This window comes from Parambassis ranga, chromosome 2 (assembly GCF_900634625.1).
Source record: "Parambassis ranga chromosome 2, fParRan2.1, whole genome shotgun sequence".
Classification (NCBI taxonomy): Eukaryota; Metazoa; Chordata; class Actinopteri; family Ambassidae; genus Parambassis; species Parambassis ranga.
The window spans coordinates 17028877-17171067 of record NC_041023.1 but is presented as its reverse complement, the minus strand read 5'-3'; the positions used below and the strand labels follow the sequence as shown (position 1 = coordinate 17171067).

The following is a 142191-nucleotide window of genomic DNA, read 5'->3' as shown; positions in this document are numbered from 1 at the left end:
CGGTGTGGTCTTCAGTAAGTGAACAGCGGCTCTATTGAGCAGAGATCATGTGACTGACGGTGACGCACCTGCCTCCCCCAGAGTATTCTAGACTTAGATTTTCTAGATGTTGTGGAAGGGTTCTTCTTCACCATGGACATAAACCTGCCATAATCCACTTTAGTTGTCTTCTGTGGTCTTCCATATATTTTGTTGTTGCTGACCCAGTTCATTCCTTCTGTTTAAGAGTAGAAGTAAATGGAGACCAGATCTGATTTCTTCAAATTGAACAAATGTTCTGTTATTAACAGTCATGGTCACTGTGACCTTCTGTCTGTCCTCTGAAGACAGAGGAATGTTTTAATGGGATATCATCAAATCAAGCTCAAATGTCCACCTGTTACAAAGATCACTGTGACCCACACCCAGAGACCACTTTATTATGCACACCTGGTCACCTGCTCCTTCAGTCTAATCAGCCAATCAGATGTCAGCTGCTCAGTGCATTTATTCATGTGGTGAAGACAACCAGCTGGAGTTCAGAAGAAAGGTGACCGAAGTGACCTTGAAAGTGGCAGGTTGTTGGTTCAGAAGCTGTTGATCTACACATCATTTATAGAGGATGGTCCCAAAAAGAGGAAATATCCAGTGAGCAGCAGTTCTCTGTTGATGAATGAAGACCAAAGTGCAGTTGTTTGGTCCTAATGGTCACCACCATGGCTGCTGCTTCTGATTCTCAGCAACCTCAGCACGAGTGATCCGAAAGCAGATGCAGAGAATGACATGAAGAAAGGCAAGGAAAAATATGACCCCATCCATCGGGTCAGATGACTCCTGGACGTGGTCCGCATCCGCTGCCTTTTCTTTTTACCACCCCCCAAACAACACCTGGCAGTGGATAGGAGGATGGTTGCCACCAAGGCCTGATTAGGCGTCAATAAAGGCTAAACCCACAAAATGGGGGCTAAAGCCATTTGTGTTGGCTGATGTGAATGGATACACAGTGAATTACACTCAACAAAAATATAAATGCAACACTTTTGTTTTTGCTCCCATGTTTCATGAGATGGACTTGAAGATCTAAACTTCATTCCAGATACACAATATTACCATTCCTCTCAAACATTGTTCACAAATCTGTCTAAATGTGTGATAGTGAGCACTTCTGCTTTGCTGAGATAATCCATCCCACCTCACAGGTGTGCCACATCAAGATGCTGATCTGACATCATGATTAGTGCACAGGTGTACCTTAAACTGCCCACAATAAAAGGCCACCCTGAAATGTGCATTTTGTTTCTGCTTTATTGGCGGTCTGGGGACTCAGAACCAGTCAGTATCTGGTGTGACCACCATTTGCCTCATGCAGTGCAACACATCTTCTTCGCATAGAGTTTATCAGATTGTCTATTGTGGCCTGTGGAATGTTGGTCCACTCCTCTTCAATGGCTGTGCGAAGTTGCTGGATATTAGTGGGAACTGGTGCACGCTGTCGTATACGCCGGTCAAGCACATCCCAAACATGTTCAATGGGTGACTGGGACTGGCTACATCATCTACATGGACAACTTTCACAGCAGCCCCCTGCTCTTCCACCACCTCATCCAGCAGGGATTTGGTGTTTGTGGCACATATCGGGAGGGGAGAGCCGGTGTGCCAAAAACAAAAGAAAATGCACTAGACAAAAGCTCACCAAGAGGAAGCATCCGCTAGGTAAGAGGTGGTGACCTTTGTACGTCAAATGGAAGTACACCCGAGAGGTCTCACTTGGTGGAACATTGGCAAAAGACATGTGAGCAATACCAGAGAGTCCCTGTGCCCCAGACCCACAGCAGTGACTCAATATAAAAAGTATATGGGAGGTGTTGACACTTCTGACCAAATGCTTGGCACCAATTCAGGCAACCGCTGAAAGTCAGTGGTGCCCAGTGGTTTCGCTGCTCCTCCAAGCAGATTCATCAGCTCTGATGAACTACAGTTATTTTGTCGTGATAGTTTTAAAATTTGACTGGAAAACTGACATTTGTATATAGGTATATATTTTGCTTTTGCACTTTTTCACCTATGAATCAAATGTCAAATTAAAACTTCATGTGCAACAAGAACATTTTTCCAACTAAAATCCTGAAAAATCAATTTCATTTTGTGTTTTTCCTTCTCTTAAAACTGCTCATACTTCAATAACATGTACAATAATAACTCACCAGATGTTAAAACAATTTAACTACTGTAAAGGACCAAAGCACTCACACATAGGGCATTTATCTAACCATTTAATAGCCATAATATCAAAATATGTCCAAACATATGCCATTGTTTGCCTCAGTAGCATAAAAGTCACTTTTTGACACTAATTCAACACCATATAATCTTTCGAGTAATCTCTGATTGCTGTAAAATGGTCATATGAGAGATGATGACTGTTTTTGAAGCATTTAAGGACATACAGAAAAAACTCATGACTGTGTAGGCGTCTCCAAACTTAATAAAAACTAACAAAACATTTAAAAATCCTTGCCAAACATTTCGTCATCCATGTTGACTTTGCAGCGTCTTTTTTGACCGCAGGATATTCTTGCCAAGTGTCTTTGTTCACTCTTTGGTGTAAGTATGTCAGTGGGTTACATTGACACCAGTGCAGGGCTTGTAGGGAGGGAGGAGCCGGCGAAGTGTGTCACATGGTCTGCGATCGCTACTGGAAACAGTCACTGCAATAACCACTCGTCCACACTGTTGGAGTTACGCCTGTAACGCAACCATTTTCTCTCTTGTACAATATCTCTGAATGGAATACACCGCGGTGGTGTTTGGAAGTCGGACCGAGTGAAAGCGGCTCTCTGTTAGTGGACAGAAACGAGGAAAAGCGACCCTGCGGACGTCGATAAAAACAAAAAAAGCGTCTCAGAAAACTTAACAGCTCTGCTTTGGTATGAGACTTCATTTCTGTTGACTGTAATAACATTTTTACCAGACTAATTTTCGCGAGGTCTTCGTGGAGTTTGTGTTATTTAAATGCTTTAGCTAAACAGCTAGTTTTTTTGTCGAACCGGGATCCGTCAGCGACTTTTCAGTTGCTGAACACTTAAACAGAAAAACGGCTTCAGCACTGAGGTAGCAGAGGAGGAGGAAAACCCCCAAAAACGAGACATGGAGTCAACCAATGCTGGTGAGTATGCTTCAAACGGTATTTAAATAACATGTAGGTGCAGGCTGCGTACTGTGGTCATATACTGACTGGGTTTAGCAAAGCTATGTGTGTTCAAAGCAGGAGTAGCATATCGAGGTCACGTTCTTATTTTGTGTCTTTTACCAATGTTGACAGTCTGACAAAGTTCTTTAATGTACCTTTAATGTGTTAACGCTATAGGGAGTGCTACTGTGTTCAGATTAAACTGGGTTAGGAGTGCCAGTGGGCTGTTGTTACTATCCTAATAGTTGGCTCGGGCAGCACTGCAGTTGCTTTTCCTCACATGGACCCGTCAGCCTAGCCATGTGTACCTGTGTTTACGCTCCCCGTGCGTCTCCTCTCATTGGACGAGCGACGCAGTGACGTAGACATTGCATAATTTCCACCAGCAAGCTGGTGTGTGGTCTCGCCGCAGATACACGTGAGGCAAGTCGCCGCTGAGAGCGGTGACCCAGTTTTCCCCAGGAAGGAACATGCTTGCTCCACGTGGGGGCGTGTTTAAAAGAAAAAAAAACTTAGGAAGTCATGGTGCATTCACGGCGCATGGGATAATACTGTTTCTGGTATAAAACCAGTCTAATTCAGGTACATGGACCCGAAAAATCTAGAATTGACATCTAACTCTGGTCAGATTTTTGGATGTTTATCCTTATTAAGTATTTTTAATGGCAGCGGTATAGGCTTATAAACGTAGGCTTAATTGTTTAAATATTACATATGAATTTAATGTATAGTCTTACTAACTTCCTTTAAAAAGCATAATAGAAAAGAGTTTACAAAGCTGCCCCAGTTATCTACTCTTTTAGTAGATAATTAGTAGATAAATAGTAGAAATTAGGCCAAAACGTGTCCTACTCACTTGTTAAATCAAAATCTATAATATATTTCCTATTGTACTTGGACGCATCACATTTTTCTGGTTCCAGTACTTTTCTCTTTGTCGAAGTTAAAAAAATCTTGTCCTTTTTTCTTCTCTGGTTTTTTCCTTTTTCTTTATTTTTTCCTATAAAACTCGAAAATAATTATGCACTAATCAATCAATGACACTGTTGTTTACATTGGTGCTATACATACACAGTACAAACTCATGTTTTTTCCTTAGAATGACAAAATGGTCCGACTGAAGGTTTACTTCTTAAATTAGTGATTTTTGTTTTTACTTTAATCTGTCTTTTTAAAGGCATTATTTATGTATAAAATAAAATAAATCAGAACAACAACAGAACAACTGGATTGCAGTGTAATTTGCAAGACATTTCAGCGCATCTTTCTAGCATGTAATTTGGAATTTGCTCCAATTATTTTAACATCTATATGCGTGAATGGCAAGAGAGATTGGGCAGGCTACCCTACTACACACACCCTTGTGAAGCCTACATTATGTAATGCCTGTTACCTAATCATTGAGACTGGCAGGGGAAGAAATCAGGTCAGCCTTTTGCTGAGAGAGATCGGGGTGGGAGCTCAGCGACTGGTGGCGACAGCAGTCTGTCTGCTGTGATCCTACTGGCTGAGGGAGCTGTTGTCGTATTCTGATCTGCCCTCTTTATGTTAAGCTGGTTGCAGGAAAAGCATCCTGGAGCTGGCAACGGAGTTGCAAAGAAAACAACAGAGAGAGATAGCCAGAGGAAAAAAAAAGAAAGAAACGCCATGTACAGACAGTCCAATTGACAAAAAAACAAAAAGATGGCGACACCACAGTGTTGGACATAGGTAAACTGCAAGGTTTAAATAGCTGTGTTGATGATTTTTTTTGTTCAACAACAGATGATTTTACTTTTCAAAAAGGTAATTAACATAATAGGAAATGATGCATTCAGTGGGGATTATTACAGGCATGGATTAGGTGACTAATAGTTTCCATTTTTAAAGCTACAAGGCCAAGACACGGCTTATTGCTGCATGTTCTGTATTACAAATCCCAAAGTGCACATTTAAGATGTCCATATAAAGCCTACAGTGTTTAGTAAATTTAAACAGTGCAGGTTAAAGATGTCAGGCTTTGCTTGTCCAGCCCTCCTCTCTGCACAGCATTAAATAGTCCCTGCATGAACATGGCCTATTTTCCTCTTTCCACACCAGGCGGTGTAATAGCCTACATCAGCTCATCCAGCTCCGCGTCCAGCCCGGAGTCATGTCACAGCGATTCCTCCAACGGCAGCTACCAGTCGTCCTCACCTCCCCGTGGCTCCTCGCCCAGCCAGCTGAGCCAGCAAGCGGACCCTGCACAGGGGACTCAGAAAAGTGGACGATCTTCATCCACCGCAAAGTGTGGTATTACAAGTAAGACGGACAGATGGGACAGTATCGGTAGGAATGGATAGAAAACTTGTCTAGTATGAAAATATCTTCTTCAGTTACCATGTTGTCACTGATATGTTCTCTTCCAGATGAACTGTAAGAAATTGTTTTTCTATCAATTAGAAATCAACGGCCTGGTGCTGCTGTGCAAAGTGTGCGGTGATGTCGCCTCTGGTTTCCACTACGGGGTCCACGCCTGTGAAGGCTGCAAGGTGAGGGCACCATTCCGAAACACACACAAACACACCCATGCAGGGCGAAGGAGGCGTGTGACTGTGCGACGCAGCACTTTGGGTAGAAGTTAAAGTGGGTCACTGCAGGCGTAGCCATCTGTACAGCTACATCCAGAGAGTGAGGGAAAGTAGTTCAATCTCCCCATATTTATATCAGCTGCCCCTCATACTTCATGTTGCTGTGTGGCCTAGTTAACTGTAGGGAGCAGTACACAGACACTGTATCATTTTTTAAACACTGAGCTGATGGACTTTGGTGTGTTACATTTTTATTAAAAAAATAAAGGCATTCTTTCTTAAGCAGTTTTCTTTAGTTTGACAAACGTCTAAAAAACAATTTCTTAACTGTACTTTAATATTTAGATTTATTGAAAAATTCAAATTTTAATCTGATCTGATATTTCATACAAATAACTTCATGTAATGCATGTTTTAATAAAGAAGCATGTGTGATAACACTTTTAGTACAATTAGAAAGCCACAATGGACTCCATTGTGATAAGCTTTTGTTAAACATTTATTTTCTGACATTTTTTTATCAGCAGGGCTTTTATCTTTATCTACAGTAGATGCAGAGTAGAGGATGTTAAAATGCAGTGAAATAGTATAGTATATGGACCATCCTTTTAATAAAGTAATAAAGTAATAAAATTGAACAGGAGATTAAAAACACAACCAGGTTATGGTTAACACTGTACTGTATTGTGTTGGACACATAGGGCTTCTTCAGAAGGAGCATCCAGCAGAACATCCAGTATAAGAAGTGCCTTAAGAATGAGAGCTGCCCCATCATGAGGATCAACAGGAACCGCTGCCAGCAGTGCCGCTTCAAGAAATGCCTGATGGTGGGAATGTCAAGAGATGGTAAGTTGCTCATAAGAGCTCCACTCTCTGATTCAGTGTCTTTTGTGTAATGTGAAAAAAATGGGAACTCGATCTTAAGGCTAGCCATCTTAGTAGGGGGTATTACAGCAAGAGAACAAAATAAAACAGGACCATGGGGAAAAAAGGGTGGTTCATCCCTTTAGCAATGTGTGTAATGTTTTATTCCAGTTTATTGTAAGAGGACTTATTTTGATGAAATGTAATGATGTTAACTGATATTCCTCTGCACGTTCAGCTGTGCGCTTTGGCCGAATCCCCAAGCGGGAGAAACAGCGCATGCTGCTGGAGATGCAGAGTGCCATGAACAACATGATGAACAACACCCAGCTGCAAAGTCAGCTGCACAACAACCAGATGCTGCCAATCGCCAAACCGCTGGCGGCCAGCGCCACTAATCCTACCTCAGAGGACGCTGGCCCCGCTCCCTCCTGCTCTCCTTCCTCTTCACCGCTCTCCAGCCAATCAGATTCCAGCTCTGACCCTGAGCCCGCTGTGTCCATGGACACCAGCCGCAGCTCGGCTTCGCCCAGCACATCAGACAGCAGTGAGGAGGAGGTGATTGGCTCAGTGACCAGGGCCCACCAGGAGACCTTCATGTACAACCAGGAGCAGAGCAGCCTGACACCTGAGGCTTCGCTGCCTTCAGACCCCCTGACCGCTGGCTCTAACAAAAACACCAACAATTGCACAGAAGAGCAGCAGGACGCCTGGAACCACCGCAACAACCTGGTCACCATGGCAGCCAACGATCCCCCCTCTAACCTTGGCTCTCAGGGTCAGGAGGAGATCCCCTCCAACCACTGTCCCTTCAGACTGTCCAGGAGCACCGCTAACACCAGCCACTGTCCGGCGTACATACATGGAACTGCTAATGGAGCCTACAGCGGGCCCCTGTGGAGAGGAAGCAACAGAATGCATCTGGTAAGATGAACAGGGGCAGCACCTAGTCAAACATAATTCTGAGAAAGTAAAAGAATTGTTGACAAAGAAGGCATCATCAAAGGCTGAGATCCTGATCTGATGTCCATCCCTCAGGTCTGTCCAATGAACACATCTCCTTTCGTGGACCCTCAGAAGTCCGGCCACAAAGTTTGGGAGGAGTTCTCCCAGAGCTTCACCCCTGCCGTCAGGGAGGTGGTGGAGTTCGCCAAGAAGATCCCAGGCTTCAGAGACCTGTCCCAGCATGACCAGGTCAGCCTGCTGAAGGCCGGCACCTTTGAGGTATGCGTTCCAACAGCAAGCACCAGATGTTTGTCCGGGGTAAGCTCAGAAACTAACGTCAGAGGTGTTGTTGTGTCCCGCAGGTGTTGGTGGTCCGCTTTGCCTCGCTGTTTGACGTGAAGGACCGCACTCTCACCTTTCTGGGAGGGAAGAAGTACAGTGTGGACTCTCTGAGGGCCATGGGGGCTGGGGACCTCCTCAACTCCATGTTTGACTTCAGTGAGAAACTCATTAATTTGGGCCTCAGCGAAGAGGAGATGAGCCTCTTCACTGCTGTGGTTCTTGTCTCTGCTGGTAGGTTGGACAGCCTGTGGAAATTGTTGTATATACTGATACTGTATATACTGTGGAGTTCAACAGGAGTGAGAACTTAACGCAGTTAATGGGTGCAGTGGTTATAGCCTTATTCTCCAGCCACCCACCAGGGGGTGATGATACATGATATTTTTGACATCACTGGCTTAATTTCTTTATTTCTTTTACTAATGTTCTATTAATAATTAGTTGGGCAACCCATAGCCTCCAGGTGTCGTGTATTATGTATTCCTATCCCCCTCTCCCTCCCAGATCGCTCCGGCATTGAGAACGTGAACTCCGTGGAGGCCCTGCAGGAGACGCTGATCCGCGCCCTACGAATCCTGATCACTAAGAACCACCCCAACGAGTTGGCCATCTTCACCAAACTGCTGCTCAAACTGCCCGACCTGCGCTCGCTCAACAACATGCACTCCGAGCAGCTGCTGGCCTTCAAGGTCCATTCCTGAAGTTTTTTTTTGCTTTTACCTTTTCTCCAGTACTTGACCTTCACACCCCACCACTTTCCCAGCACAAACCGGAGTTGACCCAGACCACAAGCTCCGCCTCACCTCCCGCTCACCCGTACCTCCACCTGCTACGGGTTCAGCTCCTGTTTGTAAATGGACATGGGAAACGGGCGAAGAAGACCATATTATGTTGTTGTACTGTATTAAAGGGCGTTGACAGCCCATGCGATGGTAATGCATACATACATGCAGGCACACTGATCGATGTACATGTTTCTCGTGTTTGTGTGTAGTAGTTGTACAAATGTTAGAAGCACTTTTTCTGTATAGTGTAGACTGGTATTTTTGCATTCATAGTGCAATATGTGACTGCTCTTTGATTTAAAGTTGCATAGGGAGGAGGTTCTTTCCGTGGCGCACATGAATTTCAGATGGTGCTGCGCTCGTGCGATGACAGGAGACAGACACTGAATGACTAGTGATGTTAAGTCCTCTTTAAAAAAAAAAAACACAAGAGGAATGTGGACAGTGAGTCCCAGCTTTCCACAAAAATCTGAATGAATTTGGGAGCAGATGTCTTATTTTAGGCCTTTCATGCAGTTGTATACTTGCTATGCTGTGTTTTCATCAGTTGCAGGTCATTTGTTTTATTTTTCTAAATTATTTGGCATTGTGACAAATCAGATGACAGATTCGATCAAGTTGTTGACTTATGATTGAAGATTTCTACTCCTTTGGAGATTCCCCGCTGTCACCAGCAACTCGCACCCACTCCCATAAACTTCTTTTTCGTTTTACTGAAATGTACAGACTTTAGCTGAGTGTAGTTAAAGTGAACACTTAGAAATATTCCATGTAAGATATGATTGTAATGTCACTGATTGTAATTAAACAAAAAAAACAAAAAAACAAACATACAAAAAAAGAAGCCAAGCGGATGTCATGGCCGAGTTGCTGGTGTTGAAATATTCTGCCGTCTTTTTGTTCTGTGTCGGTGAATCCAGAATGTCTGGCCTTTAATATCCAGAGCTTCTGTCCATTGTGTTAACATTGCTGACATGTGGTTCTGTTCTCCTCTGTGAAAGGATTGCAGTATGCATAGATTTCTATATAAATATATACATACTATCATACATTACTGTATAGATGAATATATCTATATAATAAATTTTCTAAATGCAAAGGTGTGGCTTAGATTTTTTTTTTTTTTTACAGATGCCAGTTAATCACAAGCTAAAATGAAATGGTCACAGTGATTTACAAACAAGCTCTCAGTCACACTGTCATGCTAAAGTTACTACTTTTATTGCTTTTTAAAAATTTATTATAAAAATATAATCATCTGATTGTCGTGGGTCGTGGTATCAGGCAAATACAACCTCAGATGAACAACAACATGTTGCCTTTTTTATAGTGCCATTTAATATAAATGAAGCCAGAAAGTAAGTAAGTAGGCCGCCATTGCTTCCATAGGATTTAAGACGGTGAGCTGCAGCAGGTGCTGCTAATCATCAATTAATTGAATGGATGCTGTGTCACAGGGCTAACTCGTTCGTATGATAAATAGGAACCAATGTTTACCAGGTCAGGTGTTCCACCCGGAAGGAATACATTTGCTGCATTTGTTTACCTGAGGTACTTATCGTGTATAAATATGTTACATTTGTGTTAAAGTGTGAAAGTGTTAAAGTTCAAGTTTTTTCCCGGGCTCCGCTTTATTTGTAAAGATTACCTGCGCGCTGTTAAGCTTTAAAAGTTAAAAACTTTACACTTTATTGGAAGTTGTAGAGACACATTCCTTTTCACATGGAGATTATACCGACCATGGGACGCTGTGGAGCTTCTTCCTGCTTGTCTTCTTTGTGGAGGTATGTGCTATCGATTATTTCATTGAACTGTGGTTTAATAGAAGGTTGTTTGCATGTTTCTGTTGTGGGTTTTATTGACACAGTAGGAAAGGGGGAAGCATGAAACTGTTACAACAGCAGGAAATGAAAGACACTTTCATGCAAAAGACAGTGAGTAATAATAAAAATAAAGAATTATCATTATTAAAAGTGACACCTCTAATAGACAGAATATGAAATATGTTTGACCTGTTTTTTTCAAACAATTTATTGTATGTATATAATAAATTATATAACTATATAGAATAACCTACACTTTCAGTGCACAAAAGTAATGTATGAACTAAAAAATAAAATGTACAAATTACGTAAAGATTTATTTCAGCATTAGAAGATGAGGTGTTTGAACACAACCATGGCAGGATTCTAGAATTCAATGGAAATTTGATCCGCGTGTGGGGTCTTATCATGGCTGTGTTAGGGAGTGTATGACAAGCATTGTGTAATGTATTGGATGATGGTGGACCTGAATGAAGTAGAAACCATTCTTGATGATTGTCCAATCACCACGTTCTTTTTGCATGAATTACTGCATCAGTGCTGTGTGTCCTGCAGACAGTCAGACTGTGGCCCTGCTGAGGGGTTGTGGAAGCTTAGTGCTGTCTGCAGCTCATCTGTGTTCATAGACTCTCTATGTGGTTCAGGTCCAGTGAGTTCTGCTGGCCAATTTACCCAGCTTTTGGTACTTTTGGCAGTGTGGGAAGGTGGTAACCTTTGCACCTGTTCTGGGTTAATTAGCCGATTACAGTGTGACACCATTAGTTTACAATATTGGACATTTTCACAATATTCACTTTTTTTGAAATTTTTTTTTTTTTTTTTTTTTTAAACCAAGCCACAATCATCAGCATTTCACTGTGTACTAAATCTATAAGAGAGTTTCAATTTTTGAATTGAACTACTAAAATAAAAGAACTTTTCCACAATATTCTAAATTGAGATGCACCGTGCACTTGCCATTGTTTTAAGACAGGCAAAGAGTTTGGCCCTCTGCCGATGTCGTAATCATCATGTATCCTTCATCCCTATGTGCTTCCAGGCCTTGTGGCAAAGTGTTGAAATCATTCATTATAAACAATACTCATAACCATAGACAGGGCATCCGTGATGTCACCCTCAGGTTTGTGAAGAGGCATTTTGAATCCCTGTGTGAGGCTCTAACTGTTGATATGTTGGCAGCCTAAACTCCCAGAATAGGCAAGGCAGGCAGGCACTAAAAGCAGGAAGCTCACATTGTGAGTTGACACCTGGCTGTCACTCAAAGTGATCACGCCCATATTTATTTAAAGTCTCAATATAAGTAGAAAGAGTTTTATTAAATTTACCATTATACAGTTGTTAGTAAAAGAGAACATTTCAATAGAGTCCAAAAGCCCTTTGTACCAGGCTGTACAACATTTACAACGTTTGTAGGTAGAGCTGGCCATTTTAACATGGTGGAGTTTGTGGAGATTGACTCAATTTTGCCCCCAGAGGCCACAGGGGGAACTGCAGCATCAAATTGAGTTTTCTCAGCCCTGGAGGTTTCAGATTGTTTTAGAATTATTAACACAGGTTTTAACATATTTGAATATGATTAAGTAGATTATTTTTCTTACATTTTTATTTACTATTTTATTATGATTAATTAAATTTCACATCTATAAAATTATCATGTAGTTTCTGGAAATCTGGAAGCTGCTATTTGTTTTCCATGAAAACAATATACACCTGTAAAAAAACTCCAAGTCAGTCACACTTCTGTGAAATCAGCCTGTCCAGTTAGGATCAACACTGATTGTGAATCAGTTTCAGCTGCTGTTGTGCAAATGGAACAGACAACAGGTGGAAATGAGAGACCGTTATCAAGACAGCCCCTATAAAGGAGAGGTTCTGCAGGTGCTGCCCACAGACCATTTTTCTGCTCTCATCCTTTCTGCCTGATGTTTGATCACTTTTGTCAGTGCTCTCACCCCTAGAGGTGCATGAGGCGGTGTCTACAACCCACAGAAGTTGCTCAGGGAGTGCAGCTCATCCAGGATGGAACATCAATGAGAGCTGTGGCAAGAAGGTTTGCTGTATCTGTCAGCACAGTGTCCAGAGCATGGAGGAGATACCAGGAGAGACAGGTCAGTATACCAGGAAACATGGAGGGGGCTGTAGGAGGGCAACAACCCAGCAGCAGGACCACTGCCATTAGGTACCCGGATGAGACCCTCAGACCCATTGTGAGACTATATGCCTGTGCAGTGGACCCTGGGTTCCTTCTGATGCATGACAATGCTAGGCCCCATGTGGCTGAAGTGTGTCAGCAGTTGCTACATGATGAAGGCATTGATGCTATGGACTGGCCTGCCCGTTCCCCAGACCTGAATCCAATCTAGCACATCTGGGACATCATGTCTCGTTCCATCGACCAACACCACGTTGCACCACAGACTGTCCAGGAGTTGACTGACGCTTTAATCCAGGTCTGGGTATAACTCTCAGGACAACATCCGCCTCCTCATCAGGAGCATGTCCAGGTGTTGTACAGTGTCATACAGGCACGTGGAGGCCACACACACTACTGGGCCTCATTTTGACACCACTCAAGTTGGATCAGCCTGTAATGTGATTTTACACTTTTATTGTGAATATGGTTCCAAATCCAGACCCCCAGAATATTTCATTTATTGAGATATAGAAGGTGTTCCCTTTTATTCTTTTGAGTAGTGTATTTTTAAATGACGTAGCAGTGTTAAGTTTGCTTTTTAGCAGGCAGAAAGTGGCTGAGTTTTGTGGGTTCAATTTGGTGTTTCCAGTTTTAATTTTATATACTTACTGGAAAAAAAGCAATGGTGCAAAAGAAGTCACATGTAAACAGCTCTTCAACTGAAAATCTTAATATAGTATCTGATGTGATAATGATATGAAAATACCCCACTAAAAACATAGCCTTCATTACCAGACAGTAAGTGTGCTATGGTAAATGAGATGCAAGAGCCCCATCTGGTGGAGTTTATAAGCCACAGAGAAGCAATTGACTGCAAATCATCAAACCTAAAATGCAGTGCAGGTCATCAGTCCAGCATTTATCCGAGTTCTTACAAAGGTAAAATGCAGCTGCCCAATTAAATTAGATTAATTCAGGATTGAAACTTTAAGTTAAGGATCAATTCGACACAGGTGATTAAAGTACTGTTTATTATAATGATTAACGGCTACCATGTTACAAAGGCATGAAAAAGGAATGAAGGAAAGGACACCGTCTGTAAAACATTACTACTTACAAATAAAAAGAAAATACAGTCTCATTTAAAGAAAGCTCCCTACAGCCTGCTCAGTCTACAACAAGCCCTGTCTCTTCAGATCCTCATAGGTCTTCTTGTTGACCACGTTTCCACTTGAGTCCTCGTACTCCTCCTAAAAAAAGAAAAATATAAGTTATAATATCATAATAATGTGTAATGGCACCACATGTGTTTTAACCTTACCTCAGTATCTGGCTGCCACCGCTCCAATGCCTTTTGGGACTTCAGCTTAGCCCACACTGGAGTTGACAAACACAACATTAAACATAAATTTCCACAAAACAAAAAAAGGTCAGGTTTTGTTTAACATGCGGTAGCACTTACGGGAAACGGCGTCCTCAATCTGTGTGACATTAGCAAAGTGAGCGGTGTTGGGGATCCCCAGGCAACGCATACCGTGAGCATGCCTCCACTCCTACAAACAAAAATACATGTTTTCAGTACTTAATATTTAAAAGCCTCTCTGTTAAATAACTGCTAAAACAACATACTGCAAAGTGTCTCTGGAAGGCTTTGGGTCCTCTGTAGGTGTAGTTTCCACAGATCTCACAGTTGTAGTTAATGTTCAGCCCGTGGAGTTTATACAGCCAGTATGGAATTGGCTTGAGGGAATAAAATGCATACATTATTTTAGGCTTGATTGAGGAAAAAAAAATGATAATCTGAATATTGGGATTTGTGGTTGTATCCTCACCTTGCCATCCCACCCCAGGGGCAGGTTTTTGGGGTTGTAGATAATCTCGTTGTCTTCGTCTTCGCTCTCGCTTTCACTGAGCTGCTCCTCCTCCTCTTCCTCTCGCTCCTCGCCAGTCCTGGCCTGCTTCCTCTGCACGTTCTCATGGGTCAGCTGCCTCTGCTCCTATAGCAAAAAATAAGATCCATTACAGCTCTCGCATCAACAATGCAATGACAGCAAGCTAACGGGCGCATATGCGTGTGAATTCTAACATACGATGTACTGACTTACCCCAAGGACCTCCACATACTCGTAGACTTGAGCTTCCAGAAAGCCAATTTCCTTATTACGCTCTGTGTCTCTGCAGGAATGATGGATGGAAATTGCTCATTATATAATCATGAAACATGGTCAGTGTCAGATTGAAATCATTATATCCACTTACTTTTTAGGGCCTTTGGCTTTGGGATTCTTGGCAAACAGCGACGGGTCAAGTGATTCCAGGGATTTGCCTTTAGTGCTGAAGAGTCTCTGTGCTCTCTCCTCCAGAGTCCTGCTCACAGACATAAGCATTGCTTGTTTCATGCAAAATACTGATGATGTTTAATGTTTAATCTATTTGTCAGATTTGTCCCGCCCTTCGTCAGCTGTGTCTCAATTCAGATGCTTTATCTGACCCACATTCCAATGCAAAGGGTTCCATTAAAAACAAACGAGATGTCTCCTTTGTGTCTCCAGTAGCAAAGGATGCAAGAGCTGGACCTTCAACATATCTCAAGATTCCTTGAGCCCTGAGCTCTTCAAGGTGTGTTCTTTATTTTGCAACTCTTTTAGTAAACTTTATCAAATCACTGATTCATTATTCACTCACCCTCCACACTTAAGTCCCAAAGCCATGAGAGCAGACTTCAATCTGTCCAGACCCAAAGAGGCCAACTCCTGTGTTAAACAATAGGATAAAAACCACATAAATTGATGCATATGTAATGCTAAATATTCACATTAGAATGTTGATTTTATTTTTACCTCCCAAGAAGAAAAAGCAGAGAGGTCCAAATGAGCTCCAGCGTGTGTCAAAGCACTGCTTGTCTCTTTCTACAATCAGAAGCCAAAAAGGGGTCAGAAAGGATGACTGTTAACCAAAAGTCCTCACACATGTTGGCAAGGAGAACTTACAGGCCAGCCTGGAAAGGTCCCATTGTCCCACTTTTTCTCAAAGTCTGTCAGTACTTTGTTATAGAGATCATTCTGGTCCTGCAGAGGTTTAACCCTGTCTGTGTAGTCTTGCAGGTACTCCAGGAGCATCTCCAAATACCTGCACAACCAATGACATGCATTTTTCTGCCAGCTGTACAGTTACTATACTTTTAAACGTGAAAGGCAGATTGGACCTACTTTTTGTATTCTGCATTTTTCCTGTCTTTGGGGATGTCGAACAGCTGGTCGAATGAGGACAGATACGTGATATACTCTAGTCTCTGTAAGGACAGATGACATAGACAGTTAAGATTATTCCTTTGTTTGAGGATAATTTAAGCATCAAACATAATAGAACCTAACCTCAACTCCCTTCAAGTTGATGTATTTCAGGTAGCAGTCGTGGAGGTCAAGATAGCGTCCATATCCTTCCTCATCTGTGAACTCCACCATATCTGCAGAAGAAACAGGTCTCACTAAAGCATGCACTTCACAGATGTGTAAAGTTAGTGTGAAAGAGTTGTAGGGAAAAGGTGTAACTAACGGAGTTGCATCCGATACATACAAATTAATGACAAATTTAGACTTACTCTGAGCCTCTTCGCTGGGGTTGTCTCGGGCCTTCATCAGCTCCTCAAACTCAGCAGACATGGGAATGGAAATCTACAGGAAATACACACAGAATTAGCTTAAATTGTGTTTGCAGGAGACCGCTCCATAAGTACTAGTATGTTTAAATAAATACCTCATTTGGGTGCTTTCTGTGAAACTCCTTTATCTGTTTCAGTCTGTTGTAGAACTCTGCAAACTCATTTGGTCCCGTGATGGCTGCAAGTTCATCCCTCCTCATTCTGATAAAGTTAACAGAGCATGATCTGGGTGCTTTCAACAACATGTTTAATTTAGACAAAGTTCAGAGCAATGGCATGAGACACTGGGGGGAAAAAACGTACCCATCTTTGTCTTCATAGGAGTCCCTGAGATTTGCGCTCACGTCCATATACCTCTGTTAAAAGATAAACAGATCATCAGCCTGTCTCACCAGTGCTGAACATTTCACTACTATATCTCCAAAAACTACTCATGTTGAAGGTTTCACTAAGAAACACGAGTATTTTATACGATTAACAATACATTGGATACCATAAATATTATTAAGAAGTCAGCGAATTGTAAGCTGCACATCTTACAAAGGTTAGTTACCTCTCCACCGAGTCTATCCTAACATTAGCTTGATAATCCTAGCCGTATAAATCAAAGAAAACGCTCACTTACATCCAACATTGCTCTTGTTCGATGGTCGGAATTAATTTGCTCACGCAGCTAAAACGAGAAACATAAGTTAGATTACCAATATTTGCAGTAAATATTAGCAATAAGTTAATGCTAATGTTAGCCCAAAGCGGCACTACTTACGGTGGACTTCTTGTGTAACATTTCCTTTGTTTTGGCGTCCATTAGCCTCTCTTTCTCTTCGTGGTAGCGACGCTGTTGTTCTAAAATAGTCTCCATGGTTTAGAAATATGTCGTAAGTACTCTATAGACGAGAAAACAAGCAAACCTAAAAAATGAAAGCCAGTGGTGGCCCCGCCGTATCTGCTACGTTTGTTTTCAATGGCGCATGTTGAGGCGCTATAGTCCGTCGCTTCGCCGAGCGTAAGAGGAACTTTAACCAGCAGAAAGGTTCCGCAGTTGACACGAAACTACAGCGAAATTAAAATTAAAATGGACTAACTTGAGAAATATGTTATACGGATAACCAAGGAAAGCACTATTTTGTGGAAAATAGTGTTTTTATTTAGTTATTTTATTTTTTATTTTATTTTATTATCTTGCTTAATGTAGTCTGCTTAGAGCAATTTAGTTAGGACCCGAGCACGAAACGTGCGAGAGCCCTATTAAAACCCTAGGGATTATTCCCCCCCCCTTTCCCCCCTAAGATCGCCTTTTTGGCGGCCTTAACATGCTCCAAAACTCACCAAACTTAGAAGAAAACGTAGAAAAATTCATTCGGGTGAAAAATTTTGAAATTTGCTGACTTTTGAAACGCACATAGGAAAATGGCTCTATAGCGCCCCCTAACGTGTAACCCGTTTTAGCTGGGTACGTTGCCTGGACTGTCAACAGTCCACTGATGTCATCAAAAGGGACAATTCAAAAAACTCATACCAAAACACTTTCCAAAGTGTTACGGTGTGGCGGGTGCGTGGCCTCAAAGTTGACCATTCGCCATTACAAAGAAACACCGTGTTTTCTGCAGTACCACCAACATACTTCATGCAATGTGGACAAAATCTTACAGTACTGCTATTGACCCGAGTCTAAACAGATATATATGCTAATAGGATGATACCGTCACAGCGCCACCTACTGGCAGCAGGAAATTTCTGTTGTAAACGTGTTTGTTGTACGTCTCTGGAGATGAGAGGAGAGGAGAGCATAGGAGAGGAGACGGCGATAACCCCGCGGATCGCAAGGTGTGCGAGGGCCCGCAATGCTGCTAGCAGCTTTAATTTTATTCGAAATAGATAATAGTGCAATGGGTTCCTAACAATTTCCGCACATTAAAAAAACACTACCCTTAACTGTAATACCTATAAATAGAGCCTCATGCATCTGTATAACTATCATTTTTGGGTAATTGCTGAAATATTGTTGCACAGTTTTCAATTAAGACGGATTGGCAGCATACTCGGCATTCTTCCTTTCTGCATTTCCTTTGTAGTCTACACTATCATCAAAGCCGGCCATAGCGCTTCAGAGCACACGCCAGCGTGGGAGCGCGCACGGAGGCGGGCTTATTTTTCAAGTTACGGCTAAAAAGGAAGAGACCGGAAGTAAGGAATCACTGTTTATAAATTAAAATCTTCGTACGCATATACATTGGAGGCATGGGGATATATTCAGTTGTATAGCCTATATTCAATTTTTATTAGTTGCAGATAGCAGATCATGCCTGTGAGGCAGACAGAGCAACGAGAAAAAGTAGAGTACTCTTGTACTTGTACCAGCTTGCAATACATCATTTAAAAACTTAATGTAACTAACTTTAACTGCCTTTGTCCGTGCTGCATATCGGGAAAAACATGCATCCTCAGAATTAGTTCAGCTAGAACTGAAAGAAAATATTTTAAATTATATATTCTTAAAAAAAAAACATTTTTCTTCCAAGGCTTTTATTTTGGTAGGAAACGCCGGAAGTTGTGTTTGTGCCTATGGCTGCAGAGGCTGTCGTGGTTTCGCACATTTTCCAGCAGTCAGTCAAAGCAACGGACGGTAAGCAGCGTACATCCAGCGGATTTACGGTAACACGGTGGATATTATCGCACATTTCTCCTCCCGCCCTTCGTCCAGCCTGCTTAGAAAGGTGAGTCGCTGTTATTCTCTAACTCTCCAATTAGAACGGGGCTTCATTACGTTATCTTATGTAGTAGGGGGCGGCGGCGGCGGCGGTGGTGGTGGAGGTGGTGGTGGTGCTCGGGTAGCAGAGGGGGGCATCCATTCTGTCTTTTGTGTTGACGGAGATTTGGACAGTGCGAGCTCTAATGCTAGATGTCAGACAAGTGCCGTTAAGCTTCATTATTGATTTACAGCTGATATATCAGATTTGCTGTTAACTCTTCATACCTAGCCTAGCTAAAAAACCGGGGGGACCGGGCGGCGGGAGCCCGTGGGCTCCTCAACATTAACCCGGTACCAGCTTTTTAGTGTTTTGTGCCGAATATGTTTGCATAAATACACCCAAATGTAGCCTATTACCCCTGTATGTGTACTTATAGAAATTTAGTAAAACAAGGTTCCCTAATTTGTTTTTACCCAGAGGCCAAATAATGGCATAACATTTAAAAATGTGTACTCTCAAGAGCCGTTAATAGTTGTCTTGTGTGGATATGTTTTTTTTTTCATAGCAACATTGTTATTTGTATGAGCAGTAAACGGCAGTAGTTAAGTTATAAAGTGTTAATGCAGGTCATTCGAGGGAAAATGCACTATTTTTATTATTTTTGCCAAGCTTAAAGGGTTCGTAGTTAGCTAGGCTAACCGCCTTTCTCATTAATTAAATGCGGTAAATATGCACAACGTTAGCAAAACTTAGCTAGCTGCCCTGTGTTTGAAGTGATTTTGACAGGTTGCAGGAGAACGGAATGTATGGGTGCTGTGGGTCCTCTCCTGGGTGTGATTCATCTGCAGGCTCGCTCGGTACACTCGGTATTCAGCGAGCTTTAATAGTAATCGGTCGGGGTGTTGCGACAGTTTCACACCCGAGTTGGAGAAAAACATCTGCCCCGGTCTCTCGTGGCAAGTGCCCAAGGTGATCATATGGTCTGTTTTTAACTTTCAGTGTGGGTTTGTCCTCACCTGCCAACTGGAAACACACAATTTTTCACAAGCTCAACCTGAGAGGACTGTGTTTAAAATGATAACCCCCCAATCCCCCAGTATCATCCTAACCCATTTAATCCTATAATTATCTCCCATATCAGCTCACCACTAAATGCAGTTAATTGCATCAGATAGCCTGTGTGCATCGGCTGTTTGTCAAACGTCAAAAAAGCAGAGTCAGCTTGCCAAAGCCGCCATCATGGTATTAAACAATCTGTCCTTACTTCTTTCTAATTTGATATTCATTTTAACCAGCAGCAAAAAAGCCCTCCCAGCCATTCGTCTGTATCATACATTTTTCATACCAGACCAGGGAATGTAAATAGAGGCATTCACCTTGAGCTTCACACAGTTGTGGAGGGAGGGAATTGGATTTAGCGATCACGACCTTGTAGGTGTCTTTTATTATTGAGGCTGGAGGGTTGTGACCATCAGACGTGAATGAGTTGGAGGATGAGACGTAAAATATCAGTGGTCTGCACTTAAGTCATTAAACTCGGCTATTATTATACATCTGGTGTGGGTGGAACAGACAGTGGTTTTTAGTATTTTACAGGGACACTATGCAACCTTTATTCAAAGTGATAACAACAAGAGCATAATGTATTAAAAGTGGTGAAGTTTAGTAAAATAACCAATTATAAATCATGTGCCTTTGGCTCTACTTGAATCAGTTGTTTTCTGTTCCTTGTAAATTAATCTTAATTTTACCTTTGCTAATTTAGCAATCTAGGGTTTGCACCTCTGCTCTGTCGAAGTATACAGTTGAGACATACAACTTTTCTGCCGCCTATAGACCTATTATAGACATTATTTATCCCAAACTGGAAAATTTTGTTCAGGCCCCTCTGTGCTACCATCAGAAGAAGTGAGTTGCCATTGTGTGAATAAGCGGGGCAGCATGCTGTAATGCTCCATAGAAAACAGTTGTCATGAGGCAAGCCTGTGACATGTCCTTTAAACACACCCACTGAGGCACCATTGCGCCTCGGAGGGTGTTCATTGAGACTGAGTCTGTCATCAAGCATAAGCAATTTAGGGTAAATTATGTAATGTACATTCCAGATAAAACACACATTGCAGCAACAGCAGCAGCCTGAACCTTTAATCCAAGGCAGGCAGAATCAATGCTTTGATGCATTTTCTAAATCCATTAAGTTCCTGCCATGTGACTGGCTAATTAGATTTTAATGAGCAGTTGAACAGGTGAACTTTATCAAAATGGCCGTGTCGGTGTAGATCTTTAAAAATAGATATTGTATCACATGTATTTTGTGATGCAAAAACTGTTTTTGCAACTCCTCCGTTGCAAAAAAATGATGAAATTATTAGTAGATACAGGCAGAATCTTACAGTTCAGCAGAAAAAAAATCAGATTTTTTATGAATTCCTGAGTGGACTAATGAATTTCTAAAAACAGGATCTGAATTTGCCCTATATTTATATTGGAGACAAACCTCACTATTGTAATTTGTGATTTCTGAAATGGAAATGCTCTTGAAACTTCATCCACTCCCACTTTCTTATAGCATTTTGTCATGCTTTCAACTACATTACATAGTCTGTGTTAGTGGGTTGAGTTTGGTTGATATGGATTAGTTATTATTTTCTGTTAAGTGTGCCAATTCATCAGGAAAATTTAGGGAATTATTCAATATTAACGTATAAGCTGGCTAATTTAATCTTCTTTTTTTGGTGTACTGAAACCATCCTGCAGCATCAGCATGTCCAGTGAGGTGCAGCCGAGGCCGGACGACAGCCCCAACACCAGCGGGGGAAGCTCGGACGCCGAGCAGAGGGAGGCAGCTCCTCCAGAGCAGCCGGGCCCCGATCAGCGGGACCAGGCCCAACCTAAGAAGAAGGAGGCCAAAATCTCCAGCAAGACTGCTGCCAAGCTCTCCACCAGCGCCAAGAGGTAGGTCTGCTGCTCCTACTGCGCCTCAGACTGTTTTACTTTTGTGTCCTCTGCTGGGTTTCTGCCTGCACTGCCTGGATGTGGCTGCTGTCATTTACTGTGGTGCTACTACGTGTAGCAGAAATCTGCTTTCACTTGATGCAGTGCTGATAGGTATTAAATACCTATCTGTCCCTTCCTTTTAAACAGAAATATGCTATTTATAACTGTTGATATACTGTAGCTAAAATGTTTGTAGTACATTGGCGATTTAGCTGTTTTTACACATGAATTGAAGCCCTGGGTCTAAGCTGGATTTATTTTTTGATGACCATTCCTACCTGACAGGCAGCTAGAATTAAGGGTGTAGTGTCCTTTGTGGGCCCTCTGTCCTTACCTGATGTGCCAGATGGTTAATTACACATCGCCCTTGAGGATGATTTGGAAAAGCCCAGCATTTTATGATCTGTCTGTGGTTTAACTTCTGTTATTTAGTCATTTTCTTGTTGTCATTGCTGCGTTTTGTCATCATAAAACATACCCACAACTGGTTGTCCTTTGCATTTGCTCCTGTAAACACACTACACTAGGTAATTTTATTGAAATATATCTATTGACGTTGAAAGAAGCGATGCACTTATCACCTGACCCACAGCAGACAGTTTCAAATAAATACAGGAATGGCTTCTTATCACCACTGATGGCAACATCATAAAAAATAAGGACCCGGAGGGTTACCACTTTATAGGAAGGCTGACAGGCGCGGTGTTATTTAGTTGCTTTTCAGTGCTAGCCCGCGTAATAAATCACTGCCACACACGTGAGCCAAAGCGGTGTGTTTTCCATCATAAACTCTATGCTTGGTTGATATTATTTGCATTTGTTGAGGCACGCAGAGCGTAATGGTTCAGTGCGTACGCTGTCTCATGGGATTATCAAATGCAATGAGTTGCGGAACATTAGAGAAAGCAAGTGTTTTGGGTAAAAAGGCTGCCGACAAGAGTGAGGAACCGGCAGCGTAATCAGAAGCACTTTTCTCTTTGGATTCCCCTCAGCCTTGTTCATTGCACCACTCTTCCTAACAGGTCCCAAGCTTCAATAGTCAAAATGTGCCACCTCAGGAAATACTGCAGATAAAATTACACAGCAGGCACTCAAGCTGAGAATGACTCCATAAGCGTGGAGATTGTATTACAGGCTCCTTGGCAAATATGCCAAGTTTCGTGGAGTCACTTCCCCACTGAGGACAGAAAATCCTGTTTTTCTTTCTTTTTCGTTTTGTTTGTAATTGTATTTACATCCGACAATCCCCTTTCCTCTTTGACATCTATATCTTCACATCTCATCTGGGCTCATGTTCCAAAGAGCTTGTGGTGATTTTTAGAAATCACCTTCTTCATGTGTATTTTTCAGCAGGGTTGGTAAATCCATGACAGCACTCTTCGGTCTTTATGTGTTTCTTCTAAGGTGTGCATGGTGTAATTATCCTGCCGCAGTATGAATCCTTTCCTGCAAAGATGCAGTATAGCAGTCATTGATTGCCTACTTGGTGAGGATGGAGTGCTACAAGAGAGCGTCAAGAATAGCTAGTTAGGTAATGGAACATGATGAAGAAGAAGGGGGGGGGGCAGCAGCCAACATGCTGCTGCAGGAGAGCCTGCTAGGCTGAAAGCAACAGGTATTATTTGATTTAAGGAGGTGTCTGTGAGGCTCCTCACACACCGCCACCTTCCTGTCAGCTACTGCTAAAATAAATGTATTGTAATTCTGTGGGAAATGCTGTTTTGTGAAGAGTTAAAGACACAGCTGTGAGACAGCCTGTGACTAAGCCTAACGTCTCTGCTTCTGTTGTCTAAATTCTATTACACCAGTTAGCGCCATGACCTCTTTTATGCAAGATTTTAAAAGCCGGCATCATAATTAGTTTTTTTTTTTTGTTTGTCTTCTGGTTTGTTACGCAGATCCATGTGGGAGATCATACTAAAAGGTGTATCGAAGGGACAGGCACTTACAATAGAATGCTCTGGAGGAGGGCGGCAGCTATAGTCTAATAATATGTAATTGATTATTGAAATGAGTAATTGGGTTATGATTTGCAGTTACTCATCGTTGCTATTAGCCATCTGTCTTTAAATTTCACTTGAGGTTGTTGTAGTCATTTGCTTGCAAAAGACAATGGAAAACAAAGACCACAAAGATGAATACAACAAAGCAAATTGTCTTTTATTTAACTTCTTAGACCACTCCTGCTTCTTAGACTATTATTAAATAGAAAATCCTAATTAAAATATCCACTTTTGTCCTGCTTATTCATTAAAGAATAAATTAAAAATCCATATTTTCTTCAGTGTAGTTTCTCTGGAAATTAAATTGAGCATAGGCCAAATGGATATACATCTGTGTGAGACTACTATCGTACTACCATCGTACATTTTGCGTTATTCTTATCTTTTTAATCTTTTTTTTAGTTGGATAACGCCAAGTTAGACAAAAATGGTGCCAGCAGAAGGGGATGTTTTTTGTAACCATAAACATAATTTTTATCCAACTCCTAACCTTAGATTGCCTAACAAGTCAGCTAAAACTGGAGCCTGTGTAAAAGTCCACTGGTGACCGTATACCCCCTCCCTGATATTAAGACCAGTAGACTGAGAAAGACCCTGAGGGCTGTCTCCTTACTAAACACTGCGTCCTTGCTCCCTCCACACCACTGGACACAGTACTACGCACTGAATATTTTCACTAGTTCACTAGTCCACTTCACTGTTAGGTAGCTTGCTGGTTATTATTTTATGCACCAATGTCCATTGCACTAGTGATCTAGATGTAGCTTAATATAACATTTTAACATGCATATCTTCTTCTTTCGGCTGCTTCTGTCGCCGGTCGCCACAGCAAATCATCCGTTTCCACCTACGTCTATCCTCAGCGTCCTCTACTCACGCAGAAACTAACTTTATGTCCTCTGTTAGCAGCATCCATATATCACCTCTTTGGCCTTCCTCTTGACCTCTTGCCTGGCAGCTCGATTTCATCCTTCTAGCATAACATTTAGACATATCCATTTGTAAATTATGTTCATAGTTTCTGCCTGTAACTGGATATCATTTCATTGCACACATACATCTGTATAGTATGTTTATAGTACTTCCATTTATGGAACACCAATTTGCTTATCATGTTTATAGTATATTCAGTAGTATATTATCCTGTGCATACTGTAGATATCTTGCACTAGCTGCTTATTGCACTTCTGGTTAGATGCCAAACTGCGTTTTATTGCTTTGTACTTATATGTAAAGACAATAAAATCTAATCCAATCTAACACTATCGTTCATCACCATGTTTTACTGGATACATCTTTAGATTCCAATTGAAAAGACATCACATCACCCATCACATCACCCAATCCTAATCTTGGTGAATTTATGTAGTTAAATTTTTTGTTGCTTGAGGTAGAGCTGGCTAATGGAGTCATTGTACAACCAGTACCTGGTTTCTGCATCATGTTGTCAAATCACTGGCATGTAATGAATGCTTAACCAAGGAGAAATTTGACCTCTCTGCAGTCTATTCATTAAACCTTTTTTTATGCGCTCTGTGTAGAAATGCTCCCAGCAGAGACAGGACCATAATCAGGAGCTGAATAATTTTACCATGAAATAACAGTATCATTCTTTTATCCAACAAGGTTTTTTGACATAAATGGAAATTTATACATGCATGCTTTTAAAATTGATAAATATTCAGCGGTATATCCCTGTGTTGATCATGACAGGGCCCACTCCCATGCTCGATCGCAGGGTTCAGAAGCTCATTAGAAAATCAATGAGATATTCACTGTGTACAGTTGCAGATTGATTTTGCAGGCAGGGTTTATATAACTGACTGTGTGATTATAACACAGATCCTCCTCTCATTTCAGGATCCAGAAGGAGCTAGCAGAGATAACCTTGGACCCGCCGCCAAATTGCAGGTAGGAGCCTGTCGATTGTGTGTGTTTTTAAAAGGGCTGTTTTGTCACCTGAGGCACCTGATCTGTGAATGGGCTGTGTCAGCTCAATGAGCCACATGTATAGCATAGGTAGATTACTGTGCTGCGCTTGTACCTCTGTTTGCTCTGCTGAAGAATAGTGAATGGACCTTGTAAACAGTCTGAGGCATGAGTAAAGTAAAACAAATAAATACCAGCGCAATTGACCTGATTGGCAGTGTTTACCGTCAGGATCACTGTAGAAACAGAGCTGTGCTTGCTCGCGCTCCCTAAAGGTGGGAAAGGCGCTCTGCCACGGCTCGACTAGTTTGCATGGTTTCCTTTCCTCTTGAGTCCGAGAGAGCTGTGAAAAGGCTGATGGGCCGTACGTTCCTGCCAATCAACATCTGAGTAAGAGCTTCCAGGGGTGTTTTTGAGGCAGCATTTGTATTCTTCTCAAACTGTTGACTTTTGTGGATCATTGCTAGAGGGCGATGGGAAGGTGGAGGTGTGACCTTACAGCTTCACGCGATGAGTCAAGTAAGCAGCCGGTCGATAAAGTCCAGGCATTTCCTGAAAGGCTGTGAAAGCAGGGAAATTCAGTGACTCGTGGATGCTCACAGGCTTGTAGGCAGAGCAGTTGGGTTTTGTCAGTCCGAATACATATACCCATGAATAAGGGATGCCACAGTAAAGTGTTTTGTCTTCAGTATCTATCCTCATACATCTTTTTTTTTCACATAGATTTTGCAAATAATAGTAAAATATTTTTTTTTTATATATATATTTATAAAAAAAACGCCATGCTCTTCCAGACCAAGTAAGAATCAGTCATAATAACATTTTTCAATGCATTATAATAGAGAAAATAGTGATAAATGCCACTCCATGACCACTTGTGTCTCTTCTCTTTTTACGGTGTTGATGGCAATCATCAATCAAGGCTGTGTTTCAAGTTTTATCACATTGTTGGCATCAGTGGATTTAAAGCAACTTCAAGCACATTAATATTTGTGGTACTTTTATATTTGTATTTTGCGGTTTTGTTTTGCAATGTGTAGAAACTTGTTGGAACAGTCTTCACACCAAATTTAGGTTTCTACCTCAAACAGAAGGACCTCTGCGACTTTTCCTGAGCATCCTAAATTGAGTTGATCAACAGGAATGGGTTAATTAGAGATCCATTGTTGGGGCAGCTTGTCTCTCAGGTATAATTTTCCACCTAATTGCAGAGAATATAAAGTGTCTCCTGTCATGGAAGTAGCCTATCAAATTTGGTAATTAACCCTCTCAACCCCAAGCAGTTTCTGTTTTTCATTCCTGTCACTCTCTAGAACAGTTATGTATACATTACATGCAGCCATTTTTAGCTAGTGAGAAATGAAGGTACTATCTATTACTGTTGCTGTCTCTTTGTTGGCGCTGCACTCTGAAAGACAAGGCTAATCTCACTGAAGCAAGCCATTATGTTTCCTGACAAAGGACCAAACAACAGAGGGGAAAAAGAAATTTCACACTTAGACATTTGTTTAAAAAATAAAATGTCATATTTGTGAGCAAAGGGTGAGTTACCCATGCTGAAAAGAAGCCCTTGTGACAAATGGATTGCTCTCCGCTGCAGTCCTCCCCTCATATGTGAAAAATTAGGCCCAGGCTGCCGGATTGTATTTCACCGGCAGTCAGAGATACAAGTCAGCAGAGGCACGGCACTATTTGAAATGAAGATTTCTGTATTCATATGCCCCCTTGGGGTATTTGCCTCGCTCTAACAGCTCCCGATTCCCCCACAAGGCTGTCACATCCCCTGTGTTTGATTTAGCCTACATGTTTTAGCACAACAATCCCGATTCAGCTTGTTCTTTTGTCAGACAAACCAAGCACAATCGCACATTGTGAACATTGAAAAAAAAAACCTTCTGCCAATAGAAATTCCCTTAAAGCGCACTGTACCTCCTCGCAAACGGTGTCTGTCTGAACAAAAGGATCCACGTCTCCCCAGCCCTTTCTTCACCTACTAATTGATCTGACAGTGTTAAATAGGCTGTGCTCACCGAAAGACATCAGATGTGAGGGGTTATGAACGGATGCTGTGATGCAGCTCATTACCCTACAGGCCCCCTCCCTACACACCACCACCACCAGAATAAAGCACGGCTCATGATCACAGCCGCTCCCGCAAACATCCTCTCTGGCTCCTTTTCTACCTCAGAAGAAGGAATGATACTGTAATCCCCTTTGGGAGTTAAAAAAAAACACCTTTAACTTTGACTTAGACAGCATGCTTTGTTTTAAAACCTATTTGGCCTCATTTTAAAAGGACTTAGTGGATTTTAGTGAGCCATATGAGGAAATATTTTTCATCATTCTTTTTAATCATCCCTGTCACCCTTCCAGAGAGTAATTAATTGAATGTGACAAGCGCTGTGGAAGGGTATGTAAATAGCCCCCACACCAGACACATTGTATTAGTGCAGTGCTCGGTTGGCCTTCCTCACTGTGTGTGTGTGTGTGAGTGTGTGTTTTCCGTAATTACCATATCCTTTCATGATAGTCCTGGCAGCGTTTTGATAAGAATCCCCATCGGCTAAAGGGAAACAATGTGTGGATTCCAAAGGGAATTGGCCACGCTCTCTCTCTCTCTCTCTCGTCTCCTTAATCCCAGTAAGATGCAAGATTTCTTGTGTAAACCAGTAAATATCATCAAAGTTCATAAGAAGCAATAAAGCACATGAGAGAATCATCATTGAACTGAGTGAATGAGAGAAATGTAAATTCATCCGTGACTATCAGGTAGCTTTCCTTATCACATCACTGTAAAGCCCTTGTTCACAGTTTCAGAGGATGGCAGGAGGTGCTGAGCTGAGGATTTCATACTGTAATGGTTACATTTTAATCTAGTTGTCAAAATTAACATAAAACTGTCATGATTAATCTGGCAGTTAATATAACGTGATCCACCTTATCTTAATGTTTTAATACTGAATAATATAAGGTAAGATATATATTTGGCTGTCCAAAGTTGGCAATTTAACTTATGTTTTTCTTCTTTAAAATTTTTGTCTGTATATCTGATGTATTTTAAAAAAGATGTGTTTGAGTTCCCTCTACTGCCACAGAGGTACAGGACTTTATACTGCAGGGAAAAATCGTGTGATGCTTCTGTCACTCTTTCTTGTGAACGCTGATGTACGTCAAAGTCAAACAAGCCTCTTAAAGCTGGATCCATACTCCGCGAGACAAAGAGCGGAGAACGCGCTCCACGGGTGGTAAGAGATACAAAAAAAAGGTCTTTTCCGCACTGAGGTACCATACTCCGCGAGACGCGTGTGTGCAGAACTCCTCATACGGCCCGCCCACTAAACTATAAGGAAAGACTTTACTGAGTTTTTTTACACACCACAAGGACGTGTGCCATGGCAAGAGGGCATTATACAGAGAGGGTGCCTGCAACAGCGTGAGATGTCCGGCGATGAGTTGTGAAAATGCGACATTAAAAGTAACAATAGCAAAGATTCAGTGTTTGTGCCTTTATGACCACATTTGCACATCTACTGTGTTCCAATGTGCCTGCGATACTTCAAACTGTCCGGTGATGAGCTGTGAAGATGCGACAGTAAAAGTAACAATAGCAAAGATATACAGACATTGTTAACGAGCCTGTTATGCCCGGGTATGTAGGAGTATATAGAATGGTAATAACAGTCACCATCTGGTATGTGTGAATGGCTGTCTGGAGTTATTGGTGACAAATCACCCTGACTTGCCTTTCTTTCTTTCTTTTATTGCTCATCATGCAAACCAGTATGGTCTTATCTAAATCTGTTGAATCAGCGCTGTTTATACACCTACCTATATACCTGGAGAGGCTCTTGCGCTTCTCCACTTTCATCACGCCCACAATAAATTCCGACCAATCGCAGCATGGTTGCCGCACAGCCTTGAAAGACAAAGTTCGGCCCGGACCCTGTGCACAGGAGTGCGGATCAGCGGGCGGTCAGAGACAAAAAATGACGTCATTTTGTGGGCGTAACGTCTGCAGGGGGGGAAAATGTCTTTGTCTCGCGGAGTATGGATCCAGCTTAAATGTGTTTCACCAAGGGTTTCTAGTCGAACACTAGCACTAGACATGATTTAAAGATGTAAGCGAAACAGGGGGAGTATGCATTACATTGGCCCCTCGTTTCTCAGTGATTGACAGAGTAAAAATTAGCGCAGGATGTTATTGACTCATGCACTATGCCTGCATGTCAGCTCTTTTCAAGCTGTTGTAAACCAATATAAATGGAGATTTTACTACAGAGCTGATAAATCTAAAAGCCAACAAAGTACTCTACACATCTGAGCAAACAGGAAAAAAAATGAAAGAGCATTCAAAGACAAGCTGTAGCACATAGCATCAAAGGTGATGATTCCTTTTGTTGAAGCACTGAGAACACATAGTCTATAGAATGGTCAACTAAGTTACCACTGCTGGTTTTGCACAGTCAGAAACAGAACTCATGATTCAAAACTAGGACAGGGCATTGCTACTGATTTCCTGAATCGTATGTTAGATTTTAGTTGTGCTGATTCAATTTGATATTTGATATCAGTCCCAATTTTGCTTCGTTATGAAAGGTTTTCTCACTGTTGTACATTGTTAAAACGTTTAGATGTGCTTGATTAAAAATGTATCCCAAGGTTTGTGTGTTGAAGCTGGAACAGGGAGGCCATTATCGTTCCATAGTCAGGGTGCATACAGCTTTATACGTATTATTAGAATGTACACTCCTTATCATGCTGATGCACTAACTGGGCTGTTTCTCTACAAAATAATATTTTTTAATATTATTGTAAAATATATCTAATTTATTATGTGAAATATCTGGAATCTGATATAAAATGTCAAAAATTAATACATTTTGAAAGACCCTTTTTATAGTAATCTAACTAGAGCGCTGTGGTCTTTTAATGCATAGCAATGAGGGACAGGAGCAGCGGGAAATATTGCTTTTCTAAACGATTAAGCTTGTTGAACAGGTGCTGTGTCTGGTCCAATATTACTTGTAACAGTTATATTTTATTTGCAGTAACAAGTGTAGCTGTTTTAACTCAATGGAAACTTGAATTTCACCTGCTCTCCACCACTGCCTCGTTGCTGTCTACCCTTCGTGTGGGTGAGAAGCTGCAGCTCACACCAAAAGGTGATAGACGGCATCTGCATAGTTTTTCCTTTGTTTGAGATGCTCTGACAAAATGTTAAGACCAAGTCATTTGTTGGCGCTAAATAACGGTCTAGTCTGACTCCTAATTTCCCATTGTGTGTGTGTGTGTCAGAAAACACAGGAGAGAAGTAATACAAGAAATATACCCATGTTTTGGTTTACAGGTCTGTCAGGTATACTTCTTTGTTGCATGGTCTGCCAAGACTAACACAAAGGAGGATGCAAGAAATGCATCAGTCTAAGGATTTTATTAAACAGCATTTGGATCTTTGAAATTTAGATTGATTTTGTTGATTTGTTAAATAGAGGTCTTCGTAAACAGCGCTGTCAACAGTGGACGTTGCACTTGCTGTCTTTTTTATGTGGCAGCATATATAAATGAGATGTACTGTCTTTTGCAGTTACATACCAATAAGAGAAAAAGACAGGCTAGTGTTTTGCAATGTGTGCTTGACAGTGCTGCAGATCCCTCTATGTGGTCCTGCCTTCCTCTTCTAGCATGTTATTTTGACTGTGAAGTGGCCTGGTCTGCAGCCCAAAAAACATAGTCCTGTGCTTGTCAAATAAATGTGAGCAGGTTCGCAGTTTGTTATTAAAAAGCATCCTGCAGTGAAACAGCCAGCTAGTGGGTGCACCAGCTGTTCAGCCAAAAAAAACACTTTTCAGGCTAAAAGCTGCGTTTGCTCATACAAGAGCATGCACTGAGAGGAGGGCCGCTGCAGTCTAAATTTGATCCCAGCAACAAAGAGTATGTAGATAGAGTGATTATGTCTCCGGGTCACTGCAGCACGCTGTGGCGTGACGGTGAAAAGTGATGAAGCTGTGGTTTGCTGCTGAGAAATACCGCAAGTTCAGTTACTATGTGAATTCACTGGCCAGTTAATAATAGCAACAGCAGTAGTAGCGCTTTGCTTTGTTGTCGCATTTTAGTTTACATAACGCATCTGATGTGCAATAGCGAAAATATTTTATCAGAGGACACTTCCTCCATCGTGCTTTGGACACTCAACCCACTGGCCTGTGTAACATTACAAAGCAGCCTAGTTGTGGTTTATAGTCTACTCTGAAACCAACCACACAATTGAGAAAGTCCATGCAGCAGAGGTGTGACAAGATCTGGTCAAAGCCACCAAAGCCTATCCAGAGAGGGCATCTAGGTAAGAGAGTGACCCAGTCAATTTATTTGGTATTGTTCATTTTGGATAAAGTGAGCAAATTCAGCCATCGGAGTTGAAGTATTAAAACGAAATGTACCATGTACAATGTGGAGTAGATACGGATACTGGATGGAGTCATGCCTTGCCATGCATGGTCATAGTTAATAAGTGTCTGCAGACAGTTGAACAGATCATAAAACTTAAAGTGACACATCATTGCTTTATTGATAAATTCATTTTTATATAGGTAGTTTAACACTGTTGTTGAAGATCATCTATGATTTCAATACAGTAAATTATCCTGTTTTGCAGTTGGGTTCCACTATCAAATTCTAGGCGCCACCATCTCCTTGTGAGCCTAATATTGTTTATTATTCCAGCCTAGTATATGTTTTTCAAGTATGGATACATCTGTTCTTTTTGGCCACACTTAAAGATGTACAAAATCGGCCTGGAGTACTGTCTGCTGCTTGGGTAAAAAATCTAAGGATATAGGCAAGAAAGACTGTTTCAGGAGGTACACTCAGAGTGTATCACTTCTTTGATATGAAACAAGTATTTATTTTTATGCACATTGCTTGTGCTTTTTTTTTGTGTATGGCCTTATAATGATGCAGAGTGTTGTGTGGGGTTATCAAAGTGTGCGGTAGCAATGAACACCTGTTCTTTTTGTAGTCGGTCTTTAAAACTCAATCTGTGACCTGCTTGGAAATATTGCTGTAAGAATACTTCCCTGTACAAACAATAATAAGAAACATATTCAGTGGCTATGATCTACACCTCCTTTCTGCTCCTCCATCCTCATTAATTTCTTCACATCTCTTGTCTGCAGTTTGCTACAGCTGACTAAGCCTGTCTCTGCAGTGGTGTGTGTGTGTGTCTGTGTGTGTGTGTGTGTGTGAGAATGAGGTCATTGGTGTGCGCATATCAGCTATGCACATCGTGTCTGTGTTGGATGAATGCTTAGCCTCTCATTAAGGAAGGCTGTACTGTTGTATAGAGGGGAAGACTGCAGTGTCCTCCTACCATCTCTTAAAAACACGCATACAGGCAGTTGAGCACACTTATTGCTTCAGAGGACATTCCACTGATTTCGTGTAGGCATTCCTTAACCTTAAACGTCTTTGCCCTAAAACGCATCATGTGATTAACTTGCTTTTTGAGTCCCACAGCGTGACTGCGTAAACAGATTTGTCCCCACAAAATTTACAAGTGCTCATACATGCCCACACAAACGTAATTTTTCCTCCCCTGCACTTGAAAAGGAAACTTTGAGAGACACAGAAACACTTTTGGCTTCCTGAGTATTACCCATTACTCGATGGATACATGGTGCCACATTTATGTGTTTGTTTGTTTTGTTATTTTTGTTTGCCTCAGTTGAGATCTTTAGATATGTCTATTCTACCAAGTTAGATATTAAAAAATGTTACTCATCATAAAACAGACTTTTTGGTGTAAAAACTTTTATATGAAACATGATTTGTGACCCAGATAAAACATATCGGCACTGGTCTATAAAACCCTCCAATGCTATGATCATTGTGGTTAACCACACTCTGCCAGCAGAACGCATGCTGTATGGTTTAAATCTGGTGTTTATGTCAGTGTTTAGAAGGCTCTATCTACAGAGTGTGATGATGTGTGTTGAGCATTATGATGGATGGAGAACAGTATTTCACTACCATATATGCTGAATGTGTATGATGGAGGTGCCAGTAAACTAATACTACAACTAAAACTACTTAAGAAGAATACAAATATTCAGTCATGGTAAAATAGAAAGTACACCCTCATGAGACATGACATATTATACTGTGTAATTATTTATGGAACAGAAATAAGGCCAAAACTGAAAAACTATGTGTGGGGGGAAACCCAATGACTGAATGGCTTCTAGAAGCACCTTTAGCCACAATAACTTGAAGTAATGGTTTCCTGTTTGACTATATCGGTCTCTCACATCGTTGCAGAGAAATTTTCATTTTGCAAGGTATGTTCAATTTGTTACACTGCTCTCTTAAGGACCTGCCACAGCATTTATATCAGACTGAGGTCTGGACTTTGACAGGACATTGATTCTTTTTTCTTTCAGCCATTCGGATGTATTTTCTTCTATGCTTGGGGTCATTGTCCTCCTGCATGTTCTCTTGCCTGGTTGTCATACAAACAGCCTCACATTTGACTCAAGATGTTCATGGTGGACTCAGTGCCTGCAAGGTGACCAGGTCCTGTGGCTGTAGAACAACCCCAAATCAAACTTGCGCTGCCATGTTCTTTTTAGAGAGATGAGCCTTTCTCTTGGCAACATGTCCAAACAAGCCATAATTGTTCAGTCTTTTTCTAAGCTTCCTGTCATGTACGTTAACATTTAACTTGCTAACTGATGCCTTTAGAGTCTGAGATGGAGGATTGGCATTCAAGCCGAATTTGCTGGGATGTCCAGCAGCAGTGTTGAATGTTTTCCAAGTCTGAAATATCTCTCGGTAGCATGTTAGACGTTGATGATGGTTAGAAATGGCTTCAGAACCTTTTCCAGCCTTGCTTCTCTAACATTGTTGCTAACATTATCTTTTCATCTTGCAGTTGTGTATACATACACATTTTATGAAGGTGCCCCCACTTGCTGCTGATGAGTTAATCAAGAGAATTTAATTAGCAGCACCTGTCTCATACTTCCTCTAATGGTTAAATAAATAACAACACAGTGTAATGTGTCATGTTTTTATCTGAGGTTGTATTTACCTAGACCTGTTAATGATCAGATGATCTTTACTTTTAAATTATGCGCCGTGTAACTACAGAATTTAAAGAAGTCTGTGGTTACAATGTAAGTATAAAAACATTGCATTGAGCAAGAGGGCACAAGAGGAAAATCATATCTAATGGGGACTGGTTTTCTGATGAAATCATCTACATTTGATGTGCTATGATTATTAATTTATATCTGCTGGATGTTGCTGGATTTCTTCTTCCCGATCAATACTTTTATGAACATAAAACCGATAAGCAGTGGGCTCATTAGATGTATAAACTGCCAATATATACCCTAACTAAAGCCCCTATTATAACAGAATTAACATGTGGATATTGTCTGTAATAGACATGGACATTTAGGGTGGAATTATCACTCTTTAAAATGTAAACAGCGCTCGCACAGCCTTCACTGATTTAAAAAAAAAATAAAAAAATAAATACATTTCTAACAGAGTCTCAGCACGCCCCCCACCTGAGGCACTGCACTGCAAACCTAACTGGGAAATCAAGTTAATTTAAGGAAGATGGACTGCTCTGATCTGCAGAGGAGCAGTTGAGTTGCATGTGTTTAATTCTGGTTAGTAGCCAGAGCTTCCCCTGTCATCACAGAGATAACGTAGACAGCTGACAGCAACAGTCCTGGACATCTTTTTATCTGCCCGTGTTGTTACAGCTTAACTTAACCAACCAGTCAGCAGGGAGTGAAGATAAGGTGAAGCTGTGCTTCACAGACAACAGCCCTCGCGCATACCTGAGGCTGATACTGCCACAGCAATATGTGGCCTCTGGAAAGACACACTGTGCAGTTTATAGTGTTGATGTTTTCTTCTTATTAAGGTCAAGGGTCAGTGTTGATGCCTGAAGGATAAATGCAGGATCCATGTGTATTTTATAGCCAAAAACTTGCTTTTTGTGTGAGGCTAATGCTATCAGACTTTATCAGATGAATTTTAAACATACTTTCTCCGGCCAAGTAGTACTTGATAGAAAATTGACTGTGTCAGCAAAGTTCTCCCTTAGAAATCTAAAGCAACTCCAAAACTAAAATGTTTTTATCTACTGTCAGAGCAGTTTGGATGCCCTGCCAAATTAAGTTTTCTGTTTACTTTTTTATAGCTGTCTGAGATGTCTGCCAAAATTTAATTCAAAAAGTTACCAATAGACTGAGAGGTTACAATACTGCTATTGAATTCACTAAATGTTTTTCTACCATCTTAAGCATTAGGTAGTTTTGGGACTTAGAAACCATGAATCTGTATTCATTTAAGTGCTCAGTGTCTGTAAGTCTGCTCCAATGGCGCTCCCACTTTCTGTTTATTTTCCATTTCTCATATCCAGCCAATGCTTTTTAAAACACAGTCTTTGCTGAATCAATAGAGCAGTGAGAGCCAGGCTTTGTAACTGTAACTTACACTTTATGGCCAGCCTAAAATCAGACAGTAATGCGTTTCATTCAGCATACAATGCCACAGCAGGCATGGGAATAATGCGTTTTGTACCATTCAGTGATGGTGTACCTAAGCATCTCCCTTCTTTGCCTCTGATTTAAAAGGTATCTGTATCTTCTATCAACTATTTTGATTCATTCAGTTGCCTCAGACACGCTCGCTGCACACACACGTCTGCCCTTGAAGATTAATTAAGCGCTCACTGCAAAGTTAGTTGGAGTTTCAAGGTAGCTGTGCTGTGGTGAGCTGACTGTAGGTCACCTGCACGCCAGATGCAGCACCATGGAGCCTGTGGGAGCCATTCACATTATACCAGCCTTACTATTCTCATACCAGTTGTTGCACTGGCAAGGCCCCGAGCTACCATTAATCAAAGAGTGCGTTTCATGGAGGCTATACGGGGAAGTGGCAGATTCCCTGTACCTCGCAGGATCATCCTTCACACAGTAAATCTCTGGTTAATTGTCTCTGTGCATGCCTCAGTTGATTTTCCAGCTGATGTGGCTGCACTAGCTGTTGAATTCTTAATGTGCCCTTTTGTGGTCCGCTTTCAACAGCTATCACCTTCAAGCTTCAGTCTTTAATGGGGGGTGTCTCCTCTTTTCTTTTTCAGCAGGGGCAAAAAGCATTAATGCTGTTTTAAGAAGAGCTAATGGATCTGTGCAAATCATCTGCAAATGAGCCCTTAATTCCTTTCCCGAGTCATATCATATCTAAGGTTAGATGTGTAAGCTTCTCTGGGTTGTGTCAACCAAATATTTTCACAGACAGTGGTTAGATTTCCTCCCGATGAAATAATTACTGGCTGGATTGGGCTGAAGCGGTGCTGCTAGTACTGTTCTACGGTGAGAGATCATGTATAACGTAGTAATGGACACCTCTACAGTGGTGTCGTTTTAGGTGAATTTTAATTGACCATCTTATTATTCACTGTCACTAACATTAATTAGAAAGAGCCTGCCTTTTAATAATTTTTCAATGAAGAACAACAATAAAGTCCAACACAACTTCTGACCCTCCTCCTGCAGGGATTTGGGGTTAGTTCACTGCCCAGGGGCTCATGTGTGGGTAAACAGTGAAATCTTGGCACCAGGACAAATACTTCAAATGCAGAGCAAGGCCACGGTGAGATCGCATTACTGTTTTGGCAGGGAGCTTTTTCACAAACAGCCAGGGCAAGCCACGCTCTCCACCCAGCCTCGGCAGCCACCGCACACACACCAAGGATTAGCTTCCTGCCAGGGCTTTGATTTCATTCAGGTGATGAATCCCCTGCAGCTGCCATGGATGGTAAGACACCAGGACCATGTTGTTATAGAATAGTGAATGAGATACACTGATGAGCAATATTTGGAGTACTGCTTCCCTCTGACCTATCGAAGCATGGATGTTAGCCGCAGGGCTTTGGTCCTGCAAGTTGCAAAATAGAGCCCTAAGGATCAGACTCGTCCGTGCACATCCCCAGCATTAATTCATCCTCGGATCACCGTCAGTAGATAATGCCCCTACCAACCAGGAAAACACAACACAACTTTGCTGTTGCGGCAATCCGCATAGACATTTTGTGGAATATTGCAGACTTCCTTCTACTCACAGTTTCCTAGCCCCCCTAGGAAATTCCAAAGGTATTCCAAGACCAGAGTATTCCTGTAATCCCCTCCAAGTGAGCTGCAGGTCTACCCCTGCATCTCCTTCCAGCTGTGCATGCCTGATAAACTTCTACTCACCCAGGGGCCTCAACTGGCTGCATTGATGCAAATTAGGAGCTTTTCTACCTTGATATCCCTCTGGTTGTCCAAGCAAACATGTACATGTGTTACTGCTTACACTGCATCTGTTCCGTCATTGTATTTCCCTAATTATGAGTTGGAAAAATAAATTCAGACACTCACTAGGGAGAAACGAGGGCTATTGTTTGTCAGTTCAGTAAGGTTCCTGCAAAATAACTTCAACTGACAGCTTGCGAGAAAACTCAGGGCACCACTGCTCCATCAGTGGTTCCCTCTCTAATTATCTAGCTATATTTGGACGGAGTCTTGAAGGAGTATTTACATAGCATAAAGCTATCTCAATTACATGCAGATGAAGCTATCAGTGTGACAAATTGCATGTCAGATTGGAGCTTTATTGCCTGATGTTTGTGTTTATGTTGACTGTATTTGTGCAGAGAGTTGTGAAAGAGATCAGTACGACAAAGGGCAGAGTGAATTACAGACAGACTGAATGTTTCTGGCTGTGAGTGATTGCAGTCTATGGGAGCCCATCTCAATAGAAGGGTGACTTAAAATCAATGCTGAGAGTGCAACCTAATCAATGTTGCCATGATGACTATAGGGAGTGCACTGAGAGATTGTTTTATTTAGTTAGCCTGGAAGGTCACCCTGTGTTTCCTTTGATACGCCCACACCCTTTCTTCTGACAATAAGCCGGCCGCAGCGTATTTTATAATACTAATGTACTGCTGCAGTTTGGGCAGAATTGTGTTTACTCACCCAGACTGCTCAACATGCTTTTTTCTTTTGCAGTAACTTGGCAATTTTCCTCAGTTATTCAATTTCTGCCCCACAGAGGGAATGTGTTCATTTTTGTGAGAGCGGCCTGCCATCAGCTCTGCATATGATAATGAGGGAACACAGAGTTGCTCAGGACATTCGCTCAGAATAGCGAGCTGAGTCGGCAGGTCTCTGTGACCTTCGTGTGTGCCGCTTGATGATCATGTAATGGCACAGCTCGGTCTTGCAGATAGGCCAGAGGGAGAGACTGATATATTACTGAAACGTCATCCTAGACCTCATTGTTGATAGATAATTACGGATACACTTGATTTGAAGCAGCTCTTACAAATAGTGTTGTGTGCTGTGAATAATGACAGCTGATTACAATATAAAGCACACTGCACTGTAAAGGTGCAGTGTGAAATGTACTTTTCAAGTCTCTTAGGTCACTTACTGCTTTATTGTAATGTTTTTTAACCGATTTTCTTTCTTTCTTACAGTTTAGCTACTTACATTTCTACACTTTAACTGACATTTTATATGGTGCTCAATGACCTTTAACGTAACAAATGGCATTTCAGCTGATTGCAGTTTTCTCCAGAACTTCCACTATAAATACTCATGTACATGCACTGGAACCTAAGAGTTCAGCCAGAGAAGTTCTATATGCTAAGGGGGCACTTTTAAGGTACTCCAGAACCTATGTAGCCCAGAAATGTAAGATTCTTGCAGTTAAAACAATAATTCTGATCAATTCTGTCAATGTTTTTAACACAATAAGTATATTTCTAGCTTTACAAATCTAGGAGACTTTCACTTAATAAAAACAGTGTTCTTATGCAAGATCTGATTATGATTATTTTAGCCTTTATGCTCCATTTCCTCCTGCTTATAGATTACTAAGCTTTTTAGGTGAATTGTAGCTAGTTTCATTGCATAGGCATGAACAGGAAGTTAGGCGGCTCGCTTAGCATGGCTCTGGTTCAGCTCTGTTTAAAACCTAAAGCAGGCTGCTCACTTAAAGTCCACTGCTTTCATATTTTAGGTGCTAAATGTCAGTGCTTCAAGACAAGTAAAAGCTTAACACTATCATTGTTTTAAAAAATAACATGTATAAGTTACAGTTTCACAACATCATGTCAGGTTAGATTGGCGTCCAGATTATCCTAAATAAATTGAACCAGGCTGTGTTAATTTGAGCTACATTTAAGACATGAGATGTAAATAACTGATATTTGGGCCCTGAAGCCAACATGTTTATCTGCTATGGTTTTTGTTGCTTTGGGGCTGCAACGGTGTCACCACGTTGATTGTCTGGCTGTCTATCCTAGATGCACTCCTTGTCAATCACTTTGATAATCTGCCACAGGTGGATTATGTCACTTTATGTCAGATGTTTTCAAAAGCATTGTCGGCATCCTGGCAACACCAACATCATTTAAAGTACATCAAACAGGTCATTAATGTATTTGAACATCTGTTATTTGTAAAGCATGCGTGCTCCTTTTACTTCTTGGCTTTCACCTTGCGTGCTGCCTCAACATTTTTGGTTGAAGTTTTAATGCTTGTAGCAAGCAGTTTGAAGGGTGGAGGCAACCCCGGAGGCAGAGGGACTTAATTTTAAACAGAAGCTTCACCTCCCTGCAGAGCTCACTGGAGTGATGCTGCTCCTGGATTTTGTTGCTTTTCAAACAGATGAGACACTGCTAATACACACACACTACCAGCAAATCTCCATCTTCTCAGCAATGTGGAATCTTATACCCCTTGATTTTTTTTTTGAATAGGATGAAAGAACTTTGACTTAAGACATTTTACAAAAGATGAAAGCAGTGAGAGTGTATTCTGGGAAAGGAATATTGAGCTGGCAGTGCTCAGATTTTTCAGAGGAATGACCTGAAATTCTCTCAGAACCGACTGCCTTTCATAACTCGTTACATTACACGATTTTATTGAAAGCGGAATTAGGAGAAGTTTGTTCAGTGCAAAGGATTCTGGTATTGCTTAGGGCTGCTCGATTATGACAAAAATCAGAACCACGATTATTATGATTCAAATTGAAATCACGTATATTTATGGATTTGAAAATTGCCTTTTATTGAACTTGAAACAGGTTTTTCTGTTTCACACATTCACAGTTATGTTTGTAAGGTGAAAATCAATATGCTTGACAAAAACCAAAGTAGTGCATAGTTATTTTATTTAGGGGTTTTGAATAATAAACATTTAGTAGCAGGAGTCCATGATGCGCCTCATGCTCATCCACCTCATGCCGCTGTATCCCATGTTCATGAAGTTCCTGTACTCTCCAGGCCTCAGGTACATCATCCTGCCTCTGTAGTGGGGCTGCTCGTACATCAGCCAGTGGCCGTCCATCACGTTGCAGGACATGCAGTTGTTCATGCGGTAGCGGTCCATGAAGTTGTCGCAGTCGTCCATCATCTCGTACATCTGACCACCAAAGTTCTCCCTCTCATAGATCCTCATCCTGTAGGATCCTCTGTACTGTAATGTGAAACATAACAGTTTCAGAGTCAGAAGAGTTCACTATAAGCACCTTGTGTGTTATTAATGCTAATTACTCTTACCATGGGGATCATACGCCAGGACCTGATGCAGTCCCTCATGCCCATCATGCTCATGTAGTCGGCGTACTCGCCCCTCCTCATGAAGTACTGGTTTCCCATGTAGTTGGTGCGGTCGTAGACCATGAAGCAGCCGCTCTCCACCCTGCAGGAGTGGCACCTGCTCAGGTAGGAGGACATGTCAGAGCAGTCGCTCATGCACTCATAGGAACGGCCCATGAAGTTCCTGTCCTCGTAGAAGATAATCTGAAAAAAGAGTGAATGGTTAAAGTGTTGTTTTTTAATAAGCAGTCATTTCAGCTCATTAAAAATAGAATTTGTACCTTGCCCCTCATGCTCATGTCGGTGTTGCTCATGTTGGCTGTGGATGAGTTGTTGCTGTTGCTCCTGAACTGCCTTCCTACCTGGTTTAACCCTTTCCTTTTATACCTGAGCTGCCCTAAAGAAGCACTGCCCCCTCCTATCTGAGAACCCCTGAGTCAGCAACTTACTATGGAGGCCCACAGAAGGCTGAGGCTATGTCCATTTTTTTCAGACACTGGGGACCTCACAGCCTTTTCTCTCATTACAGAAAGCACTTACAACAATGCCTGTAATATGTGAATAGGGTCCCCCATGAAAGTTTTATTGATGTTAATCGATGAGCCTGCCCCGTGTGGTCTTCAGGAAAAAAGAAGTCTGAAGACACTTGAAGTCTGTGTCCGTGTAGCAGTGAAATTTATTCTGCTGTATGAACATGTTGTGCAACTTTGTCACGGCATTAATCAAAAAGCGCAGGCAGTGCAACTGTGAACTGGTGATGAGATGGCAATGTGAAAGGCTTGTCCACAGTCGCCAGAGTGCACTCGATGGATGCCTAGGAGACTTACATTTTATGTGGCTTTTTCTGCTCCTTTATCGCTTGGTTATAAACAACTTCCCCCAGGTAGCTAAAGCTGCTCCCTCGTCTCAAAAGTGCTGTAAGTGAAGCTACCGTTTGTGTTGTGGGGGTGGGGTGCGGCGCACCACTGTAAAGCTAGTGTGCGCTGCTACGTTTACATCACTGAGAGCAAGGCGTTTGGCACAATAACCGTTTTATGTCGATTATCTTGTTTTCATAATCGTAGGAAGCCAAAATTGAAATTGAAATTGATTTTCAAAAAATTGCCCAGCCCTAGTATGAGTTCAGAATTGAAAAGAAGTAATAATGTGCGTAGTACAAATCAAATAAGTAGAGCACCGTCTTACAGTGGAAAATATGTTCATATTAAATTACACCTCGAACTTCCCTTTCATAGATATTAGGTCTTTTAAACTTAACAGCTCCATGCTGAGTACAGGCATGAATGAATCAGAACATTATCTAAAGTGATGCAAGTGTTCACTCCTTCAATCAATCTTAATTCTCTTGTCTCCCTGGAATTCACACGTGTATACATGTAACACACTCTTAAGTTTGGGCGATGTGAGAAATTTATCAGTTCGGAACATTAGTCTATTTTCAGGGGATGTTCTGTGCTCTATTCATGCATAATATTTAAGAACTAAAACAGGCCACCACTGTGTGCAAACTGTTTTTTTTCCTCTGACATATTAACAGTGGAAACACTCACTGAGCAAGATTTTTTCCATTTTCCTAATTAGGTGACAACACACAGCAACACAGCAGCACACCAATGCAGTATTTACCTAAGAAAAGGGGCAACAGTGACGACAGTAATACCTGACTGAAAAGTTTATTAAGATTATTAATTAGAAGTACACTGTGTGTGTGCAAGTGTGCGTGCTTACACATTATGGCACTATACACACAGTTTGTTTAAAAGATCGCCAGCTGTCAGTTCATAAAGCTGCGATAGCTGGTTGGAAATTTTTGACTCATCCCACCCTACACACACACACACACACACACACAAACTCCAGCTATTTTTAGATAAACAGTTAAAATATTGGATTAGTACAAGTTAATAAAAGTAGGAAATAATGTAAGAGCTATCAGAGTTTGATTCTTTTCTGCTTTCACATTTGTTTTAAGAACAGTTTCAGTTTTTTGGTTTCTGCAGAGAAAATGTGCCCTTTTAACAGGTCAGGCATGAGAGGCTGTTCAGTTTGCAATATTGATAAACTGCTTGTACTCCAAGGCAGAAAGAAGACCAAAAACATGTTTTACTCTAGACTAAAATGAAGTGAAGAAGAAAATAGATTATATTTCAGTTATTCTTTGATAAAAACAAGGTGTAAAGGTTATGTGTTTTGGTTTATGATTTCTGAAAATGTAATTTAAAGCACAGTGATGTGTGAATTGAGTGCATGGGTTTTTTTCACCCTCCTTTGTGTTATTTTTGCTTTCTGCGGTGTTTTATTAGCTATAGTTCCTCACCGCTAGTGGAGGAGAGTTAATGAATTACCCTTTTCTGCTCCGTTAATGGGAGGCATTACTCGCTATAGCAATGCTAAAGGTTATCATAAACACATTTGCCTCCCTTTAGTGGCTGAATGTGTAAGAAGATGAAGAAGAAATGAGTCACAATCCAACCTTATCATTTGCTATAATCATCACTGTGGATGCTGCATAATAGGCTGCTACAGTATCCTGTGTAAACCCTAAGGAAGTTATCTGTAACTGTCAACTAAAGCAAAAGATTTTGGAGGGTTTGCACAGACTGGGTTTACATTTATAACAAGAAACAGAATCATTTTTGGGACCATGTGATGTTGTCTGCTTGTGTCTTTTGATATTTAAAGTGAAGTTTTGTTGTTGAAAAGATGGTTTTGGCTTTCTCTTGCTGCTTAAAAAAAAGAGGAAAAAATGATTTGGTTCCCCTAGGAAGTTATCCCTTTGGAAGTCCAGTGTTAAATGGCGCATTGGCAAATAAATGAGTTTAGTGTTGTGCCTGTACCATAATCACACTAACCAAACGGTGAGGTGATGGAGCCATCAAGCTGTCAGTGTGTTTCATAAAGATAAGGCATGAAGTTGCTGAGTTGGGGATGATTGCTGCTTTTTCCCATGACTGCACTGTCAGTGCTTGCCATCAAAACAAATGGCCTAATTTATTTAACGCTGCACTACATCGATGCAGGTTTCGCATCTTATTAGGGCTGTCATTAGAAAACACATACAGGGAGTGTATTAGATTTGATGTCTGCCCATGAGCTGTCATTAACATTTTGAAAGTAATCTGTGACTTGATTCCTTTCATATGATGTTGTTGGCTAATTTAATAGCTCAATGTCTGTTCATTTGTCCCCGAAGGATCTATTTGGAAATTATGAGCTATAAACAAAGATAAATGTGTTAAACAGTTAATTCTTTTATTGGACTTTATTGGCTGAACCGTTTTAAGGTCAGTGAAACAGCACTGTTGTGTGTGCTTGTAGCGCTGTTGTCGTTTCCATGGAATTTCCTCCTGTGCGTGCACACACAGCCACACACAGACACACACACATGCAGTCACTGCAGGGATGTAATGTTGCTAGGCAACATGTTGAAGACAATGGGGCAGAGCAATTGGTTTAGCACTGATTCAAAGGTTGCAGGGTGTTGGAGTTACACCAAGCTTGACCTTCCTCCAATCAGCCCTTTTGTCGCCTGATCTCGTCACCTCTGCTCCTAGCGAACTTGAGCTTTGCGAATATATAGCTGAACCAAGTGAAGAGAGACAAAGGCTTGCGCAAGCCAACACTTTGGAATCAAAGGAATCCAGAGAGCATTTATCTGAGAAGGATTTACACTTTTGCCACTCTTCGGAGGCTCTATGGAGACTAGTCTTAATTACAAGAGCTGATGTGACAAGGCTAGTTTGTGTTTACTAATCCTGCTAACTAGCAAAGGACAACCTCTTGATGTTGACAGCTAAATAATATTTGCTAACTTGTCAGTAATACTGGGGATGTACAGTATTCAGTATACAGTTTTCCATAATAATACCTTTAGTAGTAACTACTGTTGCTGCATATAGAAGAATATAAACTGTTCAAGGTGTATTGGTCAGCTGCGTGGTTTTGGTGATGTTTTGGGAGAGCTGTCACACCACATTTAAGGAGAATGTTGACCACATTTAGAGGCAGGATGAAAAGCTTATTTTCATGGCTGCATTGCACTGCCTTCTTGATCTGTGACTACAAACTCAAGCCTTTTTGTTGTTTGGGGCTTTAATTTATAGTTGTAGAGAGAGACCCAGATCATTAGGGGTAAAGAGAGGAGGATGACATGCAGCAAGGCACTGCCACTGCAATGAGGGCTACGGCCTCATTTTAAGGGAGGGCCCAGCATTTGATGTGTATCGATATGGATAATAGTGGCTTCTTGGTACTTTTGGTACCATTGGTTTTTCAAAAGTATACTCGTTTTTTTGATTTTTAAAAGTAAAACCTAGGGGTGGAACGGTTCACTAAATCCACGGTTTTCGGTTTGGTTCACATTGATTTTTCAATAGATTTTTCTACTTTTAACACTCTGGAAATACCATAGATGAGCACAAAATAGATCCTAATTATCCAACATTTACCATATTTAAGAATCAGTTCAGTGTTTCCCCTATCATTATATCAGGTCAAGTCAATTTCATTTCTTTTTAATTTCTATATAGCACCAGATCATAACAGAAGCCATTTAAGATAACCTTTCATATAGAACAGGTCTATACCTCGTTCTTTTATTAAACAAACTAAAGAGCTGATGTTGTTTATCTTATTTGCAAGGCAGCATGTCATTTCAGAGGCATGATGCGTGAGTGTTTTGAGGCGGGGGAGGAGCTCACGGTCACTGCTTGTCGAGGACAGTAGCCTGACTGCAGAATGATTTCACGTCAGTCTTCAAAAGTCACCAGAGAGAGTCACTAGTTGCTTTTGATTAAAAAAAGTTTGGAAAGCCACCAAATGTAGCGAGAAAAGAAGTTGCCAACACTCGTCTCCATGCTGTGGTAAAAATGCCTCCCTGTATTACTTGATGCGCATGTCCAGAACCGAACAGAACACGCCTGAACCGTCCCACCCCTAGTAAAACCATACTTGGCACTCACATCGCCTAGTGCAGGAGAGAGTGGAAGAGTGTGCTTCTGGCTATAGTTTTTTAGTATACTGATGCTCTATCATACTCTATACATGACCAGTAACATGAGCTGCGCTTATTTCAAAAGTCCATTGAAGAAGCCAGCACGCCATTCTAAGGAAAACTTAATATGAGGTAAATATTTACAAGACTTGGATTTTGACAACTGTGTACAAATTTCCCACCTGCATGTCATATGTGTTGTTGGACAAAAGGCTCGTCACCATAGTAGGCAAGGCCACCACAGTTTTTACACCATGGTAGTAAAAACTGCGGTGGCCTTGTAAAATGGGATGAAAGCGTGTATTTAAACCACAGACTGTGAATGTGGTCCATTTGAGTCCTTGTGGGAGGTTGTCACAAAAAGGGAAGTTATCACTGGATGCCAGAAACATTTTTGTACCAGGCTATAAACATCTTTATTTCTGCTGTGAAGTTGGACATTGTAACATGGACGTTGATGGGGATTAACCTTTGGAGCCAGTCCTCAGAGGGCGCAGGTAGAACTGCAGTTTTTGACACTTGACACCGATTTGGCATCATCTCTTGGCTACAGAGGTTGCCGCTTGGCTTTAGCCAAAACCACAATCTACCTCAAATTAATCCTGTTTTCAACAGCTAATGTTAACCTTTTTTTAATGCCGAACTCCAACCAAAAGAGACAACAAAACCAGGTATGCACAGTATTATCAGCAAGAGGTTGCTATTGACAGATGTGAACAGTGAAATATCAGTCACATGCTAATACGAATGAATGAATAATAATTGATTAATGACACACAGTCAACCTGTGCTCTAGTATGAGAATGGTGTTGGTCTGGACAGCATCCACTGTTGGAGGGGTAAATCTGTTTTGCTGTGTGGGGAATGACTTTATTTAATCTGTGACTAAGATTATTGTGCAGAGTGTCCATTAGTTTCAGGTTAATTATGCTAAAAAACACATAAGGGAAATAAACACTGTTTCTCCTGACTGGCTCTCGGTGTGTGAGCTATATCTCTTTATTTACTTGTTAGTAATAGAATTGAGTGCTATATCCTTTGTTAGCTCCCTAGTGAGTCACTGACATTTGCGCAGTGCCCTTGAGCGTAGAAACACAGCTGAGGTGCTTCTTCAGTAATAACAGTCTGTTGGTGGGATAGATGCTGAGGCGTCAAACACATCAAAGTTGCTGTAAGTAAACATACCGCCAGCACCCAGAAGGACAGTCCTTGATCAGAGAGATAACTATTAAAACCACAAAAACACATTCAACATTGCATTTATACTTATATTTATGCTTTTTGAAAATTCTTAATCTGGATAAATATTGCAGGAATTATGGATAGAACCTTCTCACAGTTAACATGACAAAATTATTATAAAGAAATAGCAACGTTTTGCAGCAACCATCATTCAGCCGATTACATCGCCCCAAGGTTTAAAACTGAAGTGACTTATTAGAGACGGATTCCTGGCTCTCCCCTTTTGTCACTCAGCCTCATTTGTTGAATTGATTAGCCAACGCAATCATTGATGCACCTACAGGGCAAAATGATAAACGATGCCACTTTGAGCACAGAGGTCACAGAGCCACACTGCTCTAAGCTAAAATCAAGTGCGGCTGTTGAAACTGCAGCCGGAGTTTTCGCAAGTGTTTGGCTTATTATCTTAGGTGCTCAAGATATGGATTTTGTGCACAGACGATAATAACAACATCTTTAGAGATTTACAGTGTGTGCTGAAGCATACAGGAGGATTGTGCAAGTATTTTCTCTATGATCTCTTATTTTGTGTCTGTTTGCATTAACAGCATTCTTTAAAAAACAAAAATCTGCACTTCTTAGTACAAATAGGAAGTGATGATGGACTCATTTATGACCAGCAGCCATGAAAAAAAATTCTGTTAATATTTGGCCAATTACTATGAAGATTCAGATTACAGATGAAGATGAGGAGGAAGGACAGAAGTCTTTAAATGTTTGACATAAAATTACCATTCTTTTCTAAATGCGTCTGTCTGTTTGCCTGTGAGAGGATAATAAGGAGGAAGCTGAGCACATCAGTTTGTTCTTTAGCTCTGTTTAAACAGCAAACTGACTTGTTTGTTCTTCAGCCCTCCTCCCTGTAAGCATCAATGTACTGTATGTGTTGCAGTGGAATGTAGCCCCGCTGGTCTCGACATGGCATACAGGTTTCAAAAGCATGTTTATTATTGTGGCTGCACTGGGCTGGAGTCTGCGTCGGAGGTCTGTCCCAAATCACAACAGATCTGTCACTCTTTTCTCTCGTTTTGTCACACTTTTTTGTGTGTGGTTTTCAAGTTAGTCAGCGAGATTCACATGTAAGCATGAGTGGCTATGTTTGATTCAGTTATGGCCTTGCTTTACACTGGAAAACCATGATAATAGAATCACAGAGGCTCTTTACTTCAAAATGTGCCTTAAGAAGCAAAAGGTTTACAAGTCACAGTAATAACATTTTTTCAAGCAGCAAATTCAGTATATTTTGACCATGTGAGTGCTGGTTGTATATGAGATCACGGCTTCCTGTTTGCACTGAGGAGTGTAGAATATTTTGTTTGTTACACAACCTTCTTCTTACATCACTGCAATTTGTGGCATATTTTTCATTTAGACACGTAAAGTCAAAGGTTATATTTTGTGGCGAAGATGCATGCAGGGAGCATCTGAAAGCCTTTGTTTCGAGAACCTTACATTTATTTAAGGAAAGCCTTTTAGGGGTTTTTCACTGTGATGGCAGAGAAGTAAAATGTCAACATTTCAGATTCTCAATCTGGCTGGAAATGTGTGAGCAAGAGTGAACCAGTTACACACTCTGCGCCCCAAACAACCACTGTGCCCTTGAGAGGGACAGCTGCTGCTGCTGCTACTGCAGCAGTACAAGGCTGTAGTTGTACTGCACTGCTGCTTGTCTGAATGTGTATGTCTGGGAGTGTGCAGCAGGCAGAAACAAGCACACTAGACTTTTTCCCCCCTCCTTTTTAAATAAAGGTTTAAAAAGGGGTAATCTGACATATTCACAACCGACGCTGAGTTAGTATTCTGCTGTTCCTGTGTGATGTCCTAACAAGCTGTCACAAGAGATTTTGGCTACTATCTCACAAGCCACAACTGACAAACACCCACTCAGTTCAAACATTAGTCACATTCAGCTTTTCTGTGCCGAAGACTGCAGAGGCACTCTGAGGGTTCTGTTAGCCGAGCTCTTCCCAGCGGTAAACACAGCAATCTCAATACTCCATACCCAGCAGTGAAAGTTCCTGTATTTTAATGTAGTAGTGTATGCATTGGTGCACCGCCTGCGGTAAAGAAATATTCAGAAAGAGCTACAAAATAGGAGGAATGGGCTGTATTTGTAATAGTGGTTGTTAAATCTTTTGCAACAGTGACATGAAGATAATAAAGCCGTAAGCAGTTAATGTACACATCCCACCAACAAAACTTAATAAACCAAAACAAACCCCCAGCCTGAATATATAGCAGAAAAGGCAAGACAGACATGTGTGACCAACGATAGCATCTTAGCTTTAATAGTTAAAAATGAATTCATCTCCACCCAATCCTTATTCTGTTCATTAAATCTTTAATTTGACAGCCGTTGTGTTTAATATGGTTAGGTAAATTGAAATTTTTGGAAGACACAGGGTGTTCCCTCTACAGAATTGTGTTGTTTTTTTTGACATCAGATTTCTCATTTAATTAAAGCCTAACATGGACATGTTGGTCTGCATCACTGGAACAAAAATTTACGATCAACCACGACTCCAGTCTGCAAAAAATGTCTGTAGTTGTGAATCTGATTATCTGATGAAGGTTACACAACAGTGGGTTGGACTGAAAGCAAGAAAGAAACAAACAAATGAGTGCTGAGTGGACAATATGCTCTTTGTTGTCGATGTGGTAATTTGTGTATTCTTCCGGTGGTGAGTTCAGCTGTATCAGGAATTCTCAGTTGCACAGAAAGAACCTCATCTTAATTATATTGCTCCTTTAGCAGCACGCTCTTAGCACTTTAGACCCATTATAAATGGCTTGCAGTGAGAAAATTGACACCGTGGGAAATAGCAAGGTCCATCATTGTCATTTGGCCTTCATTATGAGTGGCACTCTCTTCCCATGGCTTGAGCATTGGTGTATTTTGAAGCACAGCTGAGATTTTCAAAAGATTGCAGCCTAGCAATTGAACATAACAGTCAAGTTGCCTGGGATAAATAAGAGAGCACACCCCTCGGTGAAACTTGGAGGTCTGTGTCCTTCATCACTCTGACAGGCTTAGGCAGGTGATAAAAATATAGATCCCTCTCTACTGGATGCCAAATCTGTCCTCCTGTCAGAGCGAGTTGTACCAGGCTGCAGGAGCAGGAAAAGGAGGAGGTGCTGGCATAGCTCTAAATATTTCCAGATGCTTCAGGCTTAACTGTGGGAAAATCAGCGGAGAGAATAATCAGTGGTTGGCTAGCCGTAAGAGTCCTGGAGGACAACTGCAAACGTTTTCTTTGCAGTAGTGTTTGACTTGTGGGTTTTTTCAAGGCCGATGCTGGTGGGTTGTGGATTAGAGCTATACTAACAGTGGCTCTTTTGTTCATTAAAATTAATTAGTTTTTCATTTTCCCATCGAAGACATAAGTATTATGGAGGAAATTGTTAAAGCAATAACCACTGTTTCACCTAATATTAGTGATGCTTTATTATTTTTACTGTAAGTAGATGCATATTAACCCTGACTCCCAGATGGATTCTTTGTGAAGTACAAAGTTGGATATGCGCTTCCACCAACATCTGTAGCCTACACAAGCAGCCTACGCTGTTGTGGCCATTTATACCTGCACGCACAGAATTCAGTGTCAGAGGTGAAGTTTTTGTGCCACTGTGTTGTGTGCCTTCTTCTTTACTTCCTCACAACGGCAGCTGAAATTGAGTGTTCAACAGTGGTTACTGAACTTTTTGCCGCATAGCTTAATTTTGTGTGCTTGTCCAACCACTGAGAGACATGGATAAGGGTTAGGGTTATGGATTTTTTATTTAAATGGATTTTTTTTCAGATGTCAGCAGGTAAATTTGACAATTCATCATCTTCTGTTAGCTCCAAATAAACATTATCCTCTCAATGAGCTGTTGAATCTGTAAGAAAGCAAATTTCATGCAACCAAGCCATACAATACCTTTTTAAAACAAAAAAAAAACACAATCCGTATGTACAAATATTTTTTTGTACCCATATCTTAGGAAAAATACACCCTCTCATACCATGCTGCACAACTAAACAACAACTATACCCAAACTGATTTATTCTCGGTACTGTTGGCTTCATAGTCTGTCATTCTTAGTTAGCTATCTAGCGAGTTTTTGGCACTTTTTAATAGGGTTGGGCGATATTGGCAAAAAAAATAATCACGATTAATTGTGGCATTTAGCCGATAACGATTAATTTGACGATTAATTAATGACAATTGCACTTGCATGTTTTTGACTCTAAATCGGCACAGTGTTCTAGCATGATACCGACAAATCATCAGTCAAGTTAACTACTTCATTCTAACAGGTTAAGCTGGTAAGTAGTGATTAGTCACCAACCAGCCATGTTTGAAATATATATTGATAACAGATGCGCAATGCACAAACTGCTTCAAAATAATAATGAAGCAAACATTAAAGTTGTCCTTAAAAATGTCCTTATCTTAAGGTCACAAAGCAGTGCATATTAACACAAAATTAAACAGGACAACTACGTTCAGTAAAAAGTCACATCAGTGATTATTTCAAGTTAAAAAAATGTGTCTGTGCAAATGAACCTGTGACTGGAATATGTTGCATACTCATACTGTAGAACAGCAGCAGAAAAAACATTACAAACAAACCGGACAATTCCACATTTAAATGTATGTCTGTGCAGATCAACCTGCCTTACGTTCTTCCCGGCTTAGTTTGGTCGTAAGCAGCACAATGACTAAACGTATCGCGGATTGTATAGTGGAATTCTTTCCAATATCTGCTGGAGGAGAATCCGCTGTTGTAATGTTTCCTATCTTGCTGTGGAGTCCATAAATAAAGATCGGGAGCCACTGCCCTCTGCCATTATTGTTATTGTGGGCTCACATGTGCGCGTGTGATGGTGAGAGTACGTCGCACACAAAAATGTGTCATCATGACGAAGTGGCAAATATTAATCGGTGACAGTTTTTCTGACGATTAATTGCACACGATACGATTTTGCACAAGCCTACTTAACAACATACAACATACCTACCTTTTTTTAATTAAGAACTGCAATTTTTGAGTTGGATGTACTGAAGCGTAGCTTGTGTTGTTCCCCCCCCCCCCCCCGCATTGTTAGCCCTGACACTATCGCCATACCAGACTATTTTTATCCGTCCAGGATAACATGTTGGCATCCTTTTTTTTCAGCCCATAATTCCTCTCCGTGTCCAAACACATGCTGACAAGAAATAGGTCTGCAGTGGCCTGGTGCTTTACAACAGGCTGCTGTTTCACATGAACAACTCCACTCACACTCTCATCTTACATTTATGTGCCTCACGCTCACGTTCTCTTCCTCACTCTCTCTCTCTCTCTGGCTTTCTCCTGGTGTGTAAATGATGAAAGTTAAAGTAATACAAGAAACCGACAGGGGCATCTGGCCTAATTCCAGTAGAAAATGGAATTGGATTAGTGCCTCTCTCCTCACAGCTGTGTGTGTTTGTGTGTGTGTGGGTCGACAATCAAGGCAACAATGGAGCTCGGCAGCAGCCAGCTGCCCGGCACAGAAACGCTGATGAACAGTGAGGAAATAGAGCTGCCACCGCCGCAACTGTGGCTGCTGCTCAACATCTTCCTGTTTGTGTGTTAGTTGATGGGTGTGTTTTGTGCTTGCAGACACATCAGTCATCCACACTACACCGATCATACTCTGGATTCAGGCTTTCGTATATATACACAATGTTTTCTGATCTTTAGCTGATAATCACACACTGTATTTATCCACTAGCTTGCTGCTACAATTGCATCTTTGCATCAAAAGTACCAAACTGTAGATTACATTTCTCCCCTTTTGTGTTCCTTTTGTTTTAATTAAATGCAGTGCGGGTCCTAAAGGAGACAACATTTATGAGTGGAGATCAACTATCCTGGGCCCCCCAGGCTCCGTGTACGAAGGGGGAGTGTTTTTCCTGGACATTGCCTTCACACCAGACTACCCCTTCAAACCTCCCAAGGTAAGTGACGCCCCTCAGCTATGTAGCACAGCACCTCCCACCCCTCTTCTCCCCTCCTTTAACCCAGTGCTTTGAACAATGCCGCCATTGTCCCAGCTGCCTGTTAGCCTTTCACCCTGTTGTCCAACAACAATGACTTGTTTAAGGCTTATTCACCTGCAGTGTGTTTACAAAATAATGGGTGACAGCCTGAAGACAAATGATGATAATAGATGATGATAATGTTACTGTTCTCCTGCCAAAACAAAAGAAAATATTGAATGTTGTGAACTGTTTTTTTTTTTTTACAGTGGATTAATCTCCAGTGTTTATGGGACTGAGACAAAATAAACTGGAGAATGACAGAATTCACGACCCAGAGCAACTTGTGTTTTCAGCTCTGTGGATTAGCCAATATTTGTTTGCAGGATCAGTTCATTGTTGATTTGAGTCTTCATTGAAAAGGAGAAAAAAGGAAGAAAGAATATCGTCAGACTTTTCCTTCAAGGTGTTTCTTGTTTTGTTGTCTCCCCCTGATATGCATGCTGCAAGCATTCAGCAGCATTTGGCTTCCCTCCAGTGAGCCTGTGTGTGTGTGTTCTGCTGATGCAAGTGTGTGTCAGTATTTACACAGTAGACTGGCTGACAGCGGTTGCCACCTCGCTCAGTTTGAGTCGTGCTTCTGTTTTTGCCCTGGGTTTTGGTTTCAGGTCTCAAAATAGTCACTGGGTAACCTCTGACATCTATTTAGAGACGTATGTGTGCATTTCTATTAAATAAGTAAACAGGAGGAACACATTTCTCTATGTCTGTTATATTTGTCTGTCAATCATTAGCTTTGTGCTGTCACTTCATTTCAAACCTAAACAGTAGATCTGATGATATTCACACCCAATCATAACATAGCATATTTATAGTGTCTCTACTGTTTCTTAATGCTGAAGGTCATAACTACACCGATCAGCCACTGCCTTTTGAAGTGATTTATACAGATCTGGTTACTATGACACCTATCAGTAGGTCGGATATATTAAGCAGAATGTGATTATTTTGTACTAAAAGTTAAAAGCAGGATATAAAAGGAAGGATTTGAGCAACTGGTCTGCAGTGGTCATTACTAGGGGTTATCTAATGTTTCCAGTCAGCTACCGTCATGCCATCAATTGGCGATCCATTCGTGCATGAGTGAAAAGTCTGTGCAGTTTATTGTTCACACTGTTTAAAAAAAGACTCCAGTCAGATAAAGGATGCCGCTGCATGCAGTCACTAAATGATTAAAGGGTAGGAATATATAAATAATGATGGTACGCAATATCAGTTTTAATGCAGTTATTCAAGTTGATTTATGAAGAGACATAGCTTTTCAGCACTAATCGATCAACAACTACTGAACACAGCAGCACTGTCTGTACGAAATTACTGCACAAAGAACATGAATAATATGGCCTCAAAATGCTGACTTATTTGTGCTTTACTTGTTCATTATTTAATAATGAACAATAATGAACTTACCCAAAGAACACATGGCACCAGGTTGCACTATGGGTAGAAAAGTGAACAGCTTGACTCTTTTGGCAATTTTCTGCTTGGTAAAATTGCATCTTCCCATTCCTGTGGATGTTACTTTGACAACTAGCTCGGCATTATAACAGACAATGTCCACGCTTTTGATTGCAACAGTATTATTTCATAACAGTGGCTTCTTTTAACACCAAGCAACAGTGGCACAGGAATGGTTCAAGATGCCTTCAAATTTCCCAGATCTCTATCCGATCCAGCATCTGCAGGATGATCAAGACAAACAAGTCCCAACCATGGAGGCCCCATCTCACACCTTCTAGTATCTGCTGCTAATGTCTTCATGCCAAATACCACAGTACAGCTTCAGCGGTCTAGTAGAGCCAATTGTTTGATGGGTATCTTTGAAGGCAGAAGAGGCGCTACACAATAATTGACATTCCCTGTCACTAAACATTTAGGTTCTTGTACATATAGGCAGATGATGATGCAGGGTGTCTAGGTCGGTCAACTCTCATTGTCTTTCTTATATTGCACATTACAATATTGTTTTGTTTTGTGCCTCATCTCTTTAAATGCTGTCTGAGCATATTCAGGTTTTGGGAATCCATGCAGCCTGGATATTTGATCCACAGTGCAGTGTCAATATTCAGGAGGAGCTGTAAGCCTAACGCCTTCCTGGCAGTTCTCACTGAGGGGGAAACTGAGCTAACCCAAACTCTTGGCCTCCCGCCGCCTTGTTTTTCCAGTCTGGCTGTGAACTGTGCCATCCAGCAGCTCACCAACTCACAGCCACCAATCTGACAGCTGCAGCTGCTCACTGCGCTGGCTCGCTCACTAATGTCAGGATGATAGGGCCAGTTAAGACCGCCGCTGATATTCTTAGATGGATGTTAGGGACAGCAAGGACGTCGCTTCAGTATTTGTACGTTAGTCCAATGTTACAGGACCTGGCCACCCAATGACAGTTTAAGAGATTAGACTCCTCTAACCAATATTATCCTCCTATTTCTTTACAGCTTTAACTAAATTCCACTGAACACTCTGCACAACACTAGTCTCACTTTGTGGAATAGGCAGTTTAAAATGTCATAACTGCCTTACTATAAAATGATGTGATTCAGCTGATCCCATTAGGCTAAAACTACTGTTACTGCTGTGGACAGTGGAGATGAATGCAACAACAGATAATGATAGAGGAGAATGCTTTGTCACAGTTGAGCCAAATGTGGGTGGAACTTGTTCATCCTTTGGATTCACACCATAGTTTTAGGCTGGCAAGACAGTGTTAACTGTGAGATGATTTTGTATTCAAGAGTGTGCAGTTTCTTCATCTTAATGACAGTTTATATTTAGGTTCAGTCATTTAATTTCTATATTTAATTTATAATGATTTCTTTTTTCTGAATAAGTGTTAGTAACAGTATTGTGAGTGTACTACAAAGGGAGGAATATGGCCATTGTCACTTGATTTTAATGTGTGAAGATAATCAAGTCAGAAGTTTTCTTCTAAAGGGAAATAAAGTCAGACTTTTGACAACAAAGTCAAAACGCTGACTTTTCTCTTGGAATTTAAACTTGTTTTCAATTTAATCTCAGAAGTCTGAGAAATAAGACTACATTGACTTTAGTCTCAGAATTCTTAAACAAGACTGAGAATTCTAATTCTTCTCCAATTTTATCTTAATATTACTTTAATCCGTGAATGACATGATTTTTATCTGAGAATTCTGAGGAAAACGTTTTTTTTTGTTTTTGTTTTTTTACAATACCTGTAATCTAATTCACCTAATCTGTACTAGGGGGACCTGAGAAAATTCCAGGCATCACTAAAGAGAATGTATATCATACATGATTAAATTTTTATCAGCATAATTAGATCAATCACATCATAAATTAGTTATAAAAGATTAGCTGTGTTCTCCTGAAGAACAGAAAAAAACTATCCAACAGTGAACCTATTGTTTAATTGGTTTAGTCATGAACTGAGACTGGTTTATAAATCACTAAAGTGTCCACAGCTCCAAAATACATTGATTATCTTTTATAAGATTACTTTCAGATCATCTGGGACAGGTCCACTGTCTGTCCACACATTTAGAAATACACTGGTGAAGCAGCAGAGAACAGCTGTGCTGAAACCTTCAGTGCCTTTCATTTCAGACTGAAGACTTTTGTTTGCTGCTGCCTTTTCTTTAAATTATTACTGTCTTATAAGCTTTATACCCATTTCTATCTATTGAGCTCATTTTAATGGTTTCATTTCACTTTTTTTTAAGGATTGTGTTTAAATATCCTTCATTTGTGTCTTTTGCATTGTATGCTTGCTGCGAAGCACTCTGTGTTGCCTCGTGCTGTTTAAATGAATTGGCTTCGCCTTGCCCTCCTGCCTGAACCTACAGTAATGCTTATTAAGATGTCGCAACTACTGTTGTTCATATATTAAAATGTTAGGAATTTGACTTCAGAGAGATTTATTTTTATCCTCTTTCCAAATTATTAATGCTCAACCCTGAAAACAAATGGCTGCACGCCAATTACATTTGCTGTATTCGTATCGAGGTATTTAAGTGATCTCTCAACAGCATACTTAGGGTTATTCTCCAGAGTGAGAACAAAAGGAGGATACAGAGGTTGCGTATAGCAGCAGAGTGATGAAACCACAATACGGAGGGGATGTTGGATTAGACTTGTAGCTTTTGTTACGCAAAGCCAGCATCATAATCTATTAGCATCAGCCGTGATGGGATTACAGCCTGTTACTAAGACCACACAGGCTAGCCAGTGATCTGTTTCATGGCTGCTGGGCTGCCAGCATTAGCATGCCACTGCTAACCTGTCTCAGCGGAGGTGTAAGAACAGAAGAGAAGCGACTCAGACACGAGACCTGCCCCCAACCAGTCACCATCAATCACCTCTACCTCCCGCCTGCCTTTCCTTGTCACATCTCTGGAAATCCTTTCATGTAATGGAAAGCGCCCTGTTTATTGCTCTGTCTGTCTATCACAAGTCAGTCGTCGTCGCCTCTGTAATAGCAGCGTGGAACGTAGAGACGGGAGGATTCGGCTCTCGTCTGAGGGTTGTTTGTTTCTTAGAAAAAAAAGTGAGACCTGAAGGGAGGAATGGAGTGTTAATGAGAGGACAAAGGAGGAAGGAACTAGAGGAGGGGCAGGCTACAGTCACAGAGACAGGAGAAAAGGCAGAAAGGAGCTTTCATGCCTGAACCGCCAGTCTTGGTCAGCAGTCTCAGCGCTAAGGAAGTAGAAAGGTCAAAGGTCACTCACTTAATGATGTTGCGCTCCTTGTGCTGATGTTAGGCACTACTGAGCACCGGAGGCTCTCTTCACTTCAGCATTAGGCAGATCCACAGAGACCAGCAGCTTTAGTATGAAGTGTTTGATCGACTTAAAGAGAGCAGCAGCTGCAGTCAGCAACGTTTTACCATCATTTCTCTTCAGGCTTTTCTGAAAATTTAGCTATCCAGATATCTGTTCATTTGGTGAACATGTTTCATTTAAAATTTTCACCTCATTTAAATTTTAAGCTGAATCAAGGTGTGTCAGTTTATGCAAAGAAACATACACATTTTAGGATCCATACAATCTGGCTTTAATGTGATTGACCTACTGTAAAATTACTGAAATAAAAAACTTAACAAAACAGAAAAATAATTTCACTTTAAACAGACCCTATGTTTACTAAAATAAAAACTTTGAGGACCACTGTGTAACACATGGTGTAGCTGCAACTGTTTGTAGTACAGCTCCCCTGTTTGAGTGTTTGAGGTGAAGACCTGACATTAGATCCTGATTGCACCATTTCTAATTATATGAATGACATTAAATCCCTGTTGAAAGATGAATTCCCCCCACGAACAAAGGTCTAGATATCTGTTTCAGGCTTCTGCTGAAGCTGACATATAGCTGTAATAAAACTAGGTGGTTGACTATATATGATGCCTCATAGTGCACAGAATGTTTTATCGCCTTTCAGGTAAATGTTTCTGTTGTACAGCACAGTTAAGTCCCACAGTTACAATTATTTTTTTTAAAAACAAAACACCAATAGTCAGACAGATGCTGATAGTGAGCAAGCAAGTAAGGAAGTTTTGTTAGTCTGCAGTGTGGTGCTAAAGCTAAGGCCTTTTAAAAATGTTATTTTAATCTGTCTCAGAATACCTGAATTATTCAAACCAGGTATTTTATTTTTCTAAAGAGATGAAAGAAACCAAAGACAGCAAGAAGGGGAACAAACGTTGATTATATGGTTGCTAATATATTTGCTAAGTAATTGCAACATTACATCTATGTAAATAAATAAGTATAATAGTACTGCACTTACTCAAAAGTCAAGATGAAGCGTTGGCATTAAGCATTAATCAAACTTCCTCTCTTTTTCATTCCAGGTGACATTTCGTACGAGGATCTACCACTGCAACATCAACAGTCAGGGGGTCATCTGTCTGGACATCCTGAAGGACAACTGGAGTCCTGCACTCACCATCTCCAAGGTCCTACTGTCCATCTGCTCCCTGCTCACCGACTGCAACCCTGGTAAGAGCTGTAGCATATGCAGACACACACACACACTGTGTGTTTCCCTTGTCATATCTCTCTCCAATTTGAGCTGTGACAGGTTGACTGACATGTGCATTCTGCGTGGATAATGTACATTGAAGTGTGTCACTTTGAGGCTACAGTACTTTGCTGCGCAGCAGCTGCAGTATCTGGAGAGGTAGTTGTTGGAAAGAGTGCTGGTTTGAACTTGAAGTGCGTAACATTGCATGCCTCATGGCTTCTGGGCTTTTAGAAAAAAAGGGTGTTATATAAATGTTTCTTTATGGCAGCAGGTGAAAGCCAAACAAGTTAAATTGATTTTACTCTACATTTTATTGTGTTTGTGCATAAGAGGCGACAATAAAATGTACAAAGAAACACAATGCACATTTCATTATTAACGTTTTGTTGCCTCTTTTGATTTTTGATTAGATTTTGAAACAGCTACATAGTACCAATAAAATAGACTTAATCAAACAAGCTTTACAAAGTGATTTGTCAGGTAAGCACCAAGCGAACAAACAAACAGTCTGTTAGCAGTTAATAGACCAAAGAATAATCCACACAGAGGCACAGGGCGACACTATTAAATTTACATTATATCACAGCAGCAAGTATACAAGGACAAAAGAACAGAGAAGGGGTTAAATCATTAGGCAACAATAAGAAATAATCAGAAGTAAAGATATAAAATTAAAGTAAGATAAAATGAAGTAACACAACAAGGATGTGAGCGAAAACACAATGTCTCCTTTCACCGCTATACTGAGCGGTGTATAAAGGAGGTGTATAAAGGAGACATTGTGTTTTTGTATAATTTAGCCTAAAGGGAGCATATAAATTGAAGTGACAGGTGAAGTGAATAACTCTGATTATCTAGTTATCAAGGCACCTGTCAGTCTTTCTTACCTGGGGAACACATGTCACCATGATGCACTATGGGAGGACAGTGACCCCAAATTCCCCAGGTCTTAGTCCAATTGAGCGTTTTTAGAATGTGCCAGACGATCAGAGCTGATCCATGGAAGCCCCACCTCGCAACTTCTTAAGAAGACTTAGGAAAAAATGTCTGCTGTTAACGTCTTGGTGCAGATATTACAGCACAGCTGATCAAGACTGTTATGGAGGCAAAAGGCATGACATCAGTTACATGAGCACCCCTTGGACAGAACAAGCTTGTTAACACAAACATGCCTTTGAGGTGTGTATGTCTGACATGCAAGCAATGCTCAAAGTGTTTTTCTCTTATCAAAGTCAGTATGCCTACACACTGGTTGAAGGAAAAGCTGATGTTATGTTGAACTGTTTACAGATCCATAGATGACCTTTTCAAATCTGACCTATCAGTTGATTCAAAATGAAAATATTAATAGTTACACCTTTTACAGTAAGAACATATAAGAATAGAAAGATGACTGACACCTCAATATGGGATCACACTCCTATCTCTGTGTAACTACATAATGTAGCCTTGTCTTATTATTGGCATTCATCCTCTTCCAATAATGTGCTGTAATCTGTAAGCCTGGGCTTTCCTGCTCCCTTCATTGCAGTTCAATCACTATTTAACCAGGACATGCTGGCCAAACACAATCTTGTAAACAGCTGACAGAAGACATCAACATTTTTAAAGCTAATTAGAGCCACTGTGGCCCAGTTTACCCACACTACAAAGGCCATGCTGGGAGAACAGGGAATTGAGTCTGCCTTTTATGGACCAGTTAAACCTAGTTCAGCCGGTCCTTAAGACCAGCGCAGTTAATGTCTGCTGGTGTTAAACTGAGCAACAGAGGTGGTAAAAAAGGCAGCTGTAACAATCTGTCCGGTGTCACCACAATGAGGTTCAGACTGTACCGCAGCAGGAGAATGACAGGTGATTCAAGACATGAATAGAGATGAATAAGATGGTTAGGAGGAGGGGGCCGGGAAGCGATATTACTGATTGTGAAGACCTCTGTTGATAGCATGTGTCCCCATTGCAGGGATTACTCTTTGATAAACGTGCCAATGATGATTCTCCCCCTCTGTGGGCAAAAACGAGAGCACCGTTTCCTCTCCTCCTCCCCGAACGTGTTCAGACTCTGGCAAGATGAAATGAGATGATTCCTTTTAAAGTATGATACAAAAGAGATCTGACAGACATCCAGGCCCCTCAACTAACCCCTCCTCACTCTTACCCGCATACTTTTCCCTCCCTCTTTCTGCCTCTTGCCTCATCAGAATCAGTCCTTCTCACCACTTAGTGGAGTTTTAAAACCCAGCCTCAAGTGCTGAATGTGGGCCGTGGATCTGAACGACCCTAAAAATATCTCTTCCTTCCGCCTGAAGATTTTCTTTCCCATGCAGGCGGAGATCATTGGCATGTAGCTCATTAAAGCAGGGGAAGAGGATGGAATGACAGTTAATCAACCCTCCCAGGGCTACCAACCCCGCCGTCACGCCACACTGAGCCCTGTATCACAAGCTGGTTTCTACCTGGGGCATCCTAGTGCTTCATGCCATGTCAGAGCTAGTATCTAGGCCACAAATCCAGCCCCAGGTCTCTGTCGGATGTTTTTTTTTTCCTACCCATCTTTCCTGGCTCAACAAGGACCAGAAAGTAACCTTGAATTTTTTAACAAAGCCAGAGAGATTCTTGCTGCTGGTGTCTGGGCTCGATCGTAGATCTGGCTGTTATTCAGACAGTTTTGTACCTCAGTAGCTTCAAAGGTGTCAGTGTGTCAAACCGGTAATAACACCTTCATCAACTAGCCTCGCAGGAGTGGTTTACTAAACTCCCTCTTGCCTTCAGATTGGCTGAAACCCCAGTAGGAACTGATCATTTACAGGAACCTCCCACAAATGAAACATTCACCTTTGTGTATTTATTGAGACTTACGATCCGGCAGGTTCAACAGGTAGCATAATATCAATAGAATAAACCAAAAAAGTGATGTTTTATTTGTTGCTTATCTCACCCAGTCAGCCCCACATATTGTCTCAGAGGTATGTGTCATAAACAAGGTACTGGTATGTGTTTTATCCTTTAAACATCACTAAAGAGTTCTCACAGGGGAGGTTTAAGCAATGGGAATTAGCAGAAAAGCAGCAGCTGTACTCTTGAGTACATACGACTACGTAATATTTTGTTTCCATGACAATGATCTTGTCTACTGCTCACGTTCAGATTTTTGCTGATCATCTACTGCAAAATGGAAATTAGTCTTTTTTTTTGGTTGGAGTAATTTCTGTCCAATACATCACATCACATTAAGGATGCTTATTTTAAAAAGATTTGAAAAAGGCCAGTGTATGTGTGAAAAGTTGGCCTCCTTGCTTAGGAAAAAAACCTTTTAGAGAGTTTTCACATCTACAGACTGTAGGTAATTTTTTTTCTCACAGTGCAGTTTGTTTAGTCTAGCATGAATGTGGTAATAGGACCAAATCATGCTCCAACAACAGGTTGTCTCGATGTGAAAGAACTGCAAACCAAAATAGCTGTGATTCACATGATTTGAAGGCATACGGTTATGGGTAGACTTTCATTTCTTTCGTTTGTACACCCACAAGGTGCTACGGGATCTGTCGTCTTGGTATCTGACTCCAGTGCACAATTAATCACCAGGGCGACGACCAACCTCCATTGTGAAAATGGTCACGCAGTAGTCTACAACACAGGTTTTTCAGATCGCATAGTATTTTATTTTTTGGGGGGGGGGGTTTTAGAGGAAGACAGGACACACTCTAACATGTACTGACTCACCTCACTGTGCTTTCAGGTGCCACATGATCGGTTGAATTGCTACTCTGTAATTTGGTCTTTGAAAGTTCTGGGTTCAGTACCCAACCTTTTGTCTGACCTTTAACAGAGTAGATGCTCTCTTGTGGTTGGAAATGATGAATTTTGGTTCGCTCTGTGTGACTAGAAACCAAGGGATCGGGGCAAACCACCTAAAAACTTGACTGATATATTTCTCTGTTGATATTGACAGTTGATAAGGGGAGATGAAGGGTGTTTATTATTGTATTTGTTAGCTGTATTTTTTAAACAACATAATGCAGAAAAAAATCCTATGGGTATTGTGTTGTTGTCCGCTTTGACATTTTTTATTCTATTTAAGTGTTACATACACTTCCTCATACATCAGTCATATCAATATTGAAGAATGTGTTGTTATTCAACTAATCAAAATAATGACATGTTCAGCTAAACAAATACCAGCAGCCTTCAAGGAAGCATTTCAGTTTTATTCAAATAAGAATCTAATATGGTAGCTAAGACAAACCACACTCCAGTTTCAACAGGACTTCTGTCTTTCCTCTGTATTTGCATAAAAAACTGAATAAATGTGTTGTAATATGAAGCCAGAATATGATATGTAAGGCTCCATTCATCCAGAAATATGGGTATAAGCCTGTAAAAAACCCCCATCATTGAAACCCCTGCAGGGATTAGTGCAGAAGGGTGTTTGTGCTGCTTGTTCAGCCAACCTCATCGCGCTGCTCCGTCAGCAGGCCAAGCCCCTGCAGGAGACAGTCTGAGCCGAGTGTGTGTGTGTGTGAGTGGAATTTGTCTTTCTGTCACCTTCCTGAGAAATTGAGCAATGGCAAAATCAATAGAGATGGCTGTTGACTGACCAGACGTGTGCGGTGTATCAACAAACGGAAGCCTCCCCACAACCTGCCGCTGATTAACGGCACAGTGCGTAGTTTACTGCGCCGGTGATAAATGTGTCGGCCGCATCATACGTCATGCTGTGCCAGCCTGACGTCAGACAGCAGGAACGTCTGGTCTGGTTTGTTTTGACTTACAGCTTTCCTGTTCACAGGTTGTGATAAAAAATTTTTCTATACATTCTGATGAGCCACGGTGGTTCTTCTACAACTTTGGGCTGTGAATAGAGCAGGTCGGGTAATTGGATGTCAGACAACCCTGTGCGACTGTATGTCCTGATAAATAAAACATCACCTACACAGCTGCTGGATCGAGAAAATCTGAGGTTTACGTCAATGCTGTGGGACAGATTATAGATAATCGTGCTCTCTTTTTCAATCAGTATAAATGTTCTAGCCCTGTCTCACTTGATGCTGTGTTCTTGTGTTCTAGCCGACCCACTGGTTGGAAGCATCGCCACACAGTACCTGACCAACAGAGCTGAGCACGACAGGATAGCCAAACAGTGGACCAAACGCTACGCTACATAGACCAGCTCTCCAGGACCCCCCACCCCCCACCAACCTCACACACACACACACACACAAACCTCCCTTCCTCTGGAATCTATGGAAGCACACCCACCCTATCATCCACCTTCCCCTCCCAAAATATGAACTGTTATTTGTTCCATGCTGACTTGAAAAGCTTCTTTTTTATACAAAGAGTCTATTGGGATTGTATTTTCCAATACACTGAATGTTGATATGGTCATGAAAAGCTTTAATACTGTTATTGTTCTCGTCGATGTTGTTGTTCTTATTGTTATTGCATTGTTTATAACATTGTCGTCATCTTCTTTATCTCAGAACGTGGGTGTATTATTCCCGTTTTACGTGATGTAAAAATGTTCATACTGAGTGAGTGCATTTTATTCCCCTTTCCTCTGGCTCATTGTTAATATTAGTGCATGGCATCGGATTATGTGTTCATGCGGTGGACATGTAGTCACGGTCATTATTTCTGTAACCCCCCTCCCTACCTCTCCTGCAAAGTTGTGGCATGGAGTGAGCCCATCATCATTTATAACGATAGTGATTAGTTGGCTGTAAATTTAATGCCTTGTGAGAATACATACGCATTGAATACTCAATTAAACACTGGCTGTAATGTGACGGAGCATGTCTCAATCTGTTGTTTTAATATGACGCCTCCCTGACCACTTCCTGTCAGAGATGAGCTTTCGTAGGCTCACCACTGAAAGCCGGATGGTTAGGCAGTGAAAGGTAGGACGTCATTGGGGTTAAAAGAAAAAGTCACGCAGTATACATGCATTTACAACAGAATGTGTGTGTGCAGCCAGACAAAGTGCAGTTATACAACATGTGGTTTATAGAATGCTTGCATATACGCTTACATTATTTTAGCTTGTACACAAAAACAAAATCATTTCCTAAAACTTAAAAATAACAGGGTTCAAAATAAAAAAAAAAAAAGGAATGCTAATCCAGACAAATCTCTTTAAAACTACTCCAGATTTGATGGTCTCCTGGCATGGACCCTGGTCTTTAATCCACTCCACAGAATTTGATCAGATTTAAGTCAGGTCTTTGTGAAGACCAGTCAGTAACACTCGCTTTGCTCTCCTGAAGGCAGTTCTTCACTAGAGTCGATGCTTCTGGTGGTTGTCATGGTGGAAGAGGAAACCACGACCAAGACCCAGTTTTACTGCAGACTGCTTTAGGTTTTCCTTCAACATACTCTGATTCTTTTTCAGACTAGACCAGACCAGACTTTCAGTTCCAGATGCACTGAAGCATCCTCACAGCATTATACACTATACATGTTTGACTGTGGGAACTGTGATCTATACGTCTCTCCTTCCTCTCTAAACAAAGTCAACATCTCCAAAGGACACACTTCCAGGTTGTCTCTAGCAGACTTCAGTCTGTCTTGGAGGTGTCCTTTCTGCAGATGTGGAGTTATTCTTGGTCTGCAGTCTGGCAGTCCATTCCTGTGCAGGACTCTAGTGGCTGTGGCTGTGTTTGACTTTCTTGATAAAACCTTTTGAAAACCTCTTCCTTTGAAAAACTTTGATAAACTTCTATATTTTCTCCTGCTTTGTAGACATTAACAGTCATTTTTCTCAGGTCTGCCTTGATGCTTTCACAAGTGTTACAAGTGTTAGGCAACAAGCACACAAGTGTAACAAGCACAACTTGTTATACTGCGTGTGTGCTGCAAGACACCAATCCTCATGTATTACTATAAATCAAATGCATACAGGGCCATTTAATTAAAGCACAGTCTACATAATCCCAGTAAATAACAGTAATTTGTTAAAGCAGCACAGACTTAAAAAAGAATGACATTTTCTTATACGGCTAATAATTGTGTCTCACATCTAGTCTAAATATGTTGCAGGTTGTCATATAAAAAGCTCTTTGGATGGATGTGAAAACCTAAACTGTGGCCAGAGTGGAGAATTTCAGCCGCCGCTGCTATCAGTGGAGTTATGTTACCAGTGTGGTCCATACTCGGATGGCTGATCTTATGCTGTTGTATCAACAGTGTGTCTTCAATATGCAAACAACATCTCAGATAACATCTTTTTTTAGCGCAAGATTACACACGTTATCTTGTTTCTTCATCTTGTGCTTTTTAAATGACACCTCTAGCTTCTGTTTTAATTTCTTCCTACATTTCCCATAATGCCTCATTCTGCAGCAGAAGGAAAATAAATGAGCTGCAAAATCAGCAAAAGTGGAGCAACAGTGGCAGAGTTAATTATGGTTGACAAATCAGGAGGAGGAGGAAGAGAAGGAGGAGGAGGAGGGAGTCCTCTCTTTCGTCCTCTCTCTGCCTTCCAAGGAGAAGTCAGCCATGCATGGATAATAATGTAACATTTGCAGTGAGAGGTAGGTGATCAATAGGAATGAAAAGGCCAAAGTTGATCTGTGAATAAACAACCGCCTGGTCTGCATAATAAACAGGTGTTATGCAGGATGGACATGTTATTACTGCCAGCACATCATGTTTAACAGCACTGCCCAGAGCCTTATGGTGCATTTTACACCATTATGGGGCCTCTATCTTTAAGAAGTTAAATCCAACAGCCAGCAGAATTTGCTATAAAAATTCAATAAAGGTGCCAATTTATAACTGTCCAGACACTTTTGTTTAATGTATGTTTAACCTGCAATACATTTCACATGCAAGGCCACTTGATGGAACGCTATAATGGCCTTCTAAAACTGTCACTCAGGTTCAGGCTGCACTGCTTTAGTGCTGGGTAGTAACTCAGGCTAATGACTAACAGTAGTCTGGGTTTATTACCTCTCAGCGGGTTTTGCAGTGTTTGTGTTGGGGCATGTCCTTACCAATATACACATACCATTTCATTTGTATGGATCAAAGAGACGGCGGCGCGCTTTTACGCACATGGCACAAGGACGGTAACCAAACATGCACCCTTGGATACATCCCTGGTTCTTTTTTTTTGCTTCTATAAAGACATGCTGTATGGAGATTTATAAACATAAAAAGAGAAAAGTTGTTTGCCAAATTTCTGACTAACTTCTTGGCTTTTTGTTCAGAAAAGGGCGCTTGTGACAAATATAAAATCACTAAATCTGCGTGACAATGTCAGGACGTCTGGCTGCTGCGGGACCAACACTTCCGGCGAGATCATCAGGCACGCTCCATCTAGCGACAGCGTCAAGTTCATCACGTTAATACAGGGAGAAACACTTTTAATCCTCCAAAATAAAAGTGCGCACTGTTTGTCAATATATTCTAAAATCCACTTGCATTAAAGAAAACTGAATTTCTGTGTCAGAATTGTTGTTTCCACATAAAAGGAATTGGTTATTTGTTTGTTATTGCAAAGTTAAATCACAAGATTAGAATAAAATGGGATGATAAATATAGATTTGTAATATTTACATTATTTAAATTACATTCTAATTTAACGAATGTGCCAGTTCATAATCATACGTCAATATTTACTTCTTTTATCAACCTTAATGCATTTGCCCTTCGTCATTTATCGTTTTATGTGTCACATTATGACGTACTTAATAGCTTTTATTTTATTTTTTTAAATTACACGTAAGGCAGTCATTCAGCTTTTCTACCCGTGCTTTTATTTTTAAGATGCTGACCGGAAGTTCAATTCCTCCTCTTTACCGTTTGTTGACACTGGTGCGTCCAGGCGGCGGAGGCACACACGCAAAGGCTGTGCACACACACACAAAGAAAGGTATCTAATAAGAGATATTTGCTTTCCGGCTCATCATAATGTAACACGTTGTGTAATTTGTGTGTTTTTGGGGACTGTTAGGACTACAAATGTGTCCGTGTTAACGTCAGAAGGGGAGAATTTAGGAGTCGGTCCATCCTGCGCTGAGATCAGCTGCATGTCGACGGATATAGCTTTAAAAAACGAGAGGAAACCCTTCAAGAGAACGGCGTGTTGTTTGTTTTTAACGTCGCAACGCGGGTTTAAAGGGTTAGAAGCGGTCTTGACAGCGCTGTGAAACCTCTCTGACTTCTTTAGACCAAAGTTTCATTCGGTTGGAAATTGTTGAGGTGTAGCGTCGCGGCTCCCTGCCGACTGCGACATCGCCCCGTCGATGTATTTCTGCTTTTTTTTTCTCCCCACTTCGACCCGTTCGACTCCATCGACAGCAGAGGTCTGCTGTGCGGCCGTGTATCGCTCCGTGGCGTCTGTCAGAACTAGGCCCACGGCCGAACTATTTTACCAAATGATTTCCTTTGTCGCAGCCAGTCCAGGCTAAAAATAGGCTTTAAAAAAAAATAACACCCGGCTGCAAACATTAGCCGAGGTCACAATTCAACGTTATGAAAGAGGAAAGCGCTCAGTCGATAAGTTCCTCAATATCATCCACAGAGGGAGGTTTAAACTGGTGGAACTAGTTAACTGGTAAGGCCTGGTAGTTAAAAAAAACCACGGAAGCGCTTATGGAGTCCGTGATTGCTGCGATTCCATATAGCCTATACGAGTGCGCGTGAAACGACGTGCAAGACTCCGTTAAAAAATCGTTAAATTTAGATTTAATTCGCGGGTCAGCTACAGTGTCCGGTCGGTGTAACATTCCGTGGGATTGTAGAGGAATTTGATTGAATTCGGCGCAGCACCAGACAGTTCAACACATCAGTTGACATTTGAACTCAGATTTGTGAACACAGCTCATTGCCGCCCACGGATGTGTTGTGTTGCTTTAACTTAAGTTTTGTTGCAGTATTATTATATTGGATCATGCCAAATTTAGGAGTGCAGCCTGACCCAAGAGGTCAAACATCCCGACTCTATTCAGGCACATTGAATATTGTTATTAAAATGACCGATTTGTGAAGTGATGTTTTGTGGCTTTCTAATTTTGTTAAGTTTGTTCCTTTAGGCTCGGTATGTCGGATGAAGATTCCCGTGCCAGCACAAGCTCTTCTTCCTCTTCATCCTCAACTCATCAGCAGCAGCAACAGGAGTCGAACCCCCCAAAGAAACGAGAAAGCAAAGCCAGCATGAGCAAAACCTCCAAACTTCTGTCCACCAGCGCGAAAAGGTGAGTCAAGGATGCGGTGGGAGGAGAAGGGTAAATAGCTACAAGTTTTATTGTAAATGTGGCTGGTTTCTCTTTATCATCTCCCCATATAAGGCAGGAAGTTGTAGGTGTATGGGCACAAAACACCCTCAAGAGCATCAAGCCTAAACTGATATGACATTTTTAATTGAGAGTTTGTACTTAAAACGTTCCTTGAGGCAGAAAGAGGTTATTTAACTTTTTTTTCATTGCTGTTTCAGAATTCAGAAAGAATTGGCCGACATTACACTGGATCCACCACCAAACTGCAGGTAAGTGACTGAGCACGCTGCATCACACCGAGCGTGTCGATGCACATCTAGGTTAATGAGGCACTGAATGGTCTGCGCCCACCTGCGCACTCTGATGTTTAAATAGTATTTTTTTTGTATTGAGTTCAGGGTTCACATGTAGTAAGTGCAGCATTGCGTTCTGTTTTTACATTTTGTTGGGACCCAGCTGTTGAAAATCTGATCTCTTTTCTTATTTGGTTTTTGCATAATTCCTGATTTCAGTTGCAGTTTTGCCGAATTTTATGCAGCTCCTTAGGTTGAGACCAAACTATATATTCAAGATGGTTGAATGGCATCTAAAATGTTTTTGTGCACCTCAAAACAGAGGTGTTATGTTCAAATATCTCACTCATAAATAAGTCAGGGATGCTTTTTAGTGAACTCCTTGGCAATGATGAACTGATAAGTATGTGAACACATTTTGGCTGTTACTCAAGTAAGTCAGTAATCATAAAAACTTGGATATCTAACAAGACAAAACAATGATTGATCTCCTTCTGTATATTAATGACCTCAAGGCTCTGATGCAGTCATAATTGTCAGTAAAGCTGGGTGATGAGTTTTTGGTACTGCTTCCATTATCCTCCCTAGTTTATAGTAAAAGGGGGGGGATGTATAATCTGAGGTCAATATCAAATATTAGTCCCAGTATTGACCGAAAAGCTAGATCAATGGGGCCGATCCATGAGGCAGATGTGTTGACTTCAGTTTTGTTTGCAAGGTGTGTTATGTCATGCGTCGGCAGCATTGCAGCATTCTGGTAGACGACTCTCAACAAACAAACAAACAAACAGAACAGAAACGCAGAGTGAGCCAAAGAGCCAGCTCTGTGGAGGTGTTGGGTGCTTGCTACACCAGCAGTGTTTGACACCTACTGGAAATGGAAGCGAATTAATATCAGAAAATGGCCCAGGTCGAAGTCGTTAGTTATCAGTATTGGAAAAAGTTGGACAGGTGCATCCTCCTGCTATTGAGTGCGTGGCAGATAAAAGACAGCAGTGCGGCAGTTTCATCCAGCTAACAGGCATGATTTTTCTGTGTGGCATGGTGACATTTTGTGCTTGTTTTCTTTGGGAATGCAACACATTTTTCATCACTGTTTTAAGATAAGATAAGATAAGATAAAACTTTATTAATCCCGAAGGAAATTCTTGTGCCAGAGGTATCAAGTTACATTAAATGCAGTTAAGTACAGAGTATCAGAGTATAAGTGTCACTATAATCCAAAATAAGAGTACAGTACGCAGGATGAGAAAGTCAGAAAAAGACGCATTATTGCAGTGCCTGACCGCTTATACTTCGATTTAGTACGAAGTAGAGTGTTTAGAGTGGAAATAAATTACGAAAAACAACTTAATACACCCGCGGTGTGCAGAGCTTCTCTGGCTGGCTGCTACCTCGAGGCCGCGCCGGAAGCTGATCATCTTCTATATCTTTTAGTTATTTTTTTTAAATTAATAATTAATATTATTTTTTAAAGTTAGGTTGGCATTAATTAATCTCAGCATGGACAATCATAACTGATTTTAATTATTTTCATTGGTAAACAAAGATTTATTTTTTTTTTTTTTAGATTTTTTTCCTTGTCGTGTTTATTTTTATGAAAATAAATAAATAAAATTATTTCACCCAGACTTAGCTGTCAATGTGAGAAATGCTGCAAATATGTCACAAATGTCATGATTATATCTCAGTGTAATTGGAAAGGGCATTCAGAGCAGCATTTAAAGTAGCCCTGAGCTTATGGAGACATTACTTCTCAGAGCCATGTGTGAGAGGGAGAATGTCTAAATCAGTTATTCATCATTGTGTGTGATGATCTGTCCAACCTGTCTGCGATTAGTGCATGTCTTGAATATAAGAATTAAAACATTTACAAGGAGAGAGGCTTCCCTCATTCTTGACACACCTAACCTATGGGTTCTGAAAAGTAAACAGATCTCTAACTGCTCTTATTGTTGCCAAATTCAGTCTGTCTGACCTGTCTTTCCAACAAGTCCGGCAGGTTGAGACACGTGTCATCAGATTGCACAGTCAGCATGTTATACACATGGCAGCTACTACGGAGAGCATTCTTGAGCCTCTGCGCATGATTTGCATTTGTCACATGAGGCTTTTTCTAATAGTTGCAAGTAATAAAAGGGTTTGTTGTTGCTTATTGCCAGTACAGTGTGTGAGGTGCTACGTCTGAACTCCCAGGTCATGATGTCTAGACCGAGCTGATTGCATGGCAGCAAACACAGAAACCACAACTTACGCAGCCAAGACCCAAAACAAGCATTTAGACGGTTCACCCTGGCCACAGAGGAGATTTAGGCTCCACCAGCAGCTGCTTTACTCAACACTCTTATATATGTGTTTGTGTAAGTCAAAGCCTTGACTGGGGCAAAATAATGTGCACTGTAACTGTACCCCAAACCGCCTGTGGTGTCCCAGATTAACTATTCACGCTGAGGCCCTCCAAGGCTTTGATGGCTTAGTGAGAAAATGTTTCTGATGAATGCAGAGCTGCCGACATGAGATGTATGAAAGTATGTTTTACACAAAGAAAAGATACATTATATTATATTATTCAGATTTCCATAGCCTCCAACACAAAGATGTTGGTTATTTTTATGTGAGGTAATGGGTCATTAAGGGACCTGTCACCAATCTAAAGACAGGCCAAGTCAGATTTCAGGGTGATTGACAGTAGCTTGGACCAGGATTCAAGGCAGTCCAGACAAATCCAGGTCAGGGGTTTAAAGTGGTCAAGATGAGCCAGGGTAGCATTCAAGGTGTTGGAGACTAATCCTGGTCATGGTTCAAGGTGGTTATGATGAGTATAGGTCAGTATAAGACTAGGCTAGACAAGGGTTTACTGTGGTCAGGACCAGTCTAAGAATTGAGACTTGCAAAGGTTATGGATCAAGAATAGTGCAAGCCAGCGGGCCACGGTTTAAAGCTGTCAAGACAAGTCTGTGTCGGGGCTCAAGGCGGTCACGACTAGCCCAGATTAGGGTTTTATGTGGTTGAATATGTGTATATGTGTGCATCAAAAGTGGGAGAACAGGAAGATAATGTGAAATGGTGGCAGAGCAATTCTACTCTTCCTACTCACTTCCCATGGGTTCTTGTTAGCTTATTTCAAACAGGTAGTGCTTAGAGTCCAGCACATAAACTGTATATTAATGATTTTTACATGAAGTCACGCTAAAGATAAAGCAAAAGGTTCGAGGTGGTTGAGGCAAGCCCTGATTGAGACTTGCTCAGGCCAGGGTTAAAAGCAGTTACATTAGCCCAGGTTAGAAATCTATTTACTATTGTTGAATACTGCTGACTAGATTATTAAATAAATATGTTACAAAGTAGTAATTGAAAAATGCCTAAAACCGCATTCTTATGAATTCACTGAACCATAAAATCCAGTCCCTATTTTTGTGGTAAATGATTTCCTAGCATGTTAGGGACACATAGAAAAGAAAGGAAAAAAAGGAATCTGCTCTGCATTTAGATTTGTTTTTGCTCCGTCACAAAGCAGACCTTCAGCAATTGTTTATTCAGTAGCACCCAAACAGAAGAGACATCATTTTCACCCAGGCCAAAGAGAATAAAAGAGGGACTGCTTCAGGGTTGAATTAAACGGCTGCAAACACGCATGCCGTGTCTGCGCCCCTGATAGATTTATCTCACTGGTGTGGAGAAGGGCTCATCTCCTCACTCTGTAGAAAACACCCTCTGTTCAGCACCACGTGCAGACGGGGGATTTTTAGTGGATTTCGCTTCTTTCTGCTTCATTTAGCACAGAATCTGCTCATTAGGGTATGAATGGAGCTGGCCAGCTATGCCTTGCAGATGCTGCTTAATGGATTACACGTCCATGAGTCACTCTGGTTGTAGTCTCGTTTCTCCAGAGGTAGTTTGAAAATCTTAAAATGGACACTGCCTGATTTAAAGAAAAAAGACTTCTGAATGCTTTCCATTATCATCAGCACCTCTCTTGTAACAAAGTTGGTTTTATGAGCACTTAAAGGCAGCCTTTCATCTGCCATTTATCAAAATCTAATTATACTCCTCACAGGGAGTAGCGCAGGCCCCCTTTTCTTTTGCATCGTTGCCACTGAAGTGTGAACCATAGACATCACAGGGCTGCTTCACCTCCTCCCTCCCTCCTGTCCTGTGTTGCTTTCATTCACCCTCTTTTTCTTCTCTACCAGCTATTTTATTTATTGCCTGCTTCCTGACGCTCACACTGCTCTCTGCATTCGCCGTATCTCCTCTCAAGATGTTGCCCTCAGGTGTCAGACGGATTCCTGACATTCCAGGGTCAGGCCTCATGAGAGCTGAGGAAAGTCAGAAGTCGTGTACAGTAGGGTAATTAGTGCTCATTTTTGTTCAGGACCATATTTCAAATCCTGTTTGTTTTATTGATATTTTAGCTGTTTCGGTGCCTTTTTAGGCTCTCTGATCTTGCAACCAAATAATAGCCTGGTGTGAGCCATCTGAGTTGCACATGATCCCTTTAGTCAGCAGCAGCAGCAGCCTCTCTCTCCACACACACACACACACACACACCTCTGCAGTGTGTTACCGGCTTGCGTGTTTGAGACCGAGGTTTTCTCAACAGCTTCTTCACAGCTATAAAAAACCTCCTCCCTGGAGAGGAAGTGGCTGGTCTGTACACTGCTGTTACCTCAGAAAGCCCTGAAAGCAGCACTGAGCTGCTGCTGCACAGATGGAAGTTTGAAGAAGTTTCCCCTCTGTGCTCCAGTCAGACAGCAGCGGCAGTGGCCATGCCCTTAATTATACGGTATCTGAAGTGTTAATATACAGTGCTGCTTGACAGTTTGTGAACCCTGTAGAATTTTCAATATGTCTGCATTAATTTTGTGATATTCACACAAGTCATGAAAGTTAAAAAAGAGAACCCAATCGAACAAATGAGATGGGAATATTTCAATTTTGTTTCAGGAAAATGACCCAATATTACATAGAGTGGCATTGTGTGCACCTTTCCTTTCAGTATCATCTGTGACCCCTTAAACCCCCTTAAAGGTTTCTGGTGGCTTGGGAGAATTTTAGCTGTTGCAACAATCTGGCATTTTGGTATGTTTCCTCACATGAACTGCTTGTTTTAGGTGCTTCAACAACTTAACTTATACCATATCAGAACATTAACCTTTCTTTCTTCGTCATTCTTTCATTAGACATTAGGCTTCTCGTTTAAGCCTCATCTGTCCACAAAAAAATCTCCCAGTGTCTCTCTGGTTTGTCTGCATGCTCTTTATCAAACTGCAGATGGGCAGCAGTGATCTTTTTGGAGAGCAGTGACTTTCTTCTAGCTGTTTTGCCATGCAAACCATGGTTGTTCAGTGTTGTGATGGTGCTTTAATAACCATTAACATTAGAGAGGCCATCAGTTTCGTAGAGGTTGGCTTGTGTTCCTTTGTGGCCTATTATATCACTTGTTTTTGGAGTAATCTTAGTTGACAGACCATTCCTGGCGGTGGTAACTATTAGGGATGTCCCGATCTGATCACGTGATCGGAAATCGGGCCCGATTATGTGATTTCAGACTCGATCGGAATCGGATGTTACCTCCCGATCAGGACTCGGGTATATATTTATTAGGACTCTCAAAGTTAACGCCTTCTGTGCAGGGTGGCTCTGTGTCCTGTAGTGTAGGGGTATGACTAGGCCTGTCACGATAAACAATAAATCAATTAATTGCACGATAAATTAAATGGGCTCGATAAGTTTTTCGGCCGCGATAAATTACATTTGCATGCTGGTTTGTTTTCCTCTCTTTCTCTCTCTCCCTCTCGCTGCCAAAGAGACTGGATGACAAAAGGCGTCACTCCGGTGCGTCATAGCGTATAAAGGCCGTCGGACTTTATATGGCCCGCGGCTTCTGTCTTAAAATGTGTCAAATCAACAGGTGGTTCTTATTTTTTTAACTCATTGTGTAATGTTTACGGGATGTTCTGAGCAGACCACGGTCAGCTCGCTGTCTGCGTCGCCACGGTGCGTCACAGTGCTGCAGGGCTTGGACACTGGTTACAGCAACACAGAGAGCTGTGAAGCTGCTCAACACCGTTTCAACACTTTGCCACAATTCACCACAACACTAAACATGCTCATGTATAGAACCTGCTCTCAGAGAGAGTCCGCGTTGTACGAGTGAAGTTCTCTGTCTTCTCACTGGTGGCACTCGCTGCAGCGCCACCCATTCTAGTTCTCTTGCCCAGTCCTCTTGTGCCATCTCTGCTATCAGTTTCCATGTGTTTCTGTCTACATGGTGGCGTTTGTAAAATTCACTGCAGCTGTCTGCAGCGGCCTGATGCGCATACACACATGCAAACGCGTGCGCACACAAGCACATGTGTACAGGTGAGCCCACTCCCAGAGAGTGCATGTTGTTTGGCTCTGTTGCTCATGACGTGCTAGTTGGTTTGACTTAACTCCATTGACTATGCTCAGATAAGCCATGGTAATAGGCCTACCACTACTCATAATAATAATATCAACATTAATATTAATAACAATAATAATAATAATAATAATGTTGATGATTGGGGGCCTTTCCAGTGTTATATGTTCTTTAGAAATAAAGTTTATTGATCTTTGAAATTGTGTACTTGCATTATATGTCGTTATCATTATATTAGTTGAACATGATCTCAAAACGACAATATTATCGATTATCGCAATAATTTCTCTTGGCAATTAATCACCCAGCAAAATCTGTTATCATGACAGGCCTAGGTGTGACAGTTGGTTTTGGTGCGAGGTCTCGATGAGCTGCTGCGTGTCTGAAATCCTATTTACCACCTTTATAGAGAATCTTGAAAGTATCAGATCGGGACTCGGTATCGGCAGATACTCAAAATCAAATGACTCGGACTCAAAGGCAAAAAAACCTGATCGGGACATCCCTAGTAACTATAGATAGATCACTGTTGGATTCTGTGGCTGTATGGCTTTGTCCTTCAAATAAACACCTAATCTCCTGAGGTTCACATACAAAAACGTTTTGGCTGGTTCTGATGGAAAAGTGTCAGAACCTACAGCACATGACAGTTTGTGTAGCTGCAGTACAGACAGAGTGCCTGAATTGGTCATGTGTATTTGAACCCCGCTCCTCCGCAAGGCACTTTACTCACATTGCCTCCAGCGCACTCACTGGTGTATAAATGCGTATGAATGAATCGCCCAGCGGAGCTGTGGCTACATGTTTATTTTACCACTGCCACTGTGTGAATGTGGTGTAAATGAATTATGCATTTCAATGTAAAGCGCTTTGAGTGCCCAGCGAAAAGTGCTATATGAAACCAATGCATTATATTAATATTATTATTGCTATTGAACTCACTGAGCCTATTGGAGCAAGAGTAGAAGGCAAGAAAGCCAGTCATTATTTCTGGGGTTAAGTTAGAGGACAATTTCATGGTAAACCAATCAGAGGCAGAGTGGGGCGGGTGTTCAGACAAACACACACAAAAACATAGTTGCATACACCAACGAAGAAGAAGTCACACATGCTGCTATGGCAAGTCTAGCGAATGCGTTTTGTTTAAAACTGAAGGTACAACAAACATTTATTGTCCCTCGTTGAGATAAAAAGCAAGAATGTAACATGTGCATTATGTCCAAGAACAACGTGTTTCCACGTCGGATACAAACAATTTAAATCTCATGAAGCACCTCTTATCGTCACACGGTTCAACAAAGTATTGATAATATAATGTGTTGAATTTGATAGTAGCCTTGTCCTACATTACCTCACAGCAACAGTCAGACAGTGTAGATAAGTGTTTTTAACATATTTGACCATTTGTTAAAAGGGTAACACAATAGTTACTTTCCCTGATAATTAGATACTTTTATAATGATGTAACTGTTACTAATTCAATCACTTTTTGGGAGACGTAACTTTACTAGTAAAGTGCCCCACACTGTGCACATCTAAAGTAAACAAAAAGCTTTAAAAATACTCAAATATAACAAGTTCAGTCGTAGTTCAGTCTACAACCTATTATTTCTTCCTTCAATATTACGAGTTTCTCATTAATATCACATATTGATTACCTCCATTTCAGCTCATCTTTTTTAATGCAACCCTCAGGAATCTGACTCATTATCAGTGGAGGAATATCAATGGTACCATGTGATATTAATTCTCCCCCATCCTCATAAAGCATTGAAAGAATGTCTACCGGCTGATTACCATTGTATTAAATTGGCAGGATGGGAGGGGGGTGGGCACGGAGTCTCCTCAGCACTCAAGTGAAGTAGAGTGATTATATTGTCTCAGTCAGCCAGCTCATTACAGTGTTTCTCCTTGTCATCACAATAGCATTGGAAGCAGCCAGTGGTGATTGAAAATGAAGCCCAGTGTGTGCAGATGACACTGTGTGTATTGAAGATCCAGGCTGAAGAGATGACCGGTTTAGAATAAAAAAACATACTAAGGGCTGAGGCGGTGTACATTCATTTAAGCAGGGTCATGAGGGACAGCAGGTTTTTACTCCGAAAGTCAAGCAGAAGGCTTATTTGTTCATTCGAATGCATGCAGAATGTGATGTCTGTTATTTATTATTATGAGTGTTATGTTTTGTATGACATGGCAAACGGAGGCTGTAGCACTTCATTGAAGCTGCTGCTGCAGATGAGATTGTTAAAGGGAGGCATTCTCCTGTGCTGTGCTGCAGGAGTCAGTGTTTGGTGTTTGAAAGATTAAAGGCTTAGTAAAAAGGAATCTGCTGAAATGTCAGCACACTTCTTGCAGCGTGTGTGTACACAGAGGTCAGGGAAGAAGCCCCTCCTGATATTGAAGTGAATGACAACAGTGATAGCTCTGCCATATTACTGCCTCACACAAAGCACTGGGAGGCTTTTGTGTGCATGGGGGGGGGGGGGGGGTGAGGGAGCTGGGGCTCGCTCTCTCTCTCTCTCTCTCTCTCATTCGCTCACTTTCTGTGGCTCGTCTGTGAATGTGAGACGCCTCTGTTGTCGGCCTAAAGAAACCTCAGTCTGCTTGATTTGGTGGGAAATGATACAATATCTATTCTTGGCACAGCTGCGGGTCCTCTCTGAGGTCTTGTGGTGTGACCAGTGACATGTATATTAGAAGTCCCATCCCAGGGCTCCCCTAGATGAAGGACTGCTAAAATGGTAACAATGAGCTGCATTCCGTTGTGGCTACTTTTCTTGATTTGTTGTGATGTTCTTAGCCCTCTGAATCCCAAAACCCAGTAGGTGAGAAATACATGCTATAAAATATAAAATTACATCATTCATCACAACCACTTTAAAGTTTTATCTATGACTCACAACTCAAATTAAGCTTTGTGGGTCGCGCTCTTTCCACTTTACTAAGTAGCAACTTACTTAAAAAAGCAGTGCACCTCTCAGCTGGTAAACCAAGCTGTTACTCGTTATTATAATCCAGCCACAGGCTTAATGATCCATCAATGAACCACCTGTGTTGTGTTGAGGGGTATCACCTGATTTACAGTTGTGATGTGATTGGTCCATTTTGTATTCCCAGCTTTTAAAAATCTACTGTTTCAGAGAGGATATATGTGAAATAATAAAATTTTAAATAATTACTAAAAATCCTGCTCAGAAGTACGTTGTGTCACTCAAGGTGTGTTTTTACATGGGCATCATTATTTATTTTCCCATCAACATGGGATGCTAATAGCTACAGATCCATCCACAAAGGAAGGAGAGGCTACATGCATGGTTTTATGTTTAAACATTGGACTACAATCATGGTTGTATATAGTAGAAATGAGTGACTTCAAGTGTATTTTTTACTTTAATTTCCTGTTGTTACAACTTTTATTATATTATTATTATTATATTATATTTATATTATCATTATATTACTTTAGTACAGATATTCAAATGTGCTGAAAAGACTGCAATGAATTACTAATACAGATTTATTTATTTTAACGCTTATATTAAGAGAATTAAGGCACATATGTAGGGGGGGGGATCCTTGGACCCCAAAGGGTTAAAATCAACATGTTCCATCAAAACAAGCTGCATTAATAGAAAGCTGTTATTGATTCAGTGACTGATCTGCAGGCTTTCTGTACTTGCTGTACAAATGCAAATTGCCTGTGAGGCTCTTTTTTGTAACACATTTGCTAATGTGATACATACTGATTTCAGTTTATTTTAATTTTTGTAAAATCAGTCATCAATAATGTTAAACTTTTTTTCTTTTATGTAATGGTTTTAACATCCGTTTACAATTTACACTATTTCTGCTCTAGTTAGTCTATATTAGTTGATTCATAGGTACGCTTTACTGATCAATTATGTTCCTAACCAGCTGCTCTGTAAAAGATGGAATTTAGAGCAGCTACTCTTTGACTTATCTACTGTCTTATGGAGGCACCATAAAGAGTAGTTGGCTCGTGTTCACGGATCCCATAAAAATGTGCTAAACTTAGCAGCAGCCCTGTTGCAGAAATGAATGTAGCGTTTGTCCTGTCGGCCATTTCTCTGGTTAAAATGGTAACTTGTGAGGCCGCTGACATCCTGCTCAGAGGGTCAGATTCCGGGGCACGTTCGCCTCCTTGTGTGCGGACGTGTGTTTGTCTCTGATAACAGAGCCACGCAGAGCTGCAGAAAGTCAGATTACTGCCTCTGCTGTTGTTACTCAGAACAGAGCTGTGGCGAAGAGCTGTAGTTTGTGTGCTCAAAATCGGATTTGTACTCGCAAATTGCTGCATCTTGAATAATGGATGGTCTTTGTGTATTTAAATATTCAAATGATTCCTATCTAGATGTATAGCAGTACGCTGTGTTTTGCATGTACAATTTTCCCCTGGAACAAGTCTTTTTATTTTTATCCCACAAACACACTTTAAGAGCTGTGCTTGTCATTTCGAAATGAAATGGCAAAGTGTAAAGTGTGTTTTGCATCGCTTCGTCAGGCAGTCAATTATGTGAAAACATCTCCATTAAAGCGCCAACAGAAGCTGCTGTTGACTTACTGTGTTGAATCAAGGCACTTGTGAAGTGGCTGCAGTCTTCAGCCCCGATCTGTCTCCACAGCAAATAAAGTTCTTTTTATCTCTTAGCACTGCGTTGGCACCAGCCATTGATCTTTATTATTTTAATGAATTATCAATGATGTGAAATGTGATAGATGTTTCAGAATCAGAATTAAAGATTCAAAGAGGTTTATTTGTCATATGCACAGTATTAACAACAGGGTCATAAGCAATAAAATGCTTGAAAAAGGCAGACAGGCAACTCCAAGTAATCCAAATACTTAAAATAAACAAAGAAACGAAACAAAAGCTCTAAATAAATAATCAAAATATTGTACCATAAGAATACTATGTACAACAGGAAGGATTTCTGAGGCACATTAGAACTATAATTGAATATACATGGTGGGAAAAGAAAAGCAGAGGATTCATTTCTTCACAAAAAGTGTGTGTGTCTGTGTGTATGTCTCTGTATGTTTGTGTGTGTGTCTCTGTATGTGTGTGTGTCTGTGTGTATGTCTGTGTGTGTGAGATTCAGGTGCATTCATCTTACAAACCCAGAGCAGACACAGATGGAGATAAAGAACAAAACAATGTGTCTCTGTATCTATGATACTGCAGGATTTATCACATTAAATTATTGTGGACAGTACAATATGGTACTCAACATAAGAAATGGATACAAACCACCACAAAGACACTGAAAGCCTTGGTCTGCTGTACAGACATCACCCTCACAAGCAAGTTATCACTCTCGTTGACTTTGTATTACATTCTTGCTTCTAGAGTTGAAGTGCACTGGGACTTTCTATGGACAATGCTTTTCTTTCTAAATTAACCCACAGGTGGGTTGGAACAATATGTATTTCTTTAAACTATTTATTACAGAAAACAAACTCCCCGTGTGTGATTTGCACTTCCGTAAGAAAACACCATTAAAATTAAGCTAAAATTTATTCCTATTTCCTATTCCAATTTCTTCCTTAAAATAAATCACTATAAAACTGCACGCAATAGGAACATTTAACAAAAACATAACGATTCTGCATTTTTTTAGCACAATAAGGACGCCATACTTTGCATGCCTACAACAAGCATTCATATGGCAACAATTCAACTTTGGAGTAGGCCAGGGAAAAGGGTGCCCTGCACAAACAGCTGAACTGAGAGGAGATGATGATAAAGAAAAGGAGGACTCTGTCATACTCTAGAAAGGACATGTCTGACTGCTCTCTATGTCTAGCCATGGTTGTGCTGTTGCCAAAGGCCAATAAATGCCTTTTTCTGACTTATTTTCCTTCATCGGATGACATAAAACAGTTTAGTAATTAGAATTGACCCTTAACATTACCATTTGCAACTCGAACTTTATGTATCATTAAATGATTTAATTTAAACTTGATTGAACTCAACTGGATTCTATTTTATACATTTTGAAATAAAGATTTTCAAACTAAATACAAACAAGGGCAAAAAGGCACACACACACGCACACACGCACACCAGGAAAGGACAGTGAGTTAGTTTTACTTACCTTACTACAGCTACAAGTGCCTTTCTGTGCTTCTTTAGGATCATGGTATCGGACATGTGACTAAATGTTTGCCATCTTTGTGTTGACAGTGCGGGTCCTAAAGGAGACAACATCTATGAATGGAGATCAACCATTCTGGGCCCCCCGGGCTCCGTATATGAGGGAGGAGTATTCTTCCTGGACATCGCCTTTACACCAGACTACCCCTTCAAACCTCCCAAGGTGAAACCTAAATCTGAAACCACTGAGGGTTTTGTTCCACAAGCGTTTACAGTCATATCTTCCACAAGGGGGCGCATTTGATCTGTGGAAAAAAAAAGCCAACAGGAAAAAGTCCTATTCTCAGGCCTTTTAAATGTGACTTTTTTAACCGACACATAAGACCATCAAAGGTCAGTGTGTTGTAATTTCATTCACATTCAATCATCTGTCTGATTTATGTGTCCAGGTGACGTTCCGCACGAGGATCTACCACTGCAACATCAACAGTCAGGGGGTCATCTGTCTGGACATCCTGAAGGACAACTGGAGTCCTGCACTCACTATCTCCAAGGTCCTACTGTCCATCTGCTCCCTGCTCACCGACTGCAACCCTGGTGAGAGCTGCAACACACACGCACACACAGCATCATTGTGTCTGCATTACCTCAGCTTTTCAGTTGACCAATCAGCTCTCAGATAGAATTGAGAATTAGCTGAAAAATTGAAGCTACATGATTGACTAGCAAAGCTAAAGCAGCCTTAATTCTTAGTGCCATGGATGAAAGAAGGTGCTGGAAACATACCTTAGAAGTTTTGCCCCATATTGACAGCATCACACAGTTGCTGCAGCTTTGTCAGCTGCACATCCATGATGTGAATCTTCTGTTTCACAACATCTCAAAGGTGCACTGAGATCTGGTGGCTGAGGAGGACATTTCATTTCATTACAGTGCTTCACCCAGTCTGACAATTCTCCTCTGACATCCACAGAAAGCTGCTGCTCACTGGATATTTTCAGCATGTATAGATGCACTGAGCTGCTGCCATCTGATTGGCTGATTAGATTTAACAAGCAGGTGAACAGGTGGAACTAATAAAGTGGCTGCTGAGTGTAATTTGTTTTTCTCCTTATAAATAGACAGCAGTTAATTATAGCAGCTAGAAGAATCCACAGAAGAAGAAGCACAATGCTTTGCTGCATGAAGGATTTGCAATAGAAGTAAAATCCTAAAAACACAATACAGTATCCTGTGATTCTAAGTGTGTGCATAAATATTAAATTAGAATCTTTTCATATGTCAACATAAGAAGTCATGTTGGAATTCACAACTCTAAAAGAGAGACAGACATTTACAGAAATACTGATGTGATGTTTGGTTGTGTCATCAGCTGACCCCCTGGTTGGAAGCATCGCGACACAGTACACAACAAACAGACCCGAACATGACAGGATAGCCAAACAGTGGACCAAACGCTATGCCACATAATCTGCAGAGCAGCCGCCGGTTGGACAACCTGGGGAACGTGGGACATGGGGGAGGTGGTCGACTTGGGTTGGGGATGTGGGGCAAGGAGGGGTTGGGGTAGGGGTGGCTTCCAGTAGAGAAAGGTGTGGGGGTAGGGTGGGGTGGATTTTTATTTTGGAATTGAAGTCTTAACTCCTGACATTTTGTTGTTTATTGTATTTTTTAAGTTATCTCCAGCCCGACTATAATCAGATCCGGCAATAACACATTTAGTGTTGAATTTTTTTAGCCTGTGCTTTGAAGATGGACATTAATACTAAAACCGCTAGAAGAAACGTGTCACAGCATGATTCCCAGTCGATGATGATGTCAGTGTAAATTCTCACAGTTGGTGTTTGCCCTTTTCCCTTCGAACTCCTTGTCTATGGAAAAAAAAGTGTTTTACACATGTTTAGACGTGGATGGATATTGGTTGTGATTTGTGTTCTGTATTGATGAAAAGCTGTTCTGTTTCTCCCTGAAAGAATTAAACATGACCAACTGAAGCATCATGCTCTGTTCCATCATTTCAGAGGCTTTTAATATGAAGAGGCTACATTGTATTCAGTGCATTAACACGCTTACAGAGAATCATTTAATTGATCTGTTCTACTAGCAGCACATTCAGTATTACTCTTTAAACATTGACGGCACAGAAAACAGCGCACATCGTCCTTTAACCCTGTCGCTGTTTTTCATAAGTCGAGGAATGTGGCTCATTAAAGTGACAAAAATAAATTAGTTAAAAAATAAATATTTCCTCTCAACACTTGACAGTTCTACTGTTAGAAAGGCTGACACAAACACAGCTTTTAACTAGCAGGCTGGACAACAAAGGAGTGCAACTATTGCCACACACAGACATTGTGAAATCATACATCACAAATAACAAGGCAGTACCAGTATTATTATTATTATTGCTGCCAGGCCATATGCAGGTGAGATGGACTGGACTAAGCTTAGGAGGAGAAATGCTGCCTTCACATCATGTGGCAATTAACAGCATCGCAGCTACAAGCTTCCTGTACAACTGAAATGTCAATCTGAGCATGTAAATGATGTTTTAAGGTGAACGTTAACTGCAAATCAACATCTGTTCTTTGGTATTACATTGCTACATTTTTGACAGATGGTTCTTACTGCGTATTGGAACGATCCAGTGCCAACTAATAAAACTTGCACTGTAGTAGTTAGCAGTGGAATAATGAATACTGCCAGATACAGTGTGTGGAAACAGATGGCTGCACAGGCACACCATCCAACCTGGCAACCACAATGTCCTCACCAGCACATTTTTATGTTTAAATCTCAGTGACGTTGCCAGGTTTAGGGGGTGTTGCCCTTTTATGTAGTCACAAAGCTAGTCTCTGGCACAGCGCTTTTATTACTGACTGTATCTGGCAACTTCTGAGCTACATGTGATTTCTGTCTTTATGCTAAGCTAGGCTAAGCACTCTAGACACAAATAAGAGTGTTGTCACAGTCCACTAAAACAACACTATATAAGTGCAGGAATGTGTAGAGGCCTGTCCATGGTTATTCCCTCATGAGGTGAATGCAGCTGATTATTAAGGTGTTGGGTGGAGCTTCACATGTCGTTGGAGGGGGTGCCTTTGCTTTTGCGTCCGGGCAGAGGGAAGGCAGACTTGCTCTGAGGCTGCGTGAGGCGGCTGGTCAGCTGCGTAAAGGGCTCGATGAGCGAGTTGCGTTCAGTGACGCTCACCTCCCACAGCTTCACCTTCTCGCCTCGGGCCCACTGCTGTGCTGTGTCCTGGTCAACCTGACGGCGTTCCCGCAGGTCTGTTTTGTTCCCCAGCACGATGACCGCCACCTGTAGATACAAGGTACTGATAATGACATAAATCCAAGTGGTTCACATCTATCAACAGACAACATTTAAAGCAGCCTCACCTCTTTTTTGTCCCTGGACTTGTCGATTTCCTTCTTCAAAATGTCCACCCTCTTGAAAGACTCCAGGCTGTCCACGCTGTAGACGAGTATGAAGCCGTCTGCTACTGAATAGTAGTGCTTGGGCAGGTCCTGTCCGTCCTGGAGGCCCTTGGTGTCATAGAGCCTCAGCTGTTCCTTCACACCTCGATCAGTTTCCACTGAGGCCACGTACACGTCCTCCTGTGTCTCATTGGACTCTGAGCCTGGAAAGAACATATGATAAGACAAATTCAGGCAAGAGGCTTTTCACAATGAAGTAACATGGAAATAAAACAATTGTGTTGCATTATCACAGCATAATGAGCTCAATATTTTTAAATACGAACCGCAACTGTGCTTTTTATTTACAATACTTACCTACAGTGTGGTTTCCGTACAGCAAATGTTCAAGAATAGCCGTCTTTCCCACCGCTGCCTGGCCACACACAACAACTTTACAGCCTTTCCCCATTTCAAGCCTACAAAGCAAAGAACACCGCTTGTTTCCATTATCATCTGACACGCGTTCGACATTTAATGTTAACATAAACGAGCTCCTCTATAGCAGCATGACACACCTCCTACTCCATCCACAGCGCTGTCTGGCTGGCTGTCATTGCGTTTCGTTGTTTAGCTAGCTAGCTAATGCATTAGCCGTCGTACATCACAGAAACCCAGCAATAACAGCCAAGCTGCGAACACAGTTTTGCTGTACGTGGTGCATTTAAGTAAAACGACTCACGTTAAGAATGTAGATAACCAGCCAGAGTGTCAAGTCTGCAAGTGTAGCACCACAACCGGGGCATCCATTCTGCTCTTCTACAGTAGAGCGCGTCTGGTCATCTCACGGCGCATGCGCAATCAACCAAGTATAATACATTTACACGCAGAGTGCGAACATCTTACTGTAAACCATGCTGTGAAGTTGATGTTCAATAACTCGAAACCATATGTAGTTTGTGTTCGAATCTCGCGGTTAACAAATGCAATAAATGAGCCCAAACGCTAAAAAATAGAAACTGACTACATTTCCCATGAGCTCAGGAAAGGAAATGCGTCACTGTCGTTTTCATAAGGCATGCTGGGTACATGCCCTCTCTCTTTCCGGCTGGTACGCCATCATGTAAGCAATTTTTCTATGCTTTTGAACGAAACGAAATCCATTAAAATCACCTTTTAGATTGTTACATCTGTCTCTCTGACTCGGAATATAGATTGTCCACATATTGATAATCTACGTACCTTGATTATTTTTTTAACAGACATGGTTAAAGTCTGTGATTATAGCTCTGTTTGACTGGTGCTGTGATGCTGGCGATCCTGTAGCCATCGGCACTGCTAGCAGCCGCAGAAAGCTAATGTCCTGTTGCAAAGCTGTCTTGACATTTCGGTTTAACGAGTAGTTTTTGCGTTTTAAGGTATCATGAAAGGTCGTATACGGTTAGTTAATTTTTCTTGGTACATGTGTGGTAATATTATCAACACACAGAGGAGTGCGAAGCTATGTAGTTAGCGTTAGCTGCTAGCTTCAGTCGGCGTCGGCTTTCTGATACACATGGGTTGAATGAGCTATTAAACCTTGTTTGTGTCCATGTATTCTAAAACGCGATTTGCTACATGTTGTGCGTGTGTGTGTTTATACTAGTTCAAAACTATACAAACGAACGTGTAATTGTGAATGTCTGGGAAACGGTTTAATGGCTTTATAGGAGAGAGTTGGTGATCTTGAACCATGTGCTGTTATTATTGTTAACCTGCAGGTTTCAGTGTAATTCTGAAAAACACACCTGCATCACAAGCTATTTGGTGTACAAAATCTCTTCAAGCATGCAGTTTGTGCTGGCATCAAACATGTCTTGACTGATTTTCTCCACAGATAAGTCAACATGGGAGCATATAGGTATATGCAAGAGTTATGGCGGAAGAAGCAGTCCGATGTGATGCGCTTCCTGCTGCGCGTCCGCTGCTGGCAGTACCGTCAGCTGTCCAACCTCCATCGTACTCCAAGACCCACTAGGCCTGACAAGGCTCGCAGGTTGGGTTACAAGGCTAAGCAGGGTGAGTCTGGAGTTTGTTGGTCTGCCTTTGTTTGTGACTTATTAACATTCTATGTGACAGCCCTGCTAATCGTGTTTTTGTTTGTTTTTTTTTAATCCAAAAGGTTACGTGATCTACCGTATCCGCGTGCGCCGCGGAGGCCGCAAACGCCCTGTGCCAAAGGGTGCCACCTACGGCAAGCCAGTGCACCATGGTGTCAACCAGCTCAAGTTTGCCCGCAGTCTGCAGTCTGTTGCTGAGGTAGGTTCGTCTCCACTGTCTAGACTGTAACCAGTATTGAGTAATATACTCTCCCTGAAATGGATCTGCATACGATACCCTTTGAGTGCAATGTAAGCATATTTTTAAAACTACAGTGTTGGTGTGAGGTATTCTTATTCAAAAGTTGTGAATCTTACTGAGGGTAATGGACTGACAAACCACTGTTCATCATGGTCCTATTTACAAGAGATCCTTTACATCTGGGCTACATGAAAGTGTAGTGTACACTAGCTAACCCTTCCCTATATTGCACAAGTCAAGTAGAATAGACGTTTTGAAAATTTCGTTATCTTGGGATGAATAAAGTACTTCTATCCTGTTTCACTTGTGCAATATTGTAAAGGGTTAACTAGTACAGGGTCAGATAATCAATTGTATCACATGCTGGTAAACTTCAGATCTTTGTGGTTTGTATTGTGGGGCAATTTATTCCAGACATTTGACAGCATAACCTAGAATAGTTTTGTAGTGAGTGACTGTGGCAACTCCCATCCATGCTTTTTGACAGTATAGTCTCTTAGTATTGGTGACCTAGTATTCATATTACATGCTACATTGTTTATATGTTTTTAATGTGGGTCAGATTTACCCACCTTAATGGTTCGCATTCGTGATTATCAAGTGGATTACCATCAGACAAGCGTGTCTGTGTACATGAATGCTTTCACACACCTGCAGGTCAAATCACGTGCACATGTTTATATGCAAAAAGCCCATTTCATGTTGTGTATCCACTAAAAGGTCAGTTGAAAATCAGATTTCTCTATACAGACCTGAGGAAAATATCACATTGAGCAAAGCCAGTCTGTTATAGAAAATCATAGTGACTGTTTGTCTCTTGCCAGTTGCAACAGCTTCTATTATCGTCATCACATTTGGCAGGCGACTTTGTAGTCCAACCATGGGTGGTGTCGTTGTTGTTCAGTTCCAAAAATGCTGTGCCTATAATTTCTTCTGATTGTCTTACCTGATGCATGTCTGCATTATTTTTCTTTGAATGCGTGACAACCAAGACTTCATCAAACCTCTTTTGTTAACCTGTTGAACAGTTTTAAATGGTTTCCCAATCCATACCAACCCGCTGCACACATCTTGAATAATAAATGCAGATTTATTCTGAATTTGCCCAAAGACTGAAGTTTTTGAAGCTGTAAAATGCTGCAAGATCTTCCCTTAAAGTTTATGTCTGGAAAAATCAGACCATTTTTTTGCCTGCTTCCTGTAGGGCAATTGAGCTCACATTTTTATATATATATATATATATATATATATATATATATATATATATATATATATATATAGCAGCTGCAGTTGATCATTAACACCACTGGGAGCCACCAACGCACAGTGGCTTGTGCAGCTTACATAATTGAGAGACTTGACAGATTTTATTTTCAACTTTTGAAATGTCTGTTCACTAGGAGCGTGCTGGCCGTCACTGCGGAGGCCTGCGAGTGCTCAACTCCTACTGGGTGGGCGAGGACTCCACCTACAAGTTCTTCGAGGTGATTCTGGTTGACCCCTTCCACAAGGCCGTCAGACGCAACCCAGACACCCAATGGATCACAAGGGCTGTGCACAAGCACAGAGAGATGCGCGGCCTGACATCTGCAGGAAAGAAGAGCCGTGGCCTGGGCAAGGGCCACAAGTTCCACCTGACCATTGGAGGCTCCCGCCACGCTGCCTGGAAGAGGCGCAACACCCTGCAGCTGCACCGCTACCGTTAGAGCACGCTGCATACGTCTGTACATTTAAAGAAATAAACAGCCCTTTTTATGGTGACAATCCTGTCTGTGGTTATTGGTAAATAATAAAACTAATGTAGTATGTAAATAATTGGGGAGCAGATTATGGGCTATAGCAAAAAGAGGGAATAGCATCTACAGCCAATCTTGGGAGGGTAATCCAACCAGCAAAATGCAATTCTTTGCTTGTGAAAAGGTCAAAGTGACTTAATTTTGTTCATTTTTTTGACAGATTAGTGTTCTTGCCATCTAGTGAATTCAATCTAATGTGCCAACAACCTATGTTGTTTGCTTTTAGCTTGCCGAAAAGTGATTACAGCTCCCACATTGTCTGTCTCAATAGATATGACTCAAAATGACTTTTTTATTCACTCTGGTTATATTAGACAAATAGTAGCTCTTGAAACATATAAAATACAGCCCTTTACATGCAGTTCTTTTCCATTGCCAAAAAGTGACTCCAGCTCCTACAGGCTGTTATTTACAACTCTAAATGACCAAATTTGGGTCACAGTGCTTATATCTAACAGTTTATAGGCCAACTAATTTCTTCCTGTCAAGCTGTCAAAAGTGATTGGACGTCCTACAATGTGCTTAAATTACTTTCTGACTCAAAATGATTCATAATATGTGGTTGCCAAAAAGTGCTCTTGGCAGTCATTTACAGCAGCAGTATTGATGTGCGAACAGTGTAGGGGTGGTTAGTTCTGTTATCCTGTTCATTGACATTTATAAGTGAGCTGGAAGCAGCCTGGTACTAACGTCACTTTTTTGAGTACAGACTGGTGGGAGCTGAGGCATTAAGGCATGATGTTACCCTGAGTGTCCTCGGGGATCAGCTTTGCTTCAATGATTTTTCTTTTCACCATGCAACCAGGCTATTTACACACAGGTTGCTTCACTATGCTTGATGTGTTCCACTTCCAACTCCCTGGACATGGAAGCACTCAAGTCAGGCTTCACTGTGTGCACAGGAAAACCTGCTCCGAGGGGTTTCCAAGTCTATTAAGGCACATTCATTAGAACAGCTTGGGATGCCTGTGGGTTAGCGGGGCGATGAGGCAGTTCATTTGAACTGCTGAATCTTCACAGTGCCTATCTTGGTAAGTTTTAGGCATAATTGGAACCATAGACTTTATCTTTCAGGTTTTCACACTTGTTCCTCAGCATTCAGATTTCCTGCAGTTGTGTTAAAGTCAGTTCCACTTGTTAATTCTGTTTTTGTGTAAACACATAATAAATATCTCATTATAGTGGGCCTCAGTATTAGGCTGTAAATAATTTAGCAAAAAAACATGTGTAGGCCCATCCTGCCTTCATAGAATTTAATGAGTTGAGCTGCAGCAAGTGCTGCTGATCATCAGTCCTTGATGAATTGACTATCAGCAGGTGTACAGACCTCTATGAAAACAGATGTTTTGGCAGTTTGCTGCTCTGGAGCATTCAGGTGTGTGTTAACACAAAGACGAGAGAAAAACGAACAATTGTGTTAGAGAAGCAGCTGTTGCTACACATCAATCTGGAAAGACTTATAAAACCATTTCAAGATTATTTAAGAAAACATTCAAGACAGCTGTCAATCTTCACAGGAGTGGACGTCCCAAATTCAAATTCACCCCAAGATCAGACCGTGCAATGATCAGAGAACTCATACAAGCATGGTGGTGGAGGTATGGTGATTTGGGCTTGTTTAACAGCCACAGAGTCTGGATACCTTGCAGTCATTATGTGAGGTCAAACCCACAACATATAGATGATGGTTTTATGTAATGTTTTTACACACAACAAAAACAGAATTAAAAGAGGCGGTAACATAACTTTGGTTTTATTTCTCCTCCCTGCTGGTAGCTTTGATTACATTTCACTCTCGAACACTGGTTTTCCAACAGACACATATTTTATTGGTCAAGGAAACACAGGAAAAAACAGTCTTCATCATAAGAAAATAAGAAAAAAGCGAACAACCCTTTACACAGCTGCACGGAATCAAAGATGCTATTAGCAAACCAAGATTATCTGTCCATCATTGTGACCTTGTTTAAGCAAAGCAGTACAAAAAAATGTTAGTGAATCAAAAACCAGTGAGGGCAGAGCAGATATTTAAGGGAAGTCTTCATCAGGAGTGGTCATATTTGGTGTAAAACATAAAGAACATAAAGGGTACAGTCTTTCCACAGTGGGAGTGGGTGTAATGTTCACATTAGCCACTTGTCCTTCTCCTTGTTAAAGTTCTCAGCCCACTGTCGTGTCAGCTCCAGGAAGTGGTCTGGTTGGTTCGGGAGATAGTCTAGATACAAACGGGTCACTGTCTTCTTGGGTACGGCCTTCTCAATCTGTGTGCCCTCGTGCCATTGGTTAAAGGACGTAATGGTGACGATTTCCGGTCGGACGGACAGAGCCGCCTGCAGGGACGTCTCGTAGTAGCGTCCGTTGACCCGGTTCCTGGTGTTATGGTTGTTCCACGGTCGAACGGCGGTGTCCACATACCCGGGTCCGACACTGGGGATAAACAGCAGATTGTTGGCGTCGCAGAAGGCCTTGATGGATTTCCAGTTCTGGTGGGAGGAGCCATAGGAGAAGCCGTTGGAGGCGAAGTAGGTGTACATGCCGTCGAAGCCGCTAGCCAGGATGTCGTGTTTGTGGCGCTCCTCCACGATGAGGGCCACGAAAACCCCGTCGTATGGCGTGCCTCTGACGCTGTGGGAGCCTTTGGCTGTCAGGAGCTCCGCCCAGGCCTCAGGAGGGGTCAGGTAGGAGTCGTAGACGTAAAACAGAGGCAGGACCCGCCCCGTGCTCGACCTGAATCTGTAGAAGGCGCCATGTTTTCCATATCTAAGAAAATTTGCAAGGAAGAAAATACATTTAATGGCTCGATTTAAAGTTCAAGGATTTTTTGTTTTGGTTTTTTGCTTCTTTTTTTCCATTTTAATGTGCATTTCTGTCTATTACCACAGGGGGCGCCAATTTTGGAAATATATTAAAATCACGCACATATCAGCTGTAATTTCCTGATGTTGAAATGAATGACAACTTAACAATTTGAAAACAATTTCTTTTACTAATAATAAAATATATTTTATTTAATTGAAACAAATAAAAAAATATATTTAATTGTATACACTATACACACTCATCTTGTATAATCATAAACTAAAAAATGAAAGAAATGTAATACCCGATGCCATAATTATGTTTAAAAAAATGTACTGGTATGTTCATGAAAATCATTTCTTTTTTCTGTCTGATGTTTGTTTTTAAACAGACGGCGTGCGCAGTGGGAGACTGGCTACAATATATAGTCCACAAATCTGATTCCAAACTCCACTCCTCACTCCACAAAGCCCCGGCCTTTGATTTCCCTCCAGTCTTCTTATTACAAACATGGCATCATGGAGGCTCTTTATTCTCATTCCCAGTCGCAGTGGGAGATCATATGCTGCTTAACACCTAATATTAAACACTCTGACGACCTTGTGTCTCACTCTGTACTACTACTACTACAAAAGACTCCTGTGACACAGATTCAGACTGGTTGAAGTCAGAGTAAAAGCTACCTTCTGATCCATTACAGCAGGATCTCTCTGGAGACGCATCTATATTTAACGACCTGTTCCTCATCTAGGCTTCATGTTTTCACCGGATCTGCAGACGTCTAACGTCAGCAGCTTGCCGGTCCAGACGAAGAAGCTTGACCTTTTTTTTCTGGTCCAGCCATAAAGGAAACAAATGTAGGACAGTGGTAGGTAGACACACAGAGAAATGTCTCACTTGTCAATGATGTACTTGATGTTGTCATGCATGCTCTGGTCCGTCCGCCCCTTGTATGGCTGTATGTGAAAGGCCACCTGCAACGAAAACACATGCAAATAAAGAAGTTAATAGAAAGTATCAGGAGGACACATACAAAGCTGAAAAATAAAAGATTATGCAGCACATCACTTAGTTTAGCATTTAATTAGCAGTATGCTAATGTTATTTAGTGCCTACTCTGCTTTATATACATGCAGTGTGACACATCATGAGGTGTGGTGAACAATATTGTGAAAAAGGTGTAGTAGTACTGGATGTAAAGCAGACATGTTGAGCCTTTGTCGGCCATAATGCACGATCCTTTCCTTTACCGATTTCCTGTTTTATTTTAAAAGTACCCGGGACTTGTTTTGCATGTGTTTAAAGCTTATTTGTTGCACTTCCTGTTTTATATTGTCTTTCTATCGCTTCCTGTGTTGTGATTGGCTGCTCCGCCCTCATTGCTTCCACCTGTTTCTCATGACTGTTTGCCTGAGTTTCATGCCTTATACTCCTGTCTCTACATCCTCTTAGTGTTTACTTTTGTGTATTTTGTCAAACCTGGTTCTCCTATATCAATCAGTTGTAGTTTTATCCATTAGCATAATGCTAATGTTTACAAGCAAACTCATCTTCCTTGAACGAGACATCTACAGGAAGCAAGGTGTGGCACAGGTGAAGCTTCATCCACCATGCCTAAGGCAGGTATGTTAGCGTACATTAGCATTCATTTGGCTAACTTTTGTATACAGTTTTTAATAGTTTTGTTCTAATATTGTAAGCCTCATATTTTACTGTTCGTGTACATTCCTTTGTGCTATTGTCCTGCAGCGGAGATGTGCGATCTCATCCCCCTCCAGCAAGGTAAGCTAACTCACTGCCCCAACCCAGCTGTGTTATCATTTTAAAAAAACATGTGCAGCATGTTTCAACACTCATCTACATTATATGCAAAGGTGCAAGCTCTATGACTTGAGAAGTATGACTTGAGTCATTCCCCTCCTTTCCTGCTTCCATAGGATTTAATTAGTTGAGCTGCAGCAGGTGCTGCTGATCTTTTGAACATTACTCTAATAACTGCCTGTATCATGATGCCTTCTTGAATGTATTATTTTTTGCATGTTGACTAGACACATACATACAGTATCATCTAAATGGATTCCTTACCATCCTTTGGTTGAACCTGAAGCATTTAGCTTGGAGTAACCAAATGTCATGTTCATTTTCACACACAGTGTTCTTTGGCAGAAGCTAAGTGTTGGTCTGTAATGCTTGTTTTCCTTTGTCGCAAATAGGGGGGAGGAGGTGTGTGTGTGTGTGTGTGTGTGTGTGTGGGGGGGGGGGGGATCCAGTGACAAACAGCAGAGCATTGACAGAGCTGTCGAGCCACAAACAGCGAGTGCACAACGCCCACTCTATCTTTCCAAAAGAGGCTGCAAGGTCTTCATAAACAGTTGCCATGGCAACGCGGCGGTGTTTGGCGCCCGAGCTTGGGCTTGTCAGTGGTTTAGACTGGCTGGAAATATCATAAAAGCCGGCGAGGTAAGAGTCTGAAGCAAGATGAAAAGTGCTTTGTTCACACAGATCACCATTGTGAAGTGTGATGCTGACATATTTACATTGAGAGCCTCAGGTGTACAGACGGTGCACTGAGAAGATGTCACCAGTGTTTCCAGATGATGGCACACTAACCTGAAGCCATGTTATGCATCACATTACTGTATGCCACAGTTTCCACTATATTATTATTATCTGCTGCAGACAGTTCAATGTTGTTATACTAAGATGCTCCTTCCTATGATCCTCACAGGCCACCGTCACATGGCTTCCTCAGAGGACGTGGATTGGACCAAACAACCTGGCATTAGCTGGCAAAATGAATTGTCTGTGATCTACATCAGATTCAGAGAGGTAAACTGACTGAATATTTTGATGATATAATTTAATTTAATTTTTCAGCTTTATCTTTGGTCTCCACCATTTTCAGTGGGATATTAAGCTTTTTAGCTAAATGCTAGCTAAAATAGGTAAAGCACATACCTGACTGTAACTGACTGTCACATACCTTTAAGTTTTAGGTGGTCCTAATAAAAGATCATCGAAAGCAAAACTGGAACAGATTTCCTTTTTGATATTATTTTCGTGGCTATAATCATAGTCAATAAACCTTGGTCTGTCTCCTCCACCTTTATTGAATCAGGGTATTATTTTACCTCTTAACATGTAGCTTCTCCTGTATTGTCATAGCTGGTGTCTACAGTAATGAACCAAAACAATGAGCTAAAAGACAAAAGATGAACTGCATGTGAGATCATTCTTGGTGGTGTCATCCAGTTTTAATAGGAGCATTTCCATCACCTGTAGCAATGTGCAATTGAAAATCGTGCACAGAAAATAGCCACAATCTGACTACAATATAATGCTAACAAATTATATAGGAAAAACCGAATAATAATTTACAGAAATTTAGGCTTTTAGCTGCTAAATGCTAAATCTTTTTATTGCTGGGTAGGTTGTGAAATAAATCCAAAGCAAATTATAATTTGTGTTATTTCTGGAAATAAATGCTGCAAATGTTTGAGTACATTTCAGTCCAATCAATATTAGGCAGATTGGTTAATAAAAGCTTCTTTTTGGTGATTAGAGCAATTAAAGGTGCACCAAAACAAGCTCAAAGACACAAGAACTTGTGAAATCTTTGATTTGTGGTCTTATCTCTTTAAATTACGGTAAGCCTTTCCCCCCCTATTGTTTAAATCAGCTGTTTGTTAGCACAGCATCCCTTTCAGTCAGCCAGCATCAGCATCAGCATTTCATTTGGACAAACAAGGTTAATCTATGCTTAATTAATGAAGCTGGAGCGCTGGAGGGGGATTATAGATCAGCCTGACTCTGTAATATGCGATGGTGATGACCGATTTCTGTGGCAGCGGTGATCCTCATTTAACGCAGGGTCGCAATGACACGTTTTCTCCTGGTGTCAGACTCACTATATCACAGGACGGGCAAATGTCCGAAGGTATACATGTATGACATTTGCAGAGGACACACACACACAGCCTGTATTTTATCAGTGGCAGTTCTGCTGCACTGAAACACTGGAGCATTAGCCCTCGGGTCAGCTGTGAGAAACACGCCGTTGTGTAAGTCGCACACAGAGAGAGACCCAGTTCTTGGTTTTAAGACTTCCATATGAGGCTGAAAGTAGACGCAGGGAAAGCTTCCTTCCTCCTGATAATGGCTGAATCTACAGCAGCTTGTTTTGCAAGCACCTTTAGCATCTTAATGCCGAAGTGAATATGACTTGGCTTAGATGGAATTTAGAAGAAAAATCTTCTCTGAAGCAGAAAAGCTATTGACTCAGGGTGGTGTAAATCAAACAACAGGTACTGGTCAGTGTGTGTGGGTTTCCTGTACACTTCCACACTGAGGCTCCTGTCCTCCTCAATGTGTACTGTGCAGTCCAAGAAGGCCAGATTGGTGTCCCTAGTGTCCTTCCGAGTGAACTTGATGTTGTCCACTGCGTTGATGTGTTCTGTGAACCGTTCCACTTCATTGGTCTTGATTTTGACCCAGGTGTCATCCACATATCGAAACCAGTGGGTGGGGGTGGTTCCAGGAAAGGTACTTGAAGTAAGTGGTGTTCAGGCAGAGGTCCAGCAGGTCACAGATGTGGTCTGGCTTGAGGTTTGTTCTTTCTTTGAGTGTGCTGTCTTGTGTGATTGTGTGAAGCATCTCCTTACCATCTCTGTGGCTTCTGAGGTAGGGATGCAGGTGAACAGAGAGGTGACGTCAAATGGATCTTTGGATCTTCTCCACCTTGTTCACAAAGAACATTGTGTGACTGAGTTTGTGCTGCTGACGATGGTTATGAGAGGGACTCTTTGGGAGTCCATACAGGCGTGGAGTGGCCTCCCCAGGATACAGTCGAAAGTAGAGCTTGGGGTTGATGATTTGGTCCTTCTCCAGTTTCTGTAGGTAGCTGACTAGTTTTTTTCTTGTAGTTGCTAGTGGGATCTCTCTTCAGTCTTTCACATATAGCTGTGTCACTGAGGAGATCAGCCACTTTGGAGTGGTAGTCCTGTGTGTTGAGGACCACCGTGCATCTTCCTTTGTCTGCTGCTAAGATGGTGATGTCCTGCTCGTTCTGTAGTGAGACCAAGGCCTTCCTTTCCTCCGTGGAGAGGTCTGGCAGCGCTCTGGCAGTGGAGAGTGTGGCGGTGACTTTTGAGGCGTAGGTAGCTCGGTGTCAACTTCTCCTGTCTGCATCTGAGGCTGAAGCATAGGTGGTTCCTGTAGTCTGCCAATTTCCTAGAGGTCTTTTTATGTTCCCTCACCTATTGTAGGGTCTCCATCCTAAAGTGATTGGCTACATGTTGGTGAAGATTCTCAGAGCAACTTTTGTATATCTTCAGCTAAAACAGGTATGTTTGCTTTTGTTGTTGGGCTGTTTTTTTAATTAATTTGATGAGAGAGAACCAATTATAATGCATTTTTTTCACCCTGATAATTGTATTTTATATGTTTTATGTATTTTCAAATGACAGCAAGCTAAACATTTAATTTAAATTTTTGGCTAATATCTGACCTTATCTGACCCTTAGGTCGCTACATTTAAATCCTAATTGCCAATGCAATGCTATCCCAAGCAACAATATGCTAGCAGTTTTTGTCACTAAAAACCTCCACATGTCTGAATTACATCGTTGTTTATGGGGACACCATCTTTCTATCTTATTATGATGTTTTATTTTATGGCCGATGTGTGCCGATAATGATGTCAAACAATATTATGCATCCCTAGCTTTTAGTAATGCGTAACGAGTTCAAAGATTATTGCAACTAGGGATGATAGGATGCACAATATTGTTAGCATGACAGTGATATCGGCCTTAAAATGAAATATCGGTCAACAGCCAATCAGATGAAGATATCAGCAGACTACTATTTACTATGATTCCATTAAGAATAATGCCATTATTTTGTGAAAAATGTACATGTAAGTGTGCATTGCGCAGGTTTTTTTTTCTACATGTCAGCATGGATGCTAGTTGTTAGCAGAGTTGTTGTACATTGGCTTTCCAATTTAATAAGCTAATGCCACAATAGGAAAGAATCTGTCTGAAAGGTTCTGTGTATTTGCATAGAAAACATGTGCATTAGCCAAAACAGATGGAACAAAATCAGCACATCAGATATTGGCTACAATTCCACATCCTGTATAATTATAGCCATCCACCTTTGTTAATTAGCATTGATAGAAAAGCGGAACAGAGGGTGCAAAAACATAAAGAGTAGCAAGGTATAGCTACAAATATGGTAGTGGCAAGCAAAGATACAGAGGGTCATTACTGAATATTTTCTCTATGTTATCTATGTTGTATGTAGACTGACTAATGTCTTTAGGCAACTTAAAGCTACCATGTGATATTGTATGACAGTTTCACAGCTCAAAAATGTAATTATAAAAAGTATCTGTTGCTCATTTATTACTTGTATCATCTAAAGCATTCATTCAGTCATTCAAGTCATCAGGAAGGTAAAAAACATACCGGTTGTCTCACCAGTTACCTTGATGCTGTGTCTGTGTGCGGCGTCCATGACAGCAGGGACCAGGTCCTCCGCAGGCTCTCCATGGTCATCTGCCACCCCGGGAGGATACCAGGACAACACCAGCACCCCTGCACACCCAACAGACCCCAAATGAACACAGATCAACACAAGGTGGTGAGATTAAACCATCTCTGTAATAAAATGTGTTTAAGGGATGACTTTCAGTTTTAGTTGGGTCCATTGGGTTTCTGACCTACACTACAGCCACCAGGGGGGAATCCAGATGTTTTAGCCTCATCATGACATCCATCTTTATATGGTAGTTATAATGGATTGCTCACAACATTATATTTATCTATTCATCATACAGAGTTTAAGCATACACGTACAGTATTTGTCATTCTATCTGGCAATATTGAATTTGATTGGTTGCGCAGGCCCATATAGACTAACATTAGTTGCTTTGCTAAAGCAGTCAGACTGGAAGAAACAATCTTTTAAGAGGCCACATATCGAACATTTCCTGATTTTTTTTTTTTTTTTTTAAGTAAAATGTCACTTTATTGAAGAACATGTGACCACAGGGTGTGTGGAATGGTACTGTAGGACCTGTTGGAGATGATACTGTAATGTAGTGGCTCCTGTTCTATTCATTTATGTACTAATAATAGACAACCTGTCAGTGGTGGCCTGGGGCCCTTAACATTGGTGATCCATGTGCAGCTTGGATCACTATGCAATGTTGTGCAACTATGTGAGGCGAGTGTGTTTGCATCCTATATTAAATATAATTTAAACTATTATTACTTATAAATGATCAAGATTCTCTTGCTTTGTGGCCCCTGATGAGTATTCCATTATAGTTACCCGCTGCAGCCGCTTCTATCTGGGTCATGTGTGACTCCAGCACCTTTGGGTCCCTGGAGCTGTAGGGTCCCAGCTCGGGGTAGAAACTCGAGGCTATGTCCTCCGGAGGCGTGTGCCTTCCCTGGGCATGGCTGGCTGCGATCTTTGGGTCCCAGTGTGGCACCAACACATGATCCCAGTGGATGTACTTGTTGTCCATGTTAGGGGAGCCGTACCACAAGTAGTAGAAGATGTGGATGTCGTAAAAGATGCTGTACTCTCGGTCCGATTTGGTGAACACCACCTTGGTGTCGCTGCTGCCCATGTGGACCTGGCCAGGCGACACAGCCGCGTCTTTGTTCGCGTCCAGCCGCCTCCTCTCGGATTTCTCCCCGAGTAGGTCCATACCGGGGGCCAGGTCCGAGAAGCCATCGCTGGGTTTCAGCGTCCTCAGTCCCATCATGGTCCCGAAAATGAAGAGCGTGAAGAGGAAAAGTGCAACCAGGGCTTTCCTGCGCAGGCGAGTCATTGTCGCTGTCCGTGGTGCTGTCGCACAACAACGGCCAAGTCCAGAAGCCAGCAAGGGAGTGACTCCGGTTCCTTTTTTTATTATTTAATGCCAGCTACAGGCTCTGGACGTGGTCATCGCCTTACAGCACGAACTGTGGCGTCGAGCGGTGGATGCTGGTACATAATGGAGCCTGTATATCCAAAGCAATCCACAACCAGGACCTGGAAACGAGGCGCCTCAACAAATCTCCCCTCCTTGCGCACCGTCTCCTCTTTTTTATTTTTCACATTCTGGAAAAAACACAAGATTTCATCCATCAACAGCTCCTTTCAGACAGCACGGCTCCCATGTATACAGCCGTACAACGAGCCAAGCCTGGTTACCTTTGTAATTCCATCCGCGCCGTGCGCCCTCCTCTCGCTCCTCCATCCATCGAGCTTGTTGTAGCTGCCGCTCCTGCTGCTGTCACGGAGCGCATCCGTTCAGCCCTGTTTGTTTAACTGAAGGTTCATACTACTAAAGAGAGAATGGAACATTTGTTTCTGTGCTGCGAGCTGCAGGAGGGAGGCGGGATTAACCCCGACCGGAAGATATGTGTATGGGGGGCGATGTGTGCCATTAAAGAAGCAGAAGGCAGGGCTTAATGCGCATGTCAGTGGCCATCACACTGTTTGCTTTTGAGTAAAAGTTAGTGCACTCTAAATCTTACCACTAATAGCCTACTCAGATCACCATGTTGGATGGAAACACAAATTAAAGGAGCAGTTGATTAAATAGATGCACTTTTATTCCTGCAGGGGTCGCTGTTGTTTCTGAATTGCCAAAGCAAGATGCACTCCTCATTTGTCAGTGAAGATATGTGGGACTTTTTTATTGTACTTAATAAATTATGACTTTTTGCCAACTAGCAATTTATGTTGCAGACCCTATGTGCCCCACATACACAAATCTGTCTTCTTTGAGTCACGGTTATAGGACTTGAAGCTATGAGTCAGCATCTGCCTGTTGCACACACGATTATGTAAAATTTTAAGGCTCTAAGTGAGTTATATTAAAAAAACTAATTGCTAAAACGAGACCAAAATGCCATTGTACCAGCCTGTAAACATTTATTTCTGCTCTAGTTGTCCATTTTGGAGGTCTGTGTGGAGCCAGCCCCTAGAGGCTGTGAAAGGGAACTGCAATTTCAACAATTGGTTCTAAGAAGTGGAGGTTTCTACTTAACCAAAAAGCAGCAAATATATGCATAGTAACTGCAAACAGTCGAAACCGGCTGGCAAAAGGTAAAAATAAAATAATAAAATAAATCTTGCTTTCTTTTTTTAATTTGGCCCATTGTAAGTTAAGGTGCACTGTTTTTAATAACGGATGCAGTTTGTGCAGTTTTTGTGGACAAAATAATTTTTTAATAGTGCAAACCACATCAAATGCCTGCAAGGCAAGGTCATGTCAACAAGTAGGCCTAACAGACTGCAGCAATAAGTGTGTTATAAACCATGCAGACAGCAGATGCAGAAAATGCAATGCAACAATCATAACTTTCATTAGTTTTTCGGGTGTTTGTGGTTGGGCGGTTAAAAAAAAATTCTCTATTCAAACATTTGTTTTTTTGTTGTGGCTGAATTGCTTCATTGAGGATGAAATAGTGATATAATTATTACAATTACTAAAATGATCCCTCTCTTCATCCCACAGCCCAGGAATGACATACAAAATGTCATTAAACAGAAACAACAAAGACACTTATTTTGTCATGCCACTTTAAATCTTTGCAGCGTCACCTTTTGTTTTCACGGCACCAATTATCGGGATTCTTAACATGCTGATGCTTAATCTTCATCAGAGTTTAGTGGTTGTCACTTTAACTTTGATTTCTGATCATGGCGTCGGCCAAAGACAGCCTTTCCCTGGTCAATCAGGATTTTGTCTTGTTCGGGTGTTGTTTCTTTGTTGCTAAGGATCCGTCTGAATGACAGATTATTGGTTTTAATAAATTTATTGTGCAACCGTATAGATTTATGAGCAATAGAAAAGGTATATACACACGTATTAAATAAAATTAGCCACCACAAAAATGAAATAAAATGAAATGAAAAGTAAATAATATACGTTTTTTTTCTGAGCTGTAGGACATAATTTAAAAAAAAAAATCTCAGTATTTTAGAATATTAATAATGGAACATTGTTATCATAAATCATGTTTTATGTGGAAGTGATCACATTACAGTTTATATAGATGTTAGTTTTTTTGTTGTCGTTTCCTATAAATATGATTCTGTAGTCATGGTTAGTTCATTTATCATCTGCCTGCTAGTGGATGTAGCCAGTGAGTGTAGGCTGATAAGGGCCACATGACACCTTTGTGTATTTACATAAAATAATTGGAATAACTTCAAATCAGCAATTTGGTCTCCCTTTTTTGTAAACCTGTCTTTATATGTGACATGTATATAATCATTCAAGATTTGATGCCACATTTTAATGCCATAAGGACATTTATGAATCCATAGACAGATGCATTCTGTGGTCTGACGAACACAACAAACAGTTTAAAGTGTTTAACGCCAGACCTCAATCCAGTCCAGCATCTGTGTGATGTGCGGGACAAACAATACCCATCCATGGAGGCCCCACCTTACAACTTCCAGGTCTTAAAGGATCTGCAGCTAACTGTCATGATCCCTGGTCTTGGTTTGTTGTATTGCTCAGTTTTCTGGTTCCCCGAGTCTCCGCTTTGTTTCCAACCCCCTAAGTCTCCCAGGGCTCCCTGTCTTCCACTCTGGTCTCCCTCCTGGAGTGTCCCTTGGGCCCTTGCCCTGGGCCTCCCTGTTCCCCTGAAAGTTTTCCCTCTGTTCAATTTGGACTTTGACTCTGAAAAGAAGCTTGCTTTCTGTTGGTCTTTTTGGATTTTTACTAAGTCTGCATTTGGGTCCCCTTTGAACTGAGCCTTAAAACATAACACTAACGCCATGGTGCAGCACCACAGTACACATTCAGAGGTCTGGTACAGTCCATGCCATGTCTACGCAACCAAACACAATGTAAAACATAAAAATGTGGGGGTGAGTGGAGATGTTTCACTTTTCTGCTGTACAGCAATCTGACATCCTCATTTAAGCTTAAACACTATGAGTTTATTTGCAGCACATTTAAAAAAACAGTGTTGTGTGTTTAATAAGAACTCAAGTAAAACAGGGCATCCATGATGAATTTAAGTATAAACACACCTATGTCATACAGTACATAGTATACATAATATTTGATAATAGCTGCTATGTTTAACTAAAACTGTACAAATCACACTGATAACAAATGTTCAAACACCCATGCTGTCACCAAAGATATTACATTATTTCATCAACTTGCATCATCAAAAAGTGGACCGTTTCCTCTCTACATGATGCCATGGGTGCTCTAGGTGCTCTATTGGTGTTTTTATGGGTGATCCTTACTTTACCTTTGAAATATCCTTAGATCCACAGGTGTCGGATGATTTCTCACATTTACACTAAATCTAAACTCTAAGTTCAATGTTCTTACCCAATAGTGTATCTGTGTTTAATTTGACATTGGTGCCATCTGGTGGTGTTGTGCGACTGTGTTAGTGCTGCCTCTGATAACGTCACACAGTGGTTGTGACAGCTGGTGAGAATGACCCTTGTGTTTCTTCGCTGTTGTTGCCTGTTTGGCCCCCGAGCTCGCCCGCAGCAACCTTGTCAGGCTACAGGCTGTTTGTAGTACGGATATCTGTCACAACTTAGCTGAGGGATATAGATTCTATATTGATCCAGTTTATTGATTGATTTCCCTCAGGAGGAGAGGGGGTGAAAGGTGAACTGACAGGCAGCCCTGGGGGACCGCTGCTTATACCACCACCCACCCCTCACCCTTCTTCTTTCCTACACTCTGAGTCACTGTGTTTAAAAACCACACATCATAAATGCTTATTTTAGTTTTTTAGTTTTTGTCACAAATATTGATGCTTAAGTCAGCTGCCATGTTTTTTCCTGAGGTATCACTCTAATTGTTGTGTATATGAAATCAAAGCACATGCCAAGGCTTTGTTCCCATAAGCCTCTTCTCTAAAGGAGCCCCGGGTCACCACAGGATGGCCTGTTTTATTGTGCTGCAGCCATGGCCTTTTTTCTTTCTATTTCCATGGCAACGTTCAGACTTTTTATATTTTACCAAAAACAAAGTGCAGCTAAGAAAATTAGCACAACTTCCTGGAAGCTTTGGGTTATATGCAAGTGAAGTTGAAGAGGTATTTTAAATATGTAGTAGTAAGAATGAGACAATGGGTCACATGTGACACAAGAGAAAGAAACTGTTTTTTTGTGTTTAATCTTTAGTATCTTAATGGTTATTCTTGTGTCTGTGTGGTCGTTTTGTGTTATATTTCTGCTTTTTCATTGTCATTGTTTAACGCTGTTTGTGTTGTGCTGCAGATTTGTCAGCTGCATGTCCAAGATGTAAGTCTCCTCTTCCTCTGCCTCCCAAAGGTGCTCTATGGTCATGTTTGCGGTGAGCTTTGCGACATGTTGTGTTATCCTGCTGGAAGTATCCATCAGAAGATGATACACTGTGCTCATAAAGGGATGGACATGGTCAGCAACAATACTCAGGTAGGGTATGGTCTTTAAACCAGACTCAGTTAGTACTAAGAGGCCCAGAGTGTATCGAGAAAATCTCATCCTACATCATTACAGAAGCATGCGCTGCTACAAGTCAAGATGGATCCATGCTTTTATGTTGTTTACACCAAATTCTGAGGTGCTGTCATTTGATTGGTTAGTAGGTGTACATAATAAAGTGACTGCCGACTGTCACCTAGTGAATTTTTATAGAACACTATCTATCTGTAGTCATCCTTTTGTGCTGCATGTGTGTATAGTTATGACATTGGCATGGCATTGTAGTTAATGTGGTTGTTATTCTATTCTAAAAACTGGTTGTTTTCTAAATTAGTACAATGCCCACTTCCTATGTTGTTCAATCTTGCATTGTATTTTTATTTTATGATTTTTATGATTATTTATCATTAACATGTAACTAATGATGGACTGAGTGTGATGTCATGACATACAATCACTTCATACATCATTCTGTATCATTTCATGGTGACGCACACGCGTACAGGCTGTTGGTCTATAGCTCATAATCCATGCACTTATATGTGATGCTTTGTGTGTCTTTACAGGAAGTTCTGTGACTCAGCTGAGCTGATAGGCTGTCTGCGGTCCTCCCCACCAGCTTGAAAGCGACTAATTACCTTTTAATGAGCGGCAGCGAATGAACTGACTCCAGTGGGCCATTGTACGTCTGAAATGGGCGGAGGTGAATCACCTCAGCCAAGACAAAGCAGGCGGATGCTTCTCAACTGTATACCTGTGATTCACCCACAGAGCCAGCTGCCATCTGCTGCGACAGACAGAACTGTGATGTCATTATCCTGAAGTTCTGATCATAATATGTTGAAATGAATTCAAATATACTTTTATTATTATTTATTATTTACTTGTTTTATTTTCTGTATTGTGTATTTTAATCTGATAATATTTTTATCCAGATTTAATTTGTTTGTCATTCCTTTTTATTGTTGTTTTGTGTCCTTACATTTTATTTTTTATTATCTCCATACACTTTAAAATTTAAAAAATTACAAATTAAAAGGCTCTTAATAGACTTGTATTCAGTCTTTTTAAGTGTATTTATAGAAAGACATTCACAAACACCCTCTAAAAACACATTTAACTAACATAACATAACATAAACAACATAACTTTAAAGAACAAACTGAGCAGAGTTTCTTCTTAAAGGTTCCTCACAGAATAATATAATGGTTGGAATTAGATCTTTAGATGCACATTCATTACATTTTGACACATACATGTATGCATGTTGACATGCTTTAGATTCATGTATTTTGTAAACCTTAAAAAATGTGCTTTATCTAGGATTTTTAAAATAAACGCTCAAGCCTCATGGGTTAAGTTAAGAAAATAAATTAATAAAATGTATAATAAATCTAAAGTTTTGATAAAATCTTGTTAATGTCAATGGAATTAAAACAACAACATTATACTATATATATTGTGTAATTCATACTGATTGCCTGTATAGATAATGCAGAGAAGATGGCCTCTGTGTTATTTGGTCAGTGTTTAAGTAAACAAAACATTCACCTTGTGGATAATTAACATTTTACAATCTATTCATTATCTCCATGCCTCATTAAAATACTTTACTAGCTCCACTGTCCCTATACACAGCAGCAGCCTCTCAGTAAACCTGAAGGAGATAAGTATTGATAGGTGTAAAATTATATTGGCCAATTTTCTTTTAAAACATCAAAATAAATATATATACATTATTTAAAGAGGATTTACAGTAACAGTTTGTAGAAAGAACATGTAAAACTATAATCTTTATTGTGCTGCTGCTGCAGCTGCTGAACACCTTTCTGCAGGCTTTCTGTTGTGTGTGTGTGTGGGTGGGGGGGCTGATATGCCTCTGTGCTCTCGGGTGCAAATGCTCTGCTGATTGGTCAGTTTGTCAATTGTTTTGGCCCCCTATCTTATTTGACATGTGTGATTTATCTGTAATTGAGTCACGTGGGCTTTGAGTGTAGTGTGTGTGGGGTAGGGGGTTGTGGGTTGTGGGTAGGAGGGTCAAGGGGCTTGTCCATATTGTGCAAGAGAAGAGCAAGGAGCAGGCAGAAGGCGTTATTTCTCCAGGAGGATTACACACACACAGACACACACTCACACAAGAAGGAAGGTGCTAGCATATTCAGGATGCATTTAAGAGCTTTCATATGATATACAGCGTCCTGGGCTCCTCCCCAGCATGGCAGAAGGTATGAAGAGATTTTTTTCTTTATTATATTGTGTGATTTTGTTTTTTTTTTGTGAAGGGGTGTGTGAAGAGATGCTTGATGCTAATGTGGAAAGTAGTGTGGAGGTGCCTGGCTGTGCTGTAATGCAGCAGGATGTGTTCATGAGAAATCAAGTCATTTTACTGACAAATTAAACTTTAAAAATTCTCTCAAAGTAAAAATCTATTGACATCGTACAGCTGTGTATGTGCATACATACACACATTTAGCTTAAATATCTTTATTACTGTCTATCATCTGTCTTTGTTCTGTATGCTTGGGAGATGTCACCCATTAATGTGGTAAATGACAAATGAAAGATTGTAGCCAAAGAAGAACCATAATGGCACACACAGTTTTAATTTGCTCATAATTATAGAAAAAAACCTAATATAATAAATAAAACACACATTCTGTGTGTCTCTTCATCAGGGGGCTACGCTCAGGGAGAGGAGCAGGACGCCGGTCTCTCCCGGGGCAGCGGGGTTTGCAAGTGGTTCAACGTGCGGATGGGCTTTGGCTTCCTTTCCATGAGCAGCATGGACGGAGCTTCGCTGCAGCAAACAGTGGATGTGTTTGTCCATCAGGTGAGATGCAGACACTCGTACGAATCATGTTCTTAAATGTATTATAAGAGGTGTTTTCAGTTCGGTTAGAGGGTTTAGATCTACCAAGATCTCTCATTATTAAAGGGGTTAGGAGACTAAAGCACATATAACAAAGCTCTTTCCTCCCCCCTATCTAACCCTGCTTCCTGTTATAAAGTCATTAAAGCATCAGGGAGCCCACCCAGCCGTTCAGTTTCAGCCTGATGCTCCTGCCTTTTAGCAGAGACCTCTGTCTCAGGTTTCTTTGCCCCTGTGCTCTGTAAATTATCTGAGGAAACAACCGGAGTGTTTGACCTGGACAAGTCTGTTTTGGCCTTTCAGTGCAACTATCTGTAGTTCTTCACCATCATGTGTGTATTGGTGAAGACCAACTACGTAATAGGAACTAGACAAGTTGTTGTACCTTACTCCCATATATGGAAAAAATAAATATCACTAAGGTACTATGGAGGTGCAGCCTTTAGCAGGAAACATGACCTGTGAAGTTGATCCATACCACCTTGACCCCTATAGGCTGGTTCCAAAAGTGTCTGAACATTTTAACTTTAAACAAACAACTACTCCAACTTTATTGCCTGTATATAATTATGATACATATAGTAATATAGATCTACTGCAGCAGACTGTATATAAAGAAATAAACCAGTTTACAGTCTAAGGGACAATAGCTAAGATGATGACACTCATTGATCCATCCTTTGTTGTTTATGGTCCTTTCATGGGGTTCATCAACAACATAAATTGATGCAATTGCTAGCTGTGTCTTTTAATTTAAAGATGCTCAAAGAGCACTTCTATGAGTTGATTGGATTTTCTTCTTCTTGCTGTGGCAGAAATGCACTCTTTCTTTGTGTCATTTCCCAGCATGCTCTGGCACAGTCAGTGGTCAGGCTGACAGTTGACATGATGGAGAGATTGGTGGTTGTGCTGAGGATGCAGAGAATGGGGGGTTGGGGTTAATGATGAGAAGAGAGGAGATGTTTGAATGCACTGGTAAATGATATTTTCCTGTATTTGTAAAGCTAATTGTTTTAACTCCATGAACTTTCATCTTTTGGCCCCTACAGGAGGATTGACTCACTTTTGGTAGTCAACCTCAAGTGGCCACTTGAGGAAGTGCAGTTTTTGGTGCTTGTCTCCATCTTTCACTGCCTTTTTTGCATCACATAGCGCTAATAGTGAACACAACAACAACAACACAACATTAAACTGTCATTGAATGTCATTGAATGGTTAACACACTAGCATTTATTTTATCATCTACAGAGCAAACTGCACATGGAAGGCTTCCGCAGTCTCAGAGAGGGTGAAGCCGTAGAGTTCACCTTCAAAAAATCATCCAAAGGTCTGGAGTCTGTACAGGTTACCGGACCCGACGGGGCACCATGTCTGGGGAGCGAGAGGAGACCAAAAGGCACGCAGAAACGACGCTCCAAGTGTGACAAGTAGGTCTATGTGCACAATTTTGCAGCAGGGTAAACTCAATTTTTCAGATATTTGATATATTTTTCACCTAATTTCTGACACAAAGCCTGTCTTGTGTTTTGTTTAAGACATTGTTAAGCAATGCTAGCACACAGCAACAATGCTAGCAGTTTCTGACAATAAAACCCACCACAGTGTGGACATACACGTGCATTTTATGTGCTCACCAGCTGCTGACATCATTTATTAGTATTGGTCAGTATTGAGTGAGCGTGGCCATCTGATTGGCCGATAGCTGATAAAATATCAGCTGATAATACGCCTTTATGACAGAATTTGTGCACTAAATTTTTGTACCTTATTACAAAATGAAAGATCTTGCTAAATAATGATACTAGTGTATACAGCATTTGAAGTTTGTTTAGTCATAATATACACTATGGCTATAAATCATATAGCATATTGTAAATACGAACATATTAATCCTGGTTGGATTAACGCTAATTATTTAGCCTCAGACCAGTAAAGCAAACCAGTAATCTGCAGTTATTAATGCAGTAAGATTGCATTTAGCTGATCACGGTGAAAATAAACATGCCACATCCTGCCACTATAGGTTTGATTGCATTCGCATGTGCCCTCTTTTTCTCTCCCAAACATAAGCGCTGCATTCAAAGAAGGGAAAGGATCCTATCCCTTTAATTGATAACAGATGTAGGTGCGCGGGGAGAGGTCAGAGGTCACCACCGCCATAGCAACAATGGGGCACGGTGTGCAAATGAGGCGGAGGGGGGGTGGGGAGGTAGAGAGGGTTCAGAGGTCATTGGAGCATCGAAACAAAAGGAGCCCCCGCTGCTAACCTCGTGCTGATCAATACTGAACCATTTTTTTCTTCTTCCCTTTTTTAAAGGGAGGTAAGAGGTTTGCTCATTTTGGTGGTATCCTAGATTATGCTAAGATAGTCCGTTGTGTTTTTAGCTTTATAGCTTATCCACATGTGAACGGACAACTGATTGGTTTAGGTTTTGCCATGGTGACCATCCCAAAGAATGCGCTGAATGGATGCAGTCACACGTGGGTGCCAGATGGAGACAGAAATGTGAAATAAAACACATTATTTACACTTTTACTAGTCCTGGGCTGGATCACTTTCAAACCTGCCTTAATTCAGGGGTGCTGTGAACATTCCCCCAGAGATTGTGCTCCATATTAATGTGATATCACCACACAGTTACTGCAGTTTTATCACCTCTGCATTCATGGCCGCATGCTAAAGGTGCTCTGTTAGACTGCGATCTGGTCATTTGAGTGCAGTCAAGCTATAGAATAAGCTGTGGTGTAACCCAAGTGTTAATTTTAGGCCTCTATCTATGAACAGAACTGACTGATTTGAAGTATTCATCAGAAGATGGTACACAGTGCCCATAAAAGTGGAGCGTGGTCAGTATCAATACTCAGGTAGGAAGTGGGGACTAATCAATATGAAACGGGTGTTTAAGAGTAGCTGTGATTCTGTAGATTTCATTAACTCCAGTTTTGTCAACAATGTATGTAACACTGCATTTCTGCATCTCTGTTTTGTGCCATGTTAAGAGCCTGAATGATTAATTTGGGGAAAAAGTCAGCGCCAACAGAAAAGCAGGTTGTCTATAGGCAGAAAAAAAATCAATAGCTTCTGCCTGTTTAGGCAGCTTGTGTGTTTTTGTGTCACTCTGCACACCACTTGAGCCTCTTTTGTCTAATTATGCAAGCAGTAATGAATTGCGCGATTTCATTTGTAACCATTAGATCTAATGATAAGAGCTAGCTTACCAAACCAATGATCCTCTGTAATGTTTAGTGGAGTTTATATGTTCCTAAACACTGTGACCTTGCACAGTGATTCTCAGTTTAATATTTTAAGATTAAGATCTGATGTAATCTCCTCGATGCATTTTAGTGTCTGTGTATTTTTTTATTTTTATTTGTTTACATTTTTTGCATTACATTATGCTTTAACACTTTTGCACTAATTATTTTTTTCCCTGAAGAGGCATTTTAGCAATATGCTAGCAAATGCAGGTTCACATAGCGGTGGTTTAGAATATCTGCTTCTGAATAAGAATACATTGAAAAATAAATAAAAATAATATGTGAAAATAACCAAAAATAAAAGATAATTTCACAGAAACCTGGATGAATAAAATATATATTTTTTTAATTCTTTGCATGAAAAACCCTTATACACAAGTACATTGTAAATCAGTCATTAAAAAACTTGTTGGGAGTTGGGAGTATGCTGCCCTCTAGTGGATGTAACCACCTGTAGTAATACAAGGTATGATAGAACAGTGGTTATGTGGACATTAGACATTTGTTTAGGCCCACAATGTGTTCCATAAAAGATTATTAAGGATAAATAAATACAATTAAATACAATTATTAAATAAATAGTGAAAATAATATTCTCATTATGAATTAAATACGACATGCCATGTTTCTCCCAGTGGCAGGGGGTTCTACATTGTTAACACCTAAAGAGCTAATATTAACTCATGATGCCGTTTCCTCATCGTTTTAGATGCTACAACTGTGGAGGACCCGGCCATCACGCCAAAGAGTGTCAGCTGCCGCCTCAGCCAAAGAAGTGCCATTTCTGCCAGAGCATTTCTCACTTGGTGGCCAGCTGTCCGGTCAAAGCTCAGCAGCAGCAGCAGCAGCAGCGGCAGCTTTCAGGTCCGGGCTCTCAGGGAGTGGATGATGAAGAGGAGCAAAGACACGCCAGTGTGTCTGGTAACTGAATGATTCAGGGGAAAAAATCTCAGGTTTACACTGGAAGTATAAACACTACCTCAGGTGTGTATTTTATTGAAGCAGTTTTAATCAATCAGATATAGATACAGATACAGTCCTTCTTTGGGCTAAAGATGATGGAATGTTTTTTTTTTTTTTACAACTCTTTTAAATACACTGTGAAGTGTATTTAGAGATAGAATGTAGAATGTACAACAGGTTAAAAATTGAATGTCACAGCAAAAGTGCCATAACCTCCGCTGGTCAGTAGGGTTAAATCACTTCACTGCTATTTTCCATTATAATGGTATGTCTTAAATTTCAAAATTGTCAACTTATATGAACTATATGCAAGACCATTGTTGATTGTACGTCAGACTTTTTAGTCTGTTTAACCAAAGAGAATGTTTGGAAACTGTTATTAGAGATTTCAGGAATTGTGCTGTAGATGTAGCAAAAGAGGAGGATGTAGATTATTACTTTATTTATTTCAGGCCCTGCAGTTAGATGTAAATATTTTTTATTAATATATTTATTTACTAACTATTTATTCTCCCTGTACTACCATGAAACCAAAAAAATGAATGGACACCAGTTCACTGACTAACAAGCTTGATAACTGTGTGATTGATTGGGGATGGCTTGACCTGGATAGGGAACACAAACCAAGTGGCTAGGTGTCCGCTTACTTTTTTCCACATGGTGTATGCATGTACCCTTCTATAAAATCAATCCTGCACACTGTGGAGGTAACACACTCCCCTCAGTGATCTCAGCCTGTATTCATTTCTCCTTATCTGAACTCAGGGAGATATTTTAAGATGTTTCAAAAACCCTTAAGTTATTTACTCTTCAGGATGCAGGAAGACCCTGCATGGGCATTGGTAACCAATTGAGCCATGTCAGACAACAAACATTGCAAAAAAGCTTATGTAGCTTAAAGGAAAGTTTGTGAGGAAGGCCTCCAAATGGTTTCTTGGGAACTTTAGTGAATATAGAAGTACAAAAATATATTACCAACAGGAAAATAGATTGATTTTTTTGTTGTTGAAGAGATTCACTAGTTTGGGGGAAATTGTCCCCATGACAATATTGAGGGTTCATTTTTTTTCCTAAGCCCTTCCCCCCTTGCTCTAAACAAGATCAACCATAGATGGAGATTGTGTGTAAAGGAGACAGAAGTGACATCACAACATTCATATTTACTATTCAAGAAACGTGGAGATGATTTTGTTTATTTCCTATTTAAATATGTTATTTTTTATTGTACATAGCTGCTGTATCTTTCCACAGTATTAGGTTTGTGTGTCTGCACGATAGATCTTTGTGTATATGTGTGTGTGTTATGTGTTGTGAACAGGACAGACATCGTCTGGTCAAAAATCTATACAAGTCTACCTCAGGTGCGTTTTTTTGGTTTTGATGGGGGACGGCTGAGTAACAGCATGTCTTCCCCAAAACCAATCTGTAATTATTGTAAATGTTTTGTTTCATTATTTATTACATTTTAATATGTGTCTACCTACTTCTTTGTGTATGTTTTATGACAGCCTGGATCTCCTTGCAGGCATGTACCATGTTGATTATGTTTAGTACTCAGGGTTGTGCTGAACACACTGTAGCCTTATTGATTTCAGTAATTATTTTTTTGTTTGTTTGTTTGTTCCGACTTTGCTGATTGTCTTTTAAAACAATAGGTGCAACTATAAGAATTAAAGATAAAAATCAAAAAGGTTTGTATCATGTTGTTTCATGTGCATGTGTCACATAAAGCTAAATTACATCTAGGCCAAAAAAAACAATTAATTAGAATGGTTTATGTGAGCTATTTTCCACAGTTTATTTTTTGCCGCTGCATTGTATGGTGTGAATGTGCGCTGGCGCGCATGGCATTATTGTGACAGTTCAGCTTGAAGGGGGTGAAAGTGTCCGCATTTTAATGACAAGCTAAAGCTAGCCAAACTTAGCATAGAGCAAGGCCGGATGTTTTACAATCTCCCTTCAAAATAAACTGCGAGAGTCATGATCATTTTTAGAGTAATGTAGTTTTTGGTGAGTTTTTTGCGCGTTTTTAAGCACATGGAACGAGAGTTGTAAATAGTGACACCAATTCAGCAGTGCGTATAATAATATAGTAACTGATAAATCACTTTAATATTTAAACTGATCAAAATGTAACAATTGACAGTATGGTTATGTTGTATAATGACTGTTCCGACCTGCAGAGTTGTGCACAATTCTCATCTGACACATCATAAATTATGGCCCAACATGGAGACAGAGTTGACAGAGGGCGACCTCGATCAAGAAGTCAGTATATTTTATTTTATTGGTACTAAAAGCCTGATCTTTTTACTGCAAGCAAAGAAAATCTCCTAGGTATTTTGATTATCTCTTCTTTTTTTTTAATAAATATTTTATGTTTTAAAACCGTTTTAAAAACTGTTAAAACCGATATAGTAAAGTTTTTCGAACCGCACTTTTTTTTAAAAAACTTTATGAAAGTAGTTTCGCAGTTTTATTTTGAAAAGTTAAAGCGGAAGTTGCTTCACGCTGCGCACCGCTGCGCCGCGCTGCCCTAGCAGCTGCACGCTCTCACGTCCAGTGTTTGACAAAACCTCCGCGGTTTGACTGTGAGCAGAACGTGTGCGGCGGTAATGGCTGCCAGGGAGAGTGAGGAAGACAACAAATGAACCCCTGAGAAGCGATTCAAAGGTGAGACTCCTAAGATGACAGGTCGCGGTGTTACAACTGCAGCCTCTTCCACATTTTCACTATTGTCTTGTCTTCCGTGGCTACTTGGCTCGCAGGTGTGTGTGTGTGTTTTGAGGCTGTATTTCTTAATGGTACTCACGCACACAGACACACACACACACGTACAGGACAATAAACTGTCAATACCCTGTGCTTATCACGCATGCCTCTTGTGCCCGCTGGTTTGTGCATTTTAGGAGCTGTGAAGTTGTTTTATGTTTGAATTACATAAGCTTCATGCTTGCATGACATACATGTCTGCCTGTGCTGGCGAGAGCTGGACTCTTTGTTAGCTGGTGTTAACGTGATTAGCTAACGTTAGCTAAGCAACAACATCGTTAGCTGGCTGTGGACAGGCCACATAGCTGTTAGCCTCTTAGCCAATCAGCAGTGGACTAGAATATGGCAGGGGCATGTCTGGACCAATACCCAGCGATCACTGAACTGTCCCTACCAATGAGTTTAATCGATAGCAATCAATAGTGAGTGTTTAATCTGGAGAGTGCGAGTATGTATGACAGCGGTGACTTAATTGTTAGCCTACTTATAATTAATTGTCCATAATGTGGAGACCGGATTGATCATGATGTAACAGTAAATGATGTGTAGCCTACTTTCTTCACTTCTAACAGGTGAACTGTCACAATTTATTAGCAGCACTTAAAGTTGTTAAGAAAGGATGTGGTAACACTTCATAGTAAGAGCATCATTCATATGTTAATTAACTAGTGTTTAACTCATAATGAGCTAATGAATATGTCATTAATTTCAAATGATCACTATAAACAATTAAACAAAAAATAAAATGTAAGAATGAACTACAGTATCAAGTCAACAATTATTGGTGAAGGTTAACAATAAAAATGATAGTTAATGGAAATGTTTGTACTTTCTAAATTAATATAATTAAGAAAAATAACAGAACATGTAATTGTGATCACTTTATAGTAATTATTTTTATTTCACCTTCACTAATTGACCGTTGTTTGTTTTCATATAAAAATAACTTAACAGTTAAATGTCTTTTAATTAATTTATTTCACACGTGCTTCATATATGAATTGATAGGTGATCATATTATCTACAGCCCAATTGAGTAGAATACATCAAGTGAACTGGAAAGCTGTAAATAAGACACACATAAGGGTTCATCATTTCTAAACCATGAATTCACCTTTACTTAGCCTTTGTTACTAAATTTAGCTCATCATTACTCATTGCTGATGAGCTCAAGAAAAATCTAGCCGCACACAGTTCTTCCTATAGTAATTACTAATCCATCTTTAAGTCACTGTTACCTCATTATCTGTTCATTTATTTATCTCCAGATGAAATCATAATATATACAACAAAAGCAATATAAGATCATTTGATGGCATATCAGTCAATTTATGTGAGAATGATGAATTAGCATTCTTTAACTTAGGATGAAGTGTGACTTCATAATTAGTGTACAGTGATCAACAGAACATCTTGATAACTGGCAGTTTTTTATTTGAATATCCAGCATATTTAGAAGGAAGGTGTTGAATGCACACAGTGCCGTATCAACTTGTGTTTATATATTACAACACCACCTACTGTTCATTGGGCCTGAATGAATATGAAATATGACATATTCAAATCTGGGGACCTACAAGACACCCAATGAAAATGTTTTTTTTCTGGCTAGTGTTATTTCACTATGCAAGGCATAGTGAAATTTTGTTCAGCAGCTCTTTACTTAGACACACAGTTGGATACATAATGACACAATAAAAGAGAGACATGCTTAAAATATACCTAGATAAATATAAAATAGAATACAAATATAAAAAAGAGTAAAACTAACAGTGCAAATTAAATGTTTAACAAATGAACAAACATACTGTAGATGTGTTGCCAAGGGTGCTAGTGCTCCTAGAGTGCAGCAGTATGATGCTCTGACACTTTTTTCCCTTAAGGAAATAACATATTCTCCAATAACTGTGAACACAGCAGTTTATAAATTGTGACATGTCACCTGTTATCCTCAATGTTGTCTCCATGCCAGGCTAATTCACGAAGATACTGATATTATGCCATCTCTCTTTGTGCAAAGTTATTTGGTAAATAAATGGTCTGCAACATGTTGAATCGGGTGGGTGATGGATGATGTGCCCTTGCAGGCAGATTCAGCTGTCATCAGAGCTGATCAATGCATGACTAATTTGTAAGAAATGGCACGACAATCTAGCAAAGGGACTACCTCATCTCACATGGGGACTGGTGAAACAGCTCCCCTAAATTGAGGCCAAAACATCTGGTTTGCCCCCTGGTGGCTGGCTGCTTCAGCTCATAAACCTCCCCTCCTCTATGCTAGTGTAGGTACATAGACTCAATTTAAATCATGCTCTACACATACAATTTTTCTAGAGATGGTTTTTGTTTTTTTATCATGATTTGTGTTCTTTTTTTGTTACATGTTTGTATTATTTACTATACAGTTGCTTATTTATACTTTTTCCAAGATGGCAGTTCCTGTAAGAGCATTATTTTGGCCTCACTTTTTTACATTTAACAGAGAGTCTGTTGGCTGGAGTCTTCCTCTTGAGAGCAACAGTCAATATATCTGACCTCTAACATCAACATTGCATCCAAATCACTCGTGCTGGATTAGGCTGGCTACACTAGAGGATTTTCGATCTGTATTATATTTAGGAGAGCACAGACTTGCAGACAGTATCAGTAACATAATATTAATACTAATCTGAGCACACATAAAGTAGCAGCTCAGCTAGACCATGAGACCTCACACACCTGCCATTCACAGTAATGATTTCATTTCACCATTGAATATTATAGACACAAGATCGCAGAAGGTCATGCGATCAAACATCATGCTGCTATCCATAGGCGTAGTTACCATTATATCAGAGGGGTTAAATGTTAAATCAACTTAGAAAAGTTGGGAGGAAGCTACTGTTTACTTTCAGTTACAGTAGATGGTATTATTTGTCTGGCGACATGTTGTTTGCCTTCTGCTCCCTCCCCAAATGTCACACAGTAGACATGAGGAGATTCCGAACAAAGACACAGAAAGTTAGAGTTGTTTTTGGCATTAACCCATATTGTAATGAGGGCAGGTTAGCTCCTAGCGTGTTGTCAGCTTTAGCGGTCTTTAGTAGCTAGCTTTTTTAACGTCAGCTGGTTTGTTGGCTGTGTGGAATCATGACCCCCGTTACACAGGCTGAGATCAGCACACAGTGTTTTAATATAACCATTTCCCCACAGTGAGGACTAGGATGGTAAGCAGCCAGCCGAAGTACGAGCTGATCCAGGAGGTGGGTCGCGGCAGTTACGGTGTGGTCTATGAGGCAGTCGTCAAGCGCACAGGGGCCCGGGTGGCGGTTAAGAAGATCCGTTGCCACTCTCCGGAGAATGTGGAGCTGGCCCTGCGTGAGTTCTGGGCCCTCAGCAGCATCCAGAGCCAGCACCCAAACGTCATCCACCTGGAGGAGTGTATCCTGCAGCGGGACCAACTGGCTCAGAGGATGAACCACGGCTCCAGTTCGCCACTCTACCTTGAGGTGAGAGGAGGGTGGAGGTACAGGGATGTGGTTGCTAATGTTTCATAAGTATAAGTAGTTGACATTAAGACATTTTACAACTGGTTTTTTAAATAGTAGGCGTGGTGCACTTAAAAGTGGCAAAACCAGACTTTTGAGTGTTACAGTAAGGAGGAAGGCCAGGTTTCTGTATCAGATAAGATTCAAAAGCTGCAGATACCCTATGTCAGTCTTTATTTAGGGCTTACATTTACTGTAAGCAGACCTCCACCAGAGACATGCTTTCATTTTTTGGTTCTTTTATCCATATTTCAGGTTTGATCCCATCCAGCTTGTCTTGTTGAAAGTATCAATACTTCATTGATCCTCAAGGGGAAATTCAAGTATGTCATTTTGTTCTATAGGCACAGTCTTGTGAGACTTGGTGCTTAACTGATGCTAATAATCAGATATTTATTTTTATTTTATTAGCTCCTGACAGCCATCTTTATTGCATGTTAATGCTTTTGGATCATATAAATATAATTTTTTTTGTTATTCTGACCTGGCTGGGGGTAAACACAGTGATTATTATCTGAAACTGTAACCCAGTATGACCACACAAGTGCCTATAAGCTGTGTCACACCTTTGTATATGGAACACTCGCATGTACTATGAAAGTCTGCAGGAAAGCCTTCATTTCCTAACAGGGCGTTTATTGTGTAACACTTGCAAACATGCCATACGCAACAGCAGCAGTTGCAGGATTAAACTGTGACAAAGTGGATCAGAGTGAACAAATGAAACACCACCACCACCATGATCATCATCATTAACAACAGCCTGTGTTTGTTTGTGTCAACCACACCCCAGGCCAGCCTGCTTTTAATTGATTACTGTGTTTGTAAATACAATATGTGAAAGACACTGAATTGACCGGGTGCGCATGAGGCAAACCCATCACAGTTATTATGTGTGTAGAATCAAGTAGTGGTGTCCACCATTCATCGCCCTGGAAAAAAATCATCAAGCAGCTATGTGGGCAGATTTTATGCCATGTGTTATGGGGTCAAATAAGGCTGTAGTGAACAATTGGACAGTCTGTTGCAAACACTATGTGAGCAAATGTAAATGGACACCTTGGACAACTTTGTTGTCCTGCTGGGTGATCTTTTGATTAGTTTGATATAGAAGAACTTGCCCTTCCTGACCTCATCACCTTTCATCAGACTTTACAAATGCTTAATGGACTGGTCAGGGAACCAGGAAAATGGAGGCTGGGTGTCCACATAGTTTTGACCTTATAGTGTATTAATGATTATGCTGGCAGTTGCCATGTTGAAATGTTGATTTGTTGTCAGCCTGATCACTGTGAAACATGCACAACCATCAGAGATAGTAAGGAGGAAGTGAGATGGATCACTCCTTAGCTATTTCTATCAGTGTGTAAAATGACGAAACTAACAAAAAAATCTTATTTGTTGGCAACTAATTTTTGGCTTAGGATCATTCCACAATTGTGGACACCTTGCTATTGATATTATGGTAGAGTAAACCTATGGGTGAATAATTGTTTCCTGTCCACTCTTCCTTGACCTTGATGGAAAAGGCACAGAGTTAGCTATCTTGTTGACGTGGGTCTGTAAGGGTTAACCCTTACAGACCCACGTCAACAAATCGTTACCTTACTAACAAACTGTCTTAACAATTGGCACTTGGTGTGTTGATTCATGCTGAGTTTATTAGCTGCAGAATGGAACAGCACAGCCCATTCATTGGCTAGGAGCCTGCCTCCACCAATGCTGTGCATGTGCACAACATATTAAAGTGAACGAAGGAGGCTTATTAGACTACATAGATAATCCCTGACACCATCACAGTCTAATAGCAAATGCTATTGTGTTTTTACTTTCAGACAGTGGAGCTGTCACAGTCACACTTTATAAATTACCGTCTGATCACTGCACTGGACTGCTTGCATCACAGCTGTCAGTAAGACAGTAAGAATCTGAATTTCACTCCAACAGGAGGCTGAAAGTTGGCCCCTGGTAACCTGCGTCCTTTCTCATTCATGTTGATCATTAATGTCTTCTTGATAATGAGTCTTCGATGTTGTTGCGCAAGGAATTGTGGGATATTCCTCACTCACTCATCTCTTTTAGTAAAGGATGGTCCAGATTATCATCTACTTAAGGAGATAAAACAGGAAGCACCATAAACCTCATGGCACCTGTTTCATTAACATCTGCTCTGTTATCTGACAATCTGCCGCTCACACATGACCCACTTATTTTTGGGTGCATGCATCGTTATTGAGCTTGTTAATATCAAGAGGTGACATAACGCTGGGCCAGACATTCCTCTGCACAGATGGATGTCAGAGGAAGTAGAAAAAAAGGCACTAAAAAGCCATGTGTCTGAAAATAGATGGACACCATCAGTATTTTACTGCTGGTTAATTAAACATATATAGGTTAGTGTGTTCTTTCTGTGAATCATGAGCAGCAGCCATGTGTTTGTTCTATGCACTAATTACAGCTGGAGATGACAGTTCTGGAGATATCGCATGTGCACAGATGTTGAATCTGCTTTAGCATCAGGGCTGCAGGTTTCTGGTTGGATCTGTGTTGTCTGTGGGCCCCCACCGTCACATGAATGTGCTGTCAGGTTGAGTAGTGGGCCGTGGGTGGGTGAGGGGGAACTCTCCAGTCAACCTGTCTGCAACCTGTCATGTTGCAGTGCCTCCCCACTGTCTGACGCCGGGCTCACACGTCTGATTATAGACTCCAAGCGGCTCGCTATTGTCTGACCGTTCATTCAGTTTTCTGCAGCGTTAGCATTGGACAGTTTCCCAGAATCCTTTTATTCCAGCTCTCTCTCTCTCTCTCTCTTTATTGCTCTGTAATGTTCCAGTACGTGCTCACAGAGAAGCAAAAGGATAATGGGAATTATCTGACCACACCAACTGTGGGATAATTTGCATCTATTCTTTTTGGGTCCTTTGGCTAGTGGCATGTCACACAACTGGCAGCCATTTGTTTACAGCAGGCTTCCCACTAGGAATTGCCTACCACACATATTCACAACATTTGTTTTGCATGCAGAGCAGTTTCCATCAGAGGCTTCAGCGTGTGATTTTTGATTTCAGCAGTTCTGCTTCACCCAAAAACTTGCATGATTTGATTTTTATTAGGGCCCAAGCACCGAGTGGTGCCAAGGCCCTATTGTAATTGCTGGTATTATTTCTCTTTATAGTTCCAAGTAGGACCCTGCTGTTTGATCCTCCTTGTTATCTATCTGAGAAATTCTTTTATAATATGCACAACCTGTCAATTTTTATTTGATTATCAGATGTTTATGTGTTTGGAGATGACCAGATTTTGTTTTGAGATAAGAAAAGCAAAATAGGGAAATAGTTCACGCCGTTTAGAAACTGGGAAACATTCATTTTCTTCTTCTTTTTTTTTTTTGGAAACAAAAATAAATCATTCTTTGTTTTGCTATTAAATATTTAAAAATTAAAGCCATTAAGCGTGGATGTGTTCTTCTGCAAATTTGCATTTATTTTCTCTCTTTTTTTGTTGTGATTTTGTTTTTAAACACATCACAGAATATCAGGTGTTAGTGTTTTAAACATAAATTTGAAATTGAAAAAGTCTCATTTTGAAAATCCATTAGCATGCAAAGTACACAGAGTATGAAACCTTTGAGTCCAAAGTCACTGTTTCAATTTGGACTCAGGTTTCTACAATATAAAGGCCAGTATCTCTATGGAAACATAGACAGGGTTATAATTGTGTTGTTTTATGTAATCTGTAGTGAATAATTCGTGGCTTCCTAGCTGCACTGAGGAATGTAGAATCTTTTGTATTTCCCAGAATCTTTTTAGAAATAATAGTGCTTACTATTCTCAGCTTGTGTTGTGACCAGGCATTAGCTTACACTGGGTTTATCTTTTTTTAAGAAACAGATTTTAAAGTGACAATGCCAGGTTTTCATTCCAGGGGACTAAAAAAATTTTTAAAAACCATAATTAATTTTTAACTGCTGTTAGTATAGGCCACTGAAAAGTAAGTGAAGTGTTTTTTCAGTAGTCTTGTTTTCACAGTGCCCCTAAACAACTCTGTATATCTTTCTAGTGTTTAGTACAAATCAGCCTGCATCAGACTCCACAAACAAATCCCACAAATTTAATCTTAATTTAACAACAGATAAATGAATCCTCAGAGGTGTATGGTCTGCTGTCAAAAAGCGAGAGATTAAATGAACTCACTTCCTGCGGCAGGGATAAAGGATGAGAGGCCCCTCATGCAGCTTTGATTTAAAGAATTCGGAGGGAAACGTGTTGTGAATACAAAGCAACTTCACTTGTTTAGTTTGGAGTGACGTTCTGTTCGCTTTGCACTGCAGAGCTGTTTGTATCAATAACTATGTAAGCCTGATCACTAAAGTGGTGCATTCGCAGACACTTGTTGGGTATATTTACATTTCTTTCTCTCCGTTCCTCAGTTGGTGGAAACGTCTCTGAAAGGCGAGATCACCTTCAACCCTTGCTGTGCCTACTACCTGTGGTTCGTCATGGACTTCTGCGATGGCGGCGACATGAATGCCTACCTGCTTTCTCGCAAACCCAGCCGCAAGACCAACACCAGCTTCATGCTGCAGCTCGGCAGCGCCCTGGCCTTCCTGCACCGCAATCAGATCATACACCGCGACCTCAAACCGGACAACATCCTCATTTCGCAGGCCTGCACGCCGGCAGGCTCGTTGGAGCCCACCCTCAAAGTGGCCGACTTCGGCCTCAGCAAGGTCTGTTCCACCTCCGGGCTCAACTCCGAGGAGCCGGCCAGCGTCAACAAGTGCTTCCTGTCCACGGCGTGTGGAACAGACTTCTACATGGCCCCGGAAGTCTGGGAGGGCCACTACACGGCCAAGGCAGACATCTTTGCCCTGGGGGTGATCATCTGGGCCATGGTAGAGCGCATAACCTTCGTGGACGTGGAGACTCAAAAGGAGCTGCTGGGGAGCTACGTGCAGCAGGGTTCAGAGATTGTACCCTTAGGGGAGGCCTTGTTGGAGAACCCAAAGATGGAGCTCCCCATCCCTGCCAGGAAAAAAAGCATGAACAGCCACATGAAGCAGCTCATCAGGGAGATGCTGTCGGCCAACCCTCAGGAGCGGCCCGACGCCTTCGAACTGGAGCTCAGACTGGTCCGTATCGCCTGCAGAGAGCTAGACTGGGACACGTGAAGGATGATGGACCTATAAACCCACCAAGCACACATACACATCTCATCCTAGATGTGTATGTGTGAACAGTAATAATAATAGATAATAAATAGTTTACTAGAATTGTCAATATGGCTTCATCCACATGTCCAAGCACATACATACAGCTGCGTCTTTATAATCGAAGGCAGAGGTTTGACACCCACCGCTGATGCTGCTGCTGCAACAAACTTCGTCTCAGGCTAATCACATCACGGCTTCCACTTCCACCAGAGCAGAAAGTCCTGCATTCATCGTCAAAAGTGACAGCTTGTCTTCAAATACCATCTTGGACGCGGTGCTAATTGTTAGAAAATGCAATATGAGACATTATCCTGTGATTTTTTTTTTTTTTTGACATTTATCCAAAGGGCCTATATTAATACTCAGTCACCAAAGTTTTGGTGTAAAAAAACAAAAAACAGAAAAAACAACAACTTTTGCCTGGTCTTTACCACCAGCATTAACATTTACAAGATTTGAGTCTAAACACTCAGGTAATAAAAACATACAGTATGATGGTATTTGCAGACAAACTGACAGGATCAGCTTTTGCTCATTATTAGTCTTAAAGAGGAAAAGACTTTACTCTGGCAGGCTGCTTTGTCAGTTCTTTGGGTGGAGGACTTTTTTTTTATCAACAAGTGTCCAGCTAGCAGGTGCTTATGGGTGGTGTTTTCCTGCCTCTGTCCGTTGTAAAGATAAGTTCCCCAGACACACCCATGACCAGTTGACCCGAATGTATGACGATCATGAGTATTCCCCTGGTATTTATATAGAGCCTTAAAACGAGAACGGATTATTCAACATGGTTCCTATTTTTCATAGTTCTCCTCTCATATGTTGGGCTAAAGTTTCACTGCATTATCAACAGTGGAAACAACTAAATCATGGCTAGAAGTGGAGAAAAGTCAGACATGTCTGTTGTGCAGTATAACATAGTTATAAAAGCATAAATCATAAAAAAAGTTACTTTTTTGGATCATTGCCACATTATTACCAAAATTGGTATAAACTGGTATGTACGTGATGTACAGGAATCCCAAGTTAAATTGAGACACATAAAAGGCAGCGATGTGGACCGTTCCTCTAACATGGTGCATTCAAGGACCGTCAGAAAGTTTCAATTTTAACTTGTTTTTCTTTCGACAAAACTACAAAAATGGATGCCAAGTTGTAATAAATCCGAACAATCCCATTGTAATAAAATCCCAACAAGGGCGCACTTAACAATAACGCAGGCTTTGCAAAGGAATCTAGTCTTGAGACAAATCCCCACGTTGCTTTTAAATCTATTTAATTATGTAAAGATGGTGCTGTTCGTATTATCAGAGCAGGGACATGAATATTCACTTGAGACCTGAACGCGTAAAAAAAAGGGGCCAGGAATTCAGCAAAAAGCACTTTTTAGTTCTATTTTTTGATATTTATACCAGCTGCATTATGTGCGGAGCTCCTCCAGGCTGGATTGGGTGCGATAACTTCGTCAATATTTGTTTACCAGGCTGAGCACAATGTCAGCCAGCGGTCTTACTTATGCATGCAGTACCTCTCACCTTCAGACAAGAAGCGAGAGAAGACAACGCCATCCTCCATGAGCCAAAGGATCTCTGCTCTCTTTTTTTCTTCTTTCTTTGACACATAATACTGTTGTGTTTAACTTGATCTCCCTTCACTGTGTCACCGCTCCTCGTTCCCTTTGGCTCGGAATCTTACTGTAATCCCCTTCTTCATGCTTCCGACAGGCTAATTCTAAGCCTATTAAGTTGTTGCAGCACTTGGCAGAGGATCATGCCCAGGACCCCTTTTTGCCTTTCAGGTCATACATAATGTGTACACTTTTTTAAAATGATTATTATTAAGCAAGGAACAGTATACCAAACAATCTTGGCTTTTTTCGCTGCTTCCAAAACTAGCGGTAAAGCAAATATCCCTTGACTCGTTGCCAACATTTATCTCTGAGATGGCCTTTATCCCCCTCCCCCCAGCCAAATTTCCTATGATGACGTGATTGAGATTGCCTTCGCTTTGTTTGCTGACACTATAGTGGCCTCGTCGACCACTGCACTCAAACACAGGATTGACAGAAGTCGCGGTCGAGACGCACTTGAACCCACGAATACCACAAAAATTTCAGTATTACAAGGCCGCAAGAATGTCTGTGTACATGAGCAGCAAAGTTTGGACTTAAAAGTAGGTCACTCGCATCCTCCGAGGATGATGGGTAGAGCCATTTCCGGCCAGATTTCTTCTCCCTTCTCAGCGGGGTGAGAAGGAGCAGGAAGGCACGCAGCTTCCTGTGAGGTTTGCCAAATGAATGGGTATTAAGAGATTTCACCCTCTGATTTGTCATTATTGTTTTGCACATGTGTAAATACTGTATAGGATCAACAGGGGACGAACAAGGTGGATGTACATTTGACCGGATTGCACTCTGTTTTTAAGAGCCCGATCGTTTGACGTGTATATTGCTGTGATGGCTTCACTCATTTTTCTTCAACTCTCCGATTCAGTTTCCTTTCAATCATTGAAAATAATGTAACATACTTCCAGGTTATTACAGTTGGTGTGCTAGTGATAATTGTATGTTTGTCATTGGCATATAGTTTTGTGTAAGCAAAAGCTGGACAACAGCATGGGTAAAACACTGTTGGGTTTTTTTTCACCACTTTGACCTCAACCAGGAACTTGTGTGACATGTCAGTCACTGATTGGTTCATGGAATCTGTTAAGGACAACCAGCCATGTCCCCTTTCTCATTGAGGTCTTAATAACGGTACAATCAAAGGGTTAAATTGTGTTTTGTATGCCCCTTTTTTACCACCACAATTTAATTTGTGTAACACATTTTGTACCTGACACCACAGTGATCTGTTTTTCAATTTCTCAGCTGGGGGAGTATGTTACATGAGACCTTATGTAGACATTCAATATGTGACCAAAAGTAAACGGACACCATGTGCAGTTCTTTTTAAGCCTCCTGCTGATCTGCATTTAGCTGTAAAGGTGGGGAATATTAATGCTGCTGTCTACAGGATCTATAGCTAATGATTGGGTGCATTATTGATTGATTATCAATTATTAATCAGTCAATGTATTCTGTATTCTTCTGTTGCAGATTGGCTCGAAAAAGCTTCTTTTGACTTTACAAATGCTCAATGCCAGCAAACACACATGGTGTCCACATACTTTTGTCCATATTTGTATATATATGTCATGCCCCCCCCCCCGATACAAAGCTGCATGTAAACACAGTCATATTGTACATCTGGCACCAGTAAATGAAAACATAATGATCGAAAACATACTACTGAATGTGTACGCTTGTTTTTTTGAATGTGCCGATTGCCCCCACAATGCATTGCTCTAATTAAACCGAGTTGCTATACAACCACTCTTAGATCAATGCTAGTTTCTTACTCCCATCACTGCAGCTGTAACTGTGGAGTGAATCTAGGCCACACATAGTGAATGTGTGTTTTATACTAACTGAGCTGCTCGTTTCCATGGTGTCCACTCGGTGACTGACGCGTCCCTACTCTTAAACATGTCCCAGCATCGTGTCTTATAAATACATGTGACGGGCATGCTCCTGCTCTCACACTTTTGTATGAATTTTTTTCTTCTTGCTGTAAGATATTTTGAAGAGATTAAATGAAGTTTATCAGCTGTGGAGTGAACACCTGTCAATCACTGTTGAAATGATGGATTTTTAATAAAAGGAACAAAACTGACTAAATCAACTGTCATTGCAGCTGATGAGTTAATTGCTCTCATTCGCTTCACCTGGCTGCTAGTTCAACAGCCTGTCTCCTCCCTCTTTGTACAGAGCAGCACAGCTGATGGTCAGAGCTGCAATGTGGAGTGCAGGTGAGTGTCAGAAAACACCCTTTGTCTCTTACTAATATGACCTTTTAAACATGAAACTTTGTTTGGATGCAGAGCCCGGTCAGTGCACTGCTGGGATCACCAGTCACAAAGAATCACAGGTGTGTGTTCATCACTAGGAATGCCACACGTCTAGTGTTAAGTCTTAACAGTTCATTCCTTCTCACAGCAGGTGTCTCTTGCCATTCTTCCGTGCACAGTGTCCCAGCTGCTGTCTGCCTCTGAGGTCGGCCATGACACCTTCGCTTTTTGTGGCTGGGAGCTCAACCAGGTATGAAATGTTGAAAAACACATACCGTAACTGGAAAGATCAGATGGATCCTGGCAGTGGACCATTTTGGTTTTTGACACTAAGGGAGACGTACCAAAATCTATGTCTGCACTATTAATTAATTATCATACTTTAGCTCCCGTCTAGCACATCGGGTAAGACTTTATATATATACTGTGTTGTATTGCTGTATGTCAACACTTGTTTCTGCCTTTTTGCACTAATAAATAATAATAAAAATAAAACAAAACAACAACTTTGCACACACAAAGTGCAGAGCAGGATGCTTGGGAATAGTAAAACATACACAATATAAATAATCAAAAGGAAGAATGTATATACATACATGTATATGTATATACCTAAACTTCATTCATCTTTTTTTTTTTTTTTTAAATTTAGTAACTTTTTTTTTTTATCCTTTTCTTCCTCCTTTACAGTGATTGTGCTTCGTCTTTACAGGTTTCTGTAGTGGGCGTCATCAGAGGATACTCTCCATGCGTCACTAACATCCACTACTATGTGGATGACATGACTGGTCCACCTCTGAGTGTGAAGCAGTGGGTCAGCACAGAGGTAAGTAGCAGCTCATGTATACATTTTTTTTTTTTTTTTTGGTAAATAAGATTCTGAATTGATGCATCTTACAGGACTGTAAGCTGATGACCGCTGCTTCTCCTGGAACATACGTGAAGGTCATTGGAAGTCTGCGCAACTTCAAGGTAATCAGATCTTCCACTGTAAGTTAAAGTGAGCAGGAAACACTGTGATGTCTAATATATATATTATTTTCTATCAGGGTCAAAGGTTGTTGCTTGCAATGGACATCCGTCGTATCAGTGATCTGAATGAGATCTCATCTCACATGTTAGAAGTGGTGTATGCCCACATGAGTTTCTTTGGAAAGGTATTGAGCAGTGACAGAAACCTATGTGCAGAAACGCACACTTTTTTGTTAATTTCTTATGCATCTCCAGGTTTTCGATGTGAACATGAACACCCCTGCACGTTTGCTGCCTGCTAGGTGTTTGTCCACCATCCAGGACCAGGTCAGTATGTTGAGGCTCAGGTCGCACACGTTATACAACATACTCCTGTACTAGGCACAGTGTTTGTTCATTATGTGTGCGTTTTTCATCTATGTGTCAGGTCCTGCATGTGGTCAAGAAGTTCTCCTACTGTGGTGATGGCATCAGTTTCGATGGTCTGAAGACAGAGCTGGATTACCTCAGCATGAAGGACATCAGGTACCTTCTTATTAGACACATTTATATATTTTTTTTATCGACCCCCTGCTTTCTATATATGGCCTTATATACACTGTGCACATAATTGCAGTTGTGTTTCTTTCAATATTTAAATAGACATAACATTTAGGATCCCAATAATTCCTTGCATGAAAATATTATAAAAATATATGATGGGGAAAATACCCCCCCCCCCCAAAAAAAAAAAATCTAATAAAAAAATTACAAATAATGTGTACAATTATTATGCAACTAGGACATACATTGTTTTTTTCAAATTATTTTATTACAAAGTATTTTTACGTTATTTAGTATTAAGGTTATGACAAATAATTACTTAAAACGCCTAACAAAAACATTTGTACTCATGAATATGAATTGGCCAGTATAGCCACCTTTTTTTTTTATTACATTTGTATTTGTAAGCTCATTTGTCTGGTGTACTGGGATGCATGGGATGGATGGTGTCTTTCACCCATTCTGACCTTGCATATCATGCGATGAACTTTGCACCTTATGCTTCTGCAGAGTCCAGGAAAGTTGCAGGGTTCTTGGATACTTTCTGTTTACTTCCTGTTTAACTCTTTAAGTCTATTGTGGTTAATTTATGTATTTTCCTCTCAACGTTTTTTTGCCGTCCCTGTGGATTCACACTCAGGAATCTCTTGATTGTGCGGTGATCACGAATCAGCATCTTTGCCAACTTAATTGTTTTGTATCCCTCTGAAAGCCTTTTCATCATGTGTTGGGTCTCTCTTTTTGCAACAGAAACATACCTAACATTTATGTACATGTGAATTTAAGGCTTTTTTTCTCACTTTTCGCCACACCCTCTCTCATGTAAACCAGTTAGGCACCTGAAGATGCGGAGAATAAATTTGATATGGTTTTCAGGTGAAAAATATTCATCAGAATATGAACATTCATAATAATTATGTACGCGGTGTAGATTCTTCAGTATTTTGGAGTGATGTTTGAATGCTGAGTGATAATATTTAAACCTGTTTATTGCCCTCAATTATCCCACAATGCATCATAAACAGTAAGATGACAGAAAATGATGGAGGTAGTGCATCATTTGAATCGTCAAATGGGTGGTGATAATAAGAGGCATGGAGAATATACTGTATCATAACATAGCTGCACTAGAAAAGACCAGAGAGGCATGATGATATGTTCATTAAAGGTAGGGTAGGAGATTTCATTCTAATGCACTTTTTGTTAAATTAGTGTAACTTCTATTTATAATCCGATAGCAACCAATTAGTTTGGCAGTTTCGCATTAAAACGAATAGAATAGAAAAGAATATTAATCATCTGTGGAAGCTATAAAACACTAAAAACATCGGCCAATCCTGCGAGGCGCCCCTGCGCGGAGTATTGGCTGGTTGTCACTTTCTTCCTGCTCTGCTCGCACCAGAGAGGTACGTGCATGATGGCTGAAGTCACAGACCGCAGCTCATCTTCAGGTAATGCGTGTCCATGTGATTGGAGGCGTGGCTTCGGGGTGAGCTCCGAGAGAAAGGGGCGTGTGTTTACTTTCATAATCTTGCTGACTCTCACTGAGTTTTCAAAATCTCCTACCCTACCTTTAGCAGGCAGTCTTAATCTTGCTTCCTGGCACACCCTAACCTTCTGCACTGTAATCTGCTATACATAAAGCACTCAAAATAGCTAGCATTGAAGCTAACAGTGAAAGTGTATGATTTCATTATTAGCATGTACTGGTGAGGCTGCAGATCTTTGGAAGTCTGATTCTGTCACTTTTAATCTGTTTCCTGTTCAGAACCTCCCTGTCTTTCCTGATAAACGAAGGTCACGTCTTTTCCACCATTGACAAGGATCATTTCAAGTCAACTGAACATTAGCCAGCCGGATGGAGGCTGCTGAAACACATCAGGATGTGCATACTAACACACTTTTGGGTGATGGAAATCATCATTACTTTGGTTAAATAGATTTACTGGACTCAGTTTTGTAAAATTTACTGTATCATTTCTTACTCGCAATGGTGCTTAAGGTTCTTTGTTTTCTTTGCAAATATGCACATGCCTGCCATGTGTGTGTAAATATAAAGAGTAAAGTTTAAAATGCATCTTGTGCAATCATTATTAAAGCTACTTTTAAGAGGTCAGACATTTCTCAGGGGGGATTTTTGTCCCACTCCTCTTTGCAGATCCTCTAATGTTTGGTGGCTGATGTTCGGCAACTGGAACCTTCAGCTCCCTCCACAGATTCTCTATGGGATCAAGGTCTGGAGACTGACTAGGCCACTCCAAGAACTTCATATTCAATCCTTTGTTGCCTTGGCTGTGTGTTTTGGATCTTTGTCATGCTGGAATACCCACCCACCACCCATTTTCAATGCCCTGGCTGAGGGAAGGAGGTTCTCACCCAAGATTTGACGTACATGGCCCGATTCATCCTCCCTTCGATGCAGTGCAGTTGTCCTGTCCCCTTGCCAGAAAAACCCCAAACCCCCCAAAAACCCCCAAAGCATAATGTTCCCACCTCCATGTTAGACGGTTGGGACGGTCACATTCTTGGAGTCATAGGCAGAGTTGAAAATGACTTCTGCCGGCCGATAAGGTTTTATTTCTTTGCAAAGAAAGGTCAGTCAACACACAAGCGGTCAGAGTGAAGAAAGACCCCAAGCATGGGGAGAAGTGTGCAATTATACCTGGAGAAAAACTCCCCCAAGCTAGTCTCAGGTCCTTTTGTCTGTTAACCATATTTGGCATTGATTTCCTGGAATTTTAATTCACACCTGGAGTGTCTTGCATGTGTGAGAGGTCTAGAAATTATAGTTGAATGACAAAGGACAAAAGTATCCGTTACCTTGAGAAACGGAAGGTGGGGTGTCACAGGAAATTGAACAAAGAGATTGGAGGAGGCTGAAATACACAGACTAAACTTGGCATATTTTGTTTTATATATTAGATAATATATGTAATGCTTTAGTTATTTATTGTGTGTTTTAATATGTTAGCTAGTTTAATATGTTTTAAAATATTTGTCTATATATTGTAATAATAATAATGTTGTTTGATATAGCCTTAATAACAAACCCTAGTAGGAGTGTTAAATGGCTCGTATAGACCTGATTGTTGTAGGGACTGGGCAGGGGGGGAGTGGGGTCCTAGGCTTTTGGTTGGAGTTTCACTGTAGGTGACTGGGATTAGGAGTATCAGAAGAAGCTGGATCAGAAATAGCAGCTGCAAGCAGACCTGCATGGTAAGGCACAAGAGCTACCCGTGAGCATCAGTGGTCCTATGATCTCTGCGATGTTGATCCAGATTTCAGGTACATCTTCTGTGATAAAAACAGCAATCGGTAAGATGTCCTTGAGACTGCCAAAGAGTTGCTTCGATAGCAGAAGCCCTGAAATGTGGAGTTGGAACATCAACATGCCCATCTGTCTTCTCGCTGTGGGCTGCAGTCACACGTCATATCCACAGCACATGTGACGAGCATGTGGAGGAGTGCACAGGGCTTCTGTCATGTCATTGTTTCTGATGAACCTTTAAAGGGTATAGGCAAGTAGATAGTGTTGTGCTGGTGTCCTTGTCTCCCTCTTGTGGCCATCCAATAGTCGTCATCCACAGCGAAGTCCAGTTCATCTGAACATTTCAAGGTTGCAGGGACTAGCGGGATAGCTTGGACATTGTCCAGTTCTTTCAACAGCGGTTGGACCTCTAAATCCTTGTTCTCAGCAGCTTACAGACATCTTAGTCTGTCCTCGAAGATGTGGTTGTAGGAATAGGTGTAAGAATAGAAATGTGCTTAATTTGTTACTCAGATCTGTTTAGAGCACTTTGGCCAACTGTTTGCTTTATAAGTAAAGTTGAGGCATGCTTTTGAGGCAATCTTTGCAACTACTCTAGAGCTCTCACAGGATTCCATTATTAATCACCTCATACAGTTCCTCAGAACAATTAATAGAAATATAAATATTTTTAAAAGGATACCTATTTCAATGATCTGTACACTCTTGATTCGAGCTGTTGCATTGACTGAATGAGTGAATGAATCAGTGTTGGGCAGCCCCAACAATAGATTGTGGTACCATCGGTAACTGACACGGAGGCTACGCTAATTTTTACTAAACCCTTACCATAGTAACAATAGTCTTATTTTGTTCCTCGTGTTCAGTGCAGTAGCCTGAAAGCAGAGATGATGCTGACAGGCTATCATTCCGGTATCCAGTACCAGCAGGTAAACCCTGCATGTATAAAGAAAGATACACAGTACTAAACATACAGGTGTTGTTGGGTGACTGTATCAAATGTCAATATGAAAATATATAAAATGTGCAAATATGCAGTGGTTAGCACTGTCGTCTCACAGCAAGAAGGTTCCTGGTTTGGTTCTGACTGGGGCCTTTCTGTGCGGAGTTTGCATGTTCTCCCAGTGCCTGCTGGATTATTATGGATTTTTTTATATTGCATTCATTTATTTATTTTTACAGTGCACACAGTCCAGACCCAAACCCCACTAAGAATCACTGGGATGAGAAGAAGACTTTGAATGGCGGTTCTAGTGGAAATACCTGTTGTTACGTTGAATATGTTCACAGGCAAATGCTTAGAAAGCTTTGTTTTGGAGCAGAGAAGTGGGTGTCATGATGAAAGCAGGGTGTGGTCAAAGCAGAGGAGAAGCAGCTAATTACTGACTGCTTCCACCTGTGAGGTGTGAAGAGGACAGAGCTGGTGTGGAGGAGAAAGCCACGAGAAGAGGAGCTTCTTCTGATTGCTGGAGAACATCAAGCATGGGTTAGAGCATTTTCATTACTTTCTTTTTCCTCCTGTCCTTTTATTTCTATCAGGCAACTGACTAAAAACATCAGTAAAACATTAAATATTTGTGCTTGCTATGTGTTCTTACATGCAGGTACTGTAGCTCATTCCCATAACAACACTTAAATGCCATTGTGACCATCAAACTCCAAGCATCCACCCTAACCAGTAAACTCCCCTCATTTACAGGTCTTCACAATAAAAGCCTTCACCACCAAGCATGAAACAAACCTTTATCATAATATCATCTTTAAAATATGAAGCATGTACATTATATTGACTTGTTAGTGTTACTGTCAGTTCGATCTCCAACAAATACTATCCAATCGTTTATGGTACATTTTTTTAGCCCTCACACTCAAATTTCACAAATTTCAGGGTCAACTTTGACCATTTCACAGCAATAACTGTATTCTTCTTTAACTATTTTTTATGTAACAATTTTGGGTTGTTGTGTTGCTGCATGACTCACTTTGTTTTGAGCTCACAGACCGATAAAATTCATTGTTCCCTCAGTGCTGACAAATCATCCTGGTTCTGATGCAGCAAAACAGGCCTAAACCATGATACTACCACCACCATGTTTAACAGTTGAGAGAGGTTCATATACTGGAATGCAGTGTCATTCTTTCTACCATCATTAGTCTTCTCATTTAGGCCAAATAATTTAGTTCTGGTCTCATTTGTTTACATAATATTTTCCCAGCAGCCCTCTGGTTTGTCTGCATGATCTTTATTAAATTGCTGATCTGACATGCACACAATGGTTGTTCAGTGTTATGCTGATGGTGCATTCATGAACATAAACATCAGCCAATAAGAGAGAGGCCTTTAGATGCTTCTTTTGTACACAGTCTATGTGACTGTGGATTTGTGTTTTGAACAGATATACTCTAATTTGGCCATAACTGCTATTGCAGCATTGTTTTTAAAAATAATAATTTGGCCTCTCACATGTGTGTAAATGACAAAATAAATAATGCCAATACATGGACATCTGGGGGTGACATGCTGTTATTACACTTGCTACTAAAATTCCTTCATTGTTTACAAGGATAGTTGAAGCAGTTTTCCTCTGGCAGGCAGCCAGTTCAGATCCAGTATATCACTCCTCCTTAAGGGCTTATCACTGATAGTTATGGGACACACCATTGACATATCAATAAAATAGCTTGTGAGCATGTCTGAGGATTGGTTCTATTGGTTTATACTGCCAAATCAAAGTCCAAACGCATATTTAGTTGTTATTGATCTTTGTGCTTTTATTTTGAAAACCAAAACACATTAAGCTATACATCAACACTGTGCAGAATTATATGGTATCATCAAAGATACATGTCAGCACTTATAATCGAAGTGCTGAATAAAGTTTTAGAGTGTTTCTGTGTGTGTTTTGATGTATTAATCTGTAAAACAAAACTATTTTTGTTACCAGGGAATGAGAGCCTCCTGCAGGACATCACCTGGATGTGGTGAAAGGAGGTGAGATCAATTACAACTGCTCATCAAAATCCTCTGTGACCTCACTGACCCGAGCAGGCTCACCTCACAAAAGGCAGGGATGGATGTGTGCCAGGTGTAGTCTGTGGCTGCGGAGGCTCAGTCTAAGAAATGATGCATAAACAAACAATTTGCACAGAAACAAACAGCATCACACACAATCCGTGTGCTGTTATGCTGTTAGAGCAGTGGTGGTGTTTGAGATCCAGGGATATTTTGGCATAACATTTTTTTTCAAATTTTATTTCTATATAGATCCCTTATTTTACTGTTTCTATATTACAAATATAGTGTACACTCATAGGCTAGTTTAGTGGGTGCACTACTGAGTTTTTTTAAAAGCTGAGTGAACTCACTGTCCTCAGTTGTTCAATATATAGAATGGCTTTTGGTGTACCTCAAGGTTCTATTTTAGGTCCCCCACTTTTTAGTTTTTAAAGGCAATTTGTGTGAACAGAACTGCAACATTACTCGGGTATGCTGTGGTGTTTAAACCAGGCTCACTTGGTACTAAAGGACCCAAGGTGTGCCAAGAAAATCTTTCCACACCAGTACAGCAGGAGCCTGAATCATTTATACTAGTCAAGATCCATGCTTTCATGTTCACCATGTTACACCAAATTCTGAGCTGACAGCGTTGCATTGTGGGTAGTGTAGGCAGAAATCATCAAAAGTCAAAAGGTCATTCATCCAGTAGATCACACTGTGAGTCTTGGATTGTTGTGCATTTTATTGCACTAGTTAAAGTGAGGATATTTCCTTTATGTGTATGCTAATCATGCTTATATAAGACAGACCTACCGTGCTGTGATTGTAAAACATTTCAAAGTTGTTGCCACAAACTGCCTTTAAACCAGCCTAGCAAAATGTCTCTCAGCTGTCACAGACTTTATTATTGCAGCCGCATGCATACATTATTAAAAATGTGGACAGAGTAATCTATTGAAGCTCTTTATGCTGTGTCAGATGAGGATTAAAGTGTTGTCTTGGTTCATCCTGCAGAAGCTGATGAAATGGAAGAAAAGAAATACTGCTGAGCTGCACGTGCCTTCACTGTAGACCACCACCACCAAGACCACAACAGCAGTAAGTGCGATCTGAAAAAAACACCCTCAACATTTACACAAACTGGATGCCACCAGGTCATTTGAACCATCAACAACAGGAATAAGGGGAAAAAACTGCAGACCCGAGGCAGCACATGCAGCACCAAGGGAGCTGAAAATGCCTGCTGGGACTGCTACTAGACGTGCGTAAAACCAGTCTTTGTTTGTCTCTGTTGGTTCTCAGCAGGAGGTTCACAAAGTCCGGAATCAAAGGGGAATCCTTCTTTTCTTTCCTGCTGAATGCGAGCTGCTCCAAACTCTGTTTGCTGAAAAAGAAAGAGGGGGAAAAAAAGAAGAGCTTTTCTTAGGATCCACCGAAGATTGACAGCTGTAGGCGCATTAATAATTTATGACTTGTGCTGGTTTTTCATTTGAAATTAACTGACGTAGACCCTGATCAAATTTCAAAAGTCCAACCAACAGACAAGAAATAGTTTACTCATAAAAGCAATTCCCACGATTGTTTGTACGCTTCGCTGATATGCAGCAATGTGCAAAGGTTGGATTTTATTTTATAGCTTCTGGCTGCGTTGGTAATATTAAAACATAGTGTCTTGTTTAAGCTCTTCTTAAAGTATTTTCAGTGACATAAATAATTTCAGTACAAGTAATAATAAATATGGACAAGACACTTCCCCCCCCTTCCTTCTGCTTCTATAGGATTTAATCAGGTGAGCTGCAGCAGGTGCTGCAGATGATCAGTCCTTGATGAATTGATCATCAGTAGGTGTACAAACAATTTGCTGCTCTGGAACATTCAGGTGTGTGTTAACACAATGACAAGAGGGAAAGACGTAAACATTGGTGTTAGAGAAGCAGCTGTTGCTGCACATCAATCTGGAAAGACTCATAAAACCATTTGAAACTATTTGGAGGGAATGTTTTCCACTATAATCTTCTGGATGTCCCAGCTAATTCAACACAAGATCAGAGAAATACAAAAATAACCCCAAGAACTGCGTCAGAGTCTACAGACCTCACTGAGCATGCTCAGTGTTAATGTGACAGCACAGTTAGAAGAAGACTGAACAAGTACAGTTTGTTTGAAGGGTTGCCAGGAGAAAGACTCTTGTGTCTAAAAAGCAGATGGAAGCAGGGCAGAGGTTCACTAAACTGCATCTGAACAAAGAACAACACTTGTGGAACAATGTCCTATGGACAGATGAGACCAAAGTTAAGTTGTTTGGTCTTAATGTTCCCCACCATGTCTGCTGAAAACCAAACACAGGTGATTTGTGCTTGTTTTACAACCATAGGACCTGGATGCCTTACAATCATTGAGTGGACCACAAACGCCTCTTAATAATAATAAGTATTTTAGAGACAAATGTGAGGCCATCTGTCTGACAGTTAAAGCTAAACTAGGCGACACTTTAGCCAGTGTCACCCAGTGTTTGATGCTTTATCTTTTAGCTGTTATAAGCCATTAGATTCCCTTTCTGTCCTCTATATTTCCTAAATTCTCCTTTGAGTGAATTATATTTGGTCAGTGGCTGATTTACTCATAAAAATAGGATGAAAATGACACGAGCTAGAAAAGGAGCAGGAGATAAACCTGTAATAGACTGTGACAAGGCTACGAACCGCGGGTGAAGATTGACTTCAAAGAGACGCAATAAGGAAGCTGTTATTTGTGACAGCGAAATCAATGCGTTTTTTTTTCTCTTTCCATCGCTTTTTCTATTTTTATATGAGAACACGGCTTTCTTAGCCGGCGCTATTGTCAGATATTTATGAAACACTTAAGAGTGAGAGGACTATAATTGATATGACTGTTATTAGAATTCATCAGCTCTTGATATTTTGTATAATAAACTATAATCCATACCTCTCAGTCGGGCTGTGTGTGTGTGTGAAATGATGTGGAGGAGGATTAGCAGGTCCCTGGAGAAATCTCCCACTGCGCTTACTTTACTTTCATGTATTCACTTTTGTCTGCCAATGGTGAGGGGGGAAAAAAACCCTTGAGAGTGCTAATTAAGTGATTTTTTTTTTATTATTTTTTTATTTTTTTTAAAGCAAACTGATTTTGATAGCATGTCTGCAGCACATGCTAAATGTGTCATTTCCTTCCCACGTCGATGAAAATATCCTCTGAAGTATCCGAGCACCTATCTGTTCTTTTATTCCTGTCCTGATCACGGTGACAGCTTTTTTTTTTTTTTTTTAAATGCTCGGGGCCCCGAACGCTTTATTTATTTATTTGCTTATTTATTTATTTTGAAAGTGAACCCTACTCTCTTAACAGCCATTAATAATCGCCACATAATGAAGTGTCTCTGCTGCTAACATGCTGCTTAACAAGATGCTGCAGCCTTCACACTTTTAAATGTTGTTGTTCTTCCACCAGAGGGCAACATGTGTACTGGAAACCACAAACACCCCCCCCCACTCCCACAACCACCCACCCCACCCATCCACCCTCCTCTGAATGCAAATCACATCTTTTCCCTTATGCTGCTTCTCTGATGGGTGTAATGTTTATAGGAGTAAGAGGCGTTTTGTTTTCACTTCACATTCCTCCCTGAATGTGCAGAATTATTGTGGCTATAATCTCTGTTTTTATTTATTTATTTATTTTTTAAAGCTTAAGATGAAATACAAGGTTGCATTGTGACTGTGGATTAAGCACACATTACATATCTTTTTCTGCCTTTAGGGGTCTCTCAAGCTCTGCGCAGACCCTGCTGTCTAGCCAGTACAGATAAATGGCACCTCGTTAATCAAATCTGCATGAGTGCGCTCAGGTTGCCATGGCAATAATTATCAGAGCTGCCTAATTAACTTTCTCAATTGCTTAATGATATACGACCCTCTGAACTCCCTCATTTTTTTTCTCTCTCTAATCCAAGTTGTTGTGTTTTTATTCCTTCATTTTCACTCCCCGGTGTTAACCCCGTGATCACCAACATAATAGAAATTATAAAGAAATTAAACTCGGCACCGCATCGTTTCTTGTCGTCCCAATGGCCTGTTCCAGGCTGCCGCCAGACTTCGCATGCAGCACGGGCATGCAGCTGCTGAATGCCGACGCGTGTCGCCAGGCCTGTTACAGTGTGTGTGACTCGCATGCTTTGTCTTCTGCCATGACCTCGTGTGACAGCTGACTGAAGGTTGGGAGCAGCGATCCTGTCGTCCCTGATCAGCCAGGCGAAACTCCCGAGATGAGCAGAGACAGGGGAGGGAACGGTACCTGGGTGACACCCAGCCCCTGCCATCCCCTGTCACCGCTGGCCTCCCCATACAGCCTTTCTTTACAGCCTCCTGTCAGCCTGGGACCCCCCCACCCAAACCACCCCCGCACCCCACAGGCTGCAATTTACTCCAATTCCAACTTATCTTTTCATACATTTTAGTCAGAAGTTTAGGAGTTTTATGGCGCAACTTTGTGCAACACTCTAGAGGTCCTTGACAGTTGTGAATTTTCTGCATAAATATGTCCCACAACATCAGCTTAATAGTCCACAATGTCACAAAGGAACCCAGGGTAACCTCAAAGCAGCTAAAGGCCTCTCTTACACTGGCTAGTGTTAATGTTCATTAATTAAATTATCAGGAGAACACTTGGACAACCATTGGGTTCATGGCAGACCTGCAAGGAGAAAGTCACTGCTCCCAAGTGCTGCTAAGAGAATATTTTCTGGATAGATGAAACCAAAATTGTTGGTTTCAAATCAGAAATGCTGTGTTTGGAGAAAAGAAAAAGTCTGCATTACACCATAGGAACCGTAGTACATCTGTAAAACACGGTGGTGTTCGTATTATGGTTTAGGCCTGTTTTCCTTCCAGAGCAACTTCCATCATTGATTTCTGAGATTCTCAGTTACAGGAAACTTTTTAGTTGTGTTATTGCTGCACAAGGATGTCCTAGCACATGCTAAAAGCAAAGGTCCACATACTTTAACCACTCGCATATATGTAATATTTGATCATTTCTACTGAATAAATCAACAACAAAGTCTAATATTTCTGTCTGATCTGTTTAACTGGGTTCTCTTTTTGTGCTTTTAGGACTTGTGTGAGAATTGGCTGATGTTTTTCGGTTGTATTTATGCGGCAATATGTAATTGCGGAGGTTCAGAAACTTTTATGCACCACCGTATCTAATTTTTCTTCAGCCTAAAAGTTTGAATTGCAAGAGCAATAACCCCAAAATCCTGGCATCTTTCTTTTTAGCCACAAATCTGTTTGTGGAGCCAAGACCAAAAAAATAACATGATATGAATCCAAATTCATCAAAGCCAATGTTTTTAGAAGTAACAACCAGGCAAATAATGACTGTAGATGAGAGTTGTGAGAAGCATGTAACTTTGTATGGATCCAAAACTTCAGGGTGATCTGTAACAAAGTGTATGACCAAAGGCTAGTGCTTGTATTTAGACTTTAACGTTAAAGTGACACTCTCCAGTTCAGAGTGTGTGAGAATTGTGAGGAACAGATGTAAAAGGAAATAGGCCTAGACATATTGATTTTCCACACGGTTCTTGCCAGGAAAGTTCAACACAAGCCACTGAAAACGGAATAGTGGGGGTAGCCAAAAATGGTAACCACATAAGGGAACGGTCTCTCTTATAAAATGTGTTTAATGTAAAACAAAATGTGATGTTTCCCTAATCTCAATCCCAATCTGAACAGCGCAAATCTGGTTAGATCCACCCTTTTGGAGGTGGGTTGAGCCAGATTCTGTGAAATCTGGCTAAGGTCTGAACACAAATGTGGCTAGCGACATCATACTTCCGGGTTCACGGGACAGTATCCGAGTCGTGTACGAAAACTGTGTATAAACTACGAAAGCTTTGCCCGGAGTTTGTTTTTGACATGGCTACAAAGGACTCAACTGCATTCTGGACCAAAACAAACCAAAAAATAGAAATACAGAAAGAACAAGCAAAACACACAACACATGCACGCACGCTGTCCTACCTCGGTCTGAAAGGGGTCTAATGCGACACAGCAAAAATGCCTGATTGAGTGTGGGTGTGTGTATTCCGGTTTAAAATCAATCCAGATTGGATCCCACTTTAGCTGGATTGACGTTCCCCAGTCTGAACAGGATGTTAATGGTTTTAATGTCTTTAACACTGACTATAAGCAAAAACTGAAAACCAAACAGCTCCT

General features: G+C 40.9%; 11 protein-coding genes and 2 long non-coding RNA genes across 13 annotated transcripts; 9 read left to right on the top strand and 4 right to left on the bottom strand.

The window, feature by feature from the left end:
- The first annotated feature begins 2677 nt into the window (after positions 1–2677).
- nr1d2b (nuclear receptor subfamily 1, group D, member 2b) lies at positions 2678–9128 on the top strand. The gene is made up of 8 exons (XM_028399622.1): positions 2678–3145; positions 5249–5449; positions 5591–5679; positions 6420–6564; positions 6821–7506; positions 7621–7806; positions 7890–8100; positions 8374–9128. Exons 1-8 carry the CDS (start codon positions 3127–3129, stop codon positions 8568–8570), a joined length of 1734 nt encoding a protein of 577 aa, XP_028255423.1. The 5' UTR covers positions 2678–3126; the 3' UTR covers positions 8571–9128.
- A 4495-nt stretch (positions 9129–13623) lies between these two features.
- sf3a3 (splicing factor 3a, subunit 3) lies at positions 13624–17262 on the bottom strand. Its single transcript, XM_028394866.1, has 17 exons — positions 17039–17262; positions 16898–16945; positions 16576–16628; positions 16368–16473; positions 16213–16285; positions 15986–16077; positions 15821–15903; positions 15602–15740; positions 15452–15520; positions 15297–15364; positions 14871–14978; positions 14717–14786; positions 14444–14608; positions 14241–14351; positions 14074–14164; positions 13933–13988; positions 13624–13861 (listed from the first exon to the last, which is right to left on the bottom strand). The coding sequence occupies exons 1-17, from the start codon at positions 17132–17134 to the stop codon at positions 13784–13786; spliced, it is 1506 nt and encodes a 501-aa protein (XP_028250667.1). The 5' UTR covers positions 17135–17262; the 3' UTR covers positions 13624–13783.
- Positions 17263–18852: 1590 nt separating this feature from the next.
- On the top strand, positions 18853–65626 carry LOC114432511 (ubiquitin-conjugating enzyme E2 E2-like). Its single transcript, XM_028400565.1, has 6 exons — positions 18853–18989; positions 21723–21920; positions 25826–25876; positions 53633–53765; positions 59668–59815; positions 64905–65626. The coding sequence occupies exons 2-6, from the start codon at positions 21730–21732 to the stop codon at positions 65000–65002; spliced, it is 621 nt and encodes a 206-aa protein (XP_028256366.1). The 5' UTR covers positions 18853–18989; positions 21723–21729; the 3' UTR covers positions 65003–65626.
- On the bottom strand, positions 41161–41884 carry LOC114432513 (gamma-crystallin M3-like). The gene is made up of 3 exons (XM_028400567.1): positions 41843–41884; positions 41523–41765; positions 41161–41439 (listed from the first exon to the last, which is right to left on the bottom strand). The coding sequence occupies exons 1-3, from the start codon at positions 41873–41875 to the stop codon at positions 41161–41163; spliced, it is 555 nt and encodes a 184-aa protein (XP_028256368.1). The 5' UTR covers positions 41876–41884.
- A 2994-nt stretch (positions 65627–68620) lies between the features above and the next one.
- LOC114432512 (ubiquitin-conjugating enzyme E2E 1) lies at positions 68621–84868 on the top strand. Its single transcript, XM_028400566.1, has 6 exons — positions 68621–68712; positions 69875–70036; positions 70276–70326; positions 82965–83097; positions 83324–83471; positions 84247–84868. The coding sequence occupies exons 2-6, from the start codon at positions 69882–69884 to the stop codon at positions 84342–84344; spliced, it is 585 nt and encodes a 194-aa protein (XP_028256367.1). The 5' UTR covers positions 68621–68712; positions 69875–69881; the 3' UTR covers positions 84345–84868.
- Positions 84869–84944: 76 nt separating this feature from the next.
- nkiras1 (NFKB inhibitor interacting Ras-like 1) lies at positions 84945–87167 on the bottom strand. The gene is made up of 4 exons (XM_028399063.1): positions 87034–87167; positions 86670–86770; positions 86274–86515; positions 84945–86193 (listed from the first exon to the last, which is right to left on the bottom strand). Exons 2-4 carry the CDS (start codon positions 86761–86763, stop codon positions 85951–85953), a joined length of 579 nt encoding a protein of 192 aa, XP_028254864.1. The 5' UTR covers positions 86764–86770; positions 87034–87167; the 3' UTR covers positions 84945–85950.
- A 969-nt stretch (positions 87168–88136) lies between these two features.
- Positions 88137–90395, top strand: rpl15 (ribosomal protein L15). The gene is made up of 3 exons (XM_028400228.1): positions 88137–88349; positions 88453–88589; positions 90032–90395. Exons 1-3 carry the CDS (start codon positions 88178–88180, stop codon positions 90335–90337), a joined length of 615 nt encoding a protein of 204 aa, XP_028256029.1. The 5' UTR covers positions 88137–88177; the 3' UTR covers positions 90338–90395.
- A 1944-nt stretch (positions 90396–92339) lies between these two features.
- On the bottom strand, positions 92340–101582 carry maneal (mannosidase endo-alpha like). Its single transcript, XM_028398593.1, has 5 exons — positions 101438–101582; positions 100565–101344; positions 99716–99825; positions 94124–94200; positions 92340–93187 (listed from the first exon to the last, which is right to left on the bottom strand). The coding sequence occupies exons 2-5, from the start codon at positions 101070–101072 to the stop codon at positions 92551–92553; spliced, it is 1332 nt and encodes a 443-aa protein (XP_028254394.1). The 5' UTR covers positions 101073–101344; positions 101438–101582; the 3' UTR covers positions 92340–92550.
- LOC114430293 (uncharacterized) lies at positions 92969–95220 on the top strand. Its single transcript, XR_003669989.1, has 3 exons — positions 92969–93105; positions 93618–94849; positions 94976–95220. It is a non-coding gene; the product is annotated as an uncharacterized LOC114430293 (long non-coding RNA).
- LOC114430286 (uncharacterized) lies at positions 95510–106387 on the top strand. The gene is made up of 5 exons (XR_003669988.1): positions 95510–95864; positions 95955–96055; positions 99712–99868; positions 105557–105679; positions 106255–106387. It is a non-coding gene; the product is annotated as an uncharacterized LOC114430286 (long non-coding RNA).
- A 1516-nt stretch (positions 106388–107903) lies between these two features.
- On the top strand, positions 107904–112744 carry LOC114432420 (protein lin-28 homolog A-like). Its single transcript, XM_028400423.1, has 4 exons — positions 107904–107913; positions 108364–108518; positions 109806–109984; positions 112525–112744. The coding sequence occupies exons 1-4, from the start codon at positions 107904–107906 to the stop codon at positions 112742–112744; spliced, it is 564 nt and encodes a 187-aa protein (XP_028256224.1).
- Positions 112745–115327: 2583 nt separating this feature from the next.
- On the top strand, positions 115328–127934 carry pdik1l (PDLIM1 interacting kinase 1 like). The gene is made up of 3 exons (XM_028400402.1): positions 115328–115451; positions 118743–119038; positions 123507–127934. The coding sequence occupies exons 2-3, from the start codon at positions 118754–118756 to the stop codon at positions 124245–124247; spliced, it is 1026 nt and encodes a 341-aa protein (XP_028256203.1). The 5' UTR covers positions 115328–115451; positions 118743–118753; the 3' UTR covers positions 124248–127934.
- A 138-nt stretch (positions 127935–128072) lies between these two features.
- LOC114432317 (replication protein A 32 kDa subunit-like) lies at positions 128073–131572 on the top strand. The gene is made up of 9 exons (XM_028400246.1): positions 128073–128135; positions 128208–128254; positions 128323–128424; positions 128887–129000; positions 129075–129146; positions 129224–129331; positions 129402–129473; positions 129574–129671; positions 131458–131572. The coding sequence occupies exons 1-9, from the start codon at positions 128108–128110 to the stop codon at positions 131537–131539; spliced, it is 723 nt and encodes a 240-aa protein (XP_028256047.1). The 5' UTR covers positions 128073–128107; the 3' UTR covers positions 131540–131572.
- Positions 131573–142191: the final 10619 nt, after the last annotated feature.

Excerpts from the sequence above, each read along its gene's own strand:
- rpl15 (XM_028400228.1), top strand. The coding sequence starts at position 88,178 with ATGGGAGCATATAGGTATATGCAAGAGTTATGGCGGAAGAAGCAGTCC. Across the intron at positions 88,350-88,452 it reads GGGTTACAAGGCTAAGCAGG|GTTACGTGATCTACCGTATC; the intron begins GTGAGTCTGGAG and ends TTAATCCAAAAG. Across the intron at positions 88,590-90,031 it reads GTCTGCAGTCTGTTGCTGAG|GAGCGTGCTGGCCGTCACTG; the intron begins GTAGGTTCGTCT and ends TCTGTTCACTAG.
- sf3a3 (XM_028394866.1), bottom strand. The coding sequence starts at position 17,134 with ATGGAGACTATTTTAGAACAACAGCGTCGCTACCACGAAGAGAAAGAG. Across the intron at positions 15,741-15,820 it reads AAAAATGCAGAATACAAAAA|GTATTTGGAGATGCTCCTGG; the intron begins GTAGGTCCAATC and ends TTGGTTGTGCAG. Across the intron at positions 15,365-15,451 it reads CTGCTTTTTCTTCTTGGGAG|GAGTTGGCCTCTTTGGGTCT; the intron begins GTAAAAATAAAA and ends TGTTTAACACAG.
- nkiras1 (XM_028399063.1), bottom strand. The coding sequence starts at position 86,763 with ATGGGGAAAGGCTGTAAAGTTGTTGTGTGTGGCCAGGCAGCGGTGGGA. Across the intron at positions 86,516-86,669 it reads GTACGGAAACCACACTGTAG|GCTCAGAGTCCAATGAGACA; the intron begins GTAAGTATTGTA and ends TGTTCTTTCCAG. Across the intron at positions 86,194-86,273 it reads AGTCCAGGGACAAAAAAGAG|GTGGCGGTCATCGTGCTGGG; the intron begins GTGAGGCTGCTT and ends TTGTATCTACAG.
- LOC114432513 (XM_028400567.1), bottom strand. The coding sequence starts at position 41,875 with ATGAGCAACACCGACATGAGCATGAGGGGCAAG. Across the intron at positions 41,766-41,842 it reads ACATGAGCATGAGGGGCAAG|ATTATCTTCTACGAGGACAG; the intron begins GTACAAATTCTA and ends CTCTTTTTTCAG. Across the intron at positions 41,440-41,522 it reads CCTGGCGTATGATCCCCATG|TACAGAGGATCCTACAGGAT; the intron begins GTAAGAGTAATT and ends TTCACATTACAG.
- maneal (XM_028398593.1), bottom strand. The coding sequence starts at position 101,072 with ATGACTCGCCTGCGCAGGAAAGCCCTGGTTGCACTTTTCCTCTTCACG. Across the intron at positions 99,826-100,564 it reads GATAGAAGCGGCTGCAGCGG|GGGTGCTGGTGTTGTCCTGG; the intron begins GTAACTATAATG and ends TTGGGTGTGCAG. Across the intron at positions 93,188-94,123 it reads ATCAAGTACATCATTGACAA|ATATGGAAAACATGGCGCCT; the intron begins GTGAGACATTTC and ends AAATTTTCTTAG.
- LOC114432317 (XM_028400246.1), top strand. The coding sequence starts at position 128,108 with ATGGTCAGAGCTGCAATGTGGAGTGCAG. Across the intron at positions 129,001-129,074 it reads AGCAGTGGGTCAGCACAGAG|GACTGTAAGCTGATGACCGC; the intron begins GTAAGTAGCAGC and ends TGCATCTTACAG. Across the intron at positions 129,474-129,573 it reads TGTCCACCATCCAGGACCAG|GTCCTGCATGTGGTCAAGAA; the intron begins GTCAGTATGTTG and ends TCTATGTGTCAG.
- LOC114432511 (XM_028400565.1), top strand. The coding sequence starts at position 21,730 with ATGTCCAGTGAGGTGCAGCCGAGGCCGGACGACAGCCCCAACACCAGC. Across the intron at positions 25,877-53,632 it reads GACCCGCCGCCAAATTGCAG|TGCGGGTCCTAAAGGAGACA; the intron begins GTAGGAGCCTGT and ends AATTAAATGCAG. Across the intron at positions 53,766-59,667 it reads ACCCCTTCAAACCTCCCAAG|GTGACATTTCGTACGAGGAT; the intron begins GTAAGTGACGCC and ends TTTTCATTCCAG.
- LOC114432420 (XM_028400423.1), top strand. Across the intron at positions 108,519-109,805 it reads TGGATGTGTTTGTCCATCAG|AGCAAACTGCACATGGAAGG; the intron begins GTGAGATGCAGA and ends TATCATCTACAG. Across the intron at positions 109,985-112,524 it reads CGACGCTCCAAGTGTGACAA|ATGCTACAACTGTGGAGGAC; the intron begins GTAGGTCTATGT and ends TCATCGTTTTAG.
- LOC114432512 (XM_028400566.1), top strand. The coding sequence starts at position 69,882 with ATGTCGGATGAAGATTCCCGTGCCAGCACAAGCTCTTCTTCCTCTTCA. Across the intron at positions 70,037-70,275 it reads CTGTCCACCAGCGCGAAAAG|AATTCAGAAAGAATTGGCCG; the intron begins GTGAGTCAAGGA and ends TTGCTGTTTCAG. Across the intron at positions 83,098-83,323 it reads ACCCCTTCAAACCTCCCAAG|GTGACGTTCCGCACGAGGAT; the intron begins GTGAAACCTAAA and ends TTATGTGTCCAG.
- pdik1l (XM_028400402.1), top strand. The coding sequence starts at position 118,754 with ATGGTAAGCAGCCAGCCGAAGTACGAGCTGATCCAGGAGGTGGGTCGC. Across the intron at positions 119,039-123,506 it reads GTTCGCCACTCTACCTTGAG|TTGGTGGAAACGTCTCTGAA; the intron begins GTGAGAGGAGGG and ends TCCGTTCCTCAG.
- nr1d2b (XM_028399622.1), top strand. Across the intron at positions 5,680-6,419 it reads ACGCCTGTGAAGGCTGCAAG|GGCTTCTTCAGAAGGAGCAT; the intron begins GTGAGGGCACCA and ends TTGGACACATAG. Across the intron at positions 7,507-7,620 it reads GAAGCAACAGAATGCATCTG|GTCTGTCCAATGAACACATC; the intron begins GTAAGATGAACA and ends TCCATCCCTCAG.